The sequence below is a fragment of the Puccinia triticina genome, chromosome 15A, assembly GCF_026914185.1.
Source record: "Puccinia triticina chromosome 15A, complete sequence".
NCBI classification, from domain to species: domain Eukaryota; kingdom Fungi; phylum Basidiomycota; class Pucciniomycetes; order Pucciniales; family Pucciniaceae; genus Puccinia; species Puccinia triticina.
Window position 1 is genome coordinate 233,861 of NC_070572.1, and position 110,786 is coordinate 344,646.

The 110,786-nt window shown below is 47.6% G+C and overlaps 20 protein-coding genes across 20 annotated transcripts; 9 read left to right on the forward strand and 11 right to left on the reverse strand.

Annotated features, from left to right (window-relative positions):
- Positions 1-373: 373 nt before the first annotated feature.
- PtA15_15A24 (uncharacterized protein) lies at positions 374-757 on the forward strand (the record flags this gene model as incomplete). Its single annotated transcript, XM_053163437.1, has 1 exon — positions 374-757. One exon carries the CDS (start codon positions 374-376, stop codon positions 755-757), a length of 384 nt encoding a protein of 127 aa, XP_053027190.1.
- A 7,312-nt stretch (positions 758-8,069) lies between these two features.
- PtA15_15A25 (uncharacterized protein) lies at positions 8,070-8,359 on the reverse strand (the record flags this gene model as incomplete). Its single annotated transcript, XM_053163448.1, has 2 exons — positions 8,070-8,240; positions 8,306-8,359. The coding sequence occupies 2 exons, from the start codon at positions 8,357-8,359 to the stop codon at positions 8,070-8,072; spliced, it is 225 nt and encodes a 74-aa protein (XP_053027191.1).
- Positions 8,360-17,395: 9,036 nt separating this feature from the next.
- PtA15_15A26 (uncharacterized protein) lies at positions 17,396-17,551 on the reverse strand (the record flags this gene model as incomplete). The annotated part of the gene is made up of 1 exon (XM_053163459.1): positions 17,396-17,551. One exon carries the CDS (start codon positions 17,549-17,551, stop codon positions 17,396-17,398), a length of 156 nt encoding a protein of 51 aa, XP_053027192.1.
- A 2,168-nt stretch (positions 17,552-19,719) lies between these two features.
- On the reverse strand, positions 19,720-20,450 carry PtA15_15A27 (uncharacterized protein; the record flags this gene model as incomplete). Its single annotated transcript, XM_053163469.1, has 3 exons — positions 19,720-19,794; positions 20,070-20,179; positions 20,297-20,450. 3 exons carry the CDS (start codon positions 20,448-20,450, stop codon positions 19,720-19,722), a joined length of 339 nt encoding a protein of 112 aa, XP_053027193.1.
- A 1,382-nt stretch (positions 20,451-21,832) lies between these two features.
- Positions 21,833-22,427, reverse strand: PtA15_15A28 (uncharacterized protein; the record flags this gene model as incomplete). The annotated part of the gene is made up of 2 exons (XM_053163480.1): positions 21,833-22,145; positions 22,240-22,427. 2 exons carry the CDS (start codon positions 22,425-22,427, stop codon positions 21,833-21,835), a joined length of 501 nt encoding a protein of 166 aa, XP_053027194.1.
- A 6,761-nt stretch (positions 22,428-29,188) lies between these two features.
- Positions 29,189-30,653, reverse strand: PtA15_15A29 (uncharacterized protein; the record flags this gene model as incomplete). The annotated part of the gene is made up of 6 exons (XM_053163491.1): positions 29,189-29,289; positions 29,371-29,880; positions 29,954-30,073; positions 30,164-30,299; positions 30,383-30,438; positions 30,521-30,653. 6 exons carry the CDS (start codon positions 30,651-30,653, stop codon positions 29,189-29,191), a joined length of 1,056 nt encoding a protein of 351 aa, XP_053027195.1.
- Positions 30,654-32,173: 1,520 nt separating this feature from the next.
- On the reverse strand, positions 32,174-34,367 carry PtA15_15A30 (uncharacterized protein; the record flags this gene model as incomplete). The annotated part of the gene is made up of 6 exons (XM_053163503.1): positions 32,174-32,200; positions 32,249-32,980; positions 33,069-33,150; positions 33,243-33,342; positions 33,584-33,806; positions 33,894-34,367. The coding sequence occupies 6 exons, from the start codon at positions 34,365-34,367 to the stop codon at positions 32,174-32,176; spliced, it is 1,638 nt and encodes a 545-aa protein (XP_053027196.1).
- Positions 34,368-36,003: 1,636 nt separating this feature from the next.
- On the forward strand, positions 36,004-37,747 carry PtA15_15A31 (uncharacterized protein; the record flags this gene model as incomplete). Its single annotated transcript, XM_053163514.1, has 6 exons — positions 36,004-36,096; positions 36,158-36,235; positions 36,318-36,348; positions 36,422-36,442; positions 36,536-36,567; positions 36,659-37,747. The coding sequence occupies 6 exons, from the start codon at positions 36,004-36,006 to the stop codon at positions 37,745-37,747; spliced, it is 1,344 nt and encodes a 447-aa protein (XP_053027197.1).
- A 13,530-nt stretch (positions 37,748-51,277) lies between these two features.
- Positions 51,278-51,952, reverse strand: PtA15_15A32 (uncharacterized protein; the record flags this gene model as incomplete). The annotated part of the gene is made up of 4 exons (XM_053163525.1): positions 51,278-51,535; positions 51,605-51,714; positions 51,786-51,861; positions 51,932-51,952. 4 exons carry the CDS (start codon positions 51,950-51,952, stop codon positions 51,278-51,280), a joined length of 465 nt encoding a protein of 154 aa, XP_053027198.1.
- Positions 51,953-52,048: 96 nt separating this feature from the next.
- Positions 52,049-54,503, forward strand: PtA15_15A33 (uncharacterized protein; the record flags this gene model as incomplete). Its single annotated transcript, XM_053163536.1, has 7 exons — positions 52,049-52,361; positions 52,462-52,687; positions 52,804-52,877; positions 52,937-53,064; positions 53,134-54,092; positions 54,196-54,282; positions 54,380-54,503. The coding sequence occupies 7 exons, from the start codon at positions 52,049-52,051 to the stop codon at positions 54,501-54,503; spliced, it is 1,911 nt and encodes a 636-aa protein (XP_053027199.1).
- A 2,438-nt stretch (positions 54,504-56,941) lies between these two features.
- Positions 56,942-57,581, reverse strand: PtA15_15A34 (uncharacterized protein; the record flags this gene model as incomplete). Its single annotated transcript, XM_053163547.1, has 3 exons — positions 56,942-57,022; positions 57,138-57,235; positions 57,317-57,581. 3 exons carry the CDS (start codon positions 57,579-57,581, stop codon positions 56,942-56,944), a joined length of 444 nt encoding a protein of 147 aa, XP_053027200.1.
- A 202-nt stretch (positions 57,582-57,783) lies between these two features.
- On the forward strand, positions 57,784-58,214 carry PtA15_15A35 (uncharacterized protein; the record flags this gene model as incomplete). Its single annotated transcript, XM_053163558.1, has 2 exons — positions 57,784-57,992; positions 58,085-58,214. The coding sequence occupies 2 exons, from the start codon at positions 57,784-57,786 to the stop codon at positions 58,212-58,214; spliced, it is 339 nt and encodes a 112-aa protein (XP_053027201.1).
- A 529-nt stretch (positions 58,215-58,743) lies between these two features.
- PtA15_15A36 (uncharacterized protein) lies at positions 58,744-60,800 on the forward strand (the record flags this gene model as incomplete). The annotated part of the gene is made up of 10 exons (XM_053163569.1): positions 58,744-58,918; positions 58,993-59,024; positions 59,135-59,469; positions 59,588-59,678; positions 59,798-59,872; positions 59,952-60,056; positions 60,118-60,237; positions 60,305-60,391; positions 60,506-60,687; positions 60,782-60,800. The coding sequence occupies 10 exons, from the start codon at positions 58,744-58,746 to the stop codon at positions 60,798-60,800; spliced, it is 1,221 nt and encodes a 406-aa protein (XP_053027202.1).
- Positions 60,801-66,107: 5,307 nt separating this feature from the next.
- Positions 66,108-67,387, forward strand: PtA15_15A37 (uncharacterized protein; the record flags this gene model as incomplete). Its single annotated transcript, XM_053163580.1, has 4 exons — positions 66,108-66,404; positions 66,495-66,602; positions 66,673-66,813; positions 66,872-67,387. 4 exons carry the CDS (start codon positions 66,108-66,110, stop codon positions 67,385-67,387), a joined length of 1,062 nt encoding a protein of 353 aa, XP_053027203.1.
- Positions 67,388-68,260: 873 nt separating this feature from the next.
- On the reverse strand, positions 68,261-69,937 carry PtA15_15A38 (uncharacterized protein; the record flags this gene model as incomplete). The annotated part of the gene is made up of 4 exons (XM_053163591.1): positions 68,261-68,698; positions 68,769-68,945; positions 69,029-69,657; positions 69,763-69,937. The coding sequence occupies 4 exons, from the start codon at positions 69,935-69,937 to the stop codon at positions 68,261-68,263; spliced, it is 1,419 nt and encodes a 472-aa protein (XP_053027204.1).
- A 6,313-nt stretch (positions 69,938-76,250) lies between these two features.
- On the reverse strand, positions 76,251-76,472 carry PtA15_15A39 (uncharacterized protein; the record flags this gene model as incomplete). The annotated part of the gene is made up of 1 exon (XM_053163601.1): positions 76,251-76,472. One exon carries the CDS (start codon positions 76,470-76,472, stop codon positions 76,251-76,253), a length of 222 nt encoding a protein of 73 aa, XP_053027205.1.
- Positions 76,473-81,358: 4,886 nt separating this feature from the next.
- On the reverse strand, positions 81,359-81,647 carry PtA15_15A40 (uncharacterized protein; the record flags this gene model as incomplete). Its single annotated transcript, XM_053163613.1, has 2 exons — positions 81,359-81,487; positions 81,585-81,647. The coding sequence occupies 2 exons, from the start codon at positions 81,645-81,647 to the stop codon at positions 81,359-81,361; spliced, it is 192 nt and encodes a 63-aa protein (XP_053027206.1).
- A 410-nt stretch (positions 81,648-82,057) lies between these two features.
- On the forward strand, positions 82,058-84,133 carry PtA15_15A41 (uncharacterized protein; the record flags this gene model as incomplete). The annotated part of the gene is made up of 11 exons (XM_053163624.1): positions 82,058-82,208; positions 82,314-82,442; positions 82,558-82,603; positions 82,676-82,785; positions 82,860-82,869; positions 82,956-83,019; positions 83,094-83,221; positions 83,311-83,581; positions 83,650-83,817; positions 83,898-84,001; positions 84,076-84,133. 11 exons carry the CDS (start codon positions 82,058-82,060, stop codon positions 84,131-84,133), a joined length of 1,239 nt encoding a protein of 412 aa, XP_053027207.1.
- Positions 84,134-90,991: 6,858 nt separating this feature from the next.
- PtA15_15A42 (uncharacterized protein) lies at positions 90,992-93,074 on the forward strand (the record flags this gene model as incomplete). Its single annotated transcript, XM_053163634.1, has 11 exons — positions 90,992-91,190; positions 91,292-91,420; positions 91,535-91,580; positions 91,655-91,764; positions 91,837-91,846; positions 91,936-91,999; positions 92,061-92,188; positions 92,272-92,542; positions 92,612-92,779; positions 92,840-92,943; positions 93,017-93,074. The coding sequence occupies 11 exons, from the start codon at positions 90,992-90,994 to the stop codon at positions 93,072-93,074; spliced, it is 1,287 nt and encodes a 428-aa protein (XP_053027208.1).
- Positions 93,075-94,255: 1,181 nt separating this feature from the next.
- Positions 94,256-97,166, forward strand: PtA15_15A43 (uncharacterized protein; the record flags this gene model as incomplete). Its single annotated transcript, XM_053163645.1, has 11 exons — positions 94,256-94,283; positions 94,446-94,529; positions 94,592-94,682; positions 94,782-94,896; positions 94,976-95,028; positions 95,123-95,209; positions 95,293-95,461; positions 95,538-95,892; positions 95,973-96,329; positions 96,413-96,660; positions 96,747-97,166. The coding sequence occupies 11 exons, from the start codon at positions 94,256-94,258 to the stop codon at positions 97,164-97,166; spliced, it is 2,007 nt and encodes a 668-aa protein (XP_053027209.1).
- Positions 97,167-110,786: the final 13,620 nt, after the last annotated feature.

Below are 110,786 nucleotides of genomic sequence, written 5' to 3' on the forward strand. Positions count from 1 at the left end.
AGTGTAGGGATTGAACCCGTGATCTAGATGTAGGCTTATAGGGGTTTGCGTGGTCTTACAAGTAAGCATTCACAAATTCATCAAGTCTCTATTGTAAGCGAGTAGCGCTCAGGTAGCTCTGGGCTCATAACCTGTAAAGACTGTAAAATGAAGATGTGTCTGGTGAGAGTCGAACTCACGACCTCAGCTATGCTGAGACACATACTAGAGTGCTGCCTTTACCAACTAGGCTACAGACGCTTGTGGCTGCCAGCTGGGTGGTTGGTTGGTAGTGCTCATGGGTCGATCCAACAGCCCGCCATACTGTGGTGATGCATCATGGTAGCAGACTAACAGACAACTCAACAAGATAGTCGACCAGGCCTTAAATTCGATGGAGGCAGTAGCCTGTTGGGTCGTGACCTGGAGACAACAGGCCGTTGAGACACCAGTCCATAGGGATAACCTTGCCACCCAAACCCCAAAAGAAGGTTGTCTCAAGACAAGCGAGCCCGGATACAACCTTGTTTTGGGGTTCGGGTGGCAAGGTTATCCTTATGGACTGACGATTTCTAAACGGCCCGTTGTCTACGAACAATCTACTAACCTGAATCAAAGCCTGCTCCCCCGTCCTTTCGAAGTAAATAAGCCGCCATCATCCCTGGACCCTACCGTTCGGCTTCAGAACCTTTCCCTTCCATCCCATATCCTACATAGCTTTTTTATAGTGCCTAATTCGGGATCCTCTGCTAAACTCCCCAAATACGAAAAACAATAGTGGATGTGCAATAACATAAAACACTAACTTGATTCATCGATCTTATCTTTTAAGGCGAGGCAAACAGCCAAGAACAGATCATTTTTCTTTTAACAAATCAGCGGTTTGAAACATTTCACAACATGATGACAAACTTCCAGAAGCTCCTAAAGATGACGGTTTTGGCGTCGTTGAGCATAGCATCGATAGTCAAGCCTCAGGCAACAAAGCTGGAAACTTGCGCGCCTAACGCTGTGCAATGTGCGCAAGTGACTAAGGGACAGCCATTCCCCGGAGCTCAGACTGACTATTGGTGCCAGAGTGGTGACAAAGGTAAGCACAACGTATTAAATTCTAATTCACCTGTTTACAATTATTGCTGTGAAATTTATTCGTCCCAACATGGGGGATATCTTTATAACAAACTTTCTTCCTTATCAATTCTGTTTGAAGTTTTTCTACCTACCATGGAGCCAGATCAAAATAACAGGTTTAACTGCGGTGGGAATTGTAAAAGTGTCAGTGCTGTAAAATGTTGCCCGCATGACCTAATTCTACCAGACGACCCGGTAAGCAATAAACAGCTTGATACAATTCCATTTTCCACTTCAATTAGAGATCACTAAAAATTAACCCTTGATTGTTTTCTGAAGATGAATTACAAGCTCACCCCCACAGATATAAAAAATTTCAATAGCAAATGTGTAAGCGCAACTCAGTCTCCGGTGAGTCATGAAAATTATTGACCTTTTAGTCCGCTTCCCCCTTGTTCAGCCAACTGACTCTGATGTGGTGCCGCAGTTCAAACCACCGCCAAAACCTCAGCCGCAGCCAAAGCCTGATCCGCAGCCAAAGCGAAGGCCGCAGCAGAAGCCAAAGGTGGACATATGCAAGCCTATGAAATGTCCCAATGATAAAGGTAAACCGGGGAGTGGACAAAGTGAGGCTGAGCCATGGTGCATAGATAATTCTAATAACCGTAAGTTAATTGATTTAGAAAGACTGTTACGGAAGCCACTAATCATTGCTTGACAACTCTTTTCTGATCAATATCCATTCAAAGTTACTCCGGCTCAATTCAATCCAGGGCAAAAAGTCAAGTTTACATGCGGCGGTACTAACGGTGGTTGTAGTTATTTCCTTTCCGCAACATGCTGTCTCAAAGGCATATTTGGTGTAGTCAATCCAGTAAGTAGTGGATACAAAATCTTGATATTTAGCTATTATTTTTAACTCTGAAACCTAAAAAATGTTTGTATTCTTTAAACCTTCTCTGCAGATTTATCCTCAAGTCTCAATTGGTAGCCCTGAGAGGCAAAAAGCATTCACAAATAATTGTCGACTCCCTGTTAATGTCTAGATCAGTTCTCATGTATTTTTAGTCCACTCGTCTTTTGCTCAACCAATCAACTTTCCTGAGTAGATCTTGTATGACCACATCCTAGTAGAATATGCTCCACTTGTGTACATAAAAAAATTTGTACCATTTTATTCAAGCCTGCTTGAAAAAAGAGAGAATAATAATAAATTGTTGCTTGATTTAATATCTACACTAAAGGCCAAGGTGGCTACGCCGCTGCATTTATATGGCCCAGGTTCATCCACCAAAGATTTACCCCTGTAATACTGGTTTTTATTTGAAATTGAAGGGATGCAGACAGAATCTCACTTACATAAATCACCCTTATTTCTAAAATTTGAATTCAATCCAAGGATTATGCTGTTAGCTGAAGAATTTCTCCAAACATACTATGCATCTACAGAAAACTGTCCAGATTTTTACTTGCGGGTGTCCTGTTTGGAAACCAGGGTGAATCCCAGACAGTAAATCAAAAAAGGGAAGACCGTTAAGAACAATCTGAGAGGCTTTGGGTCAGCCTAAATGCACTCCAAAAATTACTTCATGCACTCCACATTTTTGGCTTTGGGGTGGGGTACTCCAAAAGTATTGGAGTGCTGCAATTGTTTACTCCCAAAGCATGGAGTCATCATATGGGCACTCCATTTATGTTGGAGTACAGGCCAGGGTACTCCAAAAATTACCAAAATAAGGGATTGCAGCTAGATGCACTCCAAAACAAATGGAGTGCACACCCAAGCACTCACCCTTTCAGTGGAGGGTTTTGGCTACGCACACCAGTTGGCAAAATGTCAACTGGAGTGCATTGGAGTGCATTCCAAGCCATCCTTTTGTGAAATGCCACCCACCCGAGACTGGCCATCAAGATGAGTACATACCCCACTTGATGGCCAGTTATCAAGCCTGAGTGGGATGTGGACTCTATGAAAGTTCATTGAGCTGAGCACACACCCTGCAGATTGACCGTTCAGCAATTCACATCCCACTCAATGGCCGGTCATTGAGTAGGATGTGTACCCTACTCAATAGCCGTTCAACCAGTGGGGTGTGTGATCCTCTTGATGACTTTCTATCGAGTGCAGTGCACACCTCACTTTATGACCAGCCATCAAGTGTACATCCCACTCAAAGCCCGGTCATTGAGTGGGGTACACATCCCACTCCATGACCAGCCATTGAGCGGGGTGTGTCCTCCGCTTGATGACCGGCTATCAAGTGGGGTGTGTCTTTCAATGGCCATCAAGTTTATGTTCACTATTGATTGGGGTGTCTATTTGTTTACATACACCACTTGATGTGTACTCCACTGGATGCTGGAGCACACAATGGGGCACTGTCAGAAACCAAAATGTAAGTTGTGCACTATGGGATTTGAACCCATATCCTCAAATTCATGAGTGATGATTTTTACCAACTAGGATAAGTGCACTGTTGCTTCTGATTCTCAATTCACTTTACAGTTATCAAAGTTTGTGATTTTGATATATATCCTGGGATCAAGTCTTACATGTGTTCTACATTGCTTGTCATGTTACCAGGGTCAAGCTCAGTTGTCTTTGGGTGACAGGCTGCATAAAAGCAGAATTAATTATAAAACTCCCCCTTGCTCTGTGCAGGGTGCAAACCTAGCTTTTACGACTCCATTGGTCTGTCATCTGAGATCTCTTTCCAATTCCACCTGTTAGGGTGCGCTGATGAGCTGGAGACTCTTCCTACCATTTCAGAAACCAAAATGCAATTTGTGCACTATGGGATTTGAACCCATGTCCTCAAATTCATGAGTGATGCTTTTTACCAACTAACACCACCAGCAAACAGCTGACGTAACCCGGATTTCGTCGCGCTGACAAAATCCAAACTCAAATTCAAACTCGCGCCCCGGGTGTGTCGTCACCTGTTGTGGATTTTGTCACCTGCCATTCTCAGTGGCAGGTGCAAGAGAGCACCACTCCCTTGATGGCCAGTGCTAACCGGTCATCAAGGGGACACACACCTAGCTCCCTTGATTGTCCGTCTGTACCGGCCATCAAGAGGAACACCCTACACCCTCTCGATGGCCGGTCAGTACTGGCCAGCAAGAGTAAAGCACTATTTATACTCTCGATTGCCACTACTGACCAGCCATCAAGAGGTGATACACATACCCCTCGATGGCCTGTCAGTACACCAGTCATCGAGACAAATACACTAAACTCTTGATGGCCCGTACTGGCCGGTCATCGAGAGCAAACACCAGGAAAAAACAATGATCACTTGCCTACAAGTGACATGAAAAATTACAAAGGCCCCTTTGTACTTTGCTATGTCACTTGCAGACAAGTGATCATTGTTTTTTCCTGGTGAAAACTCTCTTGGTGATGTGTATACACATCACCCTTGATGGCCCGTCAGTACCGGCCATCGAGAGGAACATAATACACTCTTGATGGCCTGGACTGATTGGCCATCAAGAGGAAATACCCACCCCACTCGATGGCCCGTCAGTACCGGCCATCAAGAGGAATATACTACACTCTTGATGGCCTGCGCTGACTGGCCATCAAGAGTGAAGCGCTTTGCTCTCAATGACCAGTTGGGTCACTGTGCGAGATGCGCATGTCCTCTTGATGGCCAATCAGTCCAGGCCATCGAGAGTGTATTATGTTCCTCTCAATGGCTGGTACTGACGGGCCATCAAGGGTGATGTGTATACACATTGAGAAAAGAGTTTTGCTCTTGATGGCCGGCCAGTACGGGCCATCAAGAGTTTAGTGTTTTCATCTCAATGGCCGGTGTACTGACAGGCCACCAAGGGGTATATGTGTCACCTTTTGATGGCCGGTCAGTAGCGGCCATTGAGAGTGCAAACAGTGCCTTACTCTCACTGGCCGGTACTGACCGGCCAACAAGATAATGTTGTGTGTTCCTCTTGATGGCCGGTCCAGACGGGCCATCAAGGGAGGTGTGTGTGTCCCCTTGATGACCGGTTAGCACCGGCCATTGAGGGAGTTGTGCTTTTGTCTTGCACCTGCCACTGAGAATGGCAGGTGACGAAATCCACAACAGGTGACAACACACCCGGGGCGCGGGTTTGAATTGGAATCTGGATTACGTCAGCGCGACGAAATCCGGATTACGTCACCTGTTTGCTGGCAGTGTAAGCTAAGTGTGCTGTTGCTTCTGGTTCTCAATTTACTCCACGGTTACCAAAGTTTGCACTTTTGACATATATCACCAGGAAAAATCAATTGTCACCAGACAAGAGGTGAAATCAAGAAACAATGGCTGTCACTTTTTTCCAGCTCTGGCACTACCACAACTAGGCTACAATGGCCCCTTTGTTTCCTACAGGGGGCTGTACATGCGGCTAACTGTGCAACTGGTGGGTAGCTCAGTGGACTTAGGCTGATGTCACCTGTAGTCCAGTGACAATTTATTTTTCCTGGTGTATCCTGGGATCAAGTTTTACATATGTTTTACATTGCTTGTCATGTTACCAGGGTCAAGCTCAGTTGTCTTTGGGTGACAGCCTGCATAAGAGCAGAATTAATTATAGCAGGCACTCCTTTTTCAGTGAGAAAAATATCAGAAAGGGAGTGCTGGGTCCATGCACTCAAATTGTATGGAGTGAGCTATGGGACACTCATTAAATTTGGCGGAAAATGGAGTGCATGGTGGCTCAATCCAATTGCTTTGGGTTGCTGGGGCTCACACTCCAACTTTCTTGGAGTGCATGCTCCATCAACTCACTTTTGGAGTGCATGAAGTAAAGTTATGGAGTGCATTTAGGCGGACCCTTTTTTAACCTGATTTTTTATGTTTTGGGTCACATAAATGTTTTGATGTGGTGATTTTTGTAAGGGGGATTGAGTTAATTCCAACATATATTAGGGGGTTTCAAAGTTGGCCAGATGCAACTTGCACATTCTTGAACACCAAGTTGCAAAAGTGCATGCAAGCCACACTGTAATACACCCCCTAAGCCTGCGTAAATGCTTTTTTGAAATCTGGTGTTCAATAAAAGCCTTGAACACCAACTTGCAAAAGTGCATGCAAGTTGTGCATGACCAACTTTGAATCCCCCTATTACAGTTCAGGGTGTAAACGGGTTGGGTTCGGGTCGAAAAACGGTGCCCAAACCCAACCCAACATTTAGCGCGGGTCGGGCAGATTTTAAAATATGCTGCCCAAACCCGACCCAATGTCATACTATTTTGGGTTGGGTCCGGGTTGGGTTGGTTTGGGTCTTGGGTTGACCCAACCTCATAGGCGCCAAAAGCCCCCAATTTGACTGTTGGAGGCGTCAAAGTCAAGTCGCAGGCTGACCCAATTAGGAAATAGGCTGCCTGAACCTGACCTGACAATTTTACAAGTGGGGTTGGGTTGGGTTTGGGTCATGTCATTTTCTTCAAGAATGTGCCCAAACCCAACGGGTCTTGGGTCGGCCTCGGGTCGGCCCGCCCAATTATCATCCCTAGTTACAGTCAGTGTATTGAGCTGATGAGAGCATCTGCATTAGTTGCGGGTTAAGGGAGGATTAGTGTAACTAATCCTCTTCAGCAACTGCACCAGGCCCAATTTAATTGGACAAGTTACTCCCAGGAGTCCAATTTGGACTAAGCAGGAGTAAATTTACTCCTCACTAATCCTGGGAGTGAGAGCTGCATGCATACAATCCTCCTCACCCAAAAGTACACACCAAACACAGCTTACATAAGCTGTAGTTGCATACAACATACTTGCTCATCTTTTCAGCCTGCACCAATGCGGTTGACAGCCCAGAATAGTGCTAATATGGGAGTAAACAGATCTGCTATTCCTTGAGTAACACCCACACCAATGTGGATGAATTGGTTAAGGCTTCCCTCCCTTACATGTGTGAAGGTCAAGGTTATGGGTTCAATCCTGACTCTGAATAACTTTTAACCTGGCTTCCTGGCGAGATACTGAGTTTATGTGATTTTTTAGTGTCAAATTAAGCATATACCTTGCTCTTATTGATCAAAATAACCACAAATCAGGCCCTCTTTCAGAAATGTACACCTCAGTTACCCAAATCTGGGAAAAATGTAACTTACCTATTTTTGTTCAAAATATCCAGTAGTTTAAAGACTTTAAGGTTAAGCAAAGACCTAAAATTCTCTACTCCAAAAGACCTCCTTCCCAGGCACTTTAAGGAGCCATGAGGAAGAGGGGAGGAGGAGGAAATATACCTCCTTCTCTTTGCCCCATACCGTGACTTGGGAATTTAAGAAGTGCTTCTGGGTCACCCTAGACAAAATAATGGATTTGTACAAGTAAAAAAGGTTAATTTTCTTAGATTAAAATGAAATGAGAAACAAATCTAGAGAGACAGAATGGACTGCTGCATATTGGATTTTATACTCTGTGAGATCAAGATGTTATCTTCCCAGGCTTGTCTTGAAGCGGAAAATGTGAGTTACCTGGAGTTACAGTGGAGGACTTCCTGTTGACTTTGAAAAAATCTGGAATTCCAGATTTTGCAGGAGAATCTGGAATCTGGAACTCTGGATCACTTTGGGGAGCTTTGGGGACCAAGATTTCACTGCAAAATCTGAAATGTGTTGGTTCAGATCTGTATTTCCAGATTGACAGGAAGTTCTCCAGTTTTGAAAATACAATTACCTGTTATCTACATTTTTACCAGAATAGCTATCAGGGTTGAAAGCCTATAAAGCCTACAGTCTCAAAATGTATAGTTTGATTTCTACGTACTTGGCATATTGAAGTGGGGGAAATCCTCATGTTAGGGATTTGGGTGGACTGGGCAACTTGGGGGAGCTTCTGGTGTTGGGCATAGTCTAACTGATATAGAGAATGTGCTAGCGGACCCAGGGCGGGTAACTGGCACTGGTTGGCAGGTACCGCCTGCACCCGCCGGATGGTTCCGGATGTGGTACCAGGTGCCTGTTTTTCAGGAAAAAGCGGTGTGGTAACCACCCAGGTACCGCCCCCCGCGCTGGCTGCTCTGGCTCAACCCCCTCGCTGCTGCTTGAAAATATTCTGGAGGAGGAAGACCTGCTCCAAGAGATCAAGTCCCAGCATCCAAAACTGGTGAAGTTCCTTGGCATGACCCGCAAATTCCTTGGCCAGATCCTCGGCTAGGTCTCTGGAGTGATCTGCGACAATGAGGAGGAAGACCGGCTCGCCAAGAAATCAGACTCAACCCTCAACAGGCTCTTGTCAGCCCATCCAGCACCATTGCAGACATCTGAGGCATCCGCCGCGCCCAAGCCCCATCCTGCACAGGCCTCCTCAGCCATCATGGGCTATGTCAGCGGTCCCCTGAAGTGCAGTCTTTGGAATCAAGAGCATCCATGAGCAGGGCTCTGATGGTTTCACTGACAAACCTGGTCCAGAAGGAGTAGAATGGGGATTGATCTGAAGTTCAAAATGGCAGCTGAACAAGTACTGCCAGTTCACCATCAGAACCTGCCAACTGGTGCAGTCAGATGCAGTGCTGGGTGCCCTTTTTTTTGAAAAAATGTGGTGTGGTACCCAGGTGCCTCTTGCACCTGGGTCCGCTAGCACATTCTCTCTGACAGCTCTGTTTATGAACCTTAGGGCAAAAAACCCGTCAAAATAAGGGTTTTGGGCCCTAGCACTATAACTGTGCTGATTTAAACACTAGTAATGTAAATTACTAAACTTGTTACGTGGTAAATATGGCCACTACAAGGGTTTTAAACACTCTTAAAAAAGAGGAGGATTTATTATGTAATTAATAATATATAATTATTAACGGACTTACTTTGCGCACTGCGGAAAACTCTTTGCGCACTGTGGGGGTTGTTGTCTCGACGTCCAGCCCCCAGTGCGCGCTTCTGCCACGGCTCTTCGCGCACTGCATTTTCCGCCAAAAAAACGGCTTGCATTTCTTGAGATATTTTGTGATGAATCGATAGAATGGCTTTTTATGATCCCCCTCAAAAATAATCAAGTCATTTAGGGGTCTCCTTGAGCCTAGAGAAAATTGACATGAAAAAATCATATTTTAACACGGCAGGGACCTGTAATATCGCTTCCTGTGCCCCAGTAGCCCCAAAAATTTCACAGTATCATGGCACATGTGCAAATTCATGACCTGATAATTTTCAGAATTTTTACCAGAGATATAAGGGGTGCGCGGCAGGCTTAGTAGGAAAATTACTGCTAACTGTGTAGCTTTTTTGTTACACACCCAGACAGTCCCAAAATTTCAGAAATTTTTTCATTGTGGATATTCTCCGCGCCATAAATTTCTTGGCAATAGTGTGTCATGATAACATGAGATGTAGTGCGGCGGGCTTAGTTGGAAAATGACTGCTAACTTATCTCATATTTTAATGACACACTATTGCTAAGAGCTTTATGGCGCGGAGAATATGCAAAATTGAAACATTCCTGAAAATTTCAGACTGTTTCAGCGTGTAACAAGAAATCTATACATGTAGCAGCCATTTTCCTACTAAGCCCGCGGCGCACCCCTTATATCTCATCTTATCATGACACACTATTGCCAAGAAATTCATGGTGCGGAGAATATTCACAATGAAAACATTTCTGAAATTTTGGGACTGTTTGGGTGTGTAACAAAAAAGCTATACAGTTAGCAGTAATTTTCCTACTAAGCCTGCTGCGCACCCCTTCACCAGGAAAATAAAATAGTCAGTTGATGACAAGTGACATTACACCAGCTCCAGCCAGCTAACCACCATCTATCCAATATCTATCTACTATCTACCCCAATCTCCCAAACATCTCCTCAACTTCCAAAATTTACCAATGAGGTCCTGTTCAGTTTTTGATGAGCCCGACTGATCCTCAGTTCTGTCCAGCTGATACTCAGCTTTGGTACCCAGCTCATACTCAGCTTTTCTGCCCAGCTCATACTCAGCTTTTTCATGCAGCTCACTCTCAGAATTGGAATAAAGCCGTTTGACCATTCCTTGCCCAGGTGATGCTCAGCTTTGTACTAGTCCTGGCGCAGCTGATGCTCAGCTTTGTACCAGTCCTTGCTCAGCCTTCTCCTAGTCCTGTCCCAGCTGATGCTCAGCTTTGGCCCAGTCCTGGGCCAGCTGGCCAGCTGATGCTCAGCTTGCTGAGTATCAGCTGAGCCAGGCCAGGGAAAAAGATGGGAATCAGCTTGGACAGGACCATAGCTGAAAATCAGCTAGGCTTGGGCCAAAGCTGAGCATCAGCTGAGCCATGGACAAGGCTGAGCATCAGCTGTGCCAGGGCCAAAGATGATCATCAGGTGGCCAGTTCCAAAGCTGAGAATTAGCTGGGCCAGGGGAAAAACTGAGCATCAGCTGAGCCAGGGTAAAAGCTGAGCATCAGCTGGGCCAGGGCCAAAGCTGAGCATCATCTGGTTTTTTCACATTGAGTGCTTTGATCCTGACACCTATCATGTGAGCCCCAGATGTGCTGGTGGAGAGGAGCAGCATTGGAGCAGTGTTGGAGCTGAAAACAAAGCTGTGACATGTCACTTGCCATCAAGTGACTACTTTTTTTTCCTAGTGCTTATATCTCATTTTATAATGACATAATATTGCTAGGAATTTCAGGGAATTAATTTGAAACATATTTCTCTGTGCTCTCAAAATTTTGTGCCTTTGGTGTGTGTAACAAAAAAGTTATACATATACGCAAAATAATAAATGCAATACCTATTTGGGCTACAGGAAAGCTGGTGAAAATTCTGAAAATTATCAGGTCATTAATTTGCACATGTACCATGATACTGTGAAATTTTTGGGGCTACTGGGGCACAGGAAGCAATATTACAGGTCCCTGCCGCGTTAAAATATGATTTTTTCATGTCAATTTTCTCTAGGCTCAAGGAGACCCCTAAATGACTTGATTATTTTTTAGGGGGATCATAATAAGTCATTCTATTGATTCATCAAAAAATATCTCAAGAAATGCAAGCCGTTTTTTCGGGGGAATGCACAGTGCGCGAAGGGCCGTGGCGAAAGCGCGCACGGGGGGCGGGACGTCGAGACGACAACCCCCACAGTGCGCGAAGAGTTTCTCGCAGTGCGCGAAGTAAGTCCGATTATTAATTACAGGGAATAAATTTGGTGTAAAAAGTAGGTGGTAAGCGCTTAAACCAACGGTGGGTTGCTACTTTACTCTACGATAACCGGGGCTGTAGAGCAAAGTAGCAAGCTGCACCTAGCATTTTTAGAGTTATTGTTAGCGCTAGCGCGCGGATAGCCGCGTCACGGTTATTGTAACTGGCCTTTTTTTGTACAGCTGTTACTAGTAAAGTAACGTGTTATTGAGAAAATTGACATGTTATTAAGCAATTAAGGGTCAAATTGGCCCTTATCAAGCAGAGCAACACTTGATTGAGCAGTGAAAGGCCAAATTAGCCCTGAAATGGCCTTTTCTTGCTCAATATATTGGTAAATACCTCCTGCTCTGCCCATAGATATCGCAGCGGCCTTGAAAAGAAAAACACACGGCCGGTGCGATATCAATATCACACCACATTTCCCCATTGCTACTGGTCCGGTTATTGTAGAGGGACCAAAATTTGCTACAATAACGTTACGATATCAATAACCGTAAAGTAGCGACCCACCATTGCTTAAACTGATTGGCTGCTTGTCAGAGGTGGAGGTCTTACGGCAACTACTTATAAGGATAAAGCTTTAAATATGCTAATAAGAAATTTTGGATATTTAAAAGGTTTAATCCAGTAGATTTTGCGTGCTGGGGATGGTTTAAAGGGAAAAGGGGCTACAATAGTAGCAGGGGAGAATATTCACGGCAAACTTATGGTTTATGGGTGGTGAATGGTCTGGGGGATCTTTTCCTGAGGGCCAAATAGGCCTCTATTTATAGAGGGGACTTCAGTGGGCGCAACCACTAAGTCCTTTTCTCCCTATGGGAGTATCCTGAGGTGTAGCCGTGAACAAGGCTTGGCTGTGGGCAAATTATTTGTATTATAATAGACTAACTAGAGGCCAAGGCGGCTTCGCCGCTGCAAATTTATAGTTTCAGGGACATCTCTAGCATAAGACCCTCTCCCCATTCTTCTACACAGGCCAGTACATGCCCCCTGAAAAGCAAATTTTAGATATGAAATGCATCCATAAAAATCCAGGTTTTGTTAAAGTATAGATAAATAAAATTATAAATAAACTCCTGTGACCCAGAGGACTTCATTAAATTTACTTATCTTTTCCAAGCACTGATGAGGTTTTTCCATCTCACTTTGCACAGGCATATCAAGTATTTCTGGTTTGAGTTAGGCAGTGTTAGTGCCTGTAACTGGGAGTTGAAGTGTTGAGATTAAAAAGGAATCCTAGAAACAGTACACTTGATAAATCCTGGTGCCTTCCCATCACCAAAATCCAAACCATAACTGCTGAGCAAGTTTTTCATTCCACCATCTCAAAATCTCACAGTCTCCAGCAATGTTTAACAAAGCTTTTAGTGTACCTGTGGCTGGAGAGTTTCAAAAAACACAGTTCAATATGGGTCCCCCATCCACTCTCCCCAGTCACTTCCCAAGCCCACAAACACCACCCACCCAAAGACCACACCGAGTCCACCCCCACGCCTACAGGCGCCACCAGAAAGGCGAGGCGCGATTCGGGGCAAACACGGCCTTGTGTGGTGAGTGTGGCGGGGGGAGCTTGGACCAAGTGGACACGGAAGCGGCGGGCTTGTCCATGTTCTTCCCGCGATTGCGGCGCTTGATAAAGCCTAAAAACCTGACCAACCATCCAATCAAAATCTCTTGCGACAAACCAACACAAAAATAGAAGGTGTGTATGTACCTGTGTCAAAGGCCGCGGGCCGGGGCGTGCCATGCAAGTTGAAAAAGAGGCCGCAGGCGTTACAGAGCAGCCGGCCATTGGCATCACGTCTCCAGAGCGGCGTTTCCTGCGTCCGTCCGTTGGCCTGTCCGTCGGAAAGCAAACCCACATCTTGGTGAGCTTGGGCTCACAGTTGGAGAGAAGAGAGAGAGGAGAAGCACAGTGGTTTAGCAGTTCAGATACTGCCAGTGGATGGCGCTTCCGGGCCTCGCCGAGCCATGCGCTTCGGCCCCGTCCCCGTTCTGGTCTGCGGCAGCGTAGATAAGCTGCTTGGAGCGCTTGCGCGTCCCGCTGATGGATCTGGGATGGTTGCTCCTGTCGCCGCTGAAGCTGATCTTGGCCGGCCTCTCGTCGTCGCCGGTAGCAGAAGCAGCGGCTGCTGGGATTACTTCCTCTATCTTGGGGCTGGCGCAGCGAGAGGCCGCCGCGACTGGAGGCGTCGCTCGAGGTGCTCGGGCTGGACACAAGCCGGAAGACCTCGATCTTCGCGGGCGACGGCTCGAGTGTATCAAGACTCCTCCCGCTGCAAAGAAGGGCTTCAGAGTCGCTCTCTCGCCTCCTTGGCCTTGGAATGCCAGACCTTCTGACGAGTTCAAGTGAGAGCTCGGACAAGGGGACTGGAATTGCGTGTTAAACTCGCCCTTGTTTGAATTGCTTGGTAGACCCGGGCTGGGCCTGCTGGAAAAAAATACCCATCAACTTTAAGAGAAATGCCTACCGCCTCTGGACTCCATGCGAGACAGCTGACCTTTCATATCCAGACGGATCGAGGCCCATTGGATACTGGCCCTCCCGGGGATCAGTGGCAGTACTGGTTAGTCGAGTAACTAAGGTTGTCAAAGTGAGTAGGCAAGCGGTGGGCCGAGTCGGGGGGGGGGGGGGGGGGGGGGGGGGGGGGGGGGGAGGGGGGGCGTTTCGGATGGTGCTGCTGGGCAAGGATCTGGTCGAACTGGTCTTGCGGACCAGTCTGGGGATGTAGCCATACTCGGCATGGGTGTTGGCAACGTCAGCAAAGTCCTGGGTGAGGCCGGGTATTGAGCCAAGGAAGAAGTCCTGGGAGGGCTACAAGCATGGTCCCTAGGTAACAAGAAAGAAGTGCTGGCGTTGGGGGTGAGAAAATCAAGATGGTATATGTTGTGTGTAAGAGGCCGCTACAGAGGGGCGGGGCTCTTCACTGGGGCAGGACTCAGGGACACAGAGGCAGGGCCTCGAGCGGTTTCTAGAACCGCGGCGGGATGAATTGCTGACTTGGGAGAGATGTCAAGACAATCTCTGTGTTAGTCTAGATACATGATATAAGGGGAGAGGGAAGAAGAGGTAGGAAGGGACTGAGCTTACCTGACTCGGGAGAGATGTCAAGACAATCTCTGCCGAGTCAGGAGGGGCGGGGGAAGAGCAAGACTATAAGCGGGATCAATATTTGGGATCCTGTGATCCTGCTTGTGACACCTCCGAAGGGGGGGGTTACAATCTCCTCCCCTATGGGGAGATCCGGAACTGTGTAGCGGGCGGTGTCTGTGGTTCGGGTTGAATGTTATTAGAGGTGTAAAATGAGTAGAAGTCAGTGGGGCGTTAGGAGGGGTGGTAGTCTGAGGATCGGGGGAGCTGTGCCATTGGCGAGGCGGGGTCGACTCGTCCGTGTGTGTCGGTATCGGAGCCGCAGGGCCCCGTGGTGCCAGATCAACAGCGGTAGGTGCACACAGTATGAAGAGGGGGGTGGGCGTGTGCATGGGGATCAGAAAGGGGGGGCAGGGGGTGGAGGCGCGCGGGGCTTGATCTTGATCAATTGGTGCTCGATGGATCCGTGGGCGCTTCGCTGGGAGTCGAGGGGGTTGGACTGTGTGAATGTGTCCCCGTAAGCACCTGCCCTTGTGCAATAAGTGAAGCTTGCGTGTGGGGGACAGTGAGGGGTGTATGTACCGTTCGTCTGGCAAGGGGCCAAGGATGGCTGCTACGCGGGCTTCGAGAGCGGCGTCGAAATACGGGGAAGAATCGGCTAACCGCTGTACTGCGGTTTCTTCCATGTCCTCCGTGACCAGGTCAGCGACGTCCGCGGCCGTGTACGGGATGTGTGCGTCCAGCGTTCCCAATGCTGCAGCCAAGGTCACGTCCAGATGGGGGAACAGGTCGTCTTCGTCCTCATCCCACTCGTCCTCCTCCACAACCCCTGCCACTCCCGCTGGTTGTCCTGTCGGGCGGCCCGGTCCAGTGGTGTTGCGTGCCGTGGAGGGTCCCCGCGGGCTGCTCCATGCCTTGGGTCTTGTATAGTTGTCTGGCTTCACTGGAGGCCGGAAGTCCGTCGGGACGACAACTCTGGTGCGGTCCATTGGTCCCGGGCAGCTTCCGGGTGTCGTGCCGCAGTGGCGTTTGCAGAAGTGACAGAGGCCGACAGAGTCAAGATACGAGTGTATGCGCCAGAAGTACTCTTCCCGAGGTAGGCCATTGTACCTCCCCTCAGTATTTGCGGGGCCGTCAGTGTTTGTGTGCGGGGCCGCTGCTGGGCGGTTGTGGCCTCCTGTCGCTCGTCTAGGCATGGCATCGTAGATAGTCCTGACTTGTCGGGCAAAGTGATCGTACTCGAAGGGGTCCGCTTCGAGGAGCTCGAACATGTGGACTTGTCCCTGCAGTTCTACCAAGAGGCCTAGGACAATCCAGTCGGCCAGTTCTTCGTCCGGCATCACAAGCGGGTCGGCTGCGAAGTTCACCATGCGCTGGAGCGTCCGCGCTCGCATCTCAAACTGTTTGAATGTCTCCGTTTCTGCCATGCGGAGGTTTCGGATCTGTCCCTTGATTTCTCGTCGCCAACAGAGGGGGAGCGCGGTCGTAAAGAGGGCCTCCTTAAAGGCCACCCAAGTCCGGGTGAGGTAATTGGCGGCTTCGTTGGAGTAGAAGGACAAGAGATTGGTTTCCTTGATCAGAGTCCCTGCGATCCGGATTTTGTCGCTGTCCAGGGTCACGGCCTTTGTGCCAAAAAAGATTTCTAGGCCATAGATCCAGGTCAAGAAAACCTCGATGTCCTGAAATGGACCTGTGAACACCGGGCCGTCCGATGTGCGGAACCGTTGCAAGTCGATTTGGCCGTCGCGTGGCAGTGCCGTGGGGGGAGTCTCGGTTGGGGTCACCAAGACTTTCGTGACTGCCTCCTCTAGTCGCCTCAGTCGGTTACGGTCCTCTCGGGCTTGCTGTTCCGCGGCTAGCCTGGCGTCGAAGTTCGCTTGCTGCATCTGCAACGTCATTCGTTGCATCTCAGCGAATATCCCCATGATGGATCGGTCCGTCAGTGCGGGTGGCGCAGGGGGGGCGATGTTGGCAGCCGGTTCCGCTGTAGGGTTCGCGGGTTTCTGTGTCAGGCTGTCATCTGGTCCCAGGCCGGCGTTGTCCTGCATTGGCTCACTGGTCAAGGGTTTGGCTGGTGGGGGCGGGCCGATTGGGTTGTGCGACGCCGTCTGGATGGTGTTTGAGGGATCCGGCGCGCTCATGGTCTGATGTGGGGGGGGAAGTGCTAGTGGGGCCGAGATTAGTGGGTAAATCGGGCCGCTTGGCGGGGGCGGGGGGCGGATCTCGGTCGGGGGGATGATTTCCCAGGCTCGCACGTTCGGTGGATCCGCAGGTGCCGCGGAGAACAAGGATGGTTCTGGTGGGGCTTGGAAGCCGATCGCTGGGGGAAGGGTGAAGGATGAGGCGAGTGACGCCGGACAGGAGCTGGTCTCTTGGGGTTTGGTTGGTGCAATGAGTGGGCCCGGGGTCGTCGATTCCAAGTCACTGGGGCTGGGAGCGGCTTTGGATGACGAGGCCTTCGCAAGACGTTTCGCCTTGTTCGCTGCTCGGATAAGGGCCTCGGTGTCGGTGATGGTGAGTAGTCGGTCTGACGAGACAGTTCGTCTCGTGGACATGAGGGGGCGTCGAGTCTCGGACGCTTTAGGAGAGGGAAGGAAAGGCGAGGAAAGTGGCAGGGTCAGGCAGATCAGATTCAGGTGAGGCAGATTCAGGTGTAGTCGGGGCGGGTTCAGATTCAGAAGGTTCAGATTCAGATGGTTTGGTTCAGATTCAGATAGGGCAGATTGAAAGTGCAGTCGGTATCAAGGGCAGAATGATGGAGTTGGTTCGAGGTTCTAGAAAAAAAAAGTGTAAGAGGCCGCTACAGAGGGGCGGGGCTCTTCACTGGGGCAGGACTCAGGGACACAGAGGCAGGGCCTCGAGCGGTTTCTAGAACCGCGGCGGGATGAATTGCTGACTCGGGAGAGATGTCAAGACGATCTCTGCGTTAGTCTAGATACATGATATAAGGGGAGAGGGAAGAAGAGGTAGGAAGGGACTGAGCTTACCTGACTCGGGAGAGATGTCAAGACAATCTCTGCCGAGTCAGGAGGGGCGGGGGAAGAGCAAGACTATAAGCAGGATCAATATTTGGGATCCTGTGATCCTGCTTGTGACACCTCCAAAGGGGGGGGTTACATTGTGACGGGTACCAGTGATCATGGAATGCTTCTAGATAGTCTGGTGGCTGATGCCCAAGCGGCTATCGTCGGCCGTTGGTTGGCTGGCAACGTGGTCAATGCAACAGGGCTCTCTGGCTTTTGGCGGTCGGTGATGGTGGCGAGTTTGGTGGATGGTTTGAGGGTGGTAAGACAAGGACGTGGGCATGTTGAAGCCGATTAGAGAGTGCTTGTGTAAGGAAAAAGTCCATCTCTGTCCGTCCTCAAGACGGTCTCCTTGACTTGTGAACCGGTGATCCAACTCAGATCGACCCCATTGGCTCCGCCACCGCTCCCGTGGTCGACGGCTTTGTGCTACTGAGATCCTTGTTGGGGTTCGCATTGTTCCGCCAGATTCACGCCAAGATCAAGCAGCCCATCAATCTGTAATTGTGTGATGGTGGCTAGCTTCTGATTGATCTTCAGCCATCACGGCAGAGTTGAGTTAATCTTGGAGTTGGGTCAATGTTGAACATGGCCGAATTTGTCGGATTCAGAACCGTTATAATCAATTGGAACAGAGCCCGGCTAGCTGTTGTCTCCTGTTTGTGGAGGGACACCGTCATAGGAATATAAGGGAGCTGCCCCTCCGGCCTTGGAGACTCCCTTGAACTTGGCGAGGGCAGATTGCAGTGCGCACCGTCACTGCCACCAGCGTGCATCTCTGCCAAAGTGCCATGAGACAGAGACCCTGTGGGCCTGCCCTTTTGGGTATCTCACACAGAGCCTTTCTTTTAAAGCTTGCCAGCCCACAGGGCAAAGGTACAGGCAACTTGTTGATATGGATGTACATTGTATGTGCACTTTCATTGGAAATTTGGGCAACACTTCCTAGGGGCAGGTGAAAAAAGCCAAACTAAACTTACCCAGTGGTTGTCACCTTCCTCACCGCCAGCCTTGGTGCACAATAAGTCGGTCTCAGGAGCAACATTGTACTGATCAACTGGAGCCAATGTGGCGTGACGGGTGGGGTGTTTGGCAAGGCAGTGTGAAATGGTTCAACTGTGGCGCGCGGGTCAAGTGATGGTTGCCGCCAGCATGGTGGAGGGGAGCAACGGAGGCGTTAGTGGCGTGGGTTGGGTGGCCAACAGGGCGGTGGTGTAGACAGATCAGCTACAGACCAATGTCAGGCTTTGGTCAAAAGGTATATAAAGGGAGGGTGAGATGGGAAATTTTCCCTTGGCCCAGGGGTTCCGGTTCCATCCTGGCCCCTCCCTGCAGGCCCCCTACTTTGCTTGATTAGGCCCCTGCTTGAGACAACAAAATGCCGACTCTTTTTTTCTTGTTGCACTGTCACAAGCTGGAGAGTCTACCCGTGGCACCTAGTGTTTGGGGGTAATCTATTCAACAGTGGCCAATTTAGGCTGCACACCAAAACTTAGATCTTTTTTGCCATGTTTTTGTGAATTTAATAAACTTGGATTTCCCTGACTCTGTCACATGACATGTTTATAACCACTTGTCATGTGAAAGAGCTTCAGTAGAAGTCTACATAATGCTTTCACGGGGTATTTTTACACAAGTAATATTACTCTTTAATGTACAACAGTTTATTTTTATGTGCTTTGTTTATTTTACTAATTCTTTGTATGTAATACTATTTTTGGGCGCTCTCTGGGGCCAATTCTTATTTATACAATTAGTACATGAAGGAATAGGAATAAGGGGTTACTTTGAGTGGGTGACCCCCCTTAATTTATGATGAGGAATCTAATTCTGCAATAATAATTCACTAATTATTATTATTTACTAAGTTATTGCAGTCTTTTGGATACTTGATGTATCTCTAAGGCTGACACTCTCCATTGATACATGCCTGTTAATATTGGTATCTCATCTGCCATGTATTTTATTGGGTTACCCAATACACAGATCCTCAAACTGTTTTATTGTATATAGTGACCCTATGTACACACCCAGAGGGGAACTGGTTATTGCATTGGCTTGCCAATACAATCCTGATACAAAATATTGGGTAAAGACACAGCAGCAGGTGATATCAATCAATCAGTGCAATTTATCAATTTCTTTGAAAAATGTTCATAAACACCTTAAAATTTGTCCTAAAGTTTTGTAAATTTCAATTGTGAACCCCTCTTGTACCAATACTTGTAAGTATCAGTTTCACCGGTGTGCACAGCTACATATTTTACATTAATGCTTTGCTTGAAGTAAGAAACACAAAAATGAAGAAGAAAAAAACAGAGAAAAAATAGTACATACATCGTCTGGAAACACCAGAGAATGCAGCCATGAAGAGGTCTGTTTGAAAATATCTGTGAATATTTGGAAATTCAGGCAAAATAACCAATATTACATAGATGTTCCAGTCGATGATCAGGCTTTGGCTACGCTAGCCCTAGTGCAGTCGGCTGCTATCTTCTTGGGGACGGTTTGGGCAAATTTGGGGTCCTGGGGAGTACACGTTATGTAGTTAGTGCAATGATCGAAAACAACCAAGGCTCACGGCAAGTTGACGTTTGCCTTCAGGAAGAAAAATTTGTTAAGAAAACTGTGAACAGTTGGCGGCCAGATGGACTAGTCTATAGTCCTCCGGACGAGATTTTAAGTGATCCCACCGGGTGGCAGAGCTCTGCCCCCGGTGAGGCCTTATCCTTCTGCAGGCCCAGTCGGGCAGATCCACCTGACCATTGATGAGAATTGTGACAAGTAGCTGATGTACTTACCGGGTTGGGCGTGTAGCTAGTTACTGAATTGGGGCAACATTGTCCAGAAATTTCCCCCGCGGAGTTGAAGCACCGAAACTTTCCGTTGGTAGGTTTCTGAGGCCCCATGACTTTGGACAACAGCGGTGATTTCGAAGAGCAGAAGAAAAGTCCACAAGAGGTGAGCGGCTTATATTGTCTTCTAATGATTTGTCTGAACAGTCAATGAGGGGATTGATCCCACTCACATGATGGATTGCTGTTCAGGAAGCCCGCCTGTACGCAATATGAAATCGGCAGCTTGCCACCACAGGCTTTGTAAGAGGTGAACTGGGATGCACAACTAACTGATAATGCACCAATAAGCGATACAATAATGATCGACGGAGATGACTTCAACATGATTGCACCGGAAAATCAGATAATCTTGATGGTCGCGTGAAGAACAGGGCAATTGGACTCAAGTGTATTCCCGAGCTTTTATATTTTAAAAAAGAGTACTACAAGCACTTTGTCAAAACAAATGGGTAGACACGGTTTGGAGATGTGAGAATAACAATGTCGACAAACTGGGGTGTTGATAATTGGAAGGTGGGGGGGAATGGAAGAGGGACGAGCAGACAGCCGGCCAATAAATAGTCATTCGAGAGCCCAATAATATATGTCAGATCAAGCAGGAGCCGGTCGAAACAAATCGGTTGTGATCTCCCAGTCGCCTGGGGCTCGGCTGACAGACGCCCCGAGTGAGCGTCCTTATGCTTTTAATGTATTTATATCCCGATTTGACTCGTTTAAAAGCACCGGTACCACCAATTTGGCTACGGCATTTGGTTGTCAAGGGTTCTAAAAGGCCGCATCCGAGACCGTTCTGCCCCCTTTTTCTTTGTTTCGAGGTTCGATAAGTTAATCCATTTCTACTTACATATTTCGCCCGTTGTTCAGGCAACATATTTTCGGGAATGAACCGGGCCGGGCGACCGGTGAAACAATTGCGACCCGGCCGTTATCGGCTTGGGTGGAGTGTATGCAATTGACCAGACCCGCAAAGACCTGCTTTATCGTTAGGTCGGGCAGAGAGGATTACGGTTAGACTCCTTTGCACCGAAAACAGCGACCAATTGTCTAGCAAGAACACGATGATATAACTTTCAGCATAAAGATCACCTGCCTACGCCCCCAAACAAGATAACAACAAGCAAAGTGAAATGATTAGGATTAATAATGACAGAGGAAGAGAAGAAGGAAATGATAAAAGTATATTTGTTTGTATATATTTAACATACAACAGGACTAGAAGAATACATACATGCATCGAGAAAAAAAAATGTAATTCGAAAATAAAAATCGTGTTTGATGGGATGATGAAATGCATGAGCCTGTCGGAACAAATTTGAGGAGCCTGGTTTACAGAGCAACAGAAAAGTAGTTTGGCGGGCTGTCTGGGCGTCTTTTCTTGGCCCCTTAGTGTTTTCTTCTTTCCAGTATACTAGTATCTATGTTTGTTTGTGTGTGTATGCGTGTATGTTGTGGAATGGAAGTTTACAGAATGGTGCTGGTGACGAAGGAGATGCTTGATATGCGAACAAGATTTGCGTTCATGTGTTATTGGAGGGCTGCCTGATCAAGAAAAAAGAGTTTGAGGAGCAGGTGTTGATTTGTTTTCTGGAGTGAAGAAAGGTGAGCCTTGGGAAGAGAAGCATTTTTCTTGGCCAACGGTGGGCGAGAGCTCTAGATATACGTCGAGACTTTTGACTAGGTTAATTGAGGATGGTGATTTGCATTGATTACTTGGAGTAGAGCACTTGTGGTAAGACTTCATTATCCTCGTCTTCCTCCTCGTCTTCGTCATCCGGATCAGGGACCGTCAAGAGACGAGCTCCTAACTCGCGATGATGGTGAGATAGACTGAGCGATTGGAGCCGGTCGACATCCGATGCTTGTCTTGATCCATGACCTGGACCACCCGTCGGATCGATCTCGTCTTCATCCTCAAGCAGTTTGATCCTTCGTTGTCTGTTGTATTTGAATTCTTCGAATTGATCCGACAGCTTGATGGCCTGGTCGTGGAGCAGTTTCCAAATCTTTCGCCTCGCTTTACTGAAAAAGATGACGTGGATCAGTTGAATTGATTGTCTCATACACTGTCTTCTTTCTTTCTTCAGGGTCTAGGTAGAAAAAGAGAAGGACTTACACGATCCATTCGGTATGCCGAAAACAGACAAATAGCAAGCAGAGGAAGGCTAAACAGAGGAGAGAGAGCAGGGCCGCGGGAGGGAGTAGATTGGCACGAGGCGGATGATCTAGCGTGCTGAACTTGACGGTTTCTTTCTTCCTGTTCGTTGATGGAGACCCGGGAAGAGGTTGCGGATAGGGGCTCATCTATCTGTTGGATTTCTTGTATTTTCGTCTTCTTGTATGATGGTGTATGAAGTGACTGTCGCTGTTTCTGAAGGGGAAGCGAATACAGACGGCAGATCAGGTTGGAAGTGTCTTTTCGGATGGTGTATTTGAGCTTACACAGCTTATAGATGTCTGACAGTCCCTCTACAACCCTGCGAGCGTTTCGAGTGTGGCTCCTGTCGTCTTTTCTTGAAGGTGTTGGTTGTGTGAATAGTAGCTGGAGTCAAGCCCACGCTGAGCTCGATCTAAGTATATTCAACAACGGCGATAACCATCCAATCGATCGTCAAGCGCAACGGCCAGTTTAGCTGTGGTAGTCTTTCGTCGAGAAGATGATGATGGTGGTGGGTGCTGTTGTCTGGTTGGATCTGGCTGATTGTTGACCATCCATTAACCTGGCCGAGGCCACCACTCCGACGTCGGCATATCCACTAAGGACTCTCGAAGGTAAAACACTCAAACAGCTACCTACACAACAGGCTCAGATGTTCAGACCTTGGACAAGGAGCCCCATTCCAAAGAGTCTGGATTGCAAGGATTTCCAAGTGTGAATGCACTGGCATAGAGTCACTCTGAGAGTATAACAAAATCTATGGGGTCCAAACACTGGTCACAGTGCTAGATTTAACATCAGGTGACAGGTTATGGTGGACTTCCCTTTGATCTGGAAACCCAGATTTTGTCAGATTTTGCAGGGAAATCTACATAGGAATATCTGGGATTTGGGATGATTGAGCTCAGATTTCCCTGCAAAATCTGGAAAAATTATAGGATCAAGCCTGGGAATTTTCTGGGAACAAAAGCTGTGTCTCCTTGGCAGACTTGAAAAAAGTGGGCAGAAGTGTCCTGTGCCAGAGCAACAACATTGAACCATTTCTCATGTGTGGTGTGAGGGCCCCCTACTACTCTTACTTCATAAGTGGTTATAAATATTCTCAAGAGAGAATTTCACCAACAATATTGGGATGAGAGAAAAGAAAAGAGCAAGAAAGAGAACAAGACAGCAAATAATATAACTATGTGATCAGACAACAAAAAAACAAACAAATGATAATAAAACACAAGCTCTTAATTAAAATCCAATAGTGGTTTGCAACAGAGCCTCTCATAGTTTATAACACAACCTAAACTATTAAGTAAGAATGTAAGTATAAAATCAAAAATGTTACATGTGCGCTGGGGAGCCCAGATACGTCAGGATCAAGCCTGGGCATTTTCCGGGCATGAGGACTGTGTCTCCTTGTCAGACTCAAAAGAAGTAGGGAGATGTTTCCTGTTGCAGACCAACAAACCTGAAACATTTCTCTTGTGTGGGCGGGGGATGTCCAGATAAAGGATCAAGCCTTGGCATTTTATGGGCATGAGGGCTTTGTCTCCTTGTAATTTCAGACTTGAAACAAGTGGGGAGATGTGTCCTGTGTATCCTGTGCCAGACCAACAACCCTCAAACATTGTGTGGGCTGGGGAGCTCCAGAATTTTCATGGCAATGGTTCTCAGGGGGTGTGTCTCCTTGAAGCAAGTTTCCAGCTGATGATCTGGAACATGTTTCAATGAGTCACCTGAGCAGGGAACCATAGGGCACCATGCAACATAAACTCTTCCTATTTTCAAATTGAACTCAGAGTCAGGAACTGTAGCCAAAATCACCACTAATTTGACTCAATTCATTTGATCCAATAAAAATCATTGGCAATGTTTTCAAAGAAATTCATTTTTTATCGTTCTTGTTGCATGCCATGCTGTGATCTCTGATTTTCCCTCCTTGGTTTGAACAGTAATGAACATTCTGAGAAATTTGCAAGAAATTGGATAATTTTCACTAGAGATGGTCACTTTGAATCCGGGTACCCGCTGCATTTTTTTCCCCATTTCTGGACATCCGCATCCAATGGCGGATACCCGCTGTTATGGGCGGATACCCACCCCTCAAAATGCGCTTAAGAAAAAAAGATAAATAAACTCCCAATGGGGTGAATTACAATTGGGTCCCGCAACTCAATGAGAGTTATGGCGCGCATGCGCAGTTGTGACGTGGCAGCGCTACCAGGCGCGCCAACCACATGTACAGTGCCATAACTCTCATTGAGTCGCGGGACCCAATAGTTTACACACTTGGCAGATTAAACCTAATTCATTGAGTTGCGGGACCCAATTGGAGCAACTTGGAGCTTGCAGATCAATGTTTTTGATATCTGCTGAGCGGTACTTGCAGCGGTACCCGGGTACCACACCGCCTTTCCCCCAAAAAGCAGGCACCCGACACTGCACCCGGCACTGCCTGGCGGGTACCACACATATGCATGGGATACCCGCCAAGCGGTGCCGGGTACTGCCGATTGGGTACCACTTGACATTCTTTAGCTGCGGCCTACCTACCCTTGGGTGAACGGATACCCGTCCGTATACCCGGGTATCCGCTGTATTTTCCCAAGGATCTCAGACATCCGCATCCGCTGGCGGGTATCCGCGCACTCTGTCGGATACCCGCCAGCGGATAGCGGATACCTGCAGCGGGTTCAATGTGACTATCTCTAATTTTCACATTTATGGTGTTCAAAGTTGGTTTGGATAATTTGCATACCTAAATCATGTAATCATAAGAATATTTTGGTGAGGAAATTTTGTATTACACAATCAGACAGTCATATCCCCTGCAAAAAAGATTTTATGAATTTCCAATTTATGCATGTATAAAACTATGCAAACCAACTTTGAACACCATAATTTTTCATTTTTTTATTTTTTCATTTTTTTATTTCATAATAATCATTCTTTGGAATTTATTTTCCACCTCTGTAGCCAATCTCATGACTTGAATTCTGTGGGCTGAGCTTCTGCATTCAGGGTGTAAATGGGTCGGGTTGACCCGGATCCGACCCGAGACCCGTCAGGTTTTGGGGCGGGTTCAGGCACGTTTTGAGTAAAAATTGGCCAACCCAAACCCAACCCAACCTGCCTCAGAAAATCCTTGGGTTGGGTTTGGGCAGACAATTATCTTATTGGGTCGGCCCGGTAGACCCAACTATGACCCAGACTTGTAGACTTTTGCTGGTTACCCCAGCTCCCACCGGCTTCCACATCACCACCCAGACCCATGGCAAGATTCACCCAATCGACTAAGCAAATACAATCACCGGATACGGTTCCGCTGCCTTTGTCTGAGGCTCAAACACAGCCATCAGGCACTGAAAATGAAGATTCATTGTCAATGGTCACTGCAACCCCTGTTGCTTCACAGAAGAACCCGACCACCAACAAGAATGGATCCGCCAAGCTCCCTCAAGAAAAAGAAACCACCGACTCAGCTCCAGATAGGAAGAAACAAAAGTCTACGAGTGATGTTTGGCTTCATTATGATAAGGAAATCACCGGTGAGTGACTCAATAGTCGTATACATAAGTTTGATGATTGATCAAAATGAGACTAACAAAAAAAAACATTAAGGTGACAAAATCAAGGCAGTATGCAAGGCCTGCAAATGCAAGATGGAAGGTGCAAGTAAGAACGGGCCAAATCACCTCTGGCGCCACCTTGAGCAATGTACCTCCCATCTCACCAGGAGCAAGCAAACACTCCTCAGATTAGGTGAAGCAACGTTGGCGCCAACTTGGGTTTTTTGTCAACAAACCTCCCGCGACTTGCTGAACAAGATGATTATTGCGCATGAACAACCTTTTACATTGGTTGATCATCCGATTTTCCGAGCTTTTCTCGCTTCGCTTCAGCCACGGTTCAGAATCTTCACCCGCGGTACCGTGAAGACCAATGTGATGCAGATGTTCAAATCGATGAAGGAGAAGCTCATTACTGAAGTCCAAAAAACCAAACAAGTGGCCTTAACAACAGACCTTTGGACCTCTTCAAACCAGTCCTCTTTCATGGTAGTATCATGTCGTTTCATTTCAGAGGACTGGAATCTTAACAAGCGCTTGATCTCCTTCAAGGAAACCCCATCGCCCCACACTGGCTTAGCAATTTCCAAACAGCTTATCTCAACCATTCTTGACAAGGTGGCATTTATCACGGTCGACAATGCCGCTGCAAACAACAGTGCACTTGATCAACTCTTATCCGTGCTTCAAGATCGCAGATGTTCTCCCCCGGCCTTGGATGGCAAATTTTTCCATGTTCAATGCTGCGCTCACGTGATCAATCTTGTTGTGAAGGACGGCCTCCAGAACCTCTCAAGGGCGATTTCTAAGATACGCGAAAGTGTTTGTTACACAAAGAGCACACCATCACGGAAGCAGTTGTTCCAGGAATCAATTGATCTAGTTAACATGAAGAAACAAGTGCTCCCATTGGTCGATGTTCCTACTCAATGGAATTCCACGTATGACATGCTCAAATCTGTGCTGCCATATCAAAAAGCACTTAACAGCTTATCAATGCAAGATGCCAATTTCTCCTCTTGCCCTAGTAAAGACAAGTGGGAAGAAATCTCTTCAATGTGTGAATTTCTTTCATTATTCAAGACAGGTATGTATTTTTTCAATTCAAAGAATGTCTTCTTCAAGTTGCTGATTCCATCTGTCTACCATCAGCAACTTTGAAGCTCGGGATGACCAATCATCCAACTGCGCACCTGGTATTCAAATACATGAAAAAGATCGACCAACATCTTAATGAAGCTGTTGAAAACGGACCAGCTCATATCAGGAAGCTGATCAAGCCAATGCAAATGAAATACAGGAAGTATTGGCCCAAACTTGAGGAGTTTTTGGCTGTCAGCATAGTTTTTGACCCACGCTGCAAGTTAGAGCTTATCAAATTTCTTCTCTCAGACAAACTCGGTCCAATTGAAGCAAGCGAAGCTGTAGCTGGAATAAAATCTCAGGTTTATTCTTGGTTCAATGAAGTTGTTGAAGCCCAAAAGAAAAATGAACCATCCACTGCTACTCTCCAACCCGATCCACCAAAGACTAGCGAGTCAAGTAAGGCTGAAGACGAGGAACGCAAGCGCTACAAGAGGTATCTTGCCGGGAAGAAAACCATTGATACTACCTCCTCAACGGCTGAGCTTGACCTCTACCTTCAGTAACCTCCTGTTGGAATTGATTCCCCAAGGTTTGCAATTCTCTTGTGGTGGAGTGACAACGCGACTAGATTTCCTGTTCTGTCAACCCTTGCCAAACAAATTCTGATGGCTCCGATGACTTCTATTGCATCGGAGTTGGCGTTCTCAACCGGCGTCCGAGTACTCAGCAACTATTGAAGCAAGATGAACCCGGATACACTTGAAACCCTTGTCTGTGGCAAGACTGGATCAAAAGCGACGAGGGCCTCTATAATTTTGATGTTGCAACTGATTCTGAGCATGATGAAGAGGTACAAGTCTTAGTTGTTGAATAGAACCTTTTCCATTATTAATAGTCCATAAATTTTCACTCAAATACAACAATACTATATGATTTTGATGGTAGAATACAAGTAGAAGATGAAATACTCCATAGATTTTCACTCAAAGACAACAATACTATATTATTTTGATGGTAGAAATATACAAGTAGAAGATGAGAAATCCCATTAAAATTCCACAATTGGCCTAAAAAGTTTGGGTCGGCCCGGACCCGACGCGACGCGACCCAGACCCAACACACTTTTAATCGGGTTCGGGTTCGGGCACTATATTTTTGATTCTGCCCCAATCCGACCCAACCCAACCTAAACATTGGGTTGGGTTTGGGTACTGTTTTCCAACCCAAACCTGACCCGTTTACACCCTCATTCTGCATTGAAAAATGTGGTGCCAAAAACATTAGATGACCCATTGTACAACTAAAAAAAAAGATAAACCCCCCTACAAGGGGATGAGCTCTCACACATAGTATTTGATGTCATTTGACCAAATCTGATCATATCCATCCCCTGGTACATCACCAAATTTTGAATAGTTTTTATTCATTTAATGATTTGTGCAATATAACACCTATATCAAATGGGGCCTTAGCTGAGATCTGGAAAGCAAATAAGACCTTTCCCAATGATGATAGGAAATCTTGCTGAGTCTGAGAGCATGAAAAACACTGAAAAATAGAACTTTTTAAGAACTAAACCATTGACATCATGCGCACCATGAAAAAATTGATGTGAATAGGTGTCAGGTGACATTCAGTAACATATGCTGAAATTCCAGTGGTAATCCAACATTACTCCCCTTGAATGACAATGGCCCCTTTGTCATCATCAGGGGGTTCTACCCCTTGTCCATAATTTTATGGTTAAAGTTAAGGCTGGAGTTGGCTTCACATCACCTACCACCTAGTACCCTCAGTTTTTTCATGGTGGTGCATGTACATTTATCTGCTGTGACACTGTCTATGAACCATTACCTGAAGCCTGTTGCAATGTGATAATTTGATCTGAGACTGGGACAGACAGATTCTTTGGCATAATTTCACAATTTGCTGAAAGAAGTATGAAGTCAAAGTGTTTACATTTCTTTCAGTTGTCCAAGCCAGAATTCAAGTATCCTGTATGTAATGTGTATAATGGATGTTGGATATTATGACTGTGATGAGGTATGAATTACAAATGCAACCTGGATTGTTGTGAAAAGTTGAGGCTGTGCTGGGTTAATGGTGTGAATGTGCTGGGATGGATTGATGGACATTGTCCTGGAATGGAGTGTCATAAAGATAGGTAGACCTAACAAGACACAGTTATCCAGTGACCAGTCACAACACCTACTTGTTATTATTACCATCAGACTAATGACAGAAAGCCCATATGCTTATTTTTATATGTTGAGATTTTGACTTTGGTGGGCTTTGAGAATTAAGTCTATTCCTTGGTCAATAATACTTGGGTCTTCAGATGATTCTTCAACTTGGGAGACAACTAGAAAAAAAAACGAGGAAAGAACAGCACCAGATGTTTATGACTTCATTGCTGATAATTGGTGGTGACTGGATGACACACCTGGGCAGGAAAAGAACTCGGGAGCCCGATTCAAGAGGAATTGCTTTTGGGCTGAAGATCCGTCAATAAATTTCCCAGCTTGGATGATGGTAACCGAAGCCCAACAACCGAGATGAGTCTCAAGTACAGCCTGTTCGCCGGGCAGGACTTGAGAGCCGCAATGTGTGAATCCGGAAGAATGATGGATGCCGAAGATGGTCGTGAGGGCGAACTTGTAGTCATTCGCACTCTTGCAGTTTGTTTGAGGCCCCGCTTTTTGGAGATTGATGTTCAGAACACAGCCCTCGGGTAAATAAGAGGGTCCTTCCATGGTGTTCGGCTTGACCAACTCGTCTATCACCCTCATCGTCGCATTGGCATAGATCTCACTCGGATCATCCGGTAGGACATTTTCGTAACTGTGTCGATTGCCGTCATCCGCTGAGATCGCAATAGCGGGCACGCCTTGTCTGGAACCATATGCAGCTGCTCCAAGTGTGCCGGAGAAAGGATCCTGGACACCCGTGTTTTCTTCCAGGATCGAATAGATCCGCAAGTCAAACAACACAGTGATACTTAAGGAAAGAAGAAAAACAAAACTTACTCCCGACATTTGGACCAGTAAGGATGAGGTCTGGCTTCCGATTATACAGCCGAGGTGCTAAAGTATCGAGTCCGAAGCGAATGCCGTCGACGGGGAAAGCGTTGACGTACCATATTCGGGCTTTATTTGGAGTATGTAGTGGATGATCAGCATCTGAAAATTCGACAAAAGTCCAAGGCGGGAGATGGGTAAAATATATGGTCTACTGACGGTCCTCAGGGTCTTCTGCTACACCCGGAGCGCCAACAGGTACGGAGTCATACTCCCCTGGCTTCGCTAACGGTTTCCAATCCGTCGAAATCGATCCTGTCCCGCTCTTGTTTCGCACTGGGGCAGAGATGGCTGTCTGAAAACAGAGATTGTTTAACCAGTCAGAATTCTTTTGTCGGCTAAGAACGGTAAGATCGTTCTTTTTTACAGAGAATTGACCTGATGACCACGTTGCGTCAAGACTTTATATAAAGCTCTGATATTACTTTCCGCCCCTTGAAGACAAAAATTCGTCAAGCTGGTCAGCTGATTACCACTGACATCAATCTCAAGACAACCTCCACTGCACAGACTCACATCCGTCGTCATTTCCCTGAAGGATTCTAAGGCCCGAAGGTCGGGTGCTTTGTTCCGTGGAAGGCGAGATGGTGGCGATGGATATACTGGAAAACAGGAGCAGATATTCTATCGTGGCGGCGGTTGTACGCATGTTGGTATTTTGTGAAGTGGTCAACTCTTTGGAGATGACCTCTTGTTAACTTCACTCGACCCACTTCGACTATCACGGCCAAACTGAAGAGAATCGACTATAACCAAACACGCCCTGATTAAAAAAAATCTTGTTGACCAACCCTGGCTGCTCGAGCCAAGAGTTGTTTGTGGAGTGTTTCTGTATTTCCACTGATCGATGGCGATCATAGGAGCTTGGTTGACCTGCTGCTGATACCTGGAAAGGCCTGCTATCTACAAAGCTTGGCGGCCATCTCGGATCCAATCCAGAAGAAGCCTTAAGATAACAATACCCCTCAGGACCATCGATGTAGCTCCGAAACTACATATCTCCTGGAGAGCCACATTCACCGATTTCACCCTGCAAGATCATCTTCTCGGGCAGAAAGAGAGTGCCCCATACACAGGGCGGCAAACGCCTTCAAAACCCCGAAAGTTTGTTTGAGCAGCGGGCCCTGTGACATTTCATCAACACCAAATTTGATAGACTTGACAAACCCCTTCCTTGTGAACTTGTTTAAAAATAACACAAGTCCCTCCAGCTCGCGGGGTCCCGCCACGTCTCCGAAGCTATGGCCTCATGGCAGCTCTTCTCCTCACCTAGCCCCGCATGTATGAGCACCCAATTTCAACGTACTCTATTTAAAACAGACTGTTGGGTCAGAAACTCTAGCTGGGAGGACTCTGCAACAGATGGTATTACAGGAGTGCACCATTGATCTGCTACATTTTTCATGGTCTATGTACAATCATCTGTAGCAGTGCAAACTATAAGAAAAACTCTAGAAACTGCCAGCAGTTGACATGTGGTACACTCCAGTGTAACTGCCATTTTAACTCCGCATAATTACACCATGCCCTTTCATGCACAGTCACTCTGCAATGTGCAGTGACTGTGCATTCAGCCTTGGTTGAAATAACCTTTAGAAAAGGCTTGAGTATCACCTCAAGTTTCCTTTGAGCTTCTGCATCTCAACAGCTAGCAGTTTCTAGAGTTTTTCTTGTACTGATGTGGACTGTCAGGGATGAGAATGATGTAGGTCAGGCTGATGCTGGTCATTGTGATTGAATGTAACAAGACAAACTGATAGTTGAGGATATTGGTTTTACTCTTAGGTTTCATCAGGTGAAAGGGGCCAACGCAACCACCAAGGAGCTTGAAGAGAGAAATCGCAAAATAAACCTTCCTCGGCATACTTTACTCCAAAGAAAGTAAAATAAATACAAACGTAACAATAGAAAACACATGCTTCATGAGTATTTCACATTGATCCAAGCAGGCTACATGGCCCAGGATAGTGCTACAAATTATTTCAAAGAGAGTAGAATGTAATTTATTGTATGCAAACAAGCTGGCAGAAATCATCAAGAGAGAGAGGGTGCGAGAGAAAGAAAGATAATGCTTTTGCAATAAAGATCTTCTGACCAGCGAAGTCGTAAACCGTCAAGACGTGAGCAAAGAAAGGAAGAACTTGAGAACAAATGTGTGCACTTGACGAGTCATCCGGCGGCTTGGGAGAGCCAAAGCTGTGCGTGTGGAGCAGAAAATGACGGCCGTGAGTCTCAGGAACAAACCCGACTGATTCTGCGACTACAGCTCATGTGATCGGGTTGGAGAAGCCGGCCATGTTCATCTGAGCCGAAGGCGTTCAAGGTCTGGAACTGATGAGGATGGCTGATTGTTTGTCGTCTGGGGTTGCTCGGCGAGGGGCGAGAGGTCGAGATGGACGAGTTTCTACTCGAATGGACCAGCGATGGAGAGGAACAGGCCGTGGGTGAAGGACCACTAGGATCCATCGCAGCCCGGTTTGTCTTGGCTGATTTGGAGTGGAACGGCCGGAAGAGGAATCGGGCTTTCGAGCCTGGCGGCTCTGCTCTGCTTTGGTCCACGCTTTTGTTGCGTTCGTCGGATGATGGGGACAATGAGTGGGGCGATAAAGGTCTTGATGCGATGGTCTCGCCCGCGCTTTGAAGCGCCAGATCCTCTGAATGGTGCGATGAGCTTGGGTCTTTCGAAGCAATCGTGCCTGGCGAGCCGCGGCTTGGCCCATCTGCGATCGTTGGAGACGAGTGTGTGCCCCCAGCGGCGGCCGAAGAGACGGCTGATTCATTCGTTTGACAGCTTACGATGGTAGACGTTGTGCCGATAGACTGTTCCCGTCGGGCCTTGGCAGGACGATTGCCTCCGCGCAGCTCATATTCGCCCATCCCGATCATCCCTTGTCCATACCGAGCATATCTGGCCAACATCCTCCTCTTGCGATTGGCTGTCAACTCGGCAAACAACTTGAAGTAAACCTCGTGATTCTATCATCCAATCGACCCGGTAGAAAGTCAGACACGCTGTTTTGAGAAATGCAGGCCGAACCTCGCTAGGGAAACCATTGCGACATACGTAGTCAAAATCAAGAGCACCGTTGAAGGCGTCTTGCAGTAGCTGTTCGGCAGGTACATGATCGGTGACCGTCGGATCAAATCTAGAAAACGCCGGGTTTTTTGCAATGACATGAGGAAAATGAGTATTTGATATCAATTGGATTTCTTGGAGGCAAGATTGGGAAAAACTCACACAACTTTTTCGGAGGTTTTCGGGTCCATGAAAGGTCGCAATAGCTTAAGAAATCCCCAAAAGACCCATGGAACGTTGATACAAATGGCTTGTGCTAGCCCTACCAGAAAAAAGGAAACACGCTCTCAGTAGGTACATAAATCATGAGGTAACGGAATATTTTATCTTGGGCCCAAAAGGAGGATGATCAGCTCACGTTCACAATAGTAGGTTTGCAGGATTTTAAGAACTTCCTTTGCAATGGAGATCGGGGTGGCTGTTTGGCAAAAATAAGCCCGGAGGGAAGCAAGCTCAGCATGAGCCATGAATCAGAATCTCCAAAAATGGCCTAGCAACTCAACGTTGACTGTTTGAGTTCCGAGTTTTTTCAGAGGTGCCAAAGTCGATGATCAACGTCAAGGTCTCGACGCCAGGAGGCATGAGATCGATGGTTCTCTCCAGATACCAGACGAGTAGCTTGATTTGATTGATCGATGGTTTGGTGTTTTGTCGGTAGGGGAACATGTAGAGTATAGGCCTTTGGTGGTTGTCATATCCCAGCGTGAATTGTTTGCCCGTCTCTGCCTGTTATGTATGCACAAAGACAGAAGCGAAACAAGCAACTCATTAGGTTTCTCTTTGGGACATTGCTTTCCTCTAGGTGTGCTTTACCTCATGCGAAAGCTCGCAGTGATCGATCTGGTCCACCCCGAATTCTCTTCTCCAAACCAAAGTATCGACCAATCTTTTCAGGGCCCGGTGTTGATCCCATTTGGTAGCTCTGCAGACCCGAAGGATTGCTTCTCGAGAGCAATAACATCTCTCGGCTTGAGACAGCTTGTTCGACAATGGTGGTCCTGGCTCGACTGGGGGGTCTTCCTTGACATTTTGGGAGCTGCTCGCTGATGCTGTTACTGGTAGTTCGAAATCGGGGGAGCTCAGGGTGTTGACAATAAAGTCATAGGTCGATTTTTGTTGCTCAGTCAATAGGTCCAACGATGGGTTGGGTAGGGGTAAGGCCGACGTGTCTGGCGAGGGATGCTTGAGCGCCTTCCAGAAGGATGGGTAGCTTTTCTTGGGTGGTGCAGACTGCTTGGAGTCAGTCATGGTGAGATCTTCTTGAGGTGCCTGCTTATCATTCGCCATGCCGATATAATAATCCACCGATAGTTGGAGGGGGATGCTCTTGCAGTTTGGGGTAGAGGTAGGAGTAGCAGCACCTGGCGATGGCTGTGATGGGTAGGATGCGGCTGGGAGTGTGCCTCTGGAAAGCTATGTACTTATTTAAAATGCTGGGCTGTTTGAGCGAAGTAGGGGCAAACTCCTTCCGAAGTGTCCATCGGTTCAAACAGTCGTCTACAACTAAATATCGGCGCTTGGTGTGTGATGACAACAAACTGCACGCTGCTGATGGGAACCTGCCGCAGAGAATGGTGCAGCACTAGGGGCATCCAGGGACCAGGGGGCAGTCGGACTCGGATCAGATGCATTCTAGTATTTAAATTTATCGTTCCGAGCTGTTGGACCGACCGACGAGTGGGTACCTGACCCCGGGCAACCGAGATTGGCGTCACTCAGGCGACACTTCGCCAGATATCGCTGGATATCGCCAGCAGTGGACGGCCAGACTGCAGCTGCTCATGTCTCCTTCCGTCATAGCCGAGATGCATGTGACCAGCAGCATTCCAAATCGCAACCGCTGGCGCCAAGATGACCCGGACGGTCCGGACCGGTCGGAGCAGTTCGATCGGCCTCTCATGCTGACAGCTGTGTGTCTTTTCATCTCCATTTGACTTCATGTATTCCAAAAGCAGGATTCGCAGAAGCAGTTTTGCATCCACGGGCCTCATGAATAAGAGATCCCCAATTCCTACACCGGAGAGTATAGACTCAATGACTTGGGTGCAAGCAGGCAGCACTATCTCGGCCCCACTGCATCAGAATCCAGAGGGCAATCTGCGTGCCGCGCCCCGCAAGGTACCTCTCACGCGCGGTGTAGCCCTGCGATGAGTCCCAGAAACATCGTCACAACCCAACAGCCCTCCCGGCGACTCCTCTCGAAGCGGTAAATACTTCAGTTATACCGGGTGCTCTCATCTAGACAGCTGTGGCGGGACCCTGGTGACACGATGGTGGCTTTTCGAGGGATCCAGCGTCATAGCCAAGATGCCATCATCGTATCGCGCCAGGGACCGGACGGTCCACTGTGTGGGGGATGGGCACTTTTGCTTGAAGTTGAATCACAACACGACACCCTTTTTTTTGGAAGCGTTCTCTCCCTTGTCTTTGGTTTTTCAACACAAAAACTCACTCCACTCGTCTCCTGGATTACAGGACGATGCTACCGTAGGTGAACTGGGTCGGATTTATTTTTCTCATACTCGAGTTGTTGCCAGTCACAAGCCACTGTCAAACCCAGTCGGTGTGGAGACAAGGCCAAGAAAGCAGACAACTAACGCCAGGCCAAAAAAGTGATCATAGGAAAGAGCGACACCCAATACTCGTATCGACTGTCTATGAAGAAGCAGCATGCGATATGCTTTCATGCATCAGCCCTTCATAAATAAACTTGCTTGATTCCTCTCTCCTTCTTGTAGGATCCTTTATTTTTATTTTCTCTGCCCAACAAGTTTGGAACTTTACCTCCGACAAGACTGCAGTGCAGTCCATCTGACTTTGATCTTCTTTCTCGCGCCCAACTTTTTCCCATTTATTTATAGCTTCCACATACAAACATTTAAACACCCTCTCATCCGAAAAAAGCAAGAAACACAACACGACAATGTCAGCATTCCAACCAACTCCTGACCAAGACGTGAATCTCGTTTGCCATTGGACCAAGCCGGATTGCCTCCAAAGCTTTTTATCCGCCGAGGTAAGTTGTTCTCATCTGGGCCGGGCGCCATGCAGTTGGCTGATTCACACACTTGAAACAGGAATTATTCAATCATCTTTGCGATAGTCACGTAGGACGCAAGCGAAACGGAAACCTGAGCTTAAGCTGCAGCTGGGAGGTAAGTCCCCACAAAGCTCTCATTTTTTATTCAAGATGCCCAAGGCAACAGTTTTTGAACGTTGCGTCTTTCTTTCTTACAGGGTTGCACCCACAAAGCCGCCAAGCGAGATCGTGAGTCTACCATCCTTTTGTAGTTCAAAAATAAGTACCGAAAGTTAATGTAGAAACGCTTCTTTGATTGCAGATATGACATCTCACATGATGGGTAAGAATTATTCTTTCACCGACATTGAAAATTTTGAATTATTGAAGCTTACCTAGAACCCGAATGCTCTTTTTTTGAATTCGTAATTCTCAGTACATTGCCCCTTGCAAACCAACATATGTGGGGTAAGCAGTCCTCCACTCCACCAGCTGCGTCTCAACAGAACTATTGGCAGTAGAACTGACATCTATCGCTCTTTTTGGCGTTGGTCCCTAGATCTGCGACAAGACTTTCAAGCGCTCCTATGATTTACGGAAGCACGAAGTCACCCATACGGCTGCGCATCACGAGCTCCACACCCGGTCCCGGGCTGTTGTTTATCAAGAGCGTGAAATACCATATGCCAGTGAGATCAGCGCGGCAGCCATGATGAACCGGATGCGAGTCAACAGCTTGCCTCGTGATCAGTCTGGGAACTGGACTGGGAGTAACAATGTCCTAACGGCTGCCCCCGGGCCAGTCCACCGAGAAAGATCATTCTCTGTCCCTCGCCACAACCCCTACCAGCGTCCGCAATCCGAACAGACCTATCCCTTGTATCCAACCGCCTGGAATAACGAGTTCAAGTTTCCCTCAGACCGCCATCAACGCGCTGATTCCATCGCCGAGGACGGCCCTTACAACGTCAATATGCCAGGGTTCAACCAATTCCAGTTTCTGGAACAGTATCCTCAGCTCTCCGACCCGCCCGCGCCAGACCTTTTCAGCGCGAGTAGTGTGCCACCTTCGACTTCTTCAGGCAGCTCATCGTCTTCCCATCAGCCTACCACCAACTACGTCGCGTCTAGCGGGAACTGGTCCGAGATTTTCTCATTTGTGGCTGACTCGCGCAGGGAAAGCCAGCCGCACTCCATCCCCTCGTCCGACGATTTCTCGGGCTCTGATGGGCTCTCGGGCGTCTTTGCCGGCGACCAACCTCGCGAAATCCTTAGGACGAGCTCGTTGCCCTTATACCCTACTGCGCCCTCTTCATTCAACTCATTCGAGAACCTCGGTTATCGGCACTCTGTGTCGGCTCCAGCAGGGCCCGAAGAGCCGACAGTGATCCCTGACTTCCAGCTTGGGGACTTCTTCCCTCCCGAACAACCCTACGAGCAGCCCTATCTGGAATCTTCGGCAACTCCTTTCCAAGCCTCCCATGATGCCTTCGGTCATGTCCAAAACTACGACTGTATCGCCGACCTGCACACGCTTTTGAGCCTCGCTGATCTCTCCGGATTTTCGCAGACCCCTGCCGTTCAAACCGAGCCCCTCTTGTTGAATCTTCCCCCGTTCCAATTTACCTCCGCCCAGCCCCTCTTCTAAGCTCACGGTTGCCTCGTCACACACCTTGCAAACCTTGCTACTGTATGTATCCAAGATTGCAGTCTCCTTTCAAAATTTTCCAATCATTGGATGCTTCATTTCATGATTTCTTGTCTTACATTAGATTACTGCATTTGGCTTACTGCATTCACACTTTCATCTTTCTATCTATCTTCTTTTTTATTGCCATACCAAAAACAACATTATTTATTGTTTGTCTTGGTCACCATGCTTTTTCTACATGCTCCACCCTATATCTTGAGATGTACGCATCACATAGCTGTACGTTTATGTCTTATCTTCTTTGCTTATCTACACATTTATCTTTGTATCTATAATATTTCTATTTTTTCAAGGTCAATGTGTGTTGACTCTTTGTATCAATACCCAAAATATATGAAACTTTTTTTTTCAGACCCACAATTTTTCTTTCTCAATAGTCTCATGGCCTTTTGCCCTCAAAAACTAAGATTGGACGTCGGGAGTTCTGACTAATTGATAAAAAAATAACTGGTTTACACCCTTTATCTCAAAACCAGAGCAGTGCAGAATGACTTAATTTAGCCAATGTCCATGATCCTGGCCTCAATTCCTTTTGGGAATAAAGAAAGAGGAAAAGAACTCTGAATTCTAGTAAATTATTTTGACTCCAGGTTTCACAAGAATGCAATATTCAAATGGCAAGGAATCACAAGAAGGCAAGCATGATTTGAAAAATCTGAAGCTTATTTACAAAATTCCACAAATAAATCTCTGCAGCAAAGCTGTATTTGAACTCAACTGTCTGCTTGTGGTAAAAGGAAATTGTGTTCTTTCTGTTTTTTGGTTCATAAGAGCTTAGATACCAGACAGAAATGTACATATTTACATTCTTTGAATGCAAGTCAGGATTTGGACCAGGTCAATGTCACATGCATTCCTCAAAGGTACCATTAAAAGGATGCTTCACCTGGTAAATACTTTCAGAAAATGTGGGAGCAAAAATGTGTCTTGAAATATGCTCACTGATTTGTCCTGGTCTGTTTCCTCAAGAATCTCAAGTAACAGGGAGGAATGTCAATCTTGACATGCTTTGAGGGCTCACCATAAACAGGAATATCCAACTGCATTTTTGTCACATCAATCAAAAGTCCATTTCACAGTATGAGAAATCCTTTGGAACAGGTGGAATTGGTGTGAGGGGGAGATAACAAATATGTTATTTCAGTTAATTAATATTTATTTTAAAGGTGTTTTGCAAGACCTTCCCCTCTTATATTGTTACAACACCAGAATTGGTTTGGGAGGATATATAATTTGTTAATATTACACTGGTTTAGATCACAATGCACATGTGATGGAGGGATTGAAACTCAAGTCAGAGTGAAATGTGTGTCTTATCTACAATTGCCTGGATGGCATACTGAAGCTGAGGAGGGGAAACTTCCTCATTTTATAGTAAATTGTGAGGCATTTTTGCTGTTGGGGATGCAAGTTGAGGGACTTATGCTGGTGTGACTTCTGCTTTAAGGATTTTTTCTGCTTCAGAAATCTTCTATTGAGGGATGTTGTCAGCGGGCGTCTCTAAAGTGACGCGCCGATGAATAGAACTAAAAACTATAATAGAAGATATCTAACTAAATCTAACTACCAACGGGTCAAACAACAGACAAAGGCGAATTGGGAAAGGGATGAGAGGAGAGTTGTTCGAAGAATGGGAATGGAGGAGAGGAATAAAGAGACGAAGAGAGAGAGAGGAAGATATAAAAAGCCCCAATCACAACCTGTAGTCGTAATCGCTTGGGCTTGGTAGGCGAATGGATCTTTGATTCTTAGTAATCTAATATCTGAAATCTGGGGATCTCTTCGTAGCGAGATCCCTTGGGTTTTATCTTCTTAGTTTTGCGTACTACGCGTATTGACAATAATAGCCGTAGATACTAGTTGGTATGGGTTTTAGTACCCGCCGCTCCTCTGACTCCCGACTTCCCTAGCTTCCCTTTTTCCGCTTCCTCTTCTCCTTCTCTGTTGTTGTCTCCCCCCTTGTATATAGTCCTATCCTGCGGAAACAATGCTCGAAATACACGCGCATCCTGAGCTCCGCACCCGGATAATTTCCACCTAGAGGGAGAAAACTGCTGAGAATCCACGGCAAAGTGAGCAAAAAGGTTTGCCATCCCAAAAAAATATTTTTTTATAAGTGCCTGGACCGCCCCAGAATGAGAACCACTTTAGTCCCCGCACTACGTTTTCCATTTTTATCCTCCTTTTTTTTTTTTTTTTCTTTTTTTTTTTATCCACCACCCTTTTACCGTAACACAATCCAGAAAGAAACCGCAATCCACAAGAGAAAAATTCCGCAAGGTACCTGGTCCGCCCCAGAAGGATTTTTCCGCACAAAAATCCCCGTACCCCGCACCTAGAAATTAAAAGATTTCAAACAACTGAAAATAATAATTTCTCCGTTTAACCATTTGTATTTACAAGCTAATAGTTAAAGATGAGAAATATAATAGGACAGAAGCTTTTACCTGAAAGCAACACTGGAGGGTGCTTGCTTAGGGCTCTTCTGTCCGGTTGCTTGAGTCTGGGTCTGATGGCGTTAAACGTGAGATCGGGGTCTGTCTGGAAGTAAATACAATACTAGAGCCGATCTCTCCGTTAGCTCTTGATCTTACGCCACGCTGCGCTGTTCTGTGTCTTGTACTCACTGAGACAGAGACCAATCAGCGTAGCAGCTTGGTCTTATCCTGTTGGAACGGATGTTCTTGTTGTGAGTCTGTTTGTTGATTGCGCAACGTTCTGAGTCAGTTTTCTTCTGTCTCTTTGTTCTGTCTTAGCTGTGTTTCTTCTGCTTACCGGGCGCTTGGGCTTCCAATAGTCTTACGAGTAGGTCTTGTTTCTTTCTGGGTCCGAGTTGATCCGCAAGAGTTCTATGGCAGAAAGATAAGATCTAGTCAGCCTTATTTCTAAGTCTTCTATAATCTAGCTCTTGGAACATACAAGGTTGTTCTTTCTTGTTTATTTGGCTGGGCTTTGACCTGTGCGGTTCTTGCTGGTTGATCCGCGGCTGCGATCGTCACTACGATGTTCGTCAGCTTATGGTCTGGGGCTTTGTGCTGCGAAAGGGGCTTAATCAGCTTACCTTTCTTAGCTGCTGGGCTTGGTCTGGTTGCGAGCTTCCTTGCGGAATGCTGCGCGTCTGGGGTTAACCGCGCGAGCTTCCTTGCGGGTAGCTGCGGGTGGGGGTCTGGGTCCATAATCCTACAGAAATACAGATAGACAACAAGCCAGTGAAACGTATAACAAAACTGAAACCAAACTCTATAAGATAACAAACATTCTGAGGTGGCTATGTAACCTGGCTGTGGACCAGATAGCGCACCCCCTCACCAATGATCACTTGTGGCTTTTGCCTGCCACAGCTTTCCCCGCCCCAGGCTTTTTACCGCTGTCCCCAGCGGTCCGCAAACGCCGACTCCGTTGCAATGGCGGATGTGCCTGATCCGCACCGTCCTCTTCCGACACTGCTTCCAAACCAGAATCCTCGTTGCTAGATGCCGCATCCGTGTCCTCCGCACCATCTGAGCTCGCTGAAGACAAGACTTCCTCAGGGACCCAAACCTCCTCCTCAGAATCATCAGATTCTGCGGTCTGGTCGAAATCCGTAGAACCCCGTGCATAAAACTGCTTGACATGCGTCGCCGCCGCCCACCGCTTCAGACGCGTCCCGTCCAGTTCCTCCAGCTCATAACTTCCACCAGGAAATTGCGACACAATGCAATAGGGACCATTCCATTGGTTAGCAAACAGCTTACCCCACTGAGACTCGAGGCTACAATTGTAAAGGAGAACCAATTCTCCCTTGCGGAGAGAATCCCGCAAGCAATGAGAACACCAACGGTCCCAATACCGGACCGCCTTAGCACGACTCTCCTTAAGGCGCGTCGCCGCCTTCGCAATAACTGAATCCCGCCGCAACAGCTGCTCCAATTGCGCCAAAAGCAAGTCGTCCGCCGATTTAACTTTCCACCAGTCTACCGCCAGATACGTGAACATCTCTATATCTACCGGCAAGACCGGCTGACACCCAAACAACATTTTGTACGGCGAATACCCCGTCGTCCGCTTAGTGGAAATCCGATCGGCAAACAAAACGGCGGGCAGATACTGCTGCCACTTCTTACCGTCCTCGCCACACAGTTTCACCAGAGCGCTCTTGATTGGCTGATGGCCACGCTCAATCATTCCTGCACCTTCTGGGTAGTACTCCGTCACTTTACCAAACTTAGCGCCACACAACTCCACCAATTTCCGCAAGCCGCCACAAAATTCCGCACCACCGTCCACCGTGATAAGTCGCACACTCCCAAACCGCGCAAACCAGTCCTCTTCCAAAAACTGCTTGACTTTCGCCGCCGTAAGATTAACCAGAGGTCGCGCCTCCACCCAGCCGGAAAGATCATCTCGCGCTACAATCAGGTACTTGAATTTCCCTGCCTTAATGTGCACCGCATCCATAGATATCCTACTGAATAGCGTGTCCATTTCCGTAGGCTTCCCAATCTCTTTAGGCAGACGCTGACTACGCCTCTGGCATTGCTCGCAACTCCGCACCCATTGCCGCACACTCCTCGTAACACCTGGCCACCAAAACCGCAACTGCACTCGCCGTCTAGTTTCCGCTTCGCCTCGATGACCCAGCTCCTCGTGCAAACTCCGCAGGACAGCTTCCTGATTGATGCGCCGCGTCACTACCATCAAGTGCACCGGTGTGCTCCGACGCCATAGTTGACCCTCATGCACAAAAAAGTTCGCCGCTTTACGCTTGATCCAGCGCTGAACTGTTGGCCCAATTCCCGCAGGATAATGAAGAGTCGTCAGGAACACCACCAAGTACTCGTACCTCGGCGTCTGAGTCACTGGCAAGCCTCCGCCCCCCTTCACGGCCGCATCCTTTGCCATTCGCACATCAAGGATCCGCTGTTCCGCCAACGCGAATCGATCCTCATCGTCACCCAGAGGAATGCGGGAAAGCGCGTCCGGCAACGTGAACGCCTTGCCCGACACGTGCACCACTTCGAAAGAAAACAGCTGCAAGAATGCCACCCACCGCGTCATAGGGGCATTAGGCAACGATGGACAGTTGATCATCCGCATCGACCAGTAATTTGAAATAGACGCCCCACAGTATGTGTTGCAATCTCCGCATGATTTTTGCCACTCCGCACAGCTCCCACTTCGGCTGAGAATACCGCAACTCCACATCTGTAAACGTCACCGATTCATACAGCACTGGCCGATCCTTCCCGTCCTCTTCCTGGGTGAGTACTCCGCCCGCACCAAACTCACTTGAGTCCACTGCCAAACGAATTCCGCCATTATCGTAGTCGAGTTCCTTTAACAAGATCTTTCGGCGTACTATGTCCTTCAGCATTGCAAACGCCTCATCACACTCTTGGGTCCAGTTCCACTCCGCATTCTTGCGTGTCAATCTCCGCATTGGACTCGCAATTTCCGCAAACCTCTCGATAAACATGCGCACGAAACTACATAACCCGAGGAACTGCAGGATATGAGACGCCGTGCGTGGTTTTGGCCAATCCAGTATCTTGTTCCGCTTAGGTTCCGCGACCCGCCGTCTGTCTTTAGACACCTCGTGCCCTAGGACATCCAGTGCCGGTACACAAACAGCAAACTTCTTTCCTGAAACCGTAAGGCCCGCTTCCTTGATCCAAAACAAAACCCGCTCCAGAGCCACCGCGTGTTCCCAAATAAACCAACAAATATTAGGATTCTCCGCCAAGGTCGCTCCGCCGTAGTCACTCCTTGGTCCTTTCACGGCCGCATCGTCGATAAATATCTGCGCTGTATGAGGTAACTCATCCTGAAGGATCCAGGACATCTGCGCCTGATACACCACCACCAAATTTGTAGCCCCCTGCGGAAGCCGAGTAAGCTGCAAGCGCCCCAATTGCGTCTCAAACGCCGTCAGCGGCCTTGACTCTGTATGCAATTCCCGCTGGTCATATCCGCCCATTACTTCCACCAGACCATAGCAAACCCGCCCCGCCATAGTGTCAATGAACTCCTCTATGCGTGGCGGCAACCCAGCGTCCCATATAGTGACCAAATTAAGCCGTTGCAAGTCATGCACAATCCGCAGACTCTTCTTGTCCTGCTTAATTACCGCAAAGATCGGACTAGAATAGCTGGAGCATGATTGCTCATACAACCCCGTCTGCAACCGTTCCCGCACCAGCTCCGTCATCTCTCCCCAAATTGCCGCTGGTATAGGGATGGGCCGTATCTGCCATGGCTCATGCGGAACCGTGGGTATTCAACAAGGATCCCCAATACTCCGCTTGAGTAAGCCCCGATCTTCCGGTCCGAATGACAACGCCTTCTCCCGCAACGTGATGGCTTCGGCCAATAAGTGAAACTCCTCCTCGTGGAGCCATCCCGGTGGCCCAAAGTTGAGACTGGCCATCCGTTCCGCCGTAATCCGCATCGTCGGCTCGAACCTTGGCAGGACGGTGCAGAGGTGTCTTGAACGGATCCCGGCTCCACTTGATCTCCCTCAATGGCGGTTTGAGCTCCTGCGGCATCGCCACATTCCGCGGCCGCACCTTCTTTGCCACCGGTTTATACCTCCCCCCGTTGACTCGGCTCATTCTTGCTTCACCTCACCACCAATCGTCCTGGCTACAATCAAACCCCTGTGCGGACGTCTCATTTCGCTCACGACCGTGGCACAATGGTAGGGTTTCGTAGAAAGCCGACTCGGAGGTGCATACTTGGGAGGACTTACTTGTACACTGCTCGCCTCCGCCGCGCAGCTCCCAATTTCCGCACCAATTTTTCCGCTCTCGTCCATTCCCGCTTTCCACTCGTCGCTCGTCCCTGTCGCAGAGTAACGGCTCACCACAGTGGCGCTGTGGTAGTGCTTTGATCCTTCCACACTCAGAGATGCACACAATGGAAAGCTCACTTTGGTATTGAACTGCCCCGCCGTGCCTTTGCCAATACCCTCCCGCTTCTTAAATGTGGACCGTCCAGGCTGAGTCAAAGCCTCCTCTGCCCGGATAGCTCGGCCGACAACTAAAAATCATCTGCGGGAGGCTCCGCACAGTGATGCAGTGCCCCATCGCCCACCTCCGTCACCCAATCTCCGCTTTGAGGCTGGCAGATGATTGTCTTGTACTGCTTCCCGTGAGTCCTTTCCACCCGCATCACTTCCTCTTGCCTTGCGGGACAGAAACGCAGCTGCGCTCAAAAGGCAAAGAGCGCTGGTCGACCAAGGATGATCTCGTGAGACCTAGTCACCAAGAACAATGACTTCTTGACCACTCTCGCCACTTCCACGGTCTCCGCCTCCGCTACCCCGTCAAATTCACAAGTAAACCCACCCATCGTGCGGATTTTTATGTGAGTCTTCCGCAGCACCAAGTTAGCCTCCGACGCCAAATCCGCCGGGAGAATGTTAATCATGGACCCTGTGTCGATCATAGCCCATTTCGTGACGTTTCCTACCCTCATACTCACGTATCCCAATGGGCAGGACACGGCCGTAGATGGTAGAACGGGAATTGAGTCCAGCGAGTGTCCAATCTCCGCACACTTAACCTCCGCAGTTTCTGGGTTAGTGGTGACAGCCGTTGCTGCTGGCTTCCTTCCACCTGACGCCTCTTTCAACACGCTGATCATCTCATCTGCCATCACCGGGGAAATTGCCGCCAGCTCCCTCAAGGTAAGGGCTACCGTGGTTTCCGCGCCCATTGCTTGCCGTGCAACTTCTGCCGCCTTTTTCTTGTTGCCCCCTGCCACCGGAGCTACCGGAAGCTGCTTGACCGGCTCTGGTCTGGCTCTAGGAGCGGGAACGGGATCCAAATCCATCTTCTCCAAACGCTCCCCTAAGAAGACTTCCCCCGTTTGCACGCACTTCACACTGCTGGTCACTGCCGGCGGCTTCCACACCATGCCCTTGACCATCCCAATATTCACTTTCCCTTTGCCGAAGGTTGCCCGGCCCGCACCACGTCCCTCAGAACCAGTCCATCCACTGGCGTACGATCCGGCCAAAAGAAAGCGCGCCCCCACGAGGAAACTTTTCCCGCAGCCCGATCCGTTTTGAAGTACTTGCACTGATTCCGCATATGGCCAGTTTCCTTGCAGTAGTCGCACACCGGAGGTCCTCGCCTCCACGGCGGCATCCCGCCAGCCTGCGGAGCACCGTCTGTTTGAGGAGCCGCGGGAGCGGCTGCTGGTGCCACGACCGCCTGTTGTTCCTTTGGTTGCTTGTGCGTCGCTTTCTGCATGAACAGCTTCAATTCTTTCAGCGTATCCGCCAGGTCACTCACGTCTTTGACCGTCACCGGCGCCTGCGGAGCCGGTTCCGCCCTCACAACTGCATCTCCTTGGCTGTTGTTCATGAGCTCCAACACTTTGAGTTCTGCCTTGACAGCGGAGCGCAGCTCCTTCATGCTGGGCAGCAGTTTTGGCCCACCTAGTCGTGGTTTGACCATCAGTCCTTGCTTGTTAAGTCCCCGAAGCACCTTCTCAGTGAAAGTCCGGTCGAATCCCTTCAAGAAAATCCGCTTCGTCGTACCCATATCGGCCGTCACGATCTCGTTCCGCTCCAGATACCGCAGAACCTGGTCAAAACTGGTAATGTACCGCCCTTTTCCGCACGCTCCAAAGCCACTTTCTCCAAGTCACTCTCCCGATACCTGGGTCCACGATCTTCCCACCTCTCAAGTATCTCCTCCTTGAGCTTGGTCCAATCCTTACTCTCGAACCCCTTCATGTCCTCCACTTCCCGCAAGTCCTTGCCTTCTGGAAAGAAGTTGACCACCTGATACGCTTTATCCGCATCCGTCAGACCTTCTTGCAGAGCCGCTCTCTCGAACCGGTCGATAAAACGCTCCACCTCCGCCTCTGAAAACTTAAGGTGCGGATAATCCCTGGGCCGTATCTTCGCTCCGCTCGGCGCAGGAGCCGCAGGTCGTTGTCCACCCAGCGCTTCTTCCATGGTCTCGTCTTCTGTCTCCTCTGGTTGAACTCCGTAAGTTCTGCTCGTCGTTCCTCCCGCTGACACCGCTGGTCAATTGTTCAGGGTGCTCCGCTGGTACAACTGTTGCCTCCTTGCTACGATTGACTGATTAGGTGAAAACTGACTCTGTGCCTACAAAAAAGATATCTGTCCTAGCCTCGGTCCTCACGCTGATCCCAACCACAATTGTCTTTTGGCTGGTCTTGAAGAAGAACCTTCTCCGTTTTCCGCAATTACTGTGTCTCCGCTGTCCAAGCCGCCTGATCCAATCTGAGATTCTTCGTCACCTGGAGTAAAGAATTCGCCTTCTGAAGGGTTCATTCAACGTTTCCGCGCAAGTCTAGTTCCCGAGTATCCGATAACGACACAAAGCTGGGTTCCCGGCCAGACCCCCACTTGTGAGAAATAAGAGTGGTTAGCTGGTATAGAATGTCTACTGACCGCCTTCTTCAAGAATATTGATGTCCGGGCTGTGTGATTGTTGGTAACTCGGCTCCGCACTGCTACTTTCCGCTAGCCTTCAGCGCTCCTCTACCCAGCCTGATCTATAGCGTAATAATCCGCAAGTGAATAAAGCTCTGCACTTTGTAAGCGCCAGAATCCGCAGTAACTCTCTAATAAGAATAAGAACACAGATAATCTCCCAATAATTCTTGTACTTCCGTAGTTGTAAGTACAATGATGATTGAAATCCGTAACAATTCGATAGGATGGAGATAATAGGATGAGGAAAAAAGAGAGAGAAAACCCTGAGCCACCCCCGTCCTTCCCTCCACGCATGTCACCGTTCCCACCCGATCCCGCACACCTGACACTTTCCGGCACTAGTCCTCCAGCTCCGCCCGCTATCCCTCTCGTCACTCTCCCAGACTCCGCTCCTCTCCGAGGCTTGTCCTCCCACCGTCCTCTGTCTAGCCCCCGTCAGTCGTTCTCTCGCCACCGCTTTCACCCCGGTTCCACCCGCTGGTGGAACCCGCTCTGGCTGTCATGGCTCACCCGCTGACGCGCCGCTGCTACCAGTCCACGTGTGTAGTCCCACCGCAGTCCAGCCCTGTCTTTTCTGCTCCAATCCAAATACCCGATTTGAAATCCGCAATCCGCAATCCGCAATCCGCAATCCGTGCATTCCAATCCGCGCGTGACTTTCCGTAAGCTTTCCTGACCTCATCCTCAGTGCTTATGTCACCGGAATGCACTCTGCCTGAGCGGCTTTGTGCATTCCCCGCCCGCGCTATCCCCGCGTGGACATTCTACCGCGCTTGCCTATATAAATCACCACAGCGTCTTCGCTCGCGCTCTGTTTCGCGTTCTGGTTCGCGCTCTTTGTGGCGCTCCTTATGTCGCAGTAAGGTGGTTACCTTCTGCGCGGGGGTTAGTGAAGTAGCCTTTTGGCGCATTGAAGCATCTTCTTCATGCGCTCGAGGCTGACAGATGTCTGCTACATGGAATCTTCTATTGAGCTATTCTTTCTATGGCAAGCATGTGATCTAAAATGTGAATGGTAATGTCATGTGACCATACAAGGGTACATGTTTTAACCGGTACAAAATACACATGTACTTGTATCTAATTTTATACTATGTATTACCAATATAATAACATAGTATGCACTCATATTTGAGAAAAAAGTTTAATTCTGAATAAAATTTGACTGATTAAAGCTAGCCAAGTGGTTCAAGTGAATGAGTGGAAGACTTCCCATCAACTGTGAAATTTGAATAAATCTGGAATCTCATAGTTTTGCAGTTAAATCTGAAATCTGGAACTTTGGATCATTTTGGGGAGCTTTGGGGACCTAGATTTCTCTACAAAATCTGAAAACTGTTGGCTCAGATCTGACTGTCCAGATGGACAGGAAGTCCTCCACTAGGGGTTAAATAACTTGTAGATTTCAACTGAGAAACACAATGGAGGACTTCATGTCAATGTGGGAACTCAGATTTTCCCATATTTTGAAGGGAAATATGGGCTTGATCATCCCAAATCCTAGATCTGCCCAGTTTTCCCTGCAAAATCTTGGAAAATTTGGGTTTCAAGATCAACAAGAGTTCCTCCAATATCAGCCTTCCAAACAAAGAATCATGAATTCATGCAATTTGATACTTGAAACACATTTGGCATACCACAACAGGCTTAACACCAGGAAAAATAAATTGTCACCAGACATCAGGTGACATCAAGAAACAATGACTGTCACTTTGTTCCTGCTCTGGTGCTACCACAATCAGGCTACAACGGCCCCTTTGTTTCCTGCAGGGGGATGTCCATGCGGCCAGCTGTGCAGCTGGTGGGTAGCTCATTGGACTTAGGCTGATGTCACCTAGTCTAGTGACAGTTTATTTTTCCAGGTGCTTACTTCTGACAGCTTCTGACTTTTCTGTCAGAAATGAATCACTTGGAGTTTCAGGATAAACTTTGTATTGATGTAGAAACATTGCACAATCAAGCTATTTATTCTTTCAAGATTCATCTGGCTCATTGAAACAGGTTCCAAACCATGTATGTACTAAGGACAGTACATATGGAATTTTCAAATTTTTTCTACATTTTTCTGTTTCAACAAGTAATATCTAAATAGCCCCTGACTCATCCTATCATCAGATTTCTCATTCCTTTCATCTTAGTATCATCCACTCTGATCATCATCATCATTATAGTTTTCCTTTTCATCCAAACTGCCCATAATTATGTTATATACCAAGATCTTAACTGCTTTCCAGATATTAGATTACCACAGCATTTCTGCACACCCACTTTCAATTTCAAAGAATCTTGAAAAGAGGGGAGGTATAATTGGATTAGCCTCCTACCCCAAGAATAATGAATGCAAATCTGAATCCAAACAATCAAAGTTTTATGGTGAGTAAGCCATATCAAACTTCTTTACAATAAATCACTAACTACATTCACACTACTTGTTTGATCCTAGAAAAAATCTGGGAGCTAGCACTGAAATTAACCAACCAAGGATATACAAAGCAGAAATTGGAGGCCAAAGAAGTGATACATGGTAAAGATCCTTTTCCCTGAATTACTCTAAAATTAAAACCATAAATTTTGGGTTGACAAACATACACACCTCCCTTGTAGAAAATCAAATAAAAAAACCAATCCAACCCATGGTTTACCAAAAAAATCATTATTCAGATGCACTTGATACAAAAACACAACCAAACAATCCCTTAAGTCCCATTTCAAGTTACTCTACCTCTGCAGATCATTCCAGGAGAACATCATTGATAAATACTGGAATCTCAAACAATCACATGAAAAAACCTGTAGACTTTTCCTCAACCAGAATACCTGAAAGAAATGATCTCATCAAGACACTCCCAGCATTGGTTCAACCTCATGTTGAGAAAATGTTGGATGTGAAGAATGATGGCCACTGTGGTTTCTGTGCAGTTGCTTTTGGATTGGGCAGAGGTCAGGAAGAATACATGGAAATACGCCAGGCACTTGCAAAAGAGCTTGAAAGCAATAGGGAATTTTACAGTCAGCCAGGGATATTTAAATATGAAAGTGTTGATAGTATGTTAAGCACAATCAAGGAAAATTCAAAAATCCACCATGGGAGAGAAATCCAGATGAGGACTACTGAAACACTCCAATTAGTGGCAAACACCTTTTTAACACCAGTATTTCTTTTCTCAAAAGGTGGCTCTTTTACTTACTTCCCTCACAATTGTCCTCCAAATGACAACCCTCCTATCTTCCTTAGTCGCATTCCTGGTGTCCCACATATCTATGCACTCAAGATCAAGCAAAATCACAGTTTACCCATTCCAAAAGCTGCACCAGTTTCTTTAACATTTGCTTCCATAGATGCTCAGAAATGGGCAGTCAAGTATCCAATCTCACCAGAAATCATAAAATCCCTGGAAACAGAGGTCGAACAACTTCTCTTGTAAATGCTGCGCTCCAAATGGCACAACGGGTCACTGAACCCCTGTGTTGCACTGCAAAGTAGCAGCGAGAAAACACCACTTGCGCTCTGCAGAAACACCAGTTTTCATTGCTCACTTCTCATTCAATTCTCATCCCTTCCTCATGAGACCAATTTTAACCAACTGGCATTCAACTTGCCAAAGTTTACATGCATTTCATTTTTATGATATTGGGCACAAATGAAACATCCGCGCGTCATCTGGAAATATATTTTCATCGATCGCTCCCGCCGTGTAGGGGCACAAGTGGTTAGTTCCCAGGTCAGGCCTTGTTGCCAACTATTCGCCAGCCCCAGCTTGTCAGCATTTTCTGTTCAACACAACCGGCCAGAAGTTGGGGCAATATTCTTATGCCACAAGCACAAGCATAGTGATCTCAAATCACTTTTTCCGTCGTCAATTTTCTCGAGCATCACTTCACATATCTCACAGACTATACTGTGAGCTTCATCGAGCAGATAGATTAAAAGATCACTAAGCATGTTGGAATAAAGGAAGAAAAACTTGATGTTACAATCAACACAGGCGTTATGATAAAATTTGCTTGTTTGATCAGGTCGTAGTCGCAGCAACCTTCAGTAATTTCCGTCGTCTTGTCTTCAGCAAGATTTTGGAACGCTTTGCAATCAATCTACGCCGCCGTTCAACGCCAGGGCCTCTCTTAGGTCCCACGATCTTGGGCAAACTGACGACGGTAACAGGTGCCGATTTCCCCACTTTTTTCTTCTTTGGCTTGAGTTTTGCAATCATTACTGCTCGCATAACGCTGCAGTAAGCTTTCTGAAATTCGAGAGTTTGTTCGGGTCCAACCTAAAAAGCACAGCCATCCGTTAATGTCAACACCTACTTCTTGTTTTTGAAATGAGTTCCGAAACAAACAAGAGTTGAAAACTTTATTCCGTGGCCATCGGTTGCCCGGAATAGACACTTGAAGGTCGGCTCATTTCCGGGTGTTGTCATGGTTGCGTCGCCATCAGCCTGGTAGGTAACTTGTGGATCAAAGGTTCAGATGTGTCAATGGTATCATTTCAGATGCTGGACAAGCACAGTCCTTGCTTACACCTTTTTTGCGTTAGAAAACATGTGTGCGAGCGTTCAGGGTCAGGAGTGAAGAGCTTCGCGAGCTGAGTGAGAAACTGTATCGATCGAGAGATATCATCAGTGCTTTGGCTTGCTAGTCACTCCAAATCTGAAATGCAGACTGACCTCGGTGTTGCTGAGTGACATGGTGGAGTTACCAATGGGGTTGGGGTGGTCAGGGTCTCGATCGTAAAATTGAACTTGGAAGAGATCTGAGAGATGTGTTCGAGATTCTGATCCGGGATGTCCACCGATCCGCGCGCCCGGTGTGCATCCCGGAGCAAGCCGCCCACGTTATCCGCCACTTCAATGTCCCAGTCAATAGGGACATCGAATGTTCAATGCCCCTCACGCCGAAATAAGGAAAACTCGCAAGAAATGAAGCGATCCATGGCCACAACACTGGCGCACGGCATGAACCGGAGACTCGGAAGGGTCGAACAAGGAGCGACGAATATCAGATTCATGCTAGCCCGGTCCCATTCCCATTCCTCAACGACTTCGTTTTGCCAACTGCGACGATCATCATCAAGCTCAGGCAGAATTGGTTCAGCTGGTCAGTTGCAATATCTAGTTTTACTTTTGTCTGCCATCCCTGCAGAATCTTAATGCTGCGAGGGCTCTCTTTAACTGGGTCTCGTTATTAAGAATCGTAGGCTCATCGCGAACAGACTCCGACAAATCGATAGCGTATGGTCACGAATTTTTTGGACAGCCGCTCCCGGCCACACACCCTCACTTACTAGGTCCCAATGACCTTACCATCGGCATACCTCGAGAGGAATACGCTCAGCGACGCGCCAAGTTGATGGAAATGTTACCTGATGGTTCTGCTGTTATTATCGCGGGTGCAAGAACTAAATGGATGGCCCATCATGTCTTGTAAGTCTTGTGGGTCTTTTTCAGATTTAGTCGTATCTTATGAGATTGATCTCATGTTAAATTCAATATGGCTTCGACCCTTAACCCGTTGACGCTGCTGTGGACGAGGATAATAGCTATCCATTTCGGCAATCGAGTGACTTTTGGTACCTGACAGGTTTCCAAGAGCCAGATTCTTGTCTTCTCCTAGGTCAGTTTGGAACATAATCCAAGTCTTCCTCAGAAGTCTGATTCGTTTTCTTGGCCTAGAAAAGGGCAACAGCACCAAAGGCTATACGATGACAATGTTTGTGAGGCCTAAAGATCCTTTTCAAGAGATGTGGGAGGGTGCTAGGTCAGGGATCGATGGAGTGACAGAATGGTTCGGGGCAGACATAGTATGTCCCTGCTTAGAGTGGAAATGCATAGATTTATTGATGTTTATATCTCTCATCATCATATCCCAGACGTACGACATTTCGGATCTCGCAAGCAGACTAAAACCGGTCTTGACTAAGTCAACCAACTCACCCGTGTACCTAGACTTACCCTCAGATATCGAGTTCCCCAATTTGCCACCATGGAAATCGACCGTCCCGCTCATAGACTTTTTCTCCAAGAACAACTCCCAAACCGGAAATCTGACCGATTTTCTAAGCTCTGCACCCGGTAATTTTTCATCATCCTCGAGGTCTGATCTTGATAGCTGTCTGGCGGTTCTTGCGACTTCGCGATCAGTCAATCGTGGGCAGACAAACCAATCCAAGTATCGGCCAATCCGGTCTTTGCAAGCCAAGCTAGACTCGATCAAGATGATCAAATCTGAGGCTGAATTGAAGCTACTCAGAATGGCGGCAGATATCAGCGCTCATGGATTCAAAGCCGCCATGCGTCTCGCGGCGGAATGCGACTCTGAAGGCTCAAGAAGTGAGCACGACCTCGTCCAGACTTTCGAGGGTGCATGCCATCAGCATTCGCCCGGGGTGGGCGGTCGAATGGGATATGTGCCAGTGTGTGCAGCCGGTCCTGCGGCACTCACCATTCACTACACTTTCAATGACCGGGCTCTCAAGCCCGGGAACCAGCTCGTTTTACTGGATGCCGGATTCGAATATGCTGGCTATGTCGCCGACATCACGCGGACCTTCCCAGTCGGGAACAAGGGCAAATTTACCTCGGCTCAAAAGGACTTGTATGAGGTTGTGAAGAATGCCGAAAAGGAACTTATTACTCAATGTCACCAGGGCTCTGGGCATTCCCTCAGTAGTCTACATCGTGCTAGTTGCCAGCTCTTGAAAGAAGGGCTGGTAAAGCTAGGATTCAATCTAGATCATCCGGATGCTTTGAATAGATTGTATCCCCATTATATCGGCCATCCTGTGGGCACTGATTTACATGACACGCCGACCTGGAATCGATCGCATCGGTGCGTTCTCATTAAATATCGTCCTCATCCTTCAGTCTCTGCGGACATTCCAAAATGTTTCACCTCACGTTTGTTGATCCCTTGATTCTATTACCCACGAAAGACTGAAAGCAGGCTCAGTCATCACAATCGAGCCGGGAGTTTATGTCCCTGACGAAGACCGATACCCTAAACACTTCCGCGGAATTGGGTCAGTCTTTTTCTGCAATCCCTGCACAAACTTCACATACTTACGTCTTGACTTGTAAAACAATATACTGTGATTGAAATGTTTTGGCACATCAAAGGATTCGAGTGGAAGATATGGTGCATGTTCGCGAAACCGATCAAGTGATCTTTAGCTGTAATACCCCTAAAGAAGTTGTGGACGTTGAAGCTTGCGGCTCGGGTTTACTGGACGGAATACATTGATCACTTCCCCCTCTCCTTCTTTTTTCTCTTTTTTCTCGCAGAAAGCAAAGCCAATCAGATCATCACTGTATTAGAACATCAAAATGAGGGATTTTCCCTTTCGTTTGCACACTCTTTAATGTGCGAAGCACAAGCCTCTGACCATGAATATTTAACTTGGACCTCGTGCTGTTGTCAAAACAACTTCTCCATGAAACAGTTCGGAAAGAGGGCGGGGATGACCAGAGCTCAGATCTCTAGACTGCGCTGAAAACTGGGCGGTTTCCTACACAATTGCGCCTGATGTGCTCAAGGTGGCACTGGCAGTGAATGCTGCGTCTTGTCTGCGAGGGGATAACAATCTTGTCTTCCCAGTCATGACTTGTCTTCTTCTGGCGGAAAATTCGATCGTTTGCTCAAGGTTTTGAATCAATCGATCAACTTGATCCTTCGCTAGGAAGTGAACTCATCGCCTCTCGCACTTAAGTTCAGTTTCAATGACGCCACTTCAGAGTCCAGACTCAGAAAAAACCTTTGTTCACTCGGTTGATCACATCGCTCTTTGTTCCACTTTCAAGTTTGGCTCATAAGTTGCAAGTAGACGATCTCCTACGTTTCATTATCAAAACAAAATTTCCACACTTGATTCCTAGAAATTTGAAACCATATCTTCCTCACCCAGCGCACATCAATCTGGACATTATGCGTCTCACTTGCGCGCTCATTTTCTTGTGCATCAGTTGAGTGATCCCCCGTTTTTTTTATGAACTGAATTCATCTGAAGTTTGTTTCCTTGTTGGGAATCCGCCAGAGTATGCTTACAAGAAATTGTTTACTTTCTGTCTTCCACCGCCATGATTTTCGGCTGTGGCTACTACTTCGCTTGGTATTACTCCTAGGCATGTATTGCCAAGCGGGTGACTTGCAAACTGACTTGCTATTAAACAAGGATATGATCAAAAGGTCAGTTACATTCATGCCTCCCGCGGATTTCATAGGCTTCCCTTGATGACCCCTTCCATCATATTGTCTGCTGATGATTTGACGCTGTTCTGATTTTGATGGGGTATATCGTGCGACACACTTGACGACGGTTTGTCGGCTCACCCTTCTGATCAGAAGTGATAATTCCACGTCTTCCCCAATTTTAGGCGAAGGCGGCCACCCCGCAAAATATGGTCCACTTGGCGGCTAGTGTGAACTGCTCATCAATCGAAGATACTCAGAATAACCTCCGTTCATAAAAACTTCACATTTGTTACGCTTTACGCTTCTGGTTTCATTCACTCCATCCACTTGGAGTCTATTTAGAATTTTTCGGTTCATTTCGATGTCTAGTTATTTGTGCTTGCTTCAAAACCTTCTTCATCTTTCCCCAAACAGCATTCCCAATTATTTTTTGCTGAATCAATCTTCCAACGATAGGAAGCGTATGATGTCCGGCTCTCGCCCCTCTTGAAACTTCACGGTCCTGTTAGTAGCATGACGATCGGACGGGTTGGCCCCACCCTGACAGGGTATTTGAGTCATGTTTTGAATAGGCGCCTGAAAATGGCCTTGCCACTCAGGGGCTGTCCCAACTGGTCCATGTTCTCAAAGCCTATGGCGCAACAGGACTCAGGGGCCCGCAGGTGCCCCTTGGGCAAGCCCGCCCAATTGTCATCCTTCCCACTCAACTAAAATTGGCTCGATAGCGTCGAAAAGAATTTGGACCAGATATTCAATAATGCAGGGGAGTGTGGATCTGTTGGCCAACACGCTTCAACAACCAGTGATTCACGCTGATTCACGTTTCCGACATAATGACCCTTGCATTCCTACTGCACACTGGGACAGTGCGACATGTTCCCACAGATCCAGCCGGTAAAAAAGCTGTTGTGGTCAGATTGAGGCGTGAAATGACTTCCAGAACCCCCGCCATGCCATTGCGACCCGACCCGCCCAATACCTGAGTACATAATGCCGTCGAATTATCGGCTAATATTCGAGTATGAGACCGGCGAGAGACCGCTATGGCCGAAGGTTGGGAGAGTCCCGGACCCTGGCACGGCATACCTCGCGCTCATGGAAACTCATTGACCAAACCGGACCAGACCTTTGCTCTGCCACCGGTACCCTGATAGGAAGGGTTTAACTTTCAACTGTACTTTCATTTTATCACTCCTTATTTACCATGCAATGTGTCCAGGTAGCTGACTATTCCTGCCAAAACTTTTCTTGGCACTCATTTTTTGAAATCAGCAGGGCATTCGAGTCTCTTGGCAACACTGTCCCGCTGGTTGGGCTGGAGATTCCGTGGATTTCCTCGCCAACTACTGAGCCTCAAGCAAATTAGCAAGAACTGTTTCAAATGTAAAACTTTCTAATGAGAACAGCGAGCAATATTTGCCGAAGTTGAAAGAAACAGTTGGTCGCAGGAAGGCAGAAGGGATGAAGACTTCGATGAGGACAATGTCAATTTATGGGTTGAACCTGATTGAACTTTTGTTAACTGGATGCGCCTCATAAGAGTCCTTTAACAAATCAAATTTCTGATTGGGCTGCGTGGTCACAAGGAAAATCAGCAAAATCAAATGGAAATCAAAATGAGATTTTTACTAAGCTTTGCTTCGGGTGATAAGCAAAACGACAATTTTTCCAAGAAGTTTCACTCACCACATTCTTATGGCAATACGCCTTCTCGGTTGTTTCACACGTAAAAAGCTGGTGGGGCCATCCGGTCCTGTTACTTATATTTCCGCGCCAGCCCAGACCTGAGAGAAAGGTAGTATGAAATCAGTCTCTTTGGTTTGTACATAAAATCTATAAAGAGCATTCTAAAAAAGAGGCTTGACCCTTTGGACCACTGCAAATCAGATCGTCAACTGCTGTTGGACATTCATAAAATTTGTACATGTTCCAGAAATGGTTGTTTGGGACGGGGCCAACAGGCCAGCCGTCTGATCTTTTGGCGTGGTTGCTTCCGGTTGATGTGACACCGCTCCGTACATTTGAATTTTCGGGATCGTAGGGTAATGGATGTGCGCCAGCGCTACCAATTGGGCTACTGATGAACAGCAGCAGGATCGAGCTCAAAAGCACGGGAAAGCCGGATTTCATGCTTGGGTCTTGAAAATATGTTAAATAACCTAATCGAAAGAATTCTATCTGTAGGCTGTGAGTGTGGAGGATTGCACTCAAAAGTCAGGTCTCACGGAGTCACGATAAGCTTATCACGAGAGGAGATCAATAGCTAGATACCTTTAAGAACAAAGATAGAAGAGCTGAGGCAGTCAACAGAGGCCAAGAGGCAATTGTAGGGATGCGGAACAAGGTCGTCGCGAGCCCACTTTATAATGAGGGACAAGAGTCAAGAACGATATATCCCTTTACACCGCCGGGCGAATCAAGCGGAAGCGGGGCGCCACCACCTGCAAAAATCAGCCAAGCCACGCCAGCGCCCCTGGCGCCTCAACCGCTTTGTATCTTGTGCATATTAGAGCGCGGACACGCCTTTATGTCACATCTCCGGTGCCTCTTGAGTCTTGAAGTTCGGGACCTGAATGTACGCGCCTAAACATGCAGGGCCTCTTTACTAAACTTCCACAATTCCCTCTTTGCAGGGCCTGGGCCTGCCTGGGCCGGTACAGCCTGGATGGCGCCGATAACTCTCCTGGGGAGCGCCCAGGAGGGACTGTTAAGTTCGGGCTGGCGTGGAGCGCCCGAGCCTCCGAAGAAGGCTTCGGAGCTTAGGCTTCGGAGGGTCCCTGCGCGACGGCGTCCATAAATAAAAAAATATGTTCCTTGTATTTATGTAATATTATTTCATCAGATGATGTTGCCACTGCCAGTGTCATTATGTTTCTGTGGATGTTGCTGTACCGGTTATACAGAATCATTCACAAAATAGAATGAGATGGAGTAGATGGAGTCCATCTACTGGAAAAGCCCCTTCGAATGTAGGGTGACCTTATAACCAGATGATAATAGACAGAGGGCCTTCAACGGATCAAAAAGAAAGTCCAAATTATTTGATAAATAATTCTGTCAGGCAGGAGGGGTGACATCTGTAGTTCAAGTCCCTCCTTCCGAGGGCCCCTGCGGGAAGGCGTCTGGACTCTGCACCCAGCTGAGGCCTGCGCTAGGGGGTTCCAGGTGATGATGATGAGAGTGGTGTAAAGAAATCCGCTTGTGAAGTTGTAGAAGAAAGGTGTTGGTTGTGTAAACACCAGACTCCCTTTTGTCCGAGTGGCCAAGCTGAAAGTCATCTTCCCAACCAACCATGGAAGACCCCAAGCCAGACACAGACACAGTCCAATCGCCGACGACCGACTCGGCAGTAGCCCGACTGGACGAAGCCTCCTACCAGGACGGAATCCAGGAACGCCAGGCCATTCTAGATGCACAAGCGGCCGAAGGCTCCAAGGACGAGTCGGTCTGGCAGGCAGAGAACGAAGGTCAGCAGTCCATAGCACTCCTCGACTTTGTACTTCGAACCACTCATCAATCCAGTTTCTATTTGAACAAACAGAGCTACTGAACGAATTCAAGGAAGGCACAGAGGTATGTAGCTCGATCCGGCCGATGCCCATATCCCCTGGCGGTCCGGAGGGCGCTGACATACATGTGGACGCTTCACTCGTGAATCAAACCAAATCTCTACGACAAATCAGGAGCTCGAACTATCGCATTCGCGGATCAGAACCCTCCGAGGATTCGAGCGACATCTGCGCCGATTGGCACCCTCTTTGAAGCGGATCAACCTGCGCCAGAACCTAATCAACCAGCTCAGGTTCAGCCCCAAGATCGATGGCAAAGCATCCGGCTCCATCCCGCTCGACGCTAAAGACTCTGAACCCGAACACCCCCCTGAACACTGTGACCATCAAGACTTAGACGTAGTAGAGGTGATTGCACCCTTTGAACATTTGCAAGCCTTGGAGGAACTGGATCTGTACGACAACCAGATCGGGAAGATCGAGGGTCTCGATAGCCTCCAAAACCTGAAGTACTTTAACCCTTATTCGTTCCTTGCTTGATTTCTGGTCGAGTAACTGATTATATCGACCCGTTCCATTTCCGCTCATCCGCTGCGATCGGATTCCGACGATCATCCGTCCACACAGAACCTTGGATTTCAGCTTCAACCTGATCAGGCGGATCGAAAACCTTGACCCGTTGCGCTCATTGTCGACCCTCTACCTCATCCAAAATAAGGTTTGAATTATAGCCTTCTCGGTCCTATCATCCCAGTTTGACGTCTTACACCCATTCTGGAGAGGCTGAACTAATCAAATCTTTACTTTTTATTAACTTCAAACAATTCTATCTGCCAGATTTCTCAGATTGAGGCGCTCGATCATCTTTCGGACACGCTCACCAGCTTGGAACTTGGAAGTAACCGGATTCGAGTCTGTTCAATCCACACTCACGACTTCTTTCAATTTTCTTTGTATATAAGCAAATACTAATTCGGTTGATGTTGCACAGCACATCGCCAACTTGGCTTGTCTGACCAACCTGACTGAGCTGTGGCTAGGGCGGAACAAGATCTCCAAACTCGAAGGATTAGATGCTCTCGTCAACCTGCGAAGTGTGCGTCTCAAACCCAAACAACTAAACAAGTCTTGTTTTTAATGTATGCTACCTCTTCTAGCTATCGATCCAATCGAACCGGATTGTTAAACTCGAAGGCTTAGAGAATCTCGTCAAATTGGAAGAGTTATACATCAGCCACAACGGCCTGACATCGATAGGAGAAGGCCTTTCCACAAATGTGAATCAATTCCCCCCTTGATCAAACAAAAGCAAGCGAGCTGACAGGAACAATTGGGGATGGATAGAAAAAACTGAGGGTCTTGGACATCGGCGCGAATGAGATTAACGACATGAAGGGGATCGAGGGTCTCAGCCACTTGGAAGAACTATGGGTTAGTCTGTTTTATTCGTTACTGCATCCACACCCCGATGGCATTATATGCTGCACATTCATGATGGACAACTGACGAAGTGCATGGACTCCACCGTCTGGAAAAAAAATAAAGGCCAACAACAATAAGATGACGGTGGCCGGTTGGAGTGCCATCGAAGGGGCTTTGTGCCAAACCGCAATGCCAAATCTCCAGACTGTTTATCTCGAAGGAAACCCCCTCCAGCTTGAAATGGGCGCTAACTATCGCAGGAAAATCATGCTTGCTTGTCCTCAGCTTATCCAAATCGACGCCACGTATGTTCCCTCCTCACCCTTGTTGGCTTTCTTGTTCTTTCCTTCTTTGAACCGGGGCTTACCATTGTATATCACCTCTCTCTGATCCTTATAGATTTGTCAAAACTCAATAGAGTCGAGTTGAAAATTCAACCAAAAAAAATCGAAATGAAATGAAATAGGAAGTGATCTTCCAGAATTATTATTATACCAAAGTCTAGTCCACCCATCTCTCGTCCTTCTTAGAAAACCTGTTGGATGTGTACCACTATGCTCGAAATCTATCTTCCGCTTTCCTCACCCGGTTTGCGCCCGGCCTGGCATCATACAACTTGTGCTTTGCCCACACCTCAAGTATCTGGATATCTGGGATTGAATTTGGCTTCTGGGATCTGTACGCTGACCATTTTTTCAGTTGATGAGTCATCCACTGTACACAAAAATACGTATTTATACACCTGGGGAGTCCATCCACGGGGAAATCACGCGGATTCCACGAGGACTCCACGTGGTAGCCTAAGGCTGCGTCCCGAAAGCGGGGTTCGGGGCATGACTTCGGGATCATGCCCCGGGCTACGGGGTCCGGGATTGGCCTCAGGAATCCCCCGAAACCCCGGGGCATATGATGGTTTTTTGCGAAGGGAGGATTCCCTGGGGAATGATGTCTTTTTTTGGGTTTTTATGTTTGTTTTTGTAATTCCAGTGGCCATCAAGTATATACAGGACTGTTTTATCTAGAGCTTGAGGGAAAAGGAAATGAAATGAGAGGCCGAGCGGAGCCTGAGGGAAAAGAAAACAAGATGAGAGGCCGATCGAGTAGCTAGAGACTGACAGAAAAGGGCACACGCGCGGACAAGAACCCCAGCAAACGGGTGTAGACATAACAAGAAAAGGGAATCAGAAGCCTAGAAAGGGCCATCAAAGGCTTGGAACCATCCCTTGAGACACAAGAGATGCTTGATGCTCCTTGGTTGGAGCGCGGATCGTTGCCAGGAGACGATTCGTCGTCCTTTGGAGAACACGCGCTCGGAAGCAGCGCTAGTTGCCGGGATTGAAAGGAATTTCCGTGCCATTTGTGACAGGATCGGATAAGTCCTCTGTTGACCGGCCCAACAAGCAAGGATCTTGCTGCCCTGCGGATCGGAATCCTCCTTCAAGTAGCGGGAGATCTTGGCTTCAATCCCCTCAATCGGTGGGGGTGGTTGGTAAAAAGCAGCTGCTAAGAAGTTCGAGGGACCTGATCCAGAGGCTCGGGCCATTGGGTTCGGGTTGCTAGCAGGCTCGGTCATCCCAAGCTGATCCTTGAATTCGTGGGCAGCAGCGCGGAAAGTTGAAATGACATCATCAACCGAGAGCAAATAGTGATTGTGAATGAAGTTTTTGTGGGCCTTCCAGAAGCTAACCTTGAAAGTGGGGTCGAGTACTATCGCACATATTAGGGGGGTTCACGTTAGCCTGATTTCGAAATCAGTCTGCAAACCTTGCTAAAAATTCGATGCCTGCTCATGCAGGCCAATGCAAGGAATTTTCTGCAGCTGGCCTTGCATCAGCAAGCCAAACCAGCAGGGGCGTTCACGTTGCCCGTTGTTGCCCAGCATACATATGTACATAACCCAATCTGCAAGCACATACAAGATCCTACAAGATCATACATACCGTCACCAACATCCCAGACTCCCCAGACCTCATCAAGATGCCCCGCGCTTCGCACCCCCAAATAAAACTTCTTTAATTGCTAAAAAAAGGGCCTGAGAACCCACACATGCTGATCTTGCAAAGATTGTCCCACCCAGCCCCTTCCCGGTGCAAGAATGCCTCCTTGGCCTTCAGTTACCCCTCCCAATGGCATAGGTCATCAAAGGGAGAAGACAGTGGCCATTGAGAGGACTCTCTTCCTCTAGATGTGCAGTCGGACCGGCCATTGAAGGGAGTGTTTACTCCATTCAATGGCCAGTCTCATTGTCAAGCATTTACAAGTGCCAAGGATTTTGCCCGGTGGGAATGAATCATTCTTGGCAAGCATATGTGCAGGTGATTGCCAGGGAGCAACCTCGGCAAGGATGTAGACTAGCTGGTGCATTGTAAGGAGCAATATTCCCTCCGGGGCCCGGCGAGCGAAGACACCTTCCGCCGTCCGGCCAGCCAATACACATAGCTGCTGTCCGCCTGGAGCAGCCTTCCTTGGCTAGCAGGTACAGACTGCTCCATGGTGGAATCCTTCCCGATGTGCAGGTGCTCACCAAAGAAGTTACCTTTTTTTACGCGGTTGTTGTTCTGGTGGAGACTGTTGCTGATTTGTCCTTGCAACTGGCTCTCTTTTTGGAAATAGAGAAGTTTTATTCAATTCCTCCCGCGCTTCCACCCGTCAGTCAATCATCCGCGACTTTTTCTTCTTGTACGCGTTTTATTACGGAGAAGCCCTTGATGATCTGATGGTGTCTCTCAAACCCCAACAAAACACACCCCACGACTTCCACTCCTCTCTGAGCATTCTGGACGACATCATCGACGTTTTCCAGATTGTAGTAACGAACCGCTATCTGCAACCCCAAGCTTGTCCAACCGAGCGTCAAGCCTACGACATTGCTCAATTATTTCAAGTACCGGACTAAGCCGAAAAATCTGGGCACAACCAAGTGAGCGGCAGATGTCTGGTATGGTATGCCTTGTGTCTGTATGTGTATGTATTTAGATATGTATGTACATATGGGCCTACATACAATAAAGTTTTCAGCAGGCCTTTTATGTTTGAGGCCTTGCTGAAGGGAATGCTTATGCAGTATTTTTTTTAAGTTTATGCAGGAAGTGTGCATGAGATTTGAAACCATCTGTGACCAGCAGCCAAAATCAGGCTAATGTGAACCCCCCTATTAGGGGGGTTCACGTTGCAAAAAAAGCAATGCTGATTTCGTCTGCTCATGCAGCTGTGAGTAAGGTTTATGCCTTGCAGATTGCTTCCAAAGGGGAGCTGCCCAGCCAAACCTTTTTGCTTTCTCACAATTTTCAAAAGCTGCATCTGCTGGTTTTGGTTGCTGATTTTTGAAATCAGCCTTACGTGAACCCCCCTATTGTCTTTTTCAAGAAGCTTGGACAAAATTCCGATTTTTTTTGTTTCATTATGGACATAAATCTGTGAAAATCCAGATCCAGCTTGAGGATCCAATTTGGCTGGCTCACCTATGGATCTTCAGGGTGATGCAGATCCCACACTGGTCATTGCAAATCCCACCCTGCAACATTACACCCGGCAGCAATAAGGTTGGCATGTGGGTCTGAAAACCTTACTGCACTGCATCATCACATTCACAGCCCCTGGCCCGCTACCGCCGCCACTACCCATCCGCCCGCACGCCACCACCAGCCATCTTTCTGCCCGCCTACCACAACCACAACCACCTACCCACCCGCCTGCCAGAGAAAATGGGATTCCAAAAATACGACCCCGGAACCAAGATTGCAACCGTCTGTATGATTGCTCAATTGCACTCAAGAGCTTCAGTCTGCAACACGCTCGGCTTTTCAATCTCATGCCAGTCTATGGACCGCTGGATGCAGCTCTACCATGCAACTCAACGGGTCATTCGTGATCCTTCCAAATATGAAAAGAAAGGCCCTACTTGATTGCTCACCACTGAAGACCAGATATTCATCAAAGAATTGCTCCGTTGCAAGCCAGGATTGTTCTTGGACAAGCTCCAAGAACGGCTTTATGATGAAACCAACACCCTCTTGAGTCTCACTACCCTCCACCGCAACCTCGTCGAGAATATGGAGATCACTTTGAAGAAAGCCAACACACTGAACATCAAGAAATCTCTTGTCACCAAGCATGATTTCATCGAACGGATGGCATCAGTGCCTGCTGAGTATTTGGTTTTTACCGGCGAGTTTTTTCATCTGTGCTCCTCATTCATCAGCTCCATTGCTGATGTTTAATTGGATGCTTCTAGATGAATCATCTATCTGCTTGAAGGACTTACTGCAAACATTTTCACGTTCCCCCAAGGGTACTCAAGCCAATAGGACAATTATCGATTCAAATGCAACTCGTTTCACGCTCTTGCCTGCCATTGGTTTCAATGGTATACTGGCTGTGACTGTGACCGACGACAACGTCAAGGGTTCCAACTTTGGGCACTTCTTGAAGTATTCCCTGGTAAGTCTGTATCCATTTACATCAATATTGGCTGTGTCATACTACTTACTCAGCTATTTTTGCGTCTACATATACACAGCTCCTGCGAATGAACCGCTACCCAGATAACAACTCAGTTCTTGTTCTGGATAATGCAAAAGTCCATATTGGGGAACAAGTCCATTGGTTATGTGAAAACGCTGGGGTGAAGATAGTTTTTCTGCCAACCTACACCCCTGAGCTCAATCCCATTGAGTTCTGTTTCTCTCAGGTTAAGTTGGATCTTTGTTGCTCTCAAGCCCTCGTCAGGTGTGCGGACCCCAAGTGGGTGATTGAACGCACAATGTATCAAGTAGTTTCTGCTCGGCTTTGTCAAAAGCTCTTTAATAATGCAGGTTACCTTTGCCCCGACACGTTGGATGATCTCAACCTCCATGAGTTCCATTTTTCTGAATGACTATCCCAGTTTCCCTGTTGTAGTTAGTCTTTTGGTCTTTTGGCTCTCCCAGCGACGCTTTATCTCAGCGGTGGTGTCTCTCTACTATATATATTTTTATCTATATTATAGCGGGATTATTTACCAAGTTCATTTCTTGGACTGACACCGTGAATCCTTTGTGCCCCACCCAACATTCATTAGATGAGTGATTGATCAAAATGGGCGAAATCAAGGGCTTACAGCTGGTTAGGCACTGCAAGCGTGTAAGATGACACCAAATCCGACTGTGAGCCTATTGTCGGACGCAGGTGGTCGGTCGGAGCGGCCCTTATCTCTGCTGCTGGCTCTTGGCCTTGCTGCTTCCCACGGTAGGTTAGGTTGGGCCATTCCACATGATTGGGCCGTGTGGTCAGATTGATGCATGTGACCGGACCCACAAACTAACAGACCCGCAGGCTGTCATTGCAGTCCGGTGGGGTTGGCCTTTTGGGCAGGGCACTGTGGTTGACTCTGACATGGCCTGGTGCATATAAGAGGCAGAGGTTTGGCGCAATGTTTGATCAATCACCAGTTCCCTCGCTTCCTCTGGGCTGCCTTTTATCCCTTCTTCCTACGCTCTGCGGTTGCACCTTCAGAGTAGATTAGATACAACCAGCTATGTCCAAAAACCCTGGCAAAATACTCTGCCCAGAAACCCAGGCAGAAGAAGACACCTCACTGGTTGCCAGATCTCCTCGTCTTGCCTCCGTTGGTCTGGACTACTTGGGATTTATCACAAATGGTCAGAAGCCCGAGTTTCCTCATTGTAGTTTTTCTCCCGGGCGCGCTCCTTGGACAATCATATCACCTATCAGAGACTTAGGCGACATGAACATCGACCTGCTTTCAATGACTTGGGAGGAGTTCCAAATTTTGGCGTTAGAACACGTGAAACAAAGCCATACGGTGAATCCACTCTTTTGCCTTTTGCATGATGCCAATTATATTGGGGCCCTTGAATGGCGTGTCACACTATTGGGGCATCCGTATTACACTGCTGCAAACAAGATTCAGGTTGCCAGCGACGCCTTGTTCTCCAAGTTTGCAGAGGCCGCCTACAACTTTTTTCCCAATGCAGTCGTCTTTAAGATGATTATGCGTGAACCAAATGACCCTCCTGCGGATGTGAGTCCAATTAATTACTTCGGTAATTTAGATTCACTTTGTTTTGTAGTTAACTAATTTCTGCCCTTGCTTCTGTTGTCCTTCCACTAGTCAATGCCGGCCGACGGGAATTCCGTCAAAAGAGCTCACCCAGTGGACGCCAATGGAGAGCGCCGTCCCACTATTGCCTTGCGGACCCCCGGAGCATATAGGTTCCAAGTAAGTCTCTCGGGTTTGACAGGCACATCAGGATGTAAAATTCATCGTTGATTTTATTATCTGATTGCAGAAGTACCCAGCAGTCAGCAGTTCCGGGAATCAAGGCCTTTCAACTGGGCTGTCCAACACCGTTCAAGCTGGCCCCGACGACGGGGTCAATGCATCCCCTTTGGGAGGCAGGGGCCATGGCGCCGTTCAGAACAACATCAGTGTGGCTATGGTTATGGTTACCCAGTGATCCCGCAATACTGATGAGCATTTACTCGCAGCAATCAACTGGGAGCCGCAGTGTTACACGCGCCGTCACAAAGGACGGTCCCAAAGGAATGTCCACCCCCAAGACTCATGAGGTGGGGCCCTCTCCCTTGGCAACCAACACGACCGCCCCACGCGTCCCGGCTGGACGTCAGCCAGTATCAACAGACAAGATTGAAGTGATCTGCAGGCCTCTGACTGCTACAGCCCGCCGCGTGGTTTCTCTCCCATCGACTCGAGTTATCCAGTTGCCTCAAGCCGGTCCTACCCACCAAGCAAGGATCCCACTCGGCCCTGAACCACCTGAGTTGCAAAGCGTCCCCTTCAAGAGGTTCCTGGACGTCGCCGGCATTCATTCAAAGGATTCTGGAACCCGACACCGATTGAGCGCCCATGGGATAATACATTGGACCTTTTTCAGAAGTGCGTCAGAGCAGGCATTACTTGATTTGGGATTCCCTATTGGGACTGCCCGCCTACTTTGCGAGGGGGTCGCTCTACTTGAACAAGATGTTTATTCCCATAGATAGATGTAGCACACTTCACTCAGTTCCTTACCGGAGATACCTAAAGGAGAGGTTCTGTATTGTTATTGACATAGTTGTTAGGCCAAGCCAACATTCCAACTCTGCTATTTTGCCGCTGGTCTCTCCCTGGAAAGTACACTTATTAAGGATAGGTTATTTAGTGTTATGTTATTGACTTAGTAGTTTGTCCTCTCTCTCCAGAAAATATACTTAAATATTAGTGATCTATTCCTTCTGCTTAGCGCGCGAGGGTCTTGTGAGTCTTTGGCTCAAGGAGAGCTTGAGCAATTTCTAGTGTGAGCAGACATTTGCGCAAGCCTTCATTGGCCTCAAGCACAGAGTACATCGGCAGATGATTAGTTTGAGTGCCTTAGTGATGAACTTCTTTTGCTTAGTGCGCAATCCTTGTGAGTCTTTGGCTCAGAGGGCGACCATTTTGCTTGCTGAGAGCTTTTGGGTCAGAGCGCAAGGCATTAAGAGTGCATTCAGCCACTGATATCAAGTGCAGACCATGTTTGTATATGTATTTTCATGGGTAGGAAGAAACTAAATGTTCAACCAAGGTGATGACAGGAAATGGAGAGATCAATCAGGAAACCAAGTGCAGTATTTGTAATTGTAGGTCAGCAAGAGAGAGGAGAGATCGGCAAACCAAGCAAGGGCAGACTGACTGTTTTTATCTTTGTAGAAAAAAAGAGAGAGGAAACAGTCGTGTATTGTATATATTTTTGGTGAGAGAGAGGAAACAGTCGTGTATTGTATGAATTTTTGTCAGACCGAGAAAAAGAGAACCCAAACACTGGACAAGAAAGACCAATCAAGCAACAGACAGCAAAATACCCAAATACACTATTCCCTTTGACGGCAAAGGCGGCGTCAGTACGGTCCAACATTGTTGCGGAGCTTTGCCAGAGTCCCCTTAGTAAGTCCCAAGCCCTTCAAATCTTCATTTGACATGTATCCGTCCGCAAACATTTGGTAGCTGTCAATATCTTTGCCCGCCAGAATCGCCAACGTCTTCTCGGTAGGCAGAACCCCTGCAAACTTCAGGTACTCAATCAACAACGGGGGGTCCCCCTCGAGGGAGCCAGCATCCAAAGACGGTGGCGATTGTACAAGATTAAGGTTGGTTGCATTGGATCTGATTGTTGCACGACAGGCTTCAACCAAGCTTGCCACCAGATCAGATGAGCCCAACTGTGGGCCCGGCGCGCCAGGGGAAGCGTCCAGCAGCAATGATTTCTTTGTTTTGCGGTTATAATATTTGAGTGTCGCAGGTGGAGATAAGAGACCAACACCTGGCTCCTTCAGATGCTGGAGATCCAAAAATTCTCCAGTAAGTCATCCCGCTGCCTCAAAAAAGAAGGTGGGCAAATACACTCACAATTGCTTTGGCCCATAGAGCCACATTGCCCGGCGTTAGAATTATGTATCTATTGACGTCGGTTGGATCTGGGTAGATTGGGTGAGAAGAGACCACGCCTGTGTTCTGCTTGTATTTATTGAAGAGATCCACTTTGATTATTGTACGCGCCTTGAAATCTTCATTGCAAGAATCTCCCTAAAACATCAACCCCAGTTGAGTAAATAAAGATATGTGATCTAATCTAATCAGGTTTACGAGTTGGAGATGATATTACTAACATCAGAATCATCGTCCATAAGATCCAAAGGGTGCAAACCCAACAAACTTCCTTGAGATTGTTGTGCCGCCATAGCCGCCTCCCAAGCCTCGCTACGCCGGACTGATTCCACAAGCAAATCATTATTTGCAGCCAACGCAATCTCCACCGCCGGGTCCGCCATCTTGATGGAAACCCCCCCTTTGGTGGCAGGGGTCCTTGCCTTGGTAATCGCATCTATCCAGGCGGCAAAGTCGGAGCGAGTGGAGATAGGTTTGGGTCTACCCTTTGGCCATTGTTTGTTACAAATAATGTAACCGCTCCAATGGATATAAGGTGGGATAGTGGTTGTCCCCTTGTGAAGCAAGCTTGGCAGCTTGGCATAATTCTTGGCGCACTTTGCCGCAACCAATTGATGGAACAAATCGTAGGTGATTGTGCGGGTGTCAATGGTGATCCAATGACCTTCTTTAGGTGATTGTATAGAATTCCAAACTGGTTGATTCTGCTTGTTTTTCCTCGAGCAGTACACAACAAAAGAGATGTCGCAGGTGAATATGTGTGGAGCGACAGGCAGTATGGAACAACTAGGAATGTGAGGCAGGCCCACTTGGGCTGGTGGCGGTAGTGGGACGACATCATTTGGTAATTCTTCATCAGCGTATCAAATGGATGGAGAATGATGGAGTTCGAATTGCGTGGACGCTGGAGAAAATCCGTCAAAATTCAAAGCGCATCCATATGGGGAGGGCGGACGGAGCAAGCCCAAAGCCGGAGGCATGTGGAAGTTAGACGGATAGATGTGTGAGTCCGGTTGATGGAAATTGGGCCGCGAGGCCATCAAGTGCTCATTCTCAGAGGGCAGATAGATCTCGGACAATGGGGCTGACACTTGCAAGTATGACCTGTTGTAAGGGTGGAAGTGAGACATGGTTAGGGGAGTGATTGCAGTCCGCCGGAAAATCACGGCAATGATTATCAGAAGAGGGAGTGGAGGAAAGGGCGGATGCACCACCGGAAGAGCTCGATTGACCCTATTTACCAACCCACTCGTTTGATTCTGAAGAGCTGCCAGGTTGGCAGTGCGGAGCTGATCTTGAATCCAAAGTCACACCGTACTTTCACAATTCAAAGATTGTTTGGCAGGTCATGTGCTTTGTGTCCGCAAGCCCTGTGGTTTCAGGCTGACCGGCCTGGTTGACTCCCCAATTAAACTTTGGGGAATCTAGGTTTTATGGGATTTGCAAAGGATATTCGATAACAATTTCTTTTGTTTTTGTCCAAACTTTTTGAAAAAGACAATATGTACACCACAGACGCAAAAGATTGAAAGCCTTCCAAAGTTCAATCGAAGATTGTTTGAACTCCCCGCCAGCAAGAAGGGACGTCGCCAACTTTGTCAAACTAGTTGACCAAGTGAGTTCGAACTGAGTGTTCAAAGTCCTTTCAAACACCCATTGGATGTAATCCGATGGGCCCATGACTTCAAATATTGATTGGGTGGAGACTTCAAACAAAACGCGAAGTCTCTTCAATTATTTTTTGAATTACATTTGAATATAATTTGAACTAAGAGGTGTTTGAATTATATTCAATTGTTGTCTTTGGGATACCTTGGAGTTTCAATTGAAGCAAAGCCTATTGAAACTCAAAAGCACCTTGGAAAGTGCTCTCAGTTCAAAATAAATTTGAGCGGACTGGGAAGCAGACCGGGGCAATTGATCTCTTGCCCCCAACCCTCCTCCCTGCGCATTTTGCCCGTTCTCCTTGCTAGCATTCAAATGGCTCAGAGCCCCATTTGGAGAACTTGGTAATATCATTGCGTGTATAATAGATTTTTGGACAGGTGTATAAGATAGACATAACAGGAGATAGGAGCGAGAGAGAGAGACAGAGCAAGATTGAGAGAGAGCAAGGGAGGGAGAGAGTGGGAGGATCTTGCCAGGATGGCACCACCCAAGTGTTAGCCGGCGGGTCGTTGTTGTCTTTGGCTGGCCCTTGCCCCGCTTTTTGGTCATTGCTCGGCTGGAGCAGCGTGGTCAGTTGAGGTTTGGAGGTTGCGGCGGGGAAAAGGTACAAGCTCAACAACAGTCAGCCGCGACAGAGCAAGCTTGAGAGAGAGCAAGGGAGGGAGGGAGAGAGAGCGAGGGAGGGAGGGAGGTGAGCGGATGATATTTATAAGGTCCACTACTCCGGCGGCCCAACGTTGATCTGGACCTCAGGTGCATCTTGATCTTGGTGGTGATGTTTGAATTCTGTTCAATTGTTGGTAGCTGAGGATGATAGTCAAAGTGAAATCAAAATGACCTTGAAAGCGGTTCAGAGGGCAATCAAATGATATTTGAATGGCAGTCGAATAAGGTTTTCACCGGAGTTTCTCCGGCAACTCCCGCGGATATTTGCCAGATTGAGTTTCCACTTGATTATTCATCAAATTATTTCCCAAATATTGGGAAAAAAATCAAGGAGTATTCAAAATCCCAACGAGTGGGGCCACTTCAAATTTTTTTCAATAATTTTCCGTCACTTTGAACGGCGTTCAGAAAAGATGCAAGGAAGTGCGTCTGTGGTGTATACTGGCTTAGTGAGTGCATCACAAAGGTAGCCATTGATTTTGGCTATCATTTGGGCTGCGGGGTTGACAAGTTGGGCTTGATCATAACAGCCTCGCCTGGCGGAGTGGAGGTGTATCATCAGAGTGATGTAAACAGGAAGGGCTGTGTTCAGTGTTGGATAAGTGGATCCACACAACAGCTCAGTTGCTTTGCTGAGTGGTTCAAGGAGGTTCATCACATTTTTGGCCTGATTCCATTCCTCCGAGGTCAACAGAAAGCGGTGAGTCTCTGGTTGGGACTGACAGTAATGAGTTCATGACTCCTCAAGTTGAATGGCCCGGCGGAACATTGCAAAGGTTGAAACGTCAATTTCAAGACACGTGATCTTCTTGGCTGCAAGATCAGGCTGAGTAAAGCCGACAACATTGGCAAAACGTTTGCGGCGTTGAGGTGAAAGTCGTACATAGGTACACAATCCGTGTATCCTCTTGAGGATTGAGTCAGCCTCAACATTGGCCCCATCAGGTTCGGTGGTCATGAAGTTGATGCCCATCTGGTTTTGAGTGGCCAGGTGAGCAGGTGCATTGTACGGAGCTTTGCCTCCCATTGCGGCGGTGGAAAGTTTTTCACCTTCTTGAGCTGAGTCTTCCAGAGTTTTAAGGGCCGCAATTCCTGCTTTGGCAGCGAGGTTGATGACATGTGCAACGCAGCCAAGAAGATGAGTAGCAGTGTTGAAAGAGTCAAGTTGAAGCGTGAGTTCCCGGGCCATTCAATTGTTTGTTGCGGCGTTATCAGCGGTAATCGTGTGTATCTTGTCAAGACACCCATAACGTTCAAGAACTTCATAGAATTGCTCCGCAAACATCCTGCCAGTATGACTTCCTGGAGAGATGAGATGTTTTGGTTAATTTTTGTTTCATTCAAATAACAAATAAAAGACAAATGAAAACTTGCACCTTGAATATGAGGTGGTCAAGTCTTTCATCTCAAAGTTGGAATCCAAGTAATGAGTGGTCACCGCCATGAAAGCAGTGACATTAGGGGCGGTCCAAGCGTTGGTTGTGAACAAAAGATGATCTTGCTTTGCAAGAAACTGGAGCTTGATGGTCTCTTGCGATTGGAGGAAGACTCTGTCGAGGTGAGTGGAAATGCCATTGCTGGAGACACTGGTAATTAGGGGTGAGGCCCCTTCGTTGAGTAGGCAAACAAGTGCACAGAAAGATGGTCACTCAACAATTGTAAACAGTAGATCACACTTGGCAAGGAAGTATACGAGTGCATTCTTCAATGAAACATTATTAAGCTCCACCTACAAGAGGACCCACGTTGCATAGTCAGAAATAATCCTGACTCTAATGCAACAATAACTATAAGATAAAAAGGCACTCACTTTTGGTATACAGGAGCCAGACTTTGACCACTTCTCCATGTCGATATGCTTTGATTTCTGCGTCTTGTTCAGGAGCTTAGGATTGGCGAGGTGGTGGATTTGCAAGCAATGGCCGTGAAAGTTCTTGGTGCTTCCACTTTTATCTTTTTTCAATTTGGTCCCACATATATTCCCACCTTTCTGGGTAACTTGACAAATTGCCCCGGTGCCGTCGCTTGTAATTCAAAAGTGATTCCAAACCCAACTTTGCTTGGCTTTATGGGCAGAGTTTTGATCTTTGTCACTGCTTTCAAGCTCGATAATTGTACTGTTGGATGGTGGAGGAGTTAGGTGAGGGGCGTTTTGCTTCATATCTGTAGTAATTCCACTCCGGAGGTAAATATGCTATTTAACAAATTTCAAGCTTAAAATTCCAATAACCAGACCCCAACAGCCCTCAACTCGGATATCATCACGTTAGGTTTACATCTACGGTAAATGCAAACCTAATGTGATGATAACCACATCATTTCAGCGGCTAGAAAAAAAATGGGCAAGGCTGAAACGCTGCGCTGCACTACAAAAAATTGGTCTTTTAGTGCAGCACAGCGGGGAACCGCTGCGCGGTCAGCCCAAAAAGCGGTAGCGCAGCGCCCATCCCGCTGCGCTACTGCTGAAAATAGCGGGGGCCCGCTTTTTCCCCGACCCAAAAAGCGGTAGCGCAGCGGACGGGGCCGCTCCTTTCAGCGCCGCGCAGTGGCCACCAAAACAGCTGTGCTTTGCGCTGCGCTGCGCTTTTTTGGCTGGCAGCGGGGGAGCGCTACGCGGCCAGGTCAAAAAGCGGTAGCACAGCAATGGTTCCGCTGCGCTACCACTGAAAGTACACTGCAAGAAAAACTCTAGAAACTGCTTGCAGTTGAGATGCAAGAGCTCAAGGCAAGCTATGCCTCATGCATGAATCAAGCACTGGTTGATTCCATGCACATTGCCTAATTTATGCAAGAGTGAGTCTAAGGTACAAAAAACTGAGTACAGGAGTTGATACCTGTGCAAATTCCCCTTTCATGTGAAAATTCCCCTTTCATTTGCACATACCCCTTTCATGTGCACATATCCCTTTTGTATGCATTCACCTTTCATAATGTGTACATAGCCCTTTATATGCACATACCCCTTTCATGTGTGTATATCCCTTCCATGTGCATGTATCCTTTTCACAATGTGTACATACCCCTTTCATCATGTGTTCATGACCCATTCATGTTTACATGTCCCCTTTGAGTTTTTTACATCCCTTTCAATACCCCTTTCATCATTCAGGCTTACATACCCCTTTGATGTTTACATATCCCTTTCATGTGCAAATACCTCTTACTGCACATACCCCTTTCATGCATGAATACCCCTTTCATGCACACATACCCCTTTCATCAGGTGTACATATCCCTTTTATGTGTTTATACACCTTCTCACATTCCCCTTTAATGTGTACATATTTCTTTCATCTGTACATATCCCTTTCATGTGTACATACCCTATTTATGTCATTCTGGCTGAATTCAATGGCACATGGAGTGTTTAATAAAAGAAAATAAAAGGTGCTCAGGGAGATGCTCATTTACCTCAGCCTACTGCATGAGCACTACAGCATGTTCAACATTGAAATGCTGAACAAGGTACACAGTGAAGGTGTGCCAGCACAGAATTTGGGTGCTTGACTCCAGCTTGAGCCAATCTTTGATTAAAGCTTGCTGCATCTCAACTGCAAGCAGTTTCTAGAGTTTTTCTTGCAGTGGTAGCGGGTTCCCACTTCTTACCAGACCCAAAAAGCGGTAGCGCAGCGGGCGGGGCCGCTGTAAAGCTCAAAAGTGCTCCTCGAGAACCTTTTGCTGAGTGCGGAAAGGGATGTATGAGGAAACCTCTGCCTTTCCTGGTTCACTAGACACTAAAACAAGCCCACCAATCTCAGATTGACAGGTTTAATGTAGTGATAGTGGAGTGTTATCAAAAGATAACTGTTGTTATAAAGTGGGTGCAATGAAGTTGCTAAAATGTGTTATGAGTGAGGAGTCTGGACTTCAACCAGATGATAGTTGGTCAAAGAGGACCCCTCAGAGGTTTGTGTTATGTAATGTGAGTGTTGTGTAGAGTTGTTATTTTGTGTGTAAGTGTTTTGTAATGTGTGTAAAACCAAAATATAGGGTGACTAATATATTGTGGAGTGAGCAGTTGTGTACTTTGTTATAGGGGAAACTGAGTGCAGGTAGTCTGCTGGGGGGAAGTTACAACAGGGGAGGAGAGCCTCCTTTTATAGACAACAGTGAGGGATTTCAGCTCCAGAGGAGCTCCACATGAGATATTTTAGCTAGGTACATGAGGGTTTTTGGCTAGTACATATGCTGAATGGATGGATGTGATTGGTCAGGACTGTACAGGTGATTATGGGTTATGACATGCAGGCTGAATCAGGAGATGTGATTGGTCAGGACTGTATGTTAGTGTAGTCATGCTGTAACCAGGTCACCTGCTGTTGTTATGCAACAAAAATCCACTTGCGCATGCAGCTTAGTGCATGCAGCTATCACATGCAACTAGCACCTGCATGAGTGCCTGCATGTGTACACTGTATGTATGTAAGTGATGATGCAGCTATGTGTAAATATGTATGTAGCTATGTATGTAACCGTGTGTGTAACTAAGTGTTTAAATGTGGATTGTGTAACTGTTTTGAGGTTGTAAGGGGTATTGTGAGTGTGTAAGAGTATGTAACTTCTGAGTGAGTGCCCTTATGAGTGTTCTGTAAGGCAAAACTAGGGGTGAATTTGTCCCTAGAAACTGAATCTGGAGGAATATTAAGTGATTGATAAGAGGAAAAGGGAGATTAAGAGTAAAACTAATAGAAATAAGAAAGAAAAAGCAGAAAATTTTGATTTTGGTATATGGGATACCATAAAGCATAGCACACCGCTACTTTCAGCGCAGCGCAGCGGCCACCAAAACCGCTGCGCTTCACACTGCGCTGCGCTTTCACCCTTGCCCGGGGCTTCAGGGCATTCCGGGGCATGGTCGGGGTGTGGGGTTTGGGATGACCCTCATGCCCCGTCCCAAACCGCGGGTCACAGCCTCAGTGGTAGCCGCGCGCGAAGTTGGACCAGCGGCTGGAGGTCCAGGGAATCACGGGGTCACCACCGGGAGGATCACCCGTGGATTCAACGGCAGCTTTTGGCTCCGCGTGGAATCCCTGTGGATTCCCTGTGATCCCAACGTGAAGGTCGGGCACCAGGGGATGGGGGAAACTAAAAAGACAAGGGGGACTCTTTTCACAGGCTGGGTGCTTTTTGGCGGCGCAAGCAATTGGCTGAAGGGTGGCTGGATGGCCTCCGAGGGGGATTGGGAGTCAAAGAAAGAACAGTCAGCGGGTTCAGCAAAAAAAAGGTGGATGGGGTAGCGGTTGCGGAAAAAGATGGGATGGGCGGCTGCTGGGGGGCTGGGTTGTGGGTGTGACCAGTCGGGTGGGGAGGGGGGGCTGGGTTGAGGGGCATTTTTGTGGGGGTAAGTGGGAAGGAAGGAGGAAGTGTTTGGTAAGCGGACCACAAGGTTTCCGCCTGTGCTGCAGGTTGTGCAGCTCTTATTGACCCCAATCCTTCTCAGCTGGCAAGGCTGCACCCGTCGGGGCGTCAAGATTTTCATGCAAAGTGTAATTGATCCAACTTAACTAAGACCCTCTCTTTGTGGAGGGGGGACGCCGTCCCGCAGGGACCCTCCAAAGGAGGGACTTATACACTATGCACCAGTGCTTGCCCTACTCTTTCTTGTTTTTTTGCTGTTTTTCATTCTATTGCTTGTACCTCCTCAGTCGTGAGGAATAGAATGAAGGTTCCACTGAGCCAAATGACCCCTTCCTTCTCCTGCATCTTGTAGACCTTCTCACCATTTTTTACTGTCATAATAAGACTTTCAAAGTGCTCAGGTTTGATGGCACCACTCCCTGTACTCTGACTGGTGGCTTTGCATTACATAAGCAGCCTGCAGATGTATTGCCCATGGAAAACAAGGAAAAAGACCAATTTTGAAGTGAGTGGGACACTTGATTTTTGGCATGCTTGTAGAGAAGAAGCAGGCGGTCATGGCACACTGAACAAGAAAAAAAAAGGTTGAGTGGATCAAATTTGACAGTGTTTCTAAAATAATGCCCTGCCAAATGCCAAAAAGAGTAGGGCGGGTAGGGGGGTATACAGCGCAAGTCCCTCCTTTGGAGGCTTGCTTTGCAAGGGGAGCTCTGCACCAGGCCCTCCAAAGAGGGTCTTGTGTTAAGTTAGGTAATTGATTGGGTGCAACACTTACCAGCTGGTGAGGATGCTCCATCTCATCAGGAGTGTTCCTGTCACCTCACTGGCTGGGAGCAATGCATTCCAGTCAGCGAGAGCAATTTGGTCAACTACACCACGGGCGCACCAGAACATCATCTGGAGGTATGCGCTGCCGTTGTTCTGATGGTTTGTCTGCCCACGGCGGCAACCATTGGAGATTGGTACACATGTATGTTCCGGTAAACGTTGGGCCAACCAAGCCGTTGGCTGGGCGTTGGAGGTAATCCCCGGAGCGGGTGCAAAACGTACCCGGGTCACCCCATTGCCGCCCGGAGGCCTGGTGGCCTGGGCCGCCACCGCCACCTGATGGGGGCCCAATCGGCAGGCACCAATAGGCATGTTCTGGCCAGTGGCTCGGCTGCAAGCAGTGCTGATGCCACTGGACGAGTGTAGTAACACTGTGGGCATCTCAATGTTGCTGCGGACCGCAGCAACATCTGACGATTCAGTGGGGATTCAAACCCCGCGCAACAAGTATTGCAGCAACACTTGGCCGGCTGTCCATCAGCCAGCCACCGGGGTATGTACACACAACGCACCTCTTGATGGCCGGCACAACAACCAGTCACCAAGAGGAGTACGCACTCCTCTTGATGGCTGGCCCAACAACCGGCCATCAGGAGGAGTCCTTGTGCCGGCCGTTGAGAGTTGTCCACACTCCTCTCAATGACCATCATAACAACTGGTCATTGGGAGGAGGAGTCCACACTCCTCTCAATGACCAGCACAAGGACCAGTCATTGGGAGGAGGAATCCATACTCCTCTCAATGCCAACACAGGCCGGCGTCGAGAGGAGTACATGCACCTCAATGCCCGGTCTGTGCCGTCCATTGAGGGAAGTGTGTATTGTGATTCCAGGAATGCTTGGACGGATTTTCAAGCTGTGCACTTGAAATCATGGGATCCTGAAATTTGAGTTCAGGATTTTATCAATTTTTTCTCCCAATTAGGGCAGGGTGACTTGTAAGCTGTGCAAAAGATAAAAATTTAACTGTTGCTGTACACTTCAAACCCATAACTATATCCCGATGAAAATTTTGAGTTGTCCAAGACTAAGCAGAAACACAATATGTACTCCTCCCAATGACCGGGCCTTGGGCCAGCCATTGAGAGGAGTGTGTACTCCTCTTGGTGACCGGTCGTTGTGCCGGCCATCGAGAGGTGTCTGTACTCCTCTTGACGCCGGTGTGTGCTGGCATCAAGAGGAGTGTGGACTCCTCCCGATGACCGGTCCATGAGCTGGTCACTGAGAGGAGTGAGAGGAGTGTGTAATCCTCTCAATGGCCGGCAGTCCTTGTGTTATGTATGTATTTCAAAGCAACCAGTTGACCAACGGTCTGACCACCGTGGAGCCACCAACCAGGGTTTCTCACCAGTTTGCCAACGCCTGAGGGGTTGGCAAGACGGTCGAAGAGCTCAGCCGCGGGACCAACGGTCCCAATTTGAGAAAGTGCGCCCGTGGTGTAGAGTTGTATACACCACCAGGCCTGTTTCTGGCATCCCAGACCGTTGTTGCAACGGTCTGGTTCAGCAGACATGTTCCCAACGGGCCTGCATCGTCTATGTCAAGTGACCCGTCGAGCATGCGGAGGTCTGACCGCTGCAACAACGGATGGAAATAATCCGTTGTGCAGACGAGTTTTCAACGAAAAGACAACATTTGGTGTCTTGATGAAGACTCTGACCCCAGGAATGAAACCCAGGACCTTCCTGGGGACCTAGATAGGTTGCAATTCCAGGTGTGCACTTCAATCAATTGTGCATAGTGCTTGCTGATTGCACCATGCCCTGTGCCCCTCGTGATCAGAGTTTGCCCTGCGGCAACCAGCAAACCACCATGCGTCCCGAGGTGTGGCGCCCCCTTTTGCACGCTCAGACACCCGCCCGCACGCTCAGACACCCCGCCCAACCAATTGCAAACCGTGGTCCCACCAATAAACCAACGGTCTGGTGGGCCCAACGTTCATCAGAATGACATGAACGTACACCACGGGGGCAATTCACCGATGGGACAATGTTCTCCCACCGGTTTGCCTTCGGAGGGGCCGCCTGCAGCAGCTTCCGTTAAAACATTCTGATGAACGTTGGGCCCACCAGACCGTTGGTTTATTGGTGGGACCACGGTTTGCAATCAGTTGGGCAGGGCGTCCGAGCATGCAAAAGGGGGCACTACACCTCAGGACCAAGGCATGGTGGTTTGCTGGTCACCGCAGGGCAAACTCTGATCACAAGGGGCACAGGGCATGGTGCAATCAGCAAGCACTATGCACAATTGATTGACACTGCGGGCATCTTGATGTCGCTGCGGACCGCAGCAACATCTGACGATTCAGTGGGGATTCGAACCCCGCGCGACAAGTAATGCAGCGACACTTGGCTGTCTGATGGACAGCCGGCCACCGGGGTATGTACACACAACGCACCTCTCAATGGCCGGCACAACGACCGGTCACCGAGAGGAGTACGCACTCCTCTCGATGGCTGGCCCAAGGACCGGCCATCAGGAGGAGTCCTTGTGCCGGCCATTGAGAGTTGTCCACACTCCTCTCGATGACCAGCATAACAACTGGTCATTGGGAGGAGGAGTCCACACTCCTCTCGATGACCAGCACAAGGACCGGTCATCGGGAGGAGGAATCCATACTCCTCTCAATGCCAACACAGGCCGGCGTCGAGAGGAGTACATGCACCTCGATGCCCGGTCTGTGCCGTTCATCAAGGGAAGTGTGTATGTACTCCTCCCGATGACCGGGCCTTGGGCCAGCCATCAAGAGGAGTGCGTACTCCTCTTGGTGACCGGTCGTTGTGCCGGCCATCGAGAGGTGTCTGTACTCCTCTTGACGCCGGTGTGTGCTGGCATCAAGAGGAGTGTGGACTCCTCCCGATGACCAGTCCATGAGCTGGTCACCGAGAGGAGTGAGAGGAGTGTGTTATAATCCTCTTGATGGCCGGCACAAGGACCGGTCATTGAGAGGTTGTTATGTATTGGTGGCCGGCTGTCCAAAGGCAAATCGATCAGCCGGCCAGATGTCGCTGTTCTGATATGCAGCGTCATGATGTTGAAGTGCACACCTGGAATTGCAACCTATCCAGGTCCCCAGGAAGGTCCTGGGTTCGATTCCTGGGGTCAGAGTCTTCATCAAGACACCAAATGTTGTCTTTTCGTTGAAAACTCGTCTGCACAACGGATTATTTCCATCCGTTGTTGCAGCGGTCAGACCTCCGCATGCTCGACGGGTCGCTTGACATAGAGGATGCAGGCCCGTTGGGAACATGTCTGCTGACCAGACCGTTGCAACAACGGTCTGGGATGTCAGAAACAGGCCCGGTGGTGTAGAACCTCGTCGACCAGGAGGCTATCACATTGCTCCCGGTCAACGAGACTGTACCGCGCGGCGTCGAGCGAGATGCATTCCTCCCGGTCAACGACTCTCTCCCGGTCAACGACTCTCGTTGACCAGGATGCATTTTATACCCAGTCGGCGAGATTATACAACCTTGCCGACTGCCGACTGGTAAGGCTGTGCAGTCCAGTTGACCGGGTGCAATCGATGTCTACCAGCCGGCGAGGTTGCACCCTGCCGGTCGGCGAGAGTGTGCTGCAACCTTGTCGGCTGGGATGAGTACCTCTGCCCTCTTGTGTAGCCGGGCCTCAGCCAAAGTCAAACGGAGCATCATGGTTGCTCATTGGGAAAATGCAGGAAGATGCATAATTCCCAGTGACTAATCCTACTCCAGACTCTTGGAGGATACCCCGCATCTCCAGTGAAGATGGCCGCGGGAGCCGACCCTGCATGCTGTAAAGGCTGACCATTTTCTTGGGCAGGTCGGCTCAACCAATGACGATCTGAAGAGGCTCGCTACATAAATATTTACATCTGGCGTAGACGTCTGGCCGTGATAGGAGTTGGCCACCAGTGAGCCGAGCAGGGATCTGGCAGGATGGTTACATAAGATCGGACTCCCAACATCGTTACATATCGCTGGAGATAATTCGGGCACCCTTTTGCGTGGTGACAGATGGCGACAACGTACGTTTTGCACATGGAAGCGCGAGCTATAATGCGGTGGCGACGATGTGACTCGCGTCCTGGCCCAGGTCGGTGAGGATGATCCCTCGTCGAGTCGTCTCGCCCTTCTGACTGGGCCTAAGCAGATGGCCGGTAATCTGGCAGCGGGCTGCTTGCTACTGAGGGCGGTGGGAAGATCGCTTGAGCTCGCGCATTGTATCCTTTATGGATCGTCGGCTAAGCAGCAACCATATTCAGAGATATCCAACTGACGGAAACTAACTGAGTCAGACTGAGGCTAGCTGAGTCGTGACTCTGAGGAGGCCATCGCAACATTTCCGGCGGTCGATCTGGTGGATATAAATACCATGCGCTTTGTCGCCTTTGTGACACAAATAAATACATACCCCATCCTACCCCTCCCTTGCCTTTATCTGCCTCCCTGGATATCCTACTCTTCTCCGCCTGATTATTAAACCAACCAGGCCTCGCGTCCACCTCCCCAGACCACCCATCCCCGCACTCATCAAGAGCCCACGGGTCCCCTCTTTCCCCTGCTGCATTTATACACATTCCCCCATCGGCCCATCTCTCGCCGAAAGGCCCATCCCTCGAACACTTCCGTTCGACTAGTTACTCACCCCGAATCACGCCCAATACAACTTCGCTAACGTATATCAGCAGATCCTCCGCCTACTATGAGGTCCTCAACATCATGGACAGTTTGGCTCTCGTCATGCATCCTCATGCTCTCCGTCTTGGGCCCAAGCTTCGTGGATTCCAAGAAACACAAGGGCGCCTGCTCCAGCGTCGGCAAGTTTAGAAAGACGAAGAAGGTTATGGGTTACTACCCCGTTTACAACTTCGAAATTCAATCGCCGAAGCAAGTCGATTATTGTAAATTATATTTTTACTCTTGACAAGCTCCCTCTATGCCCGGCATAATTATCCAACTGAAGAAGCGTTGTTTCTTCTTCTCTCCCGACGTCCTCTGATGTCCAGCTCTTTACACGGACGTGCTCTTTTTCGTGGCTGTGCCTGAAACCAACCACACCTTCAGTTACGGTGATAAGCTTACCCCGCAGCATGCAGAAGAGCTGGCAGTCGAGTTCGTTCATCTAGCGAAGAAAAGTCAGTCATATCATTTCCCGGACTTCCGTCAAAGCAGACGGTATTTCCAGCCGCTAAACATTTCCTTTTTCCGCCCCTGACGTTCACACACAACCCCATCTCAACGCTTATCCAGACAATGTGAACCCACTCATTTCTTATGGTGGCTGGGCCGGCTCAAGGTCAGTCCCACTGGGCTCTTTCTCCTGCGTCTGTTCTCATCCAGCCACGTGCCAACTTTCTTCCTTCTATAGACACTTTTCCGAACTGTCTTCGACAGCTGATCGCAGGACTGTCTTCGCGAAGACGATGGTCCAATATGCGAAAAAGCTTGGGTTTGTTGGCTTGGACCTCGACTGGGAATGTGAGCCTAATTTTCTCCACCAGCTATTGTCTATTCACCAAGATGTTCTGACTCTTTGTTTGATGCTTCTCCAGATCCCAACGGGTAAGTTTTTTCTCATTGACATATGGAGCTCTCCGCATGACCAAACCTCCTGGGCTACAAATCTGACGCAATTTATGCCCTTACAGTGAGGGAATCGGTTGTAATTCTCGCTCGCCTCAAGACACTGTGAACTTTGGCCTGCTCATCAAGGTATTTCTTTCTTCCTCCTTGGCAAGCTCTGGAACTGTCGTTAAGGTTGTCTGTTAACAAATCAACGCCAACAGGAAATCAGACGTATATGGCCACAAGCACAGCTCACTGCAGCACTCGGTCTTTCCGGGCTCGTCGGCTCCGATGGAAACCCTGCCAGCTCGTCCGAGACTGCTGAGATTGCTCACAACTTGGATTTCGTGTACGTATCCAATTTATTTCCGACACACGATCTGACCAAGCTTCCAACCGCCCAGCTGACCCCTGGTGTTCCACATTTCATAACCGTAGTAATCTGATGGCCTATGATGTATTTGGAGCCTGGGCCCAATACACCGGCCCGTTGGCTCCGCTTGATGGCAGCTGCGCGCCCGCCGGATTGACACAGTCTGTTCAAACCGGTGTCGAGGTGATGGTCAAGCAAGGCTTCAAAGCCGAACAAGTCGTTTTGGGTCTGCCCGCCTATGCTAAGCGTCTGCAGCTAGTCTCACCGCAGCTGACGCCGATGACTGTCAATGGCCACAAGACATTGATTTATCAGAAACATACCGAAGTCACCCCGGTAAGTCTTTCAGTGTCAATGCCGATTGAATGGTGTACTCATAGTGCATACCGTTTTCCTTTCCCCAGCCCGGTGGTATCGCCGACGATAAGCCAGGAAAGGATGTCTGTGGGAAAGAGCAGAACTGGGGAGGCTCTTTCCTCACCACCGAACTGATCTCCAACGGATGGTTGTCCTCCGATCACAAAACTGGTCTCAATGGCTACAAACGTCATTTCGACGAGTGCAGCGGAACTGTGCGTAGCGTTTTCTTCGCGGCTGCGCTCCGATGCCTGATCTCAAGCTGATCAGTTGAAACCTTCCTCATCATCAACAGCCTTTCCTCACAAACGGGACGTATTTCATCACATATGAGGACCACAAGACATCGGTTGCCAAAGCTAAATTCGCCCAGGAGCACCACCTAGCCGGTGTCTTCTTGTAAGCTTATCTCGCCAACTCGTCGCACCGCCCATGATCTGACCCCCTCTTCTGATTTTTCTCTCGGTTTATAGTTTTGATACAACCGGTCCCACCAATTGGACGGTCTCTGCTGTCGGCCGAGCGCTTTGAAAACTACGAACTCTCTCTATTCAAGGAGATTTTCTCATCCAATCGTCCCCGTCACATCCTGTCTGGGAGCTTCATTCGTTATGATTCTTGAATATTGATGTAAAGGGCGTATAAGTACATAAAAATATCGAACAAAAGAACCACATAGTCGATCACTTAAATTATATCTTCACTTTATTTGTGGTTACGCATCGCTATCATTGATCTCCTTTCTTCCCTCCGGCCTGGGCTGCCTTTTGCGAACATATTGTTTCATCTTTCTGGTCGGGCGTTTTCAGCGGATTGTTTTTATTTTTCTTGGGATGACGTCTTTAAACTCAATAACAAAATTATATACGTTTATACAACAGAATTTTGGCAAATAACCTGCAGCGTTTGTCCTTTCCTCCACAACCAGCATGTGTAAAGTCTCACATGGGACTGAATGCATGCCAGCCATTGGGCGTAGCAAACCAAGCTTCTCGGAGTTAGAAAATAATCTACGAAACTACCAACTTGAAATTTGTCTTGGGTTTAAGAAACCAGAATCCATAAATCCATGATTCCAGCACTTGTAATTGTTTGCTAAGTACAAATACAATTTAATTTTTTGTATTCTTTGTAATCAGTGATGGGAAGACAAGATCTATAAAGACAACATCAAAAAGATGACAATGCTAGCTCTGTGTTACTAACTCCCTTAGGTCTTTTCAATTCAGGAAAGATGCTCTAGGTGAGTTGGAAGAGTATTATATATTCTGGATTACTAGTGGAAGACTGTTAGCTTACTTGATGACCAGCAACTGGTCATTGAGATGAATGAGTGGATACTTGTCCTACTCTCAGTGGCTGGTATCTATGTAGTGGTATGAGTGTGGTATGCAGTCATGTGTTGCGTCCGGTGTGGGCCGGAGGAGGCTAAGTGCTCCTCCGGCTGGCTGAGCCGCAGCCCATTACAGTCTACAGAAATGTGACCTTGGTTACAAACTTTGTAGCCGGCAGTTGAATCATAAACAGCAAAGTGTTGCTGCAACTGACAATTCATGCTCACATTGTGGTGTGCTGTGCCTGTGCCTATGCTAAAAGCATTAATGCAGTGGTGTAGGCATATTGCAGTTACATACAATTACAAACTACAGGAATTAAAAGAGGAGGATGTTCATAGTGTACAGACAGGTATGACGTGAAGCAAGGGTATCATCTTGAGTTATAAATCCTCCTGAATTTCCTTGGTCTATACAAGCAGAGAATCAGATCCAGAATTTTGCAGATTGGCTGAGTTCAATGGTGAATTAAGGGCCTATGGGTTCAAAAGCTGATGAAGTTGGTGGTTTACCTTGAGGCTGGACTTCACACACAAACACTGTGGGCCTTGAGAGCACCAAGTCTATCCATATTTCATATTACATGTTGCACTGTCAGTATGCATAATCCTGCCACACTTAAACTACAGATTGGGGTCATTCATTCAACAATTGCATATTGGAGGGTGAAAGAATAATTATGGAGGAGAGGAAGGAAGATGGGAGGAGAGGCTTTGACCCCCAACAACTAGGATGTGAGGAGTTGGAAACAGGACAGGCAGCTGTGTGCAGAGTGTGTGGAAGAGGATGCAAGGTTGCACAGAAGACATGACATCATGCAGCACATTACACACATGCCAATCCTTTGAGGACCCTGGAAAGCCCTGACCAAGCCACCTCATGTAAATTTTGCTAATTCCATTTTTTGGATACGTGGGGAAATTGTGTTTTTCCCAATTGGACATGAGGAGGATTTTTTGGGAGAAAGGCCCACTGGGGCAAAATTAGACAAAAAAAAAGCCTTTTTTGGCTGGGAATTGAACCCAATAGTTTTTCTTTCCAGGCAAGCCCAAAATATACCAATTACATTAGGAACATCTTGGAAAAATAAACCAATTTAGATATGTATCCAGTGATTTACATGAGGAGCATTTTGCAAAAAAATGTCCCCCAGATATGTGTTACATGAGGTGGCTTGGTGGGGGCTCTCTGGGGTCTTATGCTGTGTAGCTGAGTGCCTCCTGCAGCATAAATACTGAAAAAATTATAGCTGGAGGCAAGGGAAAGCAGAAGGAAGAACATTGGCTTAGCTATAAGGCCCTGTTTGGCACCAATATAATCAGTGATGTATTTCAAAAATATTTCACAATTATATCAATGAAATACCGGTGGTTTTTGGCAAACCAATATAAAAATTATCCTGTAATTACAATCATTACACCTTAATATATTGGCAGCTCAGCCGTTCAGTCCCGGCAGCTCACAAGGTAAACCAACATCCACCAAACCCAACACCTGAAATCTCTCCAGGGGACCAAGTACACACCCAGCCATCGCCTCAAACACCTCATTGTGGAAGTTTCGGCCGCGGACAAGTTTGTCCGAGAGGAGGAGCAATTCAAAACTCAAGAAATCACGCGGCTGCTCAGTGGGAAATGCAGCAACTGACTGCCTCACCTCAAGATTCTCAACCAATTGGTACACAAGATTCCCAACCTGGTTAAATTGAAGAACTCCGTGGATCACTTACCACTCTGAATGCCTCCCATTCCAATTTCCCACCACCCAGGGCAAAATCTGTTTATTGATGATATTGCACTTGGCAGCAAGGGTGGAAACATCCACCCACCCAAGAAACAGCCAAATGACATCTGTCAGCCCTATCACCAACGGTGAAACAATCCGATACAATCCGGGTATTGGCCGATACGGTGTATCATATTGTTTTTTTGCTACATACCAATTTGATACTATGTATTGTATTGAAAAAGAGATACAATACACTGTATTGTATTGAAAAAGAGATACAATACACTGTATTCTATTGAAAAAGAGATACAATACACTGTATTGTATTAAAAAAGAGATACAATACACTGTATTGTATTGAAAAAACAATACAGTGTAGATCCCCCCAATACACAGAATATGGGACTGTATTGGCAACCCAATACGCATGTATCAGACTGTATTGGATGGTATTGGCAACCTGATACACCATATTGGATTGGATCAGCGGACCAACACAATACTGATACAATGTATTGGGACCAAAACCAATCCAATACATGTATTGAATTGGTTTCAGTGTTGCTACCACATCCGCACCTGGCCATCTGGCCAAGTACATGGACCTCCCCCAGCCCAAGAACCTCATCCAGGCTGAGTACGTCTGGATTGACTGAACCGGTGTGGTATACAAAATGGGAAAAATCAAAAGTATTCTCTCACTAGTATATTTCACCCATAGAAGACCTCCAGATACAACGGTGGGCCAGCTACGCTAACCGCAGCGTTAGCGTGGCGTAGCGTAGCGGAATTCCGCTAAATTTTAGTGTAGCGTTAGCGGATTGCGCCTTCTCTGCGCTAACGCTACGCGCAAAGGGTGCGCAGCCAATTTATCTGTTAGCGTAGCGTTAGCGCGGATGCGCGCAATTGCGCTCACGCTACACACGCAGGGCGCAAAAGAGCGCGCGCTACGGTGCACCACACTGATTTTAGCTGAAAAAAAGGCCTTTTTTTCCGCTAAAAGCGCTGTAGCGCAGCGTAGCGTAGCGTAGCGTAGTGACTGTAGCGGCGCGCTAACACTAACAAACAATTGGCGCCCTGTTAGCGCCGCTGAAACGTAGCGCAGTGTAGCGGCGCTAACAGCGCGCTAACGCTACTCAAAATGGGCAGGCGCTTTTTGCCGCTACGCTAACGCTAAGTGGCCCTGTAGCGTAGTGTAGCATAGCGGCCCACTGTTGCCAGATACAACCAAACAGACCCCTTAATCAGATTCTAAAGCCAACTTAACCCCTAGTCACCACTGAACGTGTAACTGGAGCCCCACTACATTGGAAGTAGACCCTCTGGACAGCCTGTAGCACCCAGTCAAACCCCTGTCACATGCCTCAAGGCACCTTTCCCCAATATACACATAAATTTCCCTACTCCATGGTATCTCCACTCCATATGTCAGTTTGCCTTTGTTTGCTATCTGCATGACATCATTCAGCACTGCCCCTGCAGTCTGTGCCATTGTTCTCCGCATTCTAGAACTTTCACCTCCACTTTTGTTTGATTTTATTGCATCACATGCCATTGTTCCCCGCATCATGCATGCACTCCTTGCATAAAGTGTACACAGCCCAGGCCAGCTAAAATCCCTCACTGGGGCTGCCCTGGAGCTAAAATACCTCACATTTGTCTATATAAGGAGCTCTCTCCCCCCCATTGGGTGTTCCTCAGTTTATTGCTGACCAGTTATTCACTCAACACCTTGTACAAATTAAAAATATACTCATAACAACCCTTACGTATCAATAACAAACTCTTTATATGGTGTCTCAAACAAACTCATCTTGTGCATCCACTCCTATCACCTTATTACAACTGGCCAAGCGGAGCTTGGTGGGTCTTGTAGCTGGTAGTATAGAAGGGCAGAGCTTGCAACTCCTTCATCCCCTTCTCCATTCAGCAAAAGGGTTTCACAACCACTTTTGAGTCTTACACCGGCGGCTTACGTTGCAAGACAACTGTTCATCATCCTAATTTTTTGATGGCCATCCCTCCAGACTATTGATTGACTGTTGCAGATGGTGGGGGAGCTGAGTGAGAGAGAATCAACCATACTGATTGATTGGCTGAGGGAGAGAGAAACAACAATTACCTGATCAATTGGCCAACTCAAGAGCTTGAAGGCTTACTTGACAAGGACCTTAGAGATTGGCAGCTGGGCAAGCCTGAAGCTGCGTGATGGAGAGGGGTGTCCAAGGTTTAACCTGAGGCCTTCAAGGCTGTGCTGAATGGAGGCGAGATGAGTCAATGACCTGTTTATGCAAAAAAAAACTGGTGGTACCCGTGGACAAGTACCACTGGTACCCACCAGGCGGTGCTGGGTGCTGCTTTTTTGGAAAAAACAAGCGAGTACAGGTGGTGCAACTGGTACCTGGGTCCATTTCTACATTCTCTATAGTCAAGACTATTAGTTATTTACATAGTACCATTCTTAGGGGCAGGTCTTTCAAACCATCCATAAGTTGTAGTAGCCTTTCAACCTATTTTGCAATCTATTTCCCCCCATGGAAACCTTCAAATAAACCTTATAACCATTTGTCCAACAGGAGTCCTACAAAATGAGTTACTGTGAGGTTGCTGTGCCCCTCAGCAACACCAAGATGTCTGCAATGTGATAATGAAACATGCAATAGTGGTAGTGGTGGGGTATGTACTGTGGTATTTACTGTGGACAGTCCATGGTGCTGGCAGGGTGAGGGACCAGGTCTCCTGTTGGATTCCAGCTGGGATAATTTTTGCTGAACAGCTGCAAGATATTCCTGACATCCAGGTAGTCTTACCTGACATCCAGGTAATCTTACCTGACATCCAGGTAATCTTACCTGACATCCAGGTAATCTTACCTGACATCCAGGTAATCTTACCTGACATCCAGGTAATCTTACCTGACATCCAGGTAATCTTACCTGACATCCAGGTAATCTTACCTGACATCCAGGTAATCTTACCTGACATCCAGGTAATCTTACCTGACATCCAGGTAATCTTACCTGACATCCAAGTAATCCCAGCTTAAAGACCTGAGAGCATCCGCATCCGTGGCTAGATTAGCCTGGGCTAACTAGCTCGGATTAAGATCGGAATAGGCTAATCCGATCGGCCATCCGCATGGGTGGGGATTAGCGGGTCCGAGGCTGTCGGAGGTTATGTGTTTAGGTGCCTATATGTTATGTGTTTGGCACCTAAACACATAAAGTTCATGCTAACAAGCATGATGAATATTCATTTTGGGATTAGTCCCAGGATTAGTGGGGGCTAGATTTATACCCCACTAGCTCCAAACGGAGCTCCGGGTTAAGTTGATCCCCGGTTGATCCAACCCGATGCGGGTGCGGGGTCGAACTAAGTGCCCTAATCCGGGCTAACTTAGCGCCCGGTGCGGATGGTCTGATGTCAGGGTACATAGAATCAATGGGGCAGGGCCGCTGGCCATTGTCAGGGGCAGCTCGACCTTCCGGCCACTTTCTCTCCCAACATCGGCCTTACGTCCGTTATTTGCAGGAGCAGACAGGCAGCGGCCGACGTCGCAGCGGACGTCGGGCCGCCGTCCGCACCATGGTGTACGTTCGAGCACCGCGGTATTTGTCTCCGGAATCACCTCCATGGGGGACGCGTCGTTGCAAACCAACGCGCTTTTCCGATTGTGAATCGAGTCTGCCAGGCTACTTGTTGATGTTCCCGTGCGGGGTCGCCAGGGGGGATCGCCCGTGGTCAAGGGGGAAAGAGAAAGTTTTGTTGATAGAGAATCGAAGATGTGCTCCTCGAGCTTGTGGTACCGTATAAAGTAAACGGATGGAACTCATGATTGGGTCGTTACACACGCTACATGAAAGCTGCGAGACATCTGAGGCAGAAACAGATTTGAAGCTCACCAAATCCATTCAAGCAGACCCACGCCCAATCGGTCCAAGATTTCGTCGAGTTTAAAGTCGTGACTTTGAAAAGCTCATGAGCACAAAATTTCCAACGGTCGATGCGGGACATTAAAGACCATGCGGTCTTTCGCCTTTGCCTTGGGCCTGGCTGCGGCCATATTACACATCCCATCCTATTGCATCACTCCTGAGTTCTTGCCTTTAATTCCCTCATCGGATATCTTCAAAGCATCCAGACCTCGGAACCACCCAACAAAAAGACGCTCTTTCTCGGGTGCCCTCTTTCCCTTGCCACATTCACACGTTGCCCCATCAGTTCCTCTCTCAAAGAAAGGCCTAAGTATCACTCGATCTGTTTTTTTTCGTTGACGTGCAGTTCTACGTCCAATACTTCTTGACTTACTGGCTCTGCCTAAAGTAACATGAGGTCCGCCACATCGTTGATAGTCTGGCTATCGCCATGCATTCTAGTACTCTCCCTCTTTGGAACAAATTTCGTGGATTGCCAGAAGGACAAGGACACATACGCCAGCGTCGGCAAGTTTAAAAGGACGAAAAAAGTTATGGGTTACTACCCCGTTTACAACTCCGAAATTCAATCACCCAAGCAAGTCGATTATTGTAAATTGTGTTTTTAATCTTCTCTCCCTGTTTGATTATCCCACTGAAGAAGCATTGCTGTTTGGTTACCTTCTCTCCTCTCCGTATGCTCTGATGTCCAGCTCTCTACACGGATTTGCTCTTTTTTGTAGCTGTACCCGAAACCAACCACACCTTTAGTTACGGTGGACTGCTTACGCCGAAGCGTGCGGAAGAGCTGGCAGTCGAGTTCGTTCATCTGGCGAAGAAAAGTCTGTGACAACCACACCTTGACCGCCCCACTCTACATCACCAAACCAGATGTTGTTTCCAGTCTCCAAAAGTTCATTCTTTTTGTCCTTGATGATCTCTCGACGTTTATCCAGATAGTGTGAACCCACTTATTTCCTATGGTGGCTGGGACGGCTCCAGGCCAGTCTACTGGTCTCATCTTCTTCCTTTCGCGTGATTTCATCCAACCTCGTGTGTACTTTTTTCTTCTACAGGTATTTTTCACAGCTATCTTCGACAGCTGCTCGCAGGACCGCCTTCGCTAAGTCGATGGTTCAGTACGCGAAAAAGCTTGGGTTTGTTGGATTGGACCTTGACTGGGAAGGTGTGATTAAATTCCTCCTCCAGCCCTCGCCTATATAACGACATTGTCTGACCCTGTTTGATCTTTCTTCAGCTCCCGCCGGGTAACTTTTTTCATGCTGCTCTCGGGGTCGCCCAATGTAATGGGATCTCAGGGCAAATCTAATGATGCACGTAATTTTTGCCGTTCCAGTGCAGGAATCGGTTGTAATTCTTACTCGCCTCAGGACATTGTTAACTTTGGCCTGCTTATTAAGGTTTTTTTCCCACTCCATGGCAAGATCACTATGTAGTGTGTTGACAAATCGACACCAACAGGAAATCAGACGTATATGGCCACAAGGACAGCTTACTGCAGCAATCGGCCTTTCCGGGCTCGTCGGATCTGATGGCAAACCCGCCAGTTCGTCCGAGACTTCAGAGATTACTCGAAACTTGGACTTTGTGTCTGTGGCCAATTTTACAAAATACCTTCTGACCATATCTCCACCCGCCTGGCTTGTACTGACGTCCTCCGTTGTGATCGCAGTAATCTGATGGCCTATGACGTCTTCGGTTCCTGGGCAAACACCACCGGCCCGTTGGCTCCGATCCATAACACCTGCGCGCCCGACCCATTCAAACAGTCCATTGAAAGCGGTTTCGAGGTGATGATCAAGCAAGGCTTCAAAGCCAAACAAGTTATTTTAGGCCTCCCCGCCTATGCCATCCGAGTACAGCTAGTCTCTCCAAAGCTAACACCGACGACTGTCAATGGCGACACAACATTCATCTATCAAAACAATACGGGAGTGACCCCGGCAAGTCTTCCAGTCTCATTTCAATTTCTCCGAAATGGTTTGCTCATACCTTATGTGACCCTTCATCAGCCCGGTGGTATATCCGATGACAAGCCAGGAAAGGATGTCTGTGGAAAAGAGCAGCTATGGGGAGGCTCTTTCCTCACCACCGAACTGATATCTAAAGGCTGGTTGTCCAAAGATCAGAAAACCGGTCTTAATGGCTACAAACGTCACTTTGACGAATGTAGTGGAACTGTGAGTAGCTATTGACTGGCGGCTGCGCTCCGATGCCTGATCTGAAATCTGCAACCACAGCCTTTCCTCACAAACGGGAAGTATTTCATCACCTATGAGGATCAGAAGACATCGGTCACGAAAGCCAAATGGGCGCAAGCGCATCACCTAGCCGGTGTCTTCTTGTAAGCCTACCTCCGCAACTCTTTGCACTGACCGTGCTCTGACCCACTCTACTTGTCTACTCTCTTTATTTAGCTTTGATACAACTGGCCCCACCAAATCAACAGTCTCTGCTGTTGCCCGAGTGCTCTGAACATTCTAGCCTCCACGATCTCTACATTTACGGAAAGCTTTCCAATCAGTCGTCCCCGTCAGATCCCTCGTTGGAGCCTCGTTTGTTATGATTCTCAAGTAATGATGTGAAGAAGAGCATGTGCATTTTACAGGTCAGCCATCAATGTGGAGAATGCGGCACCTTCTGTCCCCTAAGTAAAGCCGAATAAGATTTGCCCTGCTGCGTCAAAGGGCACCAAAATATCAAAGCTCTAAGAAAGCCCCCCCTGGGATGATTGGTTGAAATTCCCACTAAGACCACGGTTTTTTTATCTGGTTGATGTGGGCGGAAACACTCTGCTTTTGGCTCTCACATCAGAGAAACAACCCTCGAAACAGCAGGGACCAAAAAAGGCGGTCTCCGCCGCCTTCACAGGAAACTCACTTGGGGACGTCAACCGACTTTGGGAGATGTGTGCCCAAAAGTTGGAGCTACAATGGGCAACTTCCCGTTGACTCTGCATCCCTCCCAGATTTCAACCAAAAACACGTGCAGTCGTTCCTCCGACTGTCTCCAGTGGGCGTTCAGAATTGGTCCCGTCGACGTCAACTAATGTCGGTAGTTTGTTTCTCTAAATTGCAAGTTTCGCGAGTTTTTTATTCAAGACTTACGTAAATTTTTTCACAGCTGCGAAGTGACGCTATAGAGGCTGATGGGTGAAACGGTGCAGCGGAGTGTGCATCAAACTTAACACAAGCGTACCCTCCTCGGGGGCAGCGTACTCTCCTTCGGAGACACTTCACGGCTCCTCGGAGAGGCTTTGTTAAGCTCGAGTGTGCATATGGCGGCTTGGGTAGATGGTTTCAGTGAGGCTTGCAGCTACGCAGTTGCATATCCATGGACAAAACAAGTTTTCGTGGTTAGCTTGGTTGATGATGTGCGACGTGTTGTGTGCAGAAGTTGAGACGAAATCGGCTGCGTTTCGAAAGATGCGAGACGTTTCAAGCTGATTGGTGTTTGGAAGACTCGCCCACACAGCCTGGACTGACGATGTGGCACCGGCCAAGCTCCACATGGCCACCTGTGCCGCCATATACCCCAGCGTCCACCATCGTCTTCCCCTGCCGATGAGCACTGCTTGAAGACCAGCCGAGCTCACCATTTGGCAAGCCCCATCCTCGTCCCTAATACCAACCAACCACCACGACAACTCGGCAGGGATGACGGCCTCATACGTATACGATGAATGTAATGTCCAAAACCCTCTTCATCGTTCTTCTCCTACGAGTATTCCATCTCCCACAACGGACGCAGGGACTCAATCAAGCTTGCAATGATCCGAGAAGAAATAGAAAAGCATTTAGGCTGACTCTATATATCTTTCTTCTCTTTGCTCGGCTTGGTTTGCAGCCGGCCAATCGAACTTCTTCGTATTCACGCTCTTGCTATGCGTCTTGATCCCATGGACCCTCTCAAGCCTATCGAAGTTATCCAGTGAGTAGGAATGATTGCCCCCAGTCTAAGCGGCTTATCACTGAACTTGAACCGCCCCCCAGGTACAACGGCCAAGCCACCATGTCCCGGATGGAACTCAAAGGACGAACAAGTCAAAAAGGCAAAGCAAAAATCTGCTGCAATCAGCCTGAGGTAAGCTTGTCAAACAATTTTTTTTTTCTTCTAAAAATTGACCTGGTGGTCACATCGCTTAGAACTTGTCTCTATCAATTTTTTATATGTTTAAAATAGTCACATATGTTTAGCGCTAGGATGGGCTCTCTTGGCATACGTAGCATACAGAGCTAGTTTTGTCGAAGCCTCATCTGGTACATACGACCCATTCACCATCCTAGGCCTCAATCCAGTGAGTAAATGTTTGAATTTATTCAGCTTTACCCAGTGTTAGCCAGACATTTAGGTTGGTTTTCGGAATGTTCTCGCAGGGGTCAGACGAAAAATCGATCAAACGACACTTCAAAAGACTCTCTCTAAAATTGTCAGCTCTCAATCTGTCCCATCCTTTGCAACGCATGTTTCCCAAGCTGATAACCGTCCCAAAAAAACTGTGCTGTTGATGTTGGATGTAACAGCCATCCGGATAAATTGAAATTGAAGGCGAACCAAACCATGGAGGAAGTGAACGAACATTTCGTCAACCTCACCAAAGCCTATAAAGCGTGAGAGGCCGCTATTCATCCACTCCTATAATCCCCGATCATTGAAGGATTAACATCATTTCCTCATCGGTCCATTGGTTTAGTCTCACAGATGAAACCATTCGCGAAAACTACGAGCTGTACGGCCATCCCGACGGAAAACGAGAGACGTCAATGGGAATCGCACTGCCTAAATGGATTGTCGAGACCAACAACCACGGATACGTCATCGGACTATACCTGATTTTGGGATTGATGCTGCCTTACTATGTTGTAAGTTGCCCCAGCCTGATTGCGCCAACTGTCAGTCTATCTTTCCTGGCCCTGACCTGAATTGTTCCATACGCAGAGCAAATGGTGGCACGGCTCGAGAAAGTACACCAAAGATCAAGTGCTGAACGCATCGGCTTCGCGATATTTCTTGCATCTAACTGCCGAAACCAAGTTTGCCGGGGCCGTCGAAGTCTTGTGCTCGTCGCTCGAATTCAAGGCTTTGGAGTCCAAACACAGCCGCGTATTCGAGGCGAACAAGTCGTACAAGAAGCTCGAAGATCAGGTGACGACCACGCTGTTCAACTCGACCGGCGAAAAGCTGGAGGGCAGCTTGTACAATAACAGCACCGAAAGGTTTGTCAAGAGGACTGCAGTTTTGGTTTATGCCCATTTGTTCAGGATCCCGATCTCCGATGTTGCTATCTTGAAAGGTCAGTCCATTTCATCTCACCCTGCCACTGACATAAAAGTATGGCTGTAATAACTAACCTTATTCAACCCATCCTCCCAGCCAAACACGATGTCATCAATTACGCCCGTCATTTAACCAACGGCATGCAGTCCATCACGTTAGGATTCAACTGGCTCAGTACCTATTTAGTCATCATCAAACTCCAACAACATTTGGTCCAGGCGATGCACCCCGCACATTCCCCCTTGGTCCAACTCCCTCACGTCTCGGTCAAGACAGCTGAACGAGTTGCCAAGAGTAATGGCATCGGGTCTCCTGAACAATTTGCTACCTTGTCTGAGCAGCAGAAAGACTCTTTGTTTCCTGAACTCAAGGGCCAGGATCACATCAAGAAGAAGATCCAGTCTATTTCGGAACATTGGCCTAAGTTGGAATTGGTCAGCTCTGAGTTCAAAGGTGGGCATCCTTCTTCTTTACGATTATACCCATTGTTTTGGTTTTGGCATCAGCTCACTTGCTGCTCGATGTCAATCCAACAGTTGTCGGAGAAAAAAATGTCACTCCTGGCTGTGTGATCCACTTTACCATGAAAGTCAGGATCAAGAATCCCAAGTCGACTTCCGCTGCTCAGGCAAATGGGAAGACCGCTGAACAGGAATCCGAACAGAAAACCGAACAGGACGTCCAGGGTGAAGAAATGGAGATCGATGAATTGTTAGGCCGAAAGAAAGCTGGGGCTGATGGCGAGGAGAAGAGTCCCATAGTACACGCACCCCATGTTACCAAGGTTTGTCCCCCATACAATCTAAAGCTCTTGACTGTGCCCAAGAAGGCGCAAATCAACGGCTGACTTGTGTTCCGGTTGATGACCAGGACACCAAAGCGGGATACTACTGGCTAGTTGGAGACCACAAGATGAACCGGATCTTTGTCCAGCCGAAGAAGATCACCGATGTCGGATACACGAAGACCCGGGTGCTCAAGACCACCTTCCAAGCGCCCCAAAGTCCCGGTCTGTACACCTTCCAAGCCTATGTCAAGAGCGATTCGTACGTCGACACCGACGTCCAGGCCAGCATGCAACTCCGCGTCCAGGACAAGGAGGCTGTCGGCCAGGATCTCAACGCTGACGACGATATCTCCGAGCCCGATCAAGATACCCTCGCTGGCCAAATGGCCGCGATGCGCGGTAAACCCACCAAAAAACTTAACGACAATGACTCCGATGATTCTAGTGCCACGGAGAGCGGCGGCGATGATAGTAGCTCGGACTCGGACTCCGATTCCGATTAACTCCGTACTTTTTTTTTCTTGACTTCTTGGATATCGGTATTTCCTCTTGCTCGGTCGCTTCTTTGAGTTTTTTTTTCTTCCTTTTTTCAGTTGTTGGATCGTCAATATCGTTGCTTGGATCATTCTCTCCTTGTTTTGCTTTCTTCTGAGCCGTCTTAGAGTTTCTTTTGCTCCTCTCGTCGATATCGTTCCTTCCAGTTGCTTCGTCTCTTCATACACCAAATTCCAAAACAAAATCATACAACAAACATATAAATATTTAAACAAAAAGACTAAATAATGTTAGGCTACTGCGTTTCTCCTGTTCTATTCATTCATTTTTGGAGGGAAAAGAACAAACTTCGGCCTGTACCACAGGGCATGAAAATCCAAATTTTCCAAATTTACTTCACCCAAAATTTCTTAGAACTAAAACTAACCCTGGCCAAAATGTAGTCTTGAGCCCAAATGTGAAGTATTTCCTAAATGGAACCCTCCCCTATCTTTCACTTTTTGTGTAGAGGACAACAAAATCTTGACGTTGATCAGAGATTTCATCGAATTCGACGGGGGTGAGTGGGTCGAATTGAAAGGATGGGTCAGCTGGGGAGAATGTGGAGACTCCTGGGAATTCTGTCACGTTAAAGATGACATCGTGACAGCGCCCCACTTTCCCCCCTGGGAGGAGGACGCGCCAGTTATGCGTCCCCAGCTGGTACCCTACCAAGATGCCCTTCTTCGAGGTGTCCCCGAATTTCCCGTTTCGAAGCTGCTTTGGAATGTTGACGTATGGTTGGCATCCAAAGGGTTTGAGGCGACTGACATTGAAGGTGTTAGAGTAGCCATGCACTTATGCACAAATTATGGCTTAGCAACTATGTACTTACTCACCATGTACATAGTTTCTAACCTAGTCGGTGACAGGTACCAAACCTAAACTGTCACCGACGCGCGCCTACAGTTCCGGTTCTCACCTGCCCGGGCTCTCCTCTTTTCCTCACCGAGATTGGAGACCCCGGGACCGACACGTGAGAGCTGACCCGCCGCCGGACTGTATCGCGCAGGTTAGTCAACTCATTAGCAATGTAACCGAGATTGGAGACCCCGGGACCGACACGTGAGAGCTGACCCGCCGCCGGACTGTATCGCGCAGATTCCGTGCCTTCATAGGTTAAAAGCCGGCTCACTCCTAGGCCACGTTTGTCGGAGGTCGTTTCTTTCCAAATCTACGGGAGGTCGATAAATGAATAGGGCACAACAGGACATTGAAATAGATAGGATCTGTTTACGGGACGAAGGAGTCCCTGAGGAAGAAATTGAAAGGATCTTACAGGAAAGATACCCCCAGAACCCCCCCATCCCGACCGATATGGCAGCAAATCCCAATGATGCGCTCGCTACCCTCCAACGCCAAATGGCCGATATGACGGCCGAGTTGAACCGTCTGAAAGCGGCCCCGCCCCACATCCACGACCCGGTAACTGCTGCTGTTCGTGCCCAAGAACACCGTCAGGAAGTCATCCTTAGCAGTTTCTTGAAGTCCCCACTTAAGCTACACCGCGAAGTAAACCCAGATCATGTCGTTCTATCTTACAACTCGGCTAACTATTCGCAATGGGTTGAATCAATCGAGGCGACACTTCAATATGCATTCTCTGTTACCGAGCCTATGATTGCGAAGACGAACACCTTCACTGATCTGGCGACCGAATATAACCATGCGATCGCCAGCTTGATGAAGAACACGATCGACAAGTCGCTGCTGGGAATCGTCAAAGCCGCGGGCCACAAAACCGCCAAGACAATCTTCGAGGCGTTGAAACTTAAGTGTGAACGATCAGACCGCCGACACAAAATCGATCTGATGACGACGCTTTTGGAGTTGGCTAACGATACCGGCCTAGCGAATGAGGTGACGATGTCGCGGTGGGCTAAAGTCATGAGCGAGCTGGAGCAATCAAAACTCACCCTTAATGAGGCCGTCGGGATCATGCTTCAAATGACCTTCAAACCTGTCACCGGTGCCGCATTGACAAAGTTCGAATTTACGGTCGACCAAAACCTCAATGACAAGAAGGATCCTTCCTTCGCCGATGTTGCCACGGTGATCCAGTCTGCGACCGGCAAAGTTAGCAAGAAAGATGTGGATAGCATGGCGATGGATATTGACCGGATTCAGGCTTTGCATCAGGGAAACAGAGGCAAATACGTTGCTCCTCAACGACGTACCTCGGATGATAAATCCTCGAAACTCAGTCACCCGCGCTTTGCGGTCGAACGGGCCGAGTACTACAAGGGAAAGGGCCAAACCGAGTCGCAAATACAACGTCACGGTTTCGATTGCGCGTACTGCTCAAAGTATGGACATTGGTTCGCCGATTGTTCTGAATATTGGAAGGCGGTTGCGATGAAGGAAATCAAACCTCCACCACCGGATTTTGACTCGAAAGATTCGAAATACATACCGCCGCGACGTTCAGAACACCACGTCCGCAAAGTGGCGTTCCCAAACCTGACCGAAGGCGTTCTTCTGGACTCTGGGGCTTCTGCTCATGTGAGTGGGAAATCCAGTCTCTTCGAGCCGACTCGCAAGCTGACGACTCCACGTACGTTTTATCTTGCTGTCACCGACTGCAACGTTACGGTATCCGACGTCGGTAGGGTAACGATTCCGACGCCAGCGGGGAAGATCACGATTGAGGATGTCTACTTCGTTCCTGGTGTAGACGGTGTCATCCTGTCGACGGGTAGATTGATTGCGTCAGGCTGGAAGCTAGAATACAGGGGAACAGAAGCAACTTTATTAGATCCGTGTAATAACCGCTACCCCACCATCTTTCACAACTACTGCTGGTCTTTAGAGACTGTTCCGGATTCCATTAAAGCCAATAAAATCTCGCAATTACCTTCTTTCAACCCGTATATATGGCATGTCCGCCTAGGCCATGCGTCCGATGAAGTCGTCAAACAATACCTGAGAAACAACTACCCTGAAGTTAAAATTAAGTGGTCAGCTTTTTTTTGTGACCGGTGCGCGAAGTCTAAAAGCACGAACCGAAAGTCGATGGGTGTTGAGTCAAAGATTGTCCGTGAGAAGCCCCTAGATCTCATGGTCTCAGATGTCGCAGGCCCATTTGAGACGGACCTACACGGTATGCGTTACAGTATTACTCTCCGGGATCACGCAAGTACGTTTTCGTTCGTCGGAGCAATCGAGAAAAAGTCGGACGTCCCGGACAAGATCATGTCGTGGATTGCGCATGTGAAGAACTACTTTGGAAGATACCCTGTTCATGTTCGTTGCGACAACGCCCCGGAATATGTTCAAAGTCTCCGTAAGCGTCTTGATGAAATCGGAGTGAAGACTGCCCCGAGTGCCCCGTATACGCCCCAACAGAATGGTGAAGCTGAGCGGCTCAACAGAACGATCGGCGATATGGCGAGAACCATGTTGCATGAGAGCGGGCTTCCTCGACGGTTCTGGAGCTATGCATGGTCGACCGCTGGGCATATACACAATAGGTTGCCCAACTCGAGGTCAGGAGGAAAATGCCCCGTAGAACTCTTCTATGGAATAAGGCCGAACCCGGATGTTCTGTACCCGTTCGGAGCGAAGGCCATCATTCACATCCCCAATGAGCGAAGAAAGAAGCTGGACGAGCGAGCCCAGGATGCCGTCTTGATTGGATACCCGGATGCTGGAGCGGGGTGGCTGTTTTTCTCGCCGAGGGAGCGTCGCGCAATCCATTCGACTGCAGCAGTGTTCCCAGATTTTCAGAATCTGCCGGTAAAGAAGGAAGTAAAGAAATCAGATCTTGATTTTGTACTGAACCAGATAATGCTGAAACTCGGTGAAGAAAGGACGGACCTCATTGCGGCAGAAGAATCAAAGCAACTGCAAGATTTGACTGTTGGACCGGAGATCGACTTACCGAAGACAATCAAGATGGCGTTAAGCGGCTTGGATGCGAATTCGTGGAGAAAGGCGGCGGACTACGAGATGGAGAAATTCGGGGAGCTGGACGTGTGGGAGGCTGTTGATCCGTTCAAGGGAATGAAGGTGCTGGGAGCTTGTTGGGTCTTCTCACTCAAGCGACGGCCGGATGGATCGATCGAGAAGTTTCGGGCGCGGTACGTGGCGAAGGGCTTCAATCAACAGATTGGGGTCGACTGTAATGAAACCTATGCGCCGACTGCTTCACTGAATACGTTGCGCTTGCTTATCTCCATGGCAAACAAGTTCGGATTACCATCGGCCACGTTCGATGTCAGTTCAGCGTATTTGTACAGCCCGATCGAGGAAGACGTTTACGTGCAGCCACCTGTCGAGATTTTGCCCGCCCTGAAAGGAAAAGTCATGAAACTCAAGAAAGCACTCTACGGGACCAAACAGGCCGCAAGGTGCTGGTGGAAATTTTTCAAACAAACCGTAGAAAAGTTGGGTTTCGAAGCGAGTGAAATAGAACCATCACTTTACCTTTTCCGGAAGGGTGCTGGTTTTGTCATCATATGGCTTCATGTTGACGACGGTTTCGCGCTGGCGTCGGACAATTTCCTCTTGAACCAGTTGCGGGACGGGATGACCAAAGACCTAGAAATAAAATGGTCTGCGAAAGTTGAGCGCCTGGTTGGAATCAACATCGAACAGAAGTCAAACGGCGTTTTCTTGGATCAGAGTTTGATGGCGCAGAAGATTGTTGAAAAATACAAACGGAATGCTCACCTGAAGACGAGTCCTTTACCCGATGACGCCCTGGAAATTTCAACGGCGGAACCTATCGACCCGACTGAGTTTCGCTCAGTCATTGGCTCCCTGGTGTATTTATCTAGTGGCACTCGCCCTGATATTTCGTATGCGGTCAACTTGCTGGCACGTTTTTGTTTGAATCCCGGAGAAATGCACTGGAAGGCGCTCGATTGTTTGATTGGATATGTGCGGAGGACGATCGGAAAGCGGCTGGCGTACAGAGGAAGTGGCGATGGACTCCAGTTGTGGACGGATGCGAATTGGGGGGGGGAACACGAGCGATCGACAACGGGGTATGCGTTGACTTTTTGTGGTGATGTCATCGCATGGGGTTCTCGGCGGCAAACAGTAGTGGCCTTATCTACGTGTGCCGCAGAGTATGTTGCTCTCTCAGAAGGATCACAGCAGCTTGCGCATCTGATGAATATCCTTGAAGATCTCGATCAACACCCGCAGATTTCAATACATGTCGACAATGAAGCGGCTATATTGATTGCAACGGATAATACATCAAAGAAGAAGACGAAATATCTACAACGAGCCTTTTATTTCGTGAATGATCTTATCAGAGCAAATGACATCAAACTCGAATGGACCAGCACAGTAAACCAGTTGGCAGACGTATTCACAAAAAAACTTGGCGCGACGAAGATGGTGGATGCGGGCAACAAATTGGGTTTGGTCGGGTAATTTGTGCAGGCGTGGGAGGGGGTGTTAGAGTAGCCATGCACTTATGCACAAATTATGGCTTAGCAACTATGTACTTACTCACCATGTACATAGTTTCTAACCTAGTCGGTGACAGGTACCAAACCTAAACTGTCACCGACGCGCGCCTACAGTTCCGGTTCTCACCTGCCCGGGCTCTCCTCTTTTCCTCACCGAGATTGGAGACCCCGGGACCGACACGTGAGACCTGACCCGCCGCCGGACTGTATCGCGCAGGTTAGTCAACTCATTAGCAATGTAACCGAGATTGGAGACCCCGGGACCGACACGTGAGAGCTGACCCGCCGCCGGACTGTATCGCGCAGATTCCGTGCCTTCATAGAAGGGAGATCCGAACCATTTGTTATGTGGAGTATCCCATTTTAGCTTGCGCATCGGTGTGATATTCTCCAGAAGAACCGCCGTTGAAACCGCTTCTGCCCAGTATTCAGAAGGCAGGTTCGCTTGTTTGAGCATGCATCTAGCCTTTTCCGATGTGGATCGATTTCCTCTCTCAGCCACGGAGTTTTGTTGAGGAGTATACGGAGCGGTAACTTGAACAGCGATCCCTTTTTCTTTGAGGAAGTCAAGAAATTCATTTGAGTTGAATTCTCCACCTCCATCAAAAATGACAGTTTTAATGTTGGCGGAATGATGATTTGTGACTTCATTGTAATATTGCAAAAAGAAAGAAAATGTTTCGGATTTCTTAGACAATAGATACACGTGACGGTACCGAGTGAAGTAGTCTGTGATTTTGAAATAATACTCCTTTCCTCCGAAGGATCTTGGATTGGTTCGACTGTAGAGGGAATTTCTCAAAATTGAAGCCCATGGTACGGGCCCCAACAAATGGCCCGCGAGGTGTTTTTGACCTCCAGCGGAGCCTCTACAGGAGCTGACAATCACCACGGGTGTGGACCAAAGCGAAGTTAACACAATCTATTCATATTGAACATTTACTGTGACATACTGCTCCCCACCTATGTTAATTTTGGATTTGAAAGTGGATCACAGGTGCAGTTGAGGAAATATAGCTTGTCATCTCATATCCCAACCACACAGGAAAGTAAACTGCAGGGGAGGATTGCAAGTTTGAATGGGTGGTTGGAACACCTGAAATATTGGGGGTATCTTGGGGGTTTTTGAGGTGGGTTTGGTGAGGTTGGCGGAGAAGGCAATTGTGAGCTAGCAGAGGTTGAGTGGCCTTGGGCCCTGCAGCGGCGAAGCCGCCTTGTAGTAGTCTTTGTATAACGAACTCAGCGGAGTCGGGGGGACCAGTCCTACGCAACTACATAAAAATCTTTCCTTCAAGGATGGTGCACATCAGGTTTGATCGGCTCCATGTTTGAGAATGATCCAGGCATCATCGCCACCGCCATACCCACTTTCAAGTAAAGTGCGTACTTACATACATCTCTCGCTCAATCGCATGAAAGCGGTGTTCCCATTGAGCGGGAATCTCAGATTTCTCATTCTCCATCTGACCAAAAAACTCACAAGACCAACATGCACTACACCATTGCTAAGTGCTTGCCTTTAGTGTTCTATTGCATCGCAGAAAGCGCCCTGATGACACTGCCAGAGAAAGAGAAATTTGATCTTGACTTGAACAATGAGCCGACGGAGGAATTTTCCAATGTGTTGGTATTCTCCATGTTTTCAGAGCCTTCATTTTCTGCTTCCCAAGCTACTACTGTAAAAAGAGAACCGGCGGACCCTTGTTACACAGGTTGCGTCCAAGATTCCTCTTGTACTATCCCTAATTTAAATGGTGTTTGCAAGCGGAAAAGTGACTTCATGGATGTCAAACCAATAACCAAGAAGTTAGACCATGAATCAAAGGCACAACTGAATTTTCCAGAGAAGGACAGCAATGCTTGCAAGAAACTGAAAGTCAAAGGAAAATTCTTATTGCCAGATCAATCCCAATCACAAAAAATCAAAAAAGAACACACTGAATTATCAAAAGGCACTTTCAATGTTCAAGCAGACCATGATATTGGAGTAGAAAAAATTCAGAAAAAGGCTCAAGTCTTTGATGTTTCTGACTGGATTTTTTACATGATGGATCCAAAGTTGGAATTAAACCAAGAAATTCCTAGAAAGTTTGACCCTATAAAAAAGCTATCAAACTTCCTGAGTAGCTTGAAAGAAGAGAAACCCTCTGCTGGGGGTTTTTCTTTCATTTCAAGAGAAAAAGATGTAAATGCCTTTCCCAGATATCATGGAAAAAAATCTGAACTTCCCTATCCAAAATTCATCAATAAAAGGCAAAAAGAAAAAGAAACCCTTGGAATAATACTGAGAATCTCTGATGAAAAATTGGAACTTGAGAATTATTTTGATTTTTTTGAAGAGATTCAAGATAGATTGGTATCAAAGTTTGAAGTCAACCCCACCCCATCTGTCAAAAAATCTGGAAGCAAGCTCCAATTGGTTCTAGCCCAAGCAAGGATTAGATATATGAAGAAAATAATTAAAACAACAACAACATTGATAGTTTTGTATCTTTCACTCTTTGGTGAGCATGAGGGGGGCAAGCTGACAGAAACAGGCCTTAGCAACATCATGGATTTCTTTAAATCTTTCTGGACAAAAATTGAAAATGGTAAAGGTTTAGAATCCAAGGACAAGAATGACTTTGAAATGAAATTGCATGATTTGGTGAACTGCCAATCAATAAAAAACTTCAAGACAAACAACATGAGTACTTCAAGTACCCTTTTAGGAATGCCTTGGAGGATTGTTGGACATTGGTCGGAGATAAAGAGAGGAAGAGCATCACTTACAAATGCTGTTAAGAAATGTAACTCAAAAAGATTAGAATACCATCTAGATTTGGTTGAGATGATCAACAAAATCATTTTCTATTTAAATTATCAATACATTTCCAATAGATACAGAAAAAATGAAAAGCATCAAATTGAAGCCATTCAAGAAGAAGGGGGATGAGAGTTCTGAAACTTCTGTTTAAATTTTTGGGCTGTCTTTATTTTTCAAATCACACACCCTGGATGCTTTTGATAGTTGGAATATTGGTAAAGTATCAGTGGAGGCTATAATAGCTTGCTTCCATACTGTTAGAAAGCTATTTATTCTAGACAGTTACCCTTCTACCTCCTGTCTAAATCTTTTTGTATGGACTCAATGGAGTCATTCTATGAGGGAGGTTAACTTACAGGGGCCCTTTTGGATACTGTATTTTTTTAGTTATCCAAGTTAGCCATTTGAGTAAATTAACTTTTTTAATTTGGATTTACTTTGCGCACAGAGGGAAACTTTTTGCGCACAGGAATTTCTGTTGACTTGATGTTGCTTGACGTCGCCCCCCCCCCCCCCCCCCCCCCCCCCCCCCCTAACTTAACACAAGTTCCTTGCTTTGGAGGGCCCAGGCGGAGCCTGAGCTGGCGCAAAGTGCAAGCCTAAAAAGGAGGGACTTGGGATTTATGTCAATACTAGAGTATAAGGCGGCACTTCCAGGGGCACAGCCTTATTTTATCAGCTGTATCACAGCTGTTCCACCCATTGAAAGTGCTTGTTTACTGCCATTGGTGATTCTGTGTGGCATGGGTTCTATCTGATGCAAGGTTCTGGATCACATGCATCTACTCTTCTCAAAACTGATCATCCTGTGGACATTGGTACTCAAAATACCTTCATGAGAGCTGTAATGCAGAATTTCAATTGAAATATTACAATTCATGTGTGGTTTAAAACCTCTGTGTACATTCAATCTTGTTATGGTCAGGTCTGTGGAGAGGAACACGTGATCTTGGGTTTTGGGGTTCTGGGTTTCAGGGTCTTTGTATATGGTACATTGCCAATTTGCAGGATAAGGACTCCAGCCTCTAAAGCCATGAATCTGTGGTCCATGACATCATCATGGACATGTGTGTGTTAGCCATGTACATGAGAGACTGCACCAGGGAGTCCGTACTACAGCTCACAAAAACTTCATTATATTTTGATCATTATCATCAAACTCTTATGGACTGGGTTTCTTTTCCTTGCTTTGGTTGGCAGCTTTGTGGCTTATGAAGAATTTCAACAATTCTTGCTTGCCATCTTGAGACCAATAAGGCCCCGTTTGGAGCTGATATATTGCGCGATATAATCTGGAAACTTGTGACATCTGATCAAGTTTTGGCGGACCTGATCAGATGTCACATAGGATGTCATGCAAAAAAACTTATATATTGCCTGGATTATATCGGCTCCAAACGGGGCCTAAGTTTTTCAGGACTTTATGAACAAGTGCAATCTGTTTTTAACATTGGGTAAGAAATATACCACTTGCTTCTCCAGGAAGGAAGGGACTTGGGAGAGAAAAGTACAAATTTGTGCTTCTGAAAATGAAGCACATCAAAACAATTTTTTTCTGCCTTGTAAAACTTGATGCCTTGAAGTTGATGTGACTCTCAGCATGTGCTCATGTAGCCAGAGTTTGCTTACATCTTTGAGGTCTCATTTTACAACATACACATTTCCATAATTCTTCTTGGGGACCCATGCCTGCATGTTACACAACATTTACTCCTTTCTTAATCAAATCAAATTTTTACTTTCCTTACACACAACATGTAACTGGTATTGCAGCTTTTGGCTACATGGCTAAGAAAAAAACGTATAACAACAGTAAGCTATTGGAAAGGATGTAAGAGATATAGGCTTGAAATGATGTGATCATCATTTCAGTTAGCAATGACAATACCAACCTGGTCAGTATTGTTGCCATTGTGCATGTCATTCAAGTGTTAGTTGCTTGATATTTTTCAATAATCTATTTTAAATTGACATAATGACCAGTAGCAGGATGAGGATTGAAGAAGAAAGTCAAACTTAGCCATCACCCTTTACGTGCCTGTTGACTTGGTGAAATCAACAAAAAAACTCACGGCCTGGGCATTCATGGGGGCTTTGAAGTGAGGGAGAGTAAGGGGACACCTGTTTACATGTTTTGACAACATTGAATTGATTAGTAAGAGTCGCAGCCAAAGCGCCGCTGAGGGAGTTCGCAAAGAAGCTCTGGAGGGCAAGCTGGTGCACGCTGGCCCGATTATCATACTCTCTAAAGCTGACCCCTCTGCTGAGTTTCCGCCCGGCAGCCTTGAGACGGTTGAGGGAGTCAAATGGTGGTTGGATGAGGCCGAGCGTAGCATATTGAACGCAAGAATATAAACTACATGGTCTCAGTCCAGGATGGTGACCTTCGGGGTAGGCACAATTCCTCGCCACAGCGAGCCGATTCCCTTGAAGCGGGCACCAAGGTTGTGGCTGGGTTGTTCTTGTTTGAGAAGCGGTTGGAGGCTTGAATCCGAGCGCAATCTGGCTGCCATCCAGCACCCTGATCATCCATCAGGTCGTCAGTATGAACACTTGTCAGTTCTTATAACGCCTGGCTTGGCTTTTCATCTTGTATTCAGTTGGTCCGTGTGAAATCTCTAAAGACCAAGCTGGTTGTCTGCCCATTGGGAGCAGAGTAGACAGCTTTCGATTAGGCTTTGGAGCATGAATACTCAGGCAAACAACAGATCTATAGATGGCCGTTGAAGAGAACAGAGCAAGTGCGGCGGGGTCAATTATAAGTTTTAGAGAGAAAGAGCGGAGGGAGAAACAATTAACTCAGCAGCCAGGGGGTGGGCAAGAGCCAAGCAAGGAGGATTGCTGTTTGCAGAGGACGGCGCGCAGGTTGGATCGGAGTGGTAAATGAGCAACGAATGGAAGTGGGTGTAGAGCTTGAGCCGGTTTGAACCACGCGGCCGGGCCCTCCTGAGAAGATATCTGGTCAGCAGCACCAGCAGCAGGCCTTGCAATCTTTGGGAGGCCCGGTCCGCTGCTGCACACAATCTTCCCCTCTTTGACTGCTTGTAGTACTCGTCCTAGATCTCGAACAACATTGTATGCGTCTTGGTGTGTCAGCGAAGTGAGTATGTGTGGAGGTAGTTGGAGTCCACTTCTGAGGAGCCACCACAGGTTGCCAAAAAAGGGCTCAACGGAGGTTGGACTGAGACTGCTCCGTTGAGGACCAACTATAGATTTGGATCTCAAAAAAACTCGCTCCGAGGGAGCGCTGGTGGCAGGGATGGCAAGATAAAATTTTGCCATTGCTGCAAGCAACAATGGGTCGCTACATTACGCTACATTATCTGGATCTCCCAGTAGCGTAATGATTTGAATGACTGCCCCGCTACATTACCGCTAACCGTAGCGGGGAATTTTTACCTTAAGCTGTAGCATAATGTCAGGGGTCATTTTTACCCCTAGAAACCAGATAGCGCTGCATATATTGACCTAAGAAAGCGCATGAGTGCGCTTTCTTAACCCATTGTTGCTTGGAGAAACTGGAAGCTCCTGTGCTGTTGAGAGACTATTCTCTGCAGCTTTGGATGTATGTAGCAGCAACCAAGGCAGGCTGCTCCCGGCAACAATGTCTCAAGCCTTATGTGGCTTCGGGAGGAAATACCTCTGACGGGGGATTTCTCCAAGGCTGGGAAGGTTTTGAAGGCAATGCTGCCATCCAAAAAGAAATGAATTTCCATTCTGTAATGTAATGCAAAAAAACCCCTTCCAATAGCGTAGTTTCAATGAAAAATCTTTAAAATTATGCACAGATAATGTAGTGCACAAAAATTACATGTAAGTACGTGTAAGGTAGTGGTAGCGACCTTAAAATCGCTACTTTACCATTACGCTACCGCTACGGGTAGCGTAGTCACCCATTGTTGCTGCAAGTGATGGATAGATAGCTTTGTTGCTCCGCCAAAATTCAAGAACCTTGGTGTTTCCCAACTCGGTAGTTGCACGGAAGTAGTTCTGAATTTCAGTGTCCAAGTTGTTTGCTGCTTGTTCCGAACCAAAGATGTCAGACATGATGGAGCTCTGAATCTGTTGGGGCTGTGTTGCACCAAATTTTGCTGGACTGCAATCGAAACGGCGGGCCTTGGTCTTGAAATCCCTGAGAACAATAGCAGGATAAAAATCCAAGGCAATCTCCTCTCAAATAAAATCTGAGTTCTTCTCAATGTACAGTGGGTCATCTAATGTTTTTGGCACCACATTTTTGAATGCAGAAGCTCAGGCCACAGCCTTTAAGTCATAACATTGGCTACAGGGGTGGAAAATAAGTTCCTAAGAATGATTATGAAATAAAAAAAAGTAAAAATAAAAAAATGGAAAATGTGGAATTTTTTTAATTTCTTGCAAATTTCTCAGAATGTTCATTACTGTTCAAACCAAGGAAGGAAAATTGGAGAGCAAAGTGTGGCATACAAAAAGAATGATAAAAAATGAAAATTTTTGAAACCATTTTCAATGATTTTTATTGGATAAAATAAATTGAGTCAAATTAGTAATGATTTGGGCTACAGTCCCTGAGTTCAAATGAAATTGGTTGATAACCCATCCACCCAAAAAATCATTGAAAATGGTTTCAAATTTTTTCATTTTTTATCATTCTTGTTGTATGCCACACTTTGCTCTCCAATTTTCCCTCCTTGGTTTGAACAGTAATGAACATTCTGAGAAATTTGCAAGAAATTAAAAAAATTCCACATTTTCCATTTTTTTATTTTTACTTTTTTTTATTTCATAATCATTCTTTGGAACTTATTTTCCACCCCTGTAGCCAATCTCATGACTTGAAGGCTGTGGCCTGAGCTTCTGCATTCAAAAATGTGGTGACAAACACATTAGATGACCCACTATACAACATTTTGATGCGCGGATCAAGTATCATTGCACATAGCGGGGCCGTTTTCTCCAGAGCAAGTAGTAGATATTTCTTGAGTTTCTCAATCATCTGCTCTGCAGATGGCAAGAGCTGGCGAGCATTGTAGGCCGATCGCGCAAGCTTGATTTGCTTCATCAATGATATGTACATTGGAACAGAGATGTTGAGGGTTGGGTATTGTGAGGAGAAAAGGAATTCTGTTGCTTTGTTCAGTGGTCTCAAGAATTCTATCATTTGGGAGACTTTCTCCCACTCGAGCGATGAGAGTGAAAATTTAGCTGCTTCCGGTTGCTGACAGAACATGTTGTAGACATCTTTGAGTTTGAGAGCACACTCAAGCATGAGATAGGTTGAGTTCCACCGTGTCTTCACATTGAGGAAAAGGGTTTTTGAGCTGCTTTCCGTTCACACTTTGGGGGCTGTCATACTAGTTTCAGTATTTCCTTTTGAGGAT